Consider the following 144179-nt stretch of genomic DNA (forward strand, 5'->3'; position numbering starts at 1 on the left):
TTAAATATAAAATCAACTGTAGTTTTAGTCTATGTAACCTGCACCTAGGGCCACCTCCAATAGACAGTCCCTCTCCCAACTGTAAAATATCCCCAGGGATTCCAGGACAATTTTATTCAACATTTAATTAAAGATATGCTTTGGCTAAAGCATCTGACTTTAGCTGGTCTCTTGAGTGGTCAGCTAGGACAGATTTCACGATATACATTCTGTTATAGATTTGAGATTTCAGAAGTTTACTCATTTAGTTACAAAATCTCTCAATTCACCCTTCAACTAGTGCTTAATTTGTGCTAGGACTTGCCAGGGCTGAGCCCTGGCATCTCTAGGCTTGGCAGTTCATATACCTGGCACCTCTGGGCTTGCTGCATCAGTTATGATTGTAAAAAAATTGCTTAAGCCCCAGCACATAATGGCTTGAGCCCTGGCACCTCTTCCATTACAAATTAAGAACTGCCTTCAACTTCTAAGCAAGATACTGAATGGGCGTGTGCCTTTGAGATCACTGGGGATTTTGGAGGCTCAAGGTCAAATTTTCAAAGGTGAGCACAATGACTGTGCTTGAAAAAAGGCATGCACCGCCAAGACAGTCATTTCTGAACCCATTTGAACTCAGACACACTCACATACCCATGCAGCATTCTCTCTCTCACCATACATATTTATACATATATAAAATCACACATAATATACACCTGCTTTTATTTGAGATAAAAATGTGTTCGTATGAATTTACAGCCAAAAGCTAACGTTTTTGCTTTCATTTTTTTTAATGTTTATGGCCAGTTTCTCACAGCAAGCTCTAACTCTAGATGCTGTGAAAACTTCCTTAGTTTCTGTGCTTTTATAGGGTTCCAGCAGGGGGCTGTCTAAAAGAACACCAGATTTTTCCATTTCTGCTACAGATGAAACCACCAGGAGGATGAATGTGTCCACGGTGTTGGAAAAACAGACAGACAAGACATATAGCCAACCATCAAAGTTACTTTTTGGCAAAGAGTTTAGTGAACAATCAACCATTGTCATTGCAAAAACAATACACGTTCCCCTATGAAACGGGTTCAGAGTGTTTCCTCTTCACCATTTCCTCTTCAAAAAGGTCAAGTAGAATAGCATCTATCAAGAAGAGCATTTAGAAACCACCCACCTGCTCTTGCCAGCCACCATCAACTCATGGAAATGGTGCTGGTGTATCTTGGGGAAGGATAACAGGTCATCTGTCTGCAGAGGAGTTTGACTGAATAAAAGAAGAAAACACTGACTGAAATTCACAATCCATTACCTTAAACTAGATCTCTAAGAGCCCCCCAAAGTCAGTAAAGATAATGGCTTTCTATTTCAATGGGCTTTGGATTAGGCCCCTCAATGAAGAGTAGTGAAAAGATACACGTGAGTGAACCGATAGGAGAAATCTTTTGAAACGATACAGGATCTTCTTACTTTTGGAGCTTATTTCTGGAATCAAGAGTTATTATAATCAATAGATATTTTGTCTAAAAGAGATGCTATGGTTCAAACAGAAGTTATAGGCTTGATGCAGAAATTACTGGATTAGATTTTATGGCCTGAGTTATGCAAAGGATGGATTAAATTATCATAATGATTCCTTTTGGCTTTAAAATCCATTAATCTATGAATAAGAACACCCCCTGAAAATGAACAAAACATTGTTCTTTCATCCATTTATCAGTGCAGTACATTAAAAAATCAAAATATCTTCCATGGTACAAATTCCTCATTCAAATTTGTAATCTTCCCCCACGGCTCTATATCGAACATCTGTCTGGTTCTCTGACTTCGGAAACACACAAAAATATTTTAATGCATTCTGTGAAGGAGAAGCCTTCTAAGAATCTCCCTTCAAAAGATCTGTTTGTTCAGGGTGTTACTGTGTGAGGGTATGCAGTGAGCATCTGATAGTGAAAAGCAGCTGAATGGTGATAATGTATATGACAAAATGGAAGGGACTACCAAAATCTGGATTCTTACAGCAGAGAAGTTTAATATGCAGGTCAACAAGGAAAGGAGGAAGAATCGGACATCCTGAAGGGCAAATCATGCTACAATTCTATGCAAACCACTGAGCACAAATGACAAGTACACCCAGAGACAACACTCATGTGCACAAATACTTTTTACAATCCCAGACTCTGTAAGAAACATGTAAGCATCTGAGCTTTGCATTTGCATGCATTCTAAAAATGATAGAGGACTTTTTTTCCTACAAGCTTCTATTTAATTTATTCACCAGGTCGATTTGGAAACAGTGTTCAAATGTTTTGGAAATACGTCAAGAACGTCGTTTTATTTCATGGTATTGTAGTAGCATCTCATTATATTAGTCTAATAGGAATGCAATACAATGAAAAAGCTATTGTGATGGTATTGTACTAGGCTAAATAGATAGAATGTTATTACAGTACTGTAAAAAGAAAGATTTATAGGTTAGCATTTGCATTGATGAGTAAGAACAGCACATGCAGCCACATATTTGGCTATTTGGACTCCCAAGGAAACTAAGTCTTTTGTTATATTCAGAGTAATCAGGCATTTGATAGTGAACAAACCTGCTTTTGCTAGGGAAAGCAGCAGCAAGGGAGAACAGACGTGTTGACTCAGCTTCTGGACCACTTCTTCTGTCATACTCCCCAGAGGTTTTATCCTCTTTCAACAAGAGTGTCAGCATCTCTGACAGAATCGGATCCCATTGCACATCAAAAAGAGCCTCTTTTTTTTTTCAGTTTGCACAAGAAAGGGGCACAATTTTAATTGCCACAGAAATGCAGCCAACTAGGAAACTAACCTACCTTGTGTGAACTGAAGAATGTTTTTGCCCTTCTCCAAGATATTTCCCGCCATCACTTCAGGCATCAAGTGATAGTGGAGAGGGCTTTTGGTTTTGTTTTCCCTCAGTTCCCCAGCTATATACATTTGCCAATTCTGAGCAGCCATCAGTAGGGCGCTCCCCAAAAAATAATATTTAAAAACAACCTCAGATTTCCCTCCCTGGGTATGTATGAATCAAATCTGTCAGGATGCTATTTAAAGGAAAATAGCACTGAGTATTGCAATATAGTTAAGTAAACAAATGTTTACTAGATAAGAAAAAATTCTGAGTGTCAGATACTCCTCTAGTTGTGCAGCCTTAAATGGAGCTATGTTTGATTTACACCAGTTATCTGGCCCTTTATCATTAATGTAAATGGTAATGCCATTTGTTGTTAAATATCAGGAACTCTTTTGCTCTCCCAATCCCCATGATTATTGCTGGTGTCTCTCAGAAAGAGCCAACATTTTAGTGATACCTGTTCCCAGCAGGAATTCCAGTCTGCTAATGATGTAGTTTAAACCTCAAGAACTAGTGCTCCGCTATGGGAAAAGGCCCTGATTCAAAGCCCATGGAGATTAATGAGGGTCTTTCCATTGACTTCCAGGGGATTCAGATCATTCCTAAAAGAGAAAAATTCAAAAATGCCTGAGATTAGGTTCCCAATTCCCACCGAATGTGAATGTAAGTTAGGTACATAGCTCCCTTAGGCACCTTTAAAATCCCACACAACATGACAAATTTCAAATGTCCTGTAAGATAAATTCTAGGGTGGAATTTTCAAATGTGGGACTAACTGCAGCCACTGAAGTCACTGGGAGTTTTAACTTTGACTTCATTGGGAGCAGAGAGAAGCCAATGCTAGGGGCTTTTGAAACTCTCACCCTAATGACAGGTTTCAGAGTAGCAGCCGTGTTAGTCTGTATCCGCAAAAAGAACAGGAGGACTTGTGGCACCTTAGAGACTAACAAATTTATTAGAGCATAAGCTTTCGTGGACTACAGCCCACTTATGCATCCGAAGAAGTGGGCTGTAGTCCACGAAAGCTTATGCTCTAATAAATTTGTTAGTCTCTAATGTGCCACAAGTCCTCCTCTTCTCACCCTAATGTTTGTTTGGTAACTGAATAGGTCAGTCTGAAAGGTCGATGTTTAGATCAGTCGTTCTCAAACTAGGGCCGCCACTTGTTCAGGGAAAGCCACTGGCAGGCCGGGCCGGTTTGTTTACCGGCCACATCTGCAGGTTCGGCTGATTGTGGTTCCCACTGGCTGCAGTTTGCCGCTCCAGGCCAATGGGGGCTGCAGGAAGCGGCGTGGGCCGAGGGACATGCTGGCCACCCTTCCTGCAGCCCCCATTGGCCTAGAGGTCAGTGGGAGCCACGATCGGCCGAACCTGAGGACACAACAGGTAAACAAACCAGCCCGGCCCGCCAGGGGCTTTCCCTGAACAAGCAGTGGCCCTAGTTTGAGAACCACTGGTTTAGATAACATTATACTGAACAGACCTCCTAGCCTGACCAAGGGTCCAATCCTGTGAGGTGCTGAGCATTTCTTATGAGGTACTGACTGGTGCCTTCAAGGAAGTTGAAGGCACACAGCAGCTTGCAGAGCTGCTCCAGACTAAAAAGCAAGTCCAGTCTTCAATAGGCGTGGCTAAATATTACTGTCATTTTGTAAATAGTTTCACTGACATTGAATCTGTTATCACAGACTTACAAACAAAAAAATAGTGTGGACAGAAGCCTGTCAGAAAGGTTTTGATGAGCTAAAGAAAATTCTGGCAGGGAAGCCTGTTTTGGCCAGTTCAGATTTTGACAAAATGTTTGAACTGTGTACTGATGCATTGGACACAGGTCTAGAAGCAATACTGATTCAAACAGGGGAAAGTAACAAGAAGCATCCCATTGCCTTCTTAAGCAAAACACTGACACCCACTGAACAGAACTCTTCTGTCATAGAAAAATAATGTTACACAATTGTGTGGGCAATCAAGCTGTTACCTTATCTATTAAACAGAAAATGTAGGATCCTGACAGACCACTTGGCATGGGTATGGCTGCACAGGACAAAAGGTAACAACTTCAAACTGCTATGCTGAAACATCATTCTCCAAGAATATGACATAGAAATGTTACTTGTTAATGGTAGAGAAAATGTAGTGGCAGATGCATTGTCCAGGTAACAGTTCTGAACCAACGCCTACAGGTTAGAATAGTGGCTGACCCTACAGCATCACTGTAAGAGGGGAAGAGTGTTCTTCGATAATAAACTTGTTCTTGTTTTCAGTACACAAAGTGGCAATCCTGAGTTGAATGTTACAAGCTGGTGTGTCCTGTTCCTTTGGGAACAGCAGACCTGGTAAATCTGTGAGTGTTTAGTGGACTAGGGGCTGGACACTTCAGGAAAAGCTCTGAGGACTTGGGGTTGGTGTGTGCCTATTGCTACCTATATGGCAAGAAAGCAAGGCCTACAGAAGTCTAGAAGACGGTGCTTGTGCTGCCAGAGTCTGGTGGTTTCAGGGTGTTGATCCACAGCAGGCAGAGACAAGCTCTGCTTCATGCTAAGGGCAGGTAGTGGTGAGCTGCTGCACAACTCTGGGTACCCCTGGGGAGTGTCACAATGTTTGGATAGAGGATGGCCTGAAAGGGCGATGTTTAGACAACATTGTACTGAACAGACCTCCTAGTTGGCCAAGGGTCCAATCCTGCGAGGTGTAGAGCTCTTCCTGTGAGGTATTGACTATGCCCTTGTGGAAGTTGAAGGCACTGAGCAGCCTGCAGGAGGTATCAGCACCTCACAAGAACAGATAGTTTAAGAAGGCATTCTCCTTCCTATAGTGACTGTAGGTACAGCCCACACCACACCAGCTTTATCCATTAACATAATGCTTGCCTTCCTCACAGGAGATAGAGAAGCCCAATTCATTATTACTCATAGGAATCACAATTTCTTCCCTGCTTCTTCCTAGTTCTTGGGAGGGGAAGTAATTCATTCCAACCTTTGTACAGGGTGCAGGTTACTTCCTTCACTCATGCCCAAAGGCCGCTCTAGCTATAGGCAAACAAAGGCATGTCTACACGTACACCGCTGCAGTGGCGCATCGATATAGCTGAGCCGCTGCAGCGTGTCTGGTGAAGAAGCTCTACACCGACCACAGAGGGCTCTCCTGTCAGCATAGCACTGTCCACACCAGTGCTTATGTCGGTGTAATTTATGTCGCTCAGGAGAGGTGGTTCATTCACACATATGAGCTACATAAGTCATCCCAACATAAACTGTAGTGTAGACATAGTCCAAGGCAGCTGCCTAGGATGCAGATTTCTGGAAGAATTGATTTTACATGGTACCACAGACCAGTCTATGGGGGTGTGAACTGCAGAGCCCTTGAATGTGTAGTTCTCCAACTACCCTGTGGAGATCCTGCTGGCACAAATGACATTGATGTAATCTGCTCAGGTCAGGCAGGCTGCAGGGCAGCCTCGTTCAGAGACACCCCTGTGCACATGCACTGCAGGGGTGCCTGCTTTGATGGCAGGAAGCAGCAGTGGAGAGGAGCCTCCCATCTTGCTGGGCTTGGCAGGTAAGAAGTGGGGGGAGGGGGGCTGGGCACTTGGTACTACCTACTCCCAACAGGGGTTTGCCTGGGGGAGGAGGTGAGGGTGAACCAAGAGCATCCCTGCCTCCCCATCTCCCATAGGCAACCAACTCCCTCCCCACTGCCTCCCACACAATCACCCTGCCTCCACAGGTACCCAGGCTACTCCAGCTCACCAAGAGATCCCAAATACACCCCTGCCTCCCACACAATCCTCACTGCCTCCCACAGGCACCCAGCCCTGCTTCCCACACAACCACCCTGCTTCCTGCGGGAGCCCACTACCCATAAGCCCCCTGTATTGTCCAAATCACCACCAACCCCCTGCCTCTCACTCTCTCCAGCACTGCCAATTTAGCTGGCTGGGCTATCACTCTCCTGCGGTGGGAGTAACATGAGAACATAAGAACGGCCATATTGGGTCAGACCAAAGGTCCATCTATCCCAGTATCCTGTCTTCAGACAGTGGCCAATGCCAGGTGCCCCCGAGGGAATGACCTGAACAGGTAATCATCAAGTGATCCATTTCCTGTCACTCATTCCCAGCTTCTGGAAAACAGAGGCTAGGGACACCATCCCTGCCCATCCTGGCTAATAGCAATTGATGGACCTATCCTTCATAAATTTATCTAGCTCTTTTTTTAACTTGGTTATAGTCTTGGCCTTCACAACATCCTCTGGCAAGGAGTTACACGGGTTGACTGTGCATTGTCACACCAGTCATGATTTTATAGACCTCTATCATATCTCCCCTTAGTCGTCTCTTTTCCCAGCTGAAAAGTCCCAGTCTTATTCATCTCTCCTCATACGGAAGCCGTTCCATACCCCTAATCATTTCTGTTGCCCTTTTCTGAAACTTTTCCAATTCCAATATATCTTTTTTGAGATGGGGCGACCACATCTGCACACAATATTCAAGATGTATTCAGGAAGGCAGGGTTCAGCTCTCCTTCCCTGGTCCACCCTCCCTTTTCACAGGCTCTGGACCTCAGCAGCTCAGGGGAGCCTCCTGCCCCACAGTAGCTTAAGCCACAACTAGACAGCAGCTCCCCCCTTACACTGCAGTCTCCTCTTCCTCCTCTTCCTGCCCTTCTCCCATAGGAGGAACCTGACCCCCCCATCTGACCCCCAGCTCTCCTGCCTCCCAAACTGAAGCCCCCAACTGCAGGTCCCCAGGAAGGGGATTCTCCAGCTCTGCTGGTAAATGCCATGGCTGCTGCCTTCTCCACCCCACAATACTGGCTTTCTAGACTGGAGGCAGCATACTGAAGTTTTGCCTAGGGTGGCAGATCCTCTTAAGCATCTTCTACTTACCAGCTCAGCTCCACTCTCTTCTTCTCTCCATTCACTCCTGTCCACCTGTCCATGAACAGTACCAAGTAGGCAGCTGCTGTTCTTCCCCTAGTATCTGAGTTGTGACACAAGGGAGGGATAGCTCAGTGGTTTGAGCATTGGCCTGCTAAACCCAGGGCTGTGAGTTCAATCCTTAAGGGGGCCATTTAGGGATCTGGGGTAAAAATCTGTCTAGGGATTGGTCCTGCTTTAAGCAGGGGGATGGACTAGGTGATCTCCTGAGGTCCCTTCTTACATGGGAGACACACAGGTATCAGGCTTTATTCCCCTTCATGGCTGCCTCGTCCAGCCTTATTCATTTATTACAGGAGCAAGTGCAAAAGTGTAAACAGAAATGCTGTCATTGGTTCTCCAGCTGTTTTTATTGGTAGAACCATTGGTACGCCATGCTCTGAAGAGCCTATTGCTATTGCCAGCTGCCAAGGAACAAAATCCTGGCCCCATTGATGTTAATGGCAAAACTCCCATGGACTTCAATAGGGTAAGGATTTCACCCTAGGTACCTTAAAAATGCCAGCTAGGCTTGTTATGAAGTAAAACATGCTAAGGGAGCCATGATACTGAGATAATATAATAATAATAAAATCTAAAGAAATAAAAATTAATGCTCTTCCCCAAGAAGCATTTTTACCCCAAAAAGGAGACGAGCAGAGACTCTAGGAAGTCCACTAGGGACTTTATTATAGCTGTTGATTTTATGTGGAATGCGTGCACTCAGATATTATGGTGACAGGCAACAGAATAAACCCAGTGAGAGAGAGAGAGAGGTGTCCTGTCTAACACTAAAACTCAGAGAGCTTCATATCTCAGAACAAGGACCTTCCCCCCTCCAAGAAAATTACAGCTATCCTGTGGGATGCTGCTACATGACTTTTCCCCTCACTGTTGATGATATTATTACATCAACAAGCAAGTTAGTTGTTCCAGTTTCTCTGTAATAAGACTATATCCTTATTGGACAACCTCTGGTTCTAAGACACTACCCCAAGGAACCTCCAGAAATATCAACAATAATACTATTTTATATTTTTTAATAAACTACCTTTATTTAGTCATTAGCTTTTATCAGTCTCTTATGTGGTCACTTTAGACAGGTTTCATCACATTTTAAGTAACCCAAAGAGACAAGTTTAAAACAAGTTAAAGAGACTCACCATGCCCCCCCCTCTGATTGCACTACACAAGTTTTATTCATTTCATACCTTTACCTGGACCCCTGGATTACAGATTGCTCCAAGGTCAATGATTCACTGAAGTCTAAACTGGAGAATTATTAAGAAATAGATGGCTGCTAAAACAGATAGCAGATCAGAGTTGGGAGTTTAAACACCCAGCTCTTATGAGTGTTCATGAGAGAAGTGCAGATATTTACCTGCATTCAGCAACAAAAATATATGCCTATTTAGATGCTAATTTCCTTTTTTCAGTATAAATTAAACAAATTCATAGTAAATCCATATATTTCAATTAACTCGATATAGGAGTCTATGGTACATCCTAAAATGCCTAGATCTTGGTGTTTCCTAATACAGATAAACTTTAAGGCAGTGAGTGTTGCCTGATGTTGGGCAAATGAGACTGAGAGTTAGGATTCCTGTATCCTGTTTCCAGTTTTTCCACTAATTCATTATGTGATATTGCTCAAGTCACATAAGGACAGTTTCTGATACTATTACAATGACCCTACTCCACAAATAGTACCACTCATACTAATGGGACTGCTTGCAGAGTAAGATGCTATTCATTTTGAGTTAAGAGAATTACACTCTGGCCCTAAATGTCCGTGGGACAAATTTGCAGGTGATTTTTGTGCAAATTGGTATAAATATACATATTTTTCCAGGCTGTTCATCATGTAAGTCACACTAGCTTAGACTCTCTTAGGACTAGATTCTAGGGCTGTCGATTAATCGCAGTTAACTCATACGATTAACTCAAAAAAATTAATCAAGATTAATTGCAGTTTTAATCACACTGTTAAAAACAATAGAATACCAACTGAAATGTGTTACAAATTTGTGGATGTTTTTCTATATTTTCAAATATATTGATTTCAATTACAACACAGAATACAAAGTGTACTGTGCTCACTTTATATTATTTTTATTACAAATATTTGCACTGTAAAAATGATAAACAAAAGAAATGGTATTTTTCAGTTCACCTCATATAAGTACTGTAGTGCAATCTCTTTATCGTGAAAGTGCAACTTACAAATGTGGACTTTTTTTGGTTACATAACTGCACTCAAAAACAAAACAATGTACAACTTTAGAGCCTACAAGTCCACTCAGTCCTACTTCTTGTTCAGCCAATCACTCAGACAAACAAATTTGTTTACATTTGCAGGAGATAATGCTGCCCTCTTCTTATTTACAATGTCACCTGAAAGTGAGAACAGGCGTTCGCATGGCATTTTTGTAGCCGGCATTACAAGGTATTTACATGCCACATATGCTAAACATTCATATGCCCCTTTCATGCTTTGGCCACCATTCCAGAGGGCATGATTCCATGCTGATGATGTTCATTTAAAAAAGCACTACAGTACTTGTATTCGGTGAATTGAAAAATACTATTTATTTTGTTTTTTACAGTGTAAATATTTGTAATCAAAAATAAATGTAAAGTGAGCACTCTACACTTTGTATTGTGTGTTGTAATTGAAATCAGTATATTTGAAAATGTAGAAAACATCCAAAAATATTTAAATAAATGGTATTCTATTATCAGCCCAATTAATCACACAATTAATCATGATTAATTTTTTTAATCACTTGACAGCCCACCTAGATTCTAATATCAATACTCCCAGGTAAATATGAGGTAAATCTACTAGTTTCATATTTAAATTAGTGAAACTGAGAGCAGAAGTCTTCCCCTTATGTCTATTTCCTAACTTCTACATCTTTACACTTCCTTCTGCCTTGTCCCTGTATGTCTTGGTTCAGTTATCTGCAGAACTTATGTAAGAATCCATACTGTACTTACAGTATAATAATTAACCAGCTGTGAATATGGTTTGAGACACTCAAATAAAAATTTGTGGGCCCAATCCAGAAAAGAACTTCACCACATGCTTAACTTTAAGCATGTGCAGAAGTGCTTCATTGGACCAGAGTCTTAGATCTCAGTATCATTATTATTCTATCTTCCATACCAATTGATTTATGTATTCAGTTGTTTCTGTGTAAACAGTTAGAAATCTTTTATGATTTCACTCAGATTTCCTGGAATGAATTTATGATTTAAAGTGAAACTCACAGATTCAAGCCAAACACATTAACAGAAAAAAAAAGGGGGGGGGGAAATAAAACCATGAACAAATGTCCCTCTTTTTAAGTGTATTGACTGGGTGGCTAAAAATGCGTCAACTGAGTTCCCAACATTTGTGTTGGTTCTACTCATTCAATTCTGCCCATTTAATTAAAAAAAAAAATAGTGTGTGAGAAATTGGAGCTAAGACACAGAACTACCAATCTCGGTTTTCTTTTTGTTAGCAATAATATGAACAATGAAAGAAATCCAGTAACCTAGGGTGTTTCTAAATATGAGAGGTCTTTCATTTATTCTTACCCACATGGAAAGGCATTTTTGTTTAATTAAAAGTGCAAAAGGTTAACTGTTTACACAAAAGACAAAACACTACAGTCCTTACACAGGTAACTTCAAGGATAAAACCTGGCCACCTACTAAATATATACATAAATTCTTACGTGACCAAAAAAAAAAGGATTATTGGATTGTATGGCAATGTGCACACACAAACACGCACCCCTGCTTATCAAGGCCATAAGAAAGAAAATGAGAGCAAGTATCTAGTAGGTGAGTTTCGAAGAACAGGGTGTTCTTAGTCCAATTGGAAATAATTACAGTACTCTAAAAAGAGGGAAGATAATTTAGTGCCATTTCAACTGACTAAAGTGGTTGGATTAACTGCTGACATGAAGTAAAGTGGGAGATTTTTGCAGAGGGAAAGATAAAGTTCTAGTAGCATATAAACTTTATAATTACCAATACAAAACCTTTTTGTGCTGGTAAGTTCAAATAAAGGCAGTTACAACAGCAAGCATATGAGTCTTGAAGCAACCACCTGCTCAGAATAAACTAGTTTATTACTGACCAATTAGCATTAGTTTTCCTGTGCAGACCAGAGTGTTGTTATACTGTTCTGTAAAATGAAAAATTAAGTCAAAAGAGGTGTATTATTTTACAAGTGCTACATATGTGTACTCTCCCTTCAGTTTTCCTCAATACAAAGCTATGATCAGAAAAAGTTGATATCTGTCTATATAAAATAATCCAAGAAAGAGATACGGTCTAGTGGATTGAACACAGAAATAGGGACCAAAAATTCCTAGGCTCCACATTTCCAATTACGCAGAAGAAAAAACTATAATAAATAATAATCTTTGATTGGAGAAACAGATTTGGGAAGCAATGTGGTCTAGATAGGTTACAGGACTGGGAGTCAGAAGACCTGGGCTCTATCCAGTCTAAGCTACTGACTGACTCACTGTGAGATGTTGGGCAAATTACTTCATCTCTCTGTGCTTCTCTTTCCCCTCCCACCTTTTGCCTGCCTTATCTATTTAGCATGTAAGCTCTCTGGGACAGGGACTGTCCTTAACTATGTGTATATGTCGTGCCTAGTGCAATGGAGCCCTGTTATCTCTCGCTAATGCTATTCTCTATTTATGGTGTTCTGAAACCCATACTTTTCATACTTCAGAGACTTAGTCTGCCCTCATTCAGAACATTTGATGACACCACCTCCTTTCCACTTTCTTCATCACCTTCACAGGCTTCTTATCCATCTCCAAATTTAACTTAAAACTGTCCCCCAGCCATTCATATCTCTGGATGAATTTGCTCTATCCTGTCTCTGTTTCCATACCTATGAGTTCAATCACTCACTGAATTCCTCCCCTCTGCCCCCTGGCTGTAATGGGACACAATTGGGGCATGGTATTTCACTTGCACTACCATATGCTGGAAATTCCCTCTTCCTCTGAGTTACTGAATCACTTTCCCTCTTAATCTCACTTTAGAACCTTCCTTTGCTTTGTACTCCCAATCTTGTTGTGAAAATGAGAGGTTCATATATATGTATAAAAATGTTTAGCATTACTTTGTAAAATTGAGTTCGTATTTTTACTAGGGATTGTGATGTGCACTATACAGATGACTTTTTGTCCATGTATTGGTAGCTGTGATCAGGTTAACAAATTTTAAAGCTATCGTATTTGCAAATATATGGGTGGCGAAGGAAATGTTTCTCCATTTAGAGGCAAAGCCAACTCTCCACGTATGATTTGGACACTGCTTTACACACCATATGTCATTGCATAAGTCCCTGGAAAATCTGGGCAGTATCAAAGATATCCAAAGTTGCCATTTTACTCAAGGATATTAACTTCCAGGTTGATTTAGTAAATTTGAAATGCCTTCTGGGAGAGGAACGGAGAGAAACCAGCCAGCCATTCTAGTACAGTCTTAATGGCATACACTGAGAAGATACAGATGATCAGTTCTTGGATAGATACAATGTATCAAAACTATCCAGTTTCCCCTCAGTTTTCCAATCCAAGAAAGCTATTTGGAGCAGGGATTGAAGACAGTTTGGCACAAGCAGTCAATGATTGGCCAGACTTCAGGTCTACTCTCTCCAACCCCCCAGTATTTTTAATTGGAAAGAAACATTAGAAATCCACAGTCTGACAGTTAGATGGCTCCAGCTTTCAGTTTCTGGGTCAACAACACTTGATCAAGGTAACGTGTATCATCCTCACAAATGGGCTTTCTTGTTCAGCTGCATATACTGCCGAAGGAGATGCTGAGCTGTTTGAGGAGGTCCTTTGAACAATAAAGCCTGGAGATTTTATTGGATTATGGGTATAAAAAGTTAGAGCTTCTTTCCTCAGAGGAGCTAACAAACAACAAAGGAACCCTGAACTGGGTCATATTTTTTTCCTCTTTTTTTTTCTTCACCAATAGAAGGCTTGGTCCTTCAAGGTGCTGAGCAACCTCAACTCAAATGGAAATCAGTGCATGTTCGGGGTGATCAAAATCTCTTAAGAGGCTCTTGGCACTTCACTGGTTTGGGTCCAGTCCAGGAAGAAGATTAAGAGAAGACCATCTACCAGGATGTGAAGAAACAGCACCTCTGGTGGTGCAGTACTAATTTAAGAGAAAGATTCTGGCTAAAAGAAGAAGGTCATGAATAAAATAATAGTAGAACGAGTGCATAATATAGGTTAGAGGCCTTAAAAAGGACAGCTACTTGTGGAAAGTCTTTCAAATTTACTTCTCAGGTGCTTGTGTCCTGCCTGTTCTGCCATCTATGAACCATCTGTTCATGATCTGAGATGTCTATTCTATCCAGAAGTTCTGAATAATTTGTGCCATAGTGATTTGGAGACTAACTGCAATAATGAGCCATAATCTTTTATTTCAAACTCATTGCAGGGAAGGTTCTTATGCCTTTAATTTTATTAATTTATTTTCCTCTTTGCCTTTGGGTTGAAGCTGAAAGGAGTTGGGCACTTCAGAGAGATTTTAGTGGAGATTTACAATGCCACATCATCTTCCTATTGTTGGTGGTTGCTCAATGGATGAGAAATACAGAAGCAATCCTAGCCTCTCTGAAAGGGGCTGGGGAAGGGTCTGAAAGAAGCTGTATCAGAAATATCCACTGAGCCTCTGTGGTGCTCCCTGGGGATACCCAGGGTTGAGAGGCACCTCACTACTACCTGCCCTTAGTGAGAGGGAGTCTTGTCTATGCCTGCCAGGGATCAGCTCAATGATAACCTCAGCCAAAGGCAGCACAAGTACTCCGCTCTCGGCCTGCACAGGCTCTGCTAGCCCTCATGTAGGTTAGTGATAGATACAGTCCATCCATGAGTCCTCCAAGCATCCCCCTGCAATGTCCAGCCCCTTATCCACTGGACATTCACAGAATTACCAGACCTGCTCTTCTCAAAGGAACCAAGGAATACACCACAACTTACTGATTACACCTTAGATCCCAGCTCTGCTTAACTAACAGCACTTAGATATGTTTTTAGTGAAAACAAGAATAAGTTTATTTAACAAAGAACAGAGATTCAAATAATAGCAAGTAGGAATAATGGAAACCAAGGATTTCCATAAAATAAAATCATAACACACATTCTAGAGCTTAAATGTAACTAACAAGATGCTTCCTTGTCTAATTATGTACTGCTTACCCAAAAAAGCAACAGAGAGTCCTGTGGCACCTTTAAGACTAACAGATGTATTGGAGCATAAGCTTTCGTGGGTGAATGCATGCATGCATCCGACGAAGTGGACATTCACCCACAAAAGCTTATGCTCCAATACATCTGTTAGTCTTAAAGGTGCCACAGGACTCTCTGTTGCTTTTTACAGATCTAGACTAACATGGCTACCCCTCTGATACTGCTTACCCAAAGTCCATCTCATGGCATTTTTCAACCAGGAGGGCTGAGGTCCTCCTTTCATGAGACCAAGACCACTGCCAGTTTGTCTCCCCCAGATGAAAGATGTCAGTGTGTCTTTCTGCACCCCTAGATATATTAGACCAGTCCTTTGTTCTTTACCTGTAAACAGGGTTCCCTTCCCTGATGTTCATCTCTTCCTATTAGTTTCTTCCCCTGAAGCCCCCACAATCTCTTCATTAGGATTTGTCTTAGTTTGTAAACTGATTTCCATTGTAGGACACACAGTACATAATGATCTGCTAGGGAGATAAGTGTCTCCCATCTCCTGTCTGGTGGAACCAGTCTTAAGGTTAAGGTAATGCTACCTCTGGGTGTTCTGCATTTAATTACAAGGTCTTATGAACATAATTTCCAGTATACATACGTATCTATTTACATATTAAACACACATACATTTTGCAAAGATTATGATGATCAGTTTGACACAGGCTTGCAGTAGAAACCTCACATGATACTTTTTGGTGAACTAGAATGTAAATACCAGACCCATGGGATCCCTGTAGCCCTTATACAGCCCTGTGACTCTGCCAGTTGGCATCAAGGGGGCCTTGGGTCATACTTCCTCCCTAGCAGCAGATAACAGTAATTTGAGGTATCATAATACAAGATAACTGCGGGGGTGGGGAGGAAGGGAGAGATTGTGTTCAAAATTACTTCTGTTTTAGTTTTTACAATTCAGTCTAGCCTAAAATTATTCTTACACCCATCTTAATGAGAGAAAAAGGATGTATGTGTGGGGGAGGAGGGATGAAAAAATAGGATAACTATGGGGATCTAGAAGTTGTAGTGTGTTCAATTAATCAGAGGCTTCAGTTGTGAAAAAAAAAGAAAAAAAACAGTCTGTGAACATATTTAAAAACTGCTAATGAAATATCACTACTGTATCCTATGGAGTCTCTTTGAGATGCTCAATGAAATACTTCAATTACAAAGTAACAATTTCTATTGTTAGGAGTTGCCACTATTCTCTTTTTATTGATGTCATAAAGAAAGTATTTATGAGATGAGGTTATTAAGATCAATAGTATAAATGGAACACCTAATTCTATCTTTTTTAGGCCAGCACAAAGAATTCCTCCAGTGGAATCTGTGAGAATAAAAGGTGACTGGATACTGTCATTTAACCCTAATCCAAATGCAAAGAGCTCACCCTATTAACAATGAGTCATTTTTTACATGTTTCTCAGCTCTAAAACTATCTTGTCCCTAAGTAGCCTTTATGAAACGTACAGATTTGAATTCATTGCAGGATGGGATTTTCCACATTTATGTGTCGTACTGAAGCTCTATTTTAAAATAAGAAATAAAGAAGAAATTACAGGTCTTTTTTATTTCAAAATCCATTTAGTGAAGTGTTTTTAAACTTTACTAGTTTTGTGTTATGAAAAATTTCTACATGCAAGGAAAAGAAATTATGGACTTTACAGATGATACTTTAAGACAACCCTGTTCTTCCACTGAATAGTCTCAGTTCCTAAGAAGCTACTTTATGGACTGGATTAACCAATCTGATAATCAATACATGGATTTTTGTTTTCGTTTTCATTTCCCCTTCCCCCACCACACACACAACAATAGAGAATGCTCTTGGGCCAAGCACTCACAAATAGCTCCCGTGATTCGGTCCTTGTTTGTCTTTTGCAATTGTAATAAATAGCTCCATCAATCATTATTAATCTAGCTCATGTTTAAATAATATCACAGTCTATCTTAGTGGTCACCATTAAAAAGATAATATTTAACAACAATTTACCACACTATAGTATCTGACGTACAGCATTTAAGGTTCAGTTTTGCAAACCCTGTTTCACCTGAATAAGAAAGTAAGGGTTTGCAGGGTCAAGCCCCCATTTTTTCCTAAAATTTCCCTTAATCTAAGGGAAAATACTGCAGATCCTCAAGACCTAATGCAAGGCTATGAGCACCTCCTGAGAAATACCAAGTCCTCTTATCTCCCAATAGGGACAGGAAATTGAGAGAGCTCAGCACCTCAGATGATTGAACAGACTAGGGGTGTGCAGCTCCACACTGACTGTTGTCAAAGAATGTGTGTATGCAGATAAAATAGACTTTCAAAACAAAAGAGTAGACATTGCTGCACCTCAACACCAGCAATAGTTACTTATTAGGAATACACATACAACTAGGGTAGGCTCTGTTTGTGTCCTTTAGATGGCTTTAAGGGCTGCAAAAGTCACAGAAGGCTTCGCCAGTTATTGCATGTCAGTGCCTGGTGTAAAAATATATTTTGTAGGACATCCTTAGTCACTGGCTGGGAATGAGGTGTAGAGCTGTGTCTGCAATGGGAAACAGAGAGATCATGGAATTCAAATCACCTTCCACACTGGTCCCATTAGTCCTCTTTGGATCCTAGTTCTCTTTTCCCCTGCAGGTCTGCAGGAGTTACCATAAAACCTTCGAGACTCTAAAAGAGAGATGGCAGCTGTGTCCTGCTGAAAGGTATTTGAGGAGGGATCAACCACTTGACCACTTGTGTGTGTTCACAATGCCTCTTCAATGCTCCTCATGGGCATTCCCCAAAGCCTGCTGCAGCAAGGGTAGGATAATGAAGCAAGCACATTCCCTCCTTTGGATACACATAGGCCTCTGCAGCTCTGGAGTCCTTCATGATCCAGAAGGCGTGATACACAGGCTGTGGGCCCTAACTACTAAAGCTATGCATCATGTAATGTCATCATAGTATTTTTATTTCAGATCTTTTGTTCCAAGGAGCTGGAGAATGTGGCTGTGATCCTGTTATTCAGACACCAATGTAACATCCTGAAGTTTGTCCAGACTCTACAAAAGTGCAAGGGAAAGTTAAAAAAAAATCCTTATGATAATGACGTCTCGCATCACTGTTGGTGCAGAAGGAGTCAGCAAATAAACACATATGTGTGAGTTCAGAACAATGAAAGAACCACAAACACGGCTACATGTGAGACAGGCAAGATTGTCCATGACCATTGCAGGCTGTTGTATCCTTGCTTTGCGCTGTTCATGTTTTTCACAAAAGATGTTAATGTGCTTTGCTTCAAAGTGGTTAACAATGACACGACAAAGCAGCTGCTTGTAGCTTATAGGATGGTTTGGGTCAAGTAATAAATAAAGTTAAGTTGCGGCCTAAGTTAGCCCATGTGTACAGGAGTGTGGGAAATTGAAGTTTCTAGTGTGAGAAAAGTTAAAGATAAGTTGGAGACAGACTGTTATGGGAAAGGAAGAGTTAGCAAGGGCAAGATCCAGGGTTATGTTACCATTATGTTTTGATTATAACTGGTTTGAGCAAGGTTTTAATGAGTGTTTTTGAAAATTGTCAGTCTTTTATTAAAATGCTATATTGATAGTATGGTAAGGACATTGGTGCAGATGTTAATTTAAATAATGTGTAATGTAAAGAGCCAATAAGAAGGTGGCAGAAATATAATTATGGTAAAGGGCAGTTTAATGTTAATTAGTATTATAATGGAGTATAAAAGGAGTAGTTTTGTTAAATTGCAGGGGAGCTCCAATTAACATCCAAAGGGTACCATTATCTTCCAGGATTATAAGGCCATACTTCATTCTGTTGTCACTAGTCTGATCATCCATTTATACCATTTAATCTTTGAGTGTGAGTATAAATGTAGTATTGTATAAGTAGTCAGTGCAGACCTGTTTCCTTAACTAGTCATATTTTTCTCCTCTTGAAGTTTGGTTGTACCATTCAAAGTGTCACCTAGTGGTCCTCTACTAAAGAAATTTTCTGTAACTGATCTAGAGACTCGAACCTGAAAACTAAGTTGGGTTTTATTGCACCCTTATCTTTCACAACTTAATATTAATTGTGAATATATCAACATAAAGGTTACAGAAGGTGACACGCTCCCTTGCTCTATCATGGGCTGTTGCTTTCCAGTCACTGGAATCAACCTGACATGCTTTCAAGTTTGACTTCAGTGTGTCTTTATGTAGTTTGTACTGACCACCAGGAGAACAGGTGCCTTGCTTTAGCTGACCATAAAATATGGATTTTGGTATTCCTGAGTTGACCATATGAACAAGATCCCCAGATCAGCTCACCTGAGCTTTTATGAGCAGGTTTTGAATGCCAGACATACAACAACGATTAAGGGTTTCAATACTGGAAATCTTGTTTCAGCATTTGACTCTTCAAACAACAGACCAAAGACAGCACATATGGAACTGACCAAGCTTCCTAATGTGGCAGCGATATATTGTCCATGTCTCACAACCATATAGAAGCATTCTAGGCACGATTGCCCAATAGACATTTAGCTTAGCACTTATTTTGGCACTCCTATCATTCCATAGGTAGTGTGACAACATTCCAAATGCAGAGAGTGTCTTGGCTATAGGATAGTCTCATGTGGCATTCTGTGACAACATACTCATTAGGTAGCAAAACTTCTCCACAGACTTTAAAGGAGCATTGTTGATTTTAATAACCAGGTAGATGTGCAACTCCTAGCTCAGGTTGGTATAGTACTTCACTGTTCTTTAGGCTAATTGTGAAACCAAAACAACTGACAGCAGGAGGGAAGTGATCAGTTATAAATTGAAAGTCATCGAGTGAGCAACCAGTATCAGCAGATAAAAGCTCTTAGTGAGTAAATCTGCTGCTTTTGGGCAAGCACGGAGGCATTGCAGATTAAATAGCTTCCCAATCAACGTCATCAAAAGCTTCTATTTCAACTTTACATGCAGTGTTGATCACAGTTGTTGTAGGAGCAGCAGTGATCTGTATGCTCTGTATAACCTGTATGTTCAAAAGGTTTGTTACACCTTCCCCGCTTCCCTTCTCCCTCTGAATACCTGTGAAGTGGCTTGCCCCCCTCCCCCTCCCTCTTGGAATGCTTGTGGAATGAATGGGCTGCTTGAACAGCTGGAAGATCAGAAGAGCTCCCAGGTAGAGACTGGTAATGGGTGAGTCATTACACTACTTGAATCTATTTCCCTATCATAACTATCCTTACACCTCTTGTCAACTGTCTGTAATTGACCATCTTGATTATCACTACAAACGTTTTTTTCCTGCTGATAATAGGTCATCTTAATTAATTAGCCTCTCAGAGCTGGTATGGCATCTTCGCTGTATGTATATATATATACTCTTATTATATGTTCCATTCTATGCATCTGATGAAGTGGGCTGTAGCCCACGAAAGCTTATGCTCAAATAAATTTGTTAGTCTCTAAGGTGCTACAAGTACTCCTGTTCTTTTTACAGGTAGACAAGGTGTCTGGGACTCTAATTAGGCAGCCCTCACACACCCAATGCATGGACACTGTCCGAGGTGGAGTGTGACCAACCAGACATGGCCAAGTCATCTCTAGTTGCAGGCCATGAGGAGCAGGTCCTTAAAAGGGGAAGAGGCCATGTGCTCAGGAGTGCACTCACAAGACTGTACCTCCCATAAAGGCCCTTCGCCTGGACCGCCTGGCCAGTGGTTTGCAGCATTGCATTCCATCGTGCCTCAGGAAGACTTACCTTCAAGACTTACCTTACCAAGAAAAGAACAGGAGTACTTGTGGCACCTTAGAGACTAACAAATTTATTTCAGCATAAGCTTTCGTGGGCTACAGCTCACTTCTTCAGATGCACCATCCATTGCTGCGCTGTGGGACATTTACCTTGAAGGATCCTGACATCTCCAGTGCCATGCTTGTCCTGGGAGCGTGAGTATGTGAGTGTGACTCCCCCCCCCCCCCCCATTCTTTTGAGCTTAGCTATCAGAATAATAAACATGCTGCTTTCTGCCAAACTCTGGTGGGTCATTAGTCCTCCCTAAGCTTATTAGCTGGCCCAATTTCAGGTAACAACAGTGAGCTCAGTTTTGAAGTCAAAACAGAAGTACGTCGGGGTGTGTCATGTCTGCAACCTTCTTCAACATTGCTATCGACTGGGTAATGCAGCGTACAACAGAAGCCATGCCAAGAGACATTAAATGGACACTCTTCTCATCGCTTGAAGACCTGGACTTTGCAGATGATGTCGCTCTCCTATCACATACCCAACACCAAATACAAGAAAAAACAACTTGACTCAATGCATTGAGCCAGCAAATTGGACTGAAAATCAACACAATAAGACAGATATCATGATCTTTAATATTGCCTGACCATCACCAGTACAGATAGAGGATTATGTTCTCACCAGTGTAGAAACATTCATATACTTTGGCAGCACCATCAGCCAGGACGGTGGAAAAAGCCAGGACATCCAGAACAAAATCAGTAAAGCCAGGAACACCTTCAGGAGCTTAAATACAGTCTGGATATCATCAAAATACAACACCAAAACCAAATTCAAGATTTATCAGAGCTGCGTACTTTCAACACTACTTTATAGTGCAGAATGCTGGGGAATGAGAAAGTATGACCTGTCCAAACTCTCTTTATTCCATACAACCTGCCTTAGAAAAATCCTTCATATATTTTGGCCCAGAACTATCTCAAACCAAGATCTATTGATACAGTGCAGCCAAGAGGATATGAGCACCATCAATCCAGGAGGCGCTGGAGATGGATTGGTCATGTGCTTCGGATGGAAACTGATTCCATCTCCAGAGTAGCAATAAGATGCACACCTGAAGGCAAGCGAAAACGAGGCCACCCGAAAACAACATGGCGAAGAGCTGTGGAAGCTGAGCTGAAAAACCTGGGGCTCAGCTGTGGAACCATTGAAAGACTTGCCAGAAACAGGCAGGAGTGGACAAGCTTCATCACTGCCCTAAATGCCAGAGGCTTAATAGGAATAGGACGATGATGATGATGAACAGTGCAGAACTGGATAAATACTATTTTATTTTTAAAGTACCCTACACCACCTGTGAGTTATCTGGTCTAGACACACAGAGGTAAGAGGTGCTATGAGCCCTCTTCAAACTTCACCCCATCCTCAATGCAGGTCAACAAAAAGGGGAGTGAAGTGCACAGGGCTTTGGCTCCCACTATACAATGTGCCTGCCAGAAGAGAGGATCCAGCGTATGAGGTAATAATTTCCTGCTGGGATAGGCCACCAACAAATTATGTCCTGATACAGGGGTGAACAGGAAAGGAAATGTGGCTCAAAGAAATGTGGCCCTTTCCCTAGATGCCCCTGGAGGCATGTTGTAGTGCACCTCCCCGTAGTATGAGCTGTGTTGCTGTGGCCAATCTAGTACATGATAAACAGAGCTGGTGGGATTTTCTTTTTCCGCAACTGACAATTTGTCATTTTTAATAAAAAATCCTGAAACCTCAAAACCCATAAACTTTTAAGTTTTCAGATTTTTGGTTTTCCAACAAAAAAAAACAAAGTATCATCAAGAAAAAGATACTTTTCACACATACAAATATCAATTTAATCAAAAACTCCATTTTACATAGACAGTTTCAGAGGATTTTTTTTTTGACCAGCCCTGTTAATAAAAATTGAGACAAATTGCAGCTGAGTTTAATAGAAAATGCTATCCCTTCTAGGTATTTTAAACCATCCTAAAGAACTCTACAGCTGGGTATAATTTTCAATAAAATTCTATAGGACTTTTCCATAAGAGATACCACTACCGTGGTTTAAGAACCACTGATTTAGCTTAAAAGGATTTAGCTATAAAGTTATCAGGATCCAGGATATAGTGAGGACTTTGTCCCTTTCTTCAGGACTGATCCCAAAGGATGCTCTGGCTGGATTATCTTCTATAAAGTGCTCGGTCACAAACACCCTAGGGAGAGTTCCTCTTTAAAAGGACAGCATCGTAATTTAATAAAAATCTAATCTATGGAGATCCATTACTATACAAGTGGGAATACCAAACCTAAATGGGCTACTAATATGGAAACTTTTATGAATTTCTTGCTGCACTCCTTCTATTACCACATTTATAAATGACCACATGGATTGTGCAATATCACCTACAGCCGTGAGATTATTTTATATGCCCCTGTGGGCTGCAGTCTTTAGATACAACAGAGATGAGTGGAGGGGCTGGTTGCAGATTTTACTGGGAATTCCTACATTTTATGGGCTTGTATCTCAACCGTATCATTGTTTTAAAAATTGCTTTTCTGTTTAATAGTAGGAAAGCTCAACCTCAAAATAGTAAGAACTCATGTTTCCCTTTATTCAGCGCTGGATCAGTCTTGAACTGTAATATAAAGAGATATTAGCTATGTGAGTTAAGATGCCATTAGCTAAACTATCCAGGAAGGGTAGCTTTGTCAATTGTCATTAACACATTTTTTATCCTGGTACTTTAGAGATCAGGAGTGTTAACCTGGAAATGGTGTTCTGATTTAAATCTCTTTAATGCTTTGATGGCTTGGTCATTCCTTCATGATATCCCATTGCTCATTTCAGAGAGCAGAGTCCTGCCGTGGTTCAGCACCTGTAAATTGCCAGTATTCGTAACTCACTTAAGAAAGGGGGGAAAGATCCCTTCAATTGTTTCGTGAGTTAGTCAGATGTGTCATAAAACTGTCATCTTGGATTATTGCTTAAATGTTGGCTGCAGGCTGGAAACGGTATGTCCATGCAGCCCTCGCCCGGTTCAGGTGAGATTTATAAAAGGGAAATTGTTGCTCTGCAGGGAGATATCTGTTAACCATATTCATTTGTAAAACTGGTTACATATTTTGGCACCAGCTTGTATAGTTTGACACTGGCAAAGCTTTTGACAAGATGAAGTGGATACACTGTGTTTATGTAAGGTTCTCATAAAGTGCAGATTCAGAGCAAACTTTATTAGCTAGATCTGAGCTCCATCTGTGTCAACCAGCAACTATTTCTGTAGGAAACACCTCAGAGCTGCTGCCCTTTACCCTTTAACAAGATACAAAGCAGGGATGCTGGTGACACAGGACTCACAATTAGCAGAGCAGCATTCCAGCATCACATTCATTGTTCTGCTTTATTATTCAGATGCCCTTCACCAAGCTACAAGGTTGTATAGGCCAGGTCCTGGTTAGTGCGGAGCTCTTCCTGAGAGATGCTTAACACCCTCCACTTCCAGGAATAGCAATGGGAGCTCAGCGTGGCCAGAGCAATCTCACTGACGCAGGCTCTCTATCTGTGTGTGTGTGTGTGTGTGTGTGTGTGTGTGTGTGTGTGCACACGCACACATGTGCAGGTGTGCGCATGTACTTGTTAACATGCCAAGCTAGTTTTGAGTATCTAATCCCAAAACAAAAATGTAATAGACAAATTACATATTTCATCATATACTCAAAGAATAATCATTGCTAATCTATGGTAAAGCAGAGTTGAATATAGTTATAGTATATATTTTAAAGCACAACATTGCCTACTTTTTAAAAAACTGCCATTAAAACCTAACTAATTTATCTAGGTATTTATACAACATTCATCACTGCAGTCTTCATCACCTTAGGAAATTTGGTAAGAGGGAAAAAAAGTAGGAGAAAATAGGACAATAGAGTAATCCCTCTGCAATTCAGATTGATTGCTTCTTATGGGGTGCTGGATGTAGACTATCCCAGAATGTCACATAATTATTAGTGTATGTGGCTAGTTGCAAGGGTCCACCAACATGGAGTTCATGAAAGGTGGTCCACTTAATTTTTGTATAAGTACAAATTAAAAAAGAAATAAGAGAGAGAGAGAGAGAGAGAGAGAAAAGATAGTGAATATTCTTGACTTACTATTGTGGGCATTGCAGAACAGGCGAGTTTTCAGGAAGGATTTAAATGTTATAAGGGTTTTAAATACTATATAGATCTTAAGGCTCTTAAGATCCTTTACCTCACCTCCTGATAATCCAGATGGGTGTTTATCCTACACAACTTGAAAGCTAAGTCTGCAACAAGTTTTAACAAATGAAAAGAATCTATTTTCTGCAGTCACTGAGGGTTTGATCCAATGTCCACTGAAGTCAGCAGGACTCTTTCCATTGAGTTCAATGGGCTTTGGATCAGTCCATAGAGAGATAACTCTAAACTGCAAGTGTGATACGTAAAAATGCCTTTTAAGTGCTCCTTGCAATCAGATAAAACCCTCTCATAAATGGCATCATTCAATGTACAGATTGTAGCAGATCATTGTAATTGTAAATGACGGCAGCAGCTTAGAATCAACTATTAAAGTATTCATGTGGCAAAGCTGAAATAACTGAAGATTTTTCTGACTTTCCAGTATATATTTCATTTTTCATGGCTCCTTAACTCAGATATTAAAGTGGGCAATTTGGATTGAAACTTGGCATAGAAGTTTTCCGCCTATGAGCAAATATTTGTCATTTGGAAATTCTGCAGCTGTTGAGTAAAACTTGGCAAATCCTTTCAAAACTATATATAAGCCATGCATACTAGTAAAATATCTATGCAGAGAGTATGGGCACTAGAAAGTTTTCTAGAAGCCCACCCATCCGCCCCGTCCCTGTGCATAGGTACTTTTCAGAATGCCAGTCTGATGACTATGTATGTCTCAGATTTGAATAAGAATGTCACTTTAAAAGTTTCTTCCATAACAAGCAATGCCTGACGTTTTCTGCGCATTGACACAATGCAGTATAACGCTTCCAATGGCGTTTTTATGAATAATAAACATACCAACAAACACATTTTTAAAGAGCACATGCGCTTTTGAAATGTGGGCCACTGTGTTGATGCCAAGTGAAAAAAAATAGTGAAAAATACAGCTATAGCTTAACAGACTCCATAATACTTAACATTATGACTACCCACGTATGGTTTGATTCTGAAAGTTGCCGAGCAACTTCTGAGGGTAAAAAGCACTGTCAATCCGTATTGAATGTATTGGGAGTGAGGGTGTGCTACATGTTAGGGCTGCTCAGCACATCATGTAGGACTGGCTAACCTAGTGAGGAGGGCTTTAAACTAGGTTCGACGGGGACAGGTGAGCAAAGCCCACAGGTAAGTGGGGAACATGGAGACCGGGGAGATGGGTCGGAAACGAGAGGGAGTGTGGGCTATATTGGCAGAGAGAAAGGAGAGTCAGGACAAAACTGGGAGAAAAGATCAAACCAGTATCTTAGATGCCTATATACAAATGCGAGAAGTATGGGGAACAAGCAGGAAGAACTGGAAGTGCTAATAAATAAATACAACTATGACATTGTTGGCATCACTGAAACTTGGTGGGATAATACACATGATTGGAATGTTGGTGTGGATGGGTACAGCTTGCTCAGGAAGGATATACAGGGGAAAAAGGGAGGAGGTGTTGCCTTATATATTAAAAATGTACACACTTGGACTGAGGTAGAGATGGACATAGGAGACGGAAGTGTTGAGAGTCTCTGGGTTAGGCTAAAAGGGGCAAAAAACAAGGGAGATGTCATGCTAGGAGTCTACTACAGGCCACCTAACCAGGTGGAAGAGGTGGATGAGGCTTTTTTCAAGCAACTAACAAAATCATCCAAAGCCCAAGATTTGGTGCTGATGGGGGACTTCAACTATCCGGATATATGTTGGGAAAATAACACAGCGGGGCACAGACCATCCAACAAATTCTTGGACTGCATTGGAGACAACTTTTTATTTCAGAAGGTTGAAAAAGCTACTAGGGGGGAAGCTGTTCTAGACTTGATTTTAACAAATAGGGAGGAACTCGTTGAGAATGTGAAAGTAGAAGGCAGCCTGGGTGAAAGTGATCATGAAATCATAGAGTTTGCAATTCTAAGGAAGGGTAGAAGGGAGAACAGCAAAATAGAGACAATGGATTTCAGGAAGGCAGATTTTGGGAAGCTCAGAGAGCTGATAGGTAAGGTCCCATGGGAATCAAGACTGAGGGGAAAAACAACTGAGGAGAGTTGGCAGTTTTTCAAAGGGACACTATTAAGGGCCCAAAAGCAAGCTATTCCGCTGGTTAGGAAAGATAGAAAATGTGGCAAAAGACCACCTTGGCTTAACCACGAGATCTTGCACGATCTAAAAAATAAAAAGGAGTCATATAAAAAATGGAAACTAGGACAGATTACAAAGGATGAATATAGGCAAACAACACAGGAATGCAGGGGCAAGATTAGAAAGGCAAAGGCACAAAATGAGCTCAAACTAGCTACGGGAATAAAAGGAAACAAGAAGACTTTTTATCAATACATTAGAAGCAAGAGGAAGACCAAAGACAGGGTAGGCCCACTGCTTAGTGAAGAGGGAGAAACAGTAACAGGAAACTTGGACATGGCAGAGATGCTTAATGACTTCTTTGTTTCGGTCTTCACCGAGAAGTCTGAAGGAATGCCTAACATAGTGAATACTAATGGGAAGGGGGTAGGTTTAGCGGATAAAATAAAAAAAGAACAAGTTAAAAATCACTTAGAAAAGTTAGATGCCTGCAAGTCACCCGGGCCTGATGAAATGCATCCTAGAATACTCAAGGAGCTAATAGAGGAGGTATCTGAGCCTCTAGCTATTATCTTTGGAAAGTCATGGGAGACGGGAGAGATTCCAGAAGACTGGAAAAGGGCAAATATAGTGCCCATCTATAAAAAGGGAAATAAAAACAACCCAGGAAACTACAGACCAGTTAGTTTAACTTCTGTGCCAGGGAAGATAATGGAGCAAGTAATTAAGGAAATCATCTGCAAACACATGGAAGGTGGTAAGGTGATAGGGAACAGCCAGCATGGATTTGTGAAGAACAAATCATGTCTAATAGCTTTCTTTGATAGGATAACGAGCCTTGTGGATAAGGGTGAAGCGGTGGATGTGGTATACCTAGACTTTAGTAAGGCATTTGATACGGTCTCGCATGATATTCTTATCGATAAACTAGGCAAATACAATTTAGATGGGGCTACTATAAGGTGGGTGCATAACTGGCTGGATAACCGTACTCAGAGAGTTGTTATTAATGGTTCCCAATCCTGCTGGAAAGGCGTAACGAGTGGGGTACCGCAGGGGTCTGTTTTGGGACCGGCTCTGTTCAATATCTTCATCAACGACTTAGATATTGGCATAGAAAGTACGCTTATTAAGTTTGCGGATGATACCAAACTGGGAGGGATTGCAACTACTTTGGAGGACAGGGTCATAATTCAAAATGACCTGGACAAATTGGAGAAATGGTCTGAGTTAAACAGGATGAAGTTTAACAAAGAAAAATGCAAAGTGCTCCACTTAGGAAGGAAAAATCAATTTCACACATACAGAATGGGAAAAGACTGTCTAGGTAGGAGTACGGCAGAAAAGGATCTAGGGGTTATAGTGGACCACAAGCTAAATATGAGTCAACAGTGTGATGCTGTTGCAAAAAAAGCAAACATGATTCTGGGATGTATTAACAGGTGTGTTGTGAGCAAGACACGAGAAGTCATTCTTCCGCTCTACTCTGCTCTGGTTAGGCCTCAGCTGGAGTATTGTGTCCAGTTCTGGGCGCCGCACTTTAAAAAAGATGTGGAGAAATTGGAAAGGGTCCAAAGAAGAGCAACAAGAATGATTAAAGGTCTTGAGAACATGACCTATGAAGGAAGGCTGAAAGAATTGGGTTTGTTTAGTTTGGAAAAGAGAAGACTGAGAGGGGACATGATAGCAGTTTTCAGGTATCTAAAAGGGTGTCATAAGGAGGAGGGAGAGAACTTGTTCACCTTAGCCTCTAAGGATAGAACCAGAAACAATGGGTTTAAACTGCAGCAAGGGAGGTCTAGGTTGGACATTAGGAAAAAGTTCCTAACTGTCAGGGTGGTTAAACACTGGAACAAATTGCCTAGGGAGGTTGTGGAATCTCCGTCTCTGGAGATATTTAAGAGTAGGTTAGATAAATGTCTATCAGGGATGGTCTAGACAGTATTTGGTCCTGCCATGCGGGCAGGGTCTGGACTCGATGACCTCTCGAGGTCCCTTCCAGTCCTATAATCTATGAATCTATGAATCTATGACTGAGTCCTTTGCAGACAGAATGATGGTGCTTAAAAATCAATAAATAATACCCCACAATGGAGCAGAGAATTTTCAGCAAGAAAGCTGCTCAAAACCCAGTTAAAATTTCCAAACCATAATTTTCAGTGGAAGTCTTCATTCACCTCATACCACAATCATGAGGACTCACAGACCCAGCGTGATATCAAAAGGAGTGAAGGAGCCTTGATAGTAGGACCTCATTGCCCCATGGATGTAATGTAGTGTCAGTGCAAGGATGTTTTGTTAACCCCATTGTTCATTAGTGACTGCAAGTGTCTAAGGGCAGCATATTAGCTCACATGGCAGACACACAATAAAAATAACCAGGTAATTTGGGGGCAGAGTGGCAGCCTTAACTTAAACTGTCCATACTCATCAGTTCAGTTCCATGAGTGTTTATTGACAGGACAAACTGGACATATGTTGCCAATATTAAGACTGCCACAGACTCCTCAGATATCTGTTTGAGGCAGGCATAACCCACCCAGGACAGTTTCATCCCCTGTGTCCATATGTCACTATTGACCATTCCTGATTCAGTGGCATCTTTGCCACCTCTCTCCATATACTCAGTGCCAGGCATGTTTTTTTCTGTTTCCCCCCCGCCTTATTATGGTGGTAAGATGCGGTGAGGTGTTCATGTCGGTCTATATATATCCAGGTATTTTTATTACCTTCAGCACCATGTTTTCTGAGGGTCTAGACTGCAACAAATTCAACAGGTAAAGAGAGCTGAACAGTAAATACTGAAGGGGACTCTGCTATATCCATATGGCAAGTAGCATTGATTTTTGAAGTTCTATACATTAAAAATGAGCTTTAATTATGTGGTATACACCTAATTAAAATGTACTATAATTGTTGAAATATTTTACTGAAGTCATATTTTTTCAAGCGACAGGTTTACCAGATGATAAAACTTGTCTTGTGGTTCCCATGTGCTTGCCAAGAAGCTCTGAGCTAAGTACAGTGGGTGGGGTCAGTCGTGGACATTAAACTCCCTGTGAATGCCAGCATTCTTCACTAAGCTCTTGTTCTGAAGGCTTAAGTCAGGCTTCTTGCCAAACACTCAAGTCCAAGATAAATTGCCTATGTGGGCGTTTTGTGCACAAAGATGACTGAGGTTCAGTTTAGCTAGATGGATAAACCTTTTGAAATGTTGCTTGTTAGAACTGACTATATTATAGATCACAGTTAGTTGCTTATTGAAAAGAACTGTGAGAAGAATGTAAGTTACCCTCAAATCAGAGGCACCTAGGTAGAAGTACTCACAGCATTTTGCAAATATACTCTCACATATACTCACAAAGAATGCAACTGTTTATTAATGATGGACTTGTTTTAAAAAATGATCATACTGCAGTTATGTGGTTTTCAGACTTTACCTTGTTTCTTTTACTGACAAAATCAGTGCATAATATATGACGAATTTGTAAGGAAGAATTCCTGAACCCTATACACCATGTTTTGATTTGTATTGAACAAGACTGTGTGTGTCAGGTGGTGGAGTTGGTGCTGGTGATTGGGGGTGAAATTTCCTCTTGGATGAAAGTGCCCCAGGGCAATGAGCCCTGAAAAGGCCCTATGCAACACTTAAGCCCCACTTAGGCCTCAGTTCAAGGACTTAAGTGCTCCATGAGGCCCTGTCCTGGACCTCAGCACTGGGGTACATTTTACTCTGGGTCAAGAGCTGAATCTTAAATGTATAAAATGTCACATCATCCTGCATTACACCCTCTATGCAGAACAAAGCCAGGCTGTAGTTGAAACATGACACATTCCTGATTCCTCTTGTGCATACAAGTCTCTTAGCCCCTTCAGCACTTCCCTCAATTTGTTTTTCATCATTCTTTCATTACGGGGAAAAATTAATCTTTTCTAACCACCCAAAACTCTTTAAAGAACTTTGAAACCTGGGAAAGTACAATCCAGGATGTCACCTTGTACAGGAATTCAAGGGAAGGGGAAGTGTTTGTAAAATACAGTGTGTCTGCATCAAAGCCACTTCCCTAAGGCACTGGACTAAAATAAAAAGTTATTTTCCCCTGTAGGGACTAGATTTTTTCCTCCCTTTTTCTTACCTGTATGAATGAGTCTGTTCTTTTTTCTGAAGGGCCTATTCCGCCTCAGTTTAAAGAAATTTGTTTTTAAATTGTGTTCTTGAAAGATACTAACCTTAGAGACTGGCTTAACTACAAAACAGGTACAGCCTAGTGTGCTTCCATCATGTCCTGTGAGGGCTAATTTTGTCCATTCCACCTAGGGTGACCAGATGTCCCGATTTTATAGGGACAGTCCCGATTTTTGGGTCTTTTTCTTATATAGGCTCCTATTATCCTCCCCCCTCCTGTCCCAATTTTTCACATTTGCTGTCTGGTCACCCTAATTCCACCTTTGGCTTCTCTGCTGAGACCACCACAAGATAAGTACCAAAGTTGGTGGTACAATCTGTGATGTGAACATGTGTATCCTGGGAACTGGACTGAGACAACCAAATAATGTCACATAGGGTTCAAGATAACTATCAGATTGTATCAGCTGTTGTTTACTGGTCATCTAGACTGGATTTGACCTAATAGCAACATAAATAAGGCAGGCAGAATCAGGCCTTTGAAGATTCATGTGGAATTAACAGCACCCTACTGGGTGTTATGAAAATTATGACAATGATTATGGTGTTTGTGGCACATTCCCACACTATTCATGGTATTCCACATTTGATATACATGCTAAAAATAGGAATACTGTGAATACCCCAGTAAAATTAATTAGCATTTGCAGGTAAAATTACAGTATCAAGTATTTCAAAGGTGATCACAGTTGTAATATATTATGTTGCTCAGATGATATTAAAATTACACGCACTGAACAGTGAGCATAAAACAAAATATTGAATAGCTGTTCATTCAGTGAACACCATCCATCCTATGCACTGAATGAGGCAGGGGTCCAATAGAAAAAAAATAGTATTGGATCATGTAATTAAAGACCGTATCCTAATGCATGCATACAAGAAGGGGTGAATTAAGGCTGCAAAGGTCACCTTCATTCTGGAATATCTCAACTTTTGAATTACGCAAGATTTGCAAGCTTAATAGCATTCTTTTTAATATAGGAAATTACATATGTAAACTAGTTTTTTTTTAAAAACCTGAAACAACAAATTCCATTCCATGGCATCCATATTGGGCTGTAATGTATAATATATAAAAGTTAATACAGTGAAATGGCAATCAAACTTTTTAAAAAGAAAGTACTCAAAATACCTTAGAAGTATCATAACATTGAAAAAGGGATCCCATAGTTGTTATGGCAACTGTTAGATTTTGTACTGAATTACAAAGTAAACATATTAAAATAACAACAAAGTCGTGAAAACGTTATAGTCTGCAGATGTCAACTGCACATAGGTCTACACAACTTTTCTTTCAAAACCTTAATTTTTTTCTATAAAAACCCTCCTAGCACCTGCCCCTGCCCCTCTTGGAGCTGTGTAACCTGAGTATGTAACACTGGGGCAATTTACACAGTGAGACAGAAGCTCGGCATTCAGAGAGGCCTGATCTGGCATTTGCTGAAGTCAACTTCAGTTCAGTTCAGTGAGACTTTACTGGCATGACAAGCTATACAAGTGTTGCCAAAGTATAAAAGAAACAGACAGACCCTCAGGTACCTATCAAAAGTAAGTAAGAGCCATCCATGGTTGGATTGCACATTGTTTGGGGTCTGATCCCCTTTATCCATTTCTCATTACTGCCCATTGCTGGAGGTAGGTTGTTACAGGCCTCTCTCCTTTCTGCCAGGGCAGGGCACAATTATTCCTCATTGCTTTTTGATGAGATGTCTTTTATAATTCCGGATAGTTTGAGGAAATCTTTCTTAAAAATCATTTAATTAAATTCTATGGGCACTGGATCAGATTGCCAAGAGGCAGGTGTGCTAATTTCTGATTGCAGAAAACTGAACATGCTTTCCCCGCCCCCTGCCCCACCCCTTCCCCGAGGCCCTGTCTTCCTCCCCCCTTCCCCCTCCCCCCGCACTCACTCCACCCTCACTCATTTTCACTGGGCTGGGGCAGAGGGTTGTGGTGCAGGAAGCGGTGAGGGCTCTGGCTAGAGGTGTGGGGTCTGAGGTGGGGCCGGGGATGAGGGGTTTGTGGTGCAGGAGAAGGCTCCGGGCTTGAGGGTGGAGCTGAGGGGTTTGGAGTGTGGGAGGGGGCTCTGGGCTGGAGCAGAGGGTTGGGGAGTAGGAGGTGAGGCTTCTGGCTGAGGGAACGGGCTCCAGGGTGGGGCCAGAAATGTGGGGTTCAGGGTGCGGGAAGGGGCTCTGGGCTGGGGCAAGGGGTTGAGGCCTGGGGGGGTGAGGGCTCCGGCTGGGGGTGTGGACTCTGATGTGGGGCCAGGGATGATGGGTTTGGGGTGCAGAAGGTGACTCCGGGCTGCGGGGTTCATAATGTGGTAGAGGGTTCAGGGCTGAGGCAGGGTGTTGGGGCACATCAGCGGGTATGGGATTCGGGCTCTGGGTGGCGCTTACCTCGGGCAGCTCCAGGAAATGGCGGCATGTCCCCCCTCTGGCTCCTAGGCATAGCGGTGGTCAGGTGGCTCGGCTCCGCACGCTGCCCTCGCCTGTAGGCGCTGCCCTCAGAGCTTTCATTGGCCATGGTTCTCAGCCAATGGGAGCTGCGGAGCCAGCACTCCCAGTGGGGGCAGTGTGCAGAGCCTCCCTGGCTGCTCCTGTACCTAGGAGCCGGAAGGGGTACTTGCTGCCGCTTCACAGAGCCATGCGGAGCCAGGGTAGGCAGGGAGCCTGCCTTAGCCGTGCTACGCCGCCAACCAGACTTTTAACAGCCCGGTCAGTGGTGCTGACCGGAGCTGACAGGGTCCCTTTTCAACCGGATGTTCCAATCTAAAACCAAACGCCTGGCAACCCTAGTGCTAAAGTGAATTTAGTGACCAAAATGGGATTTACATTTTGTATTAGCTGAGATCATTTCCCCAAATAGCCCAATACAATTTAACTAGTGTTTTTAAATAATGTGATTTTTTTTGGTAGAGCTGTATACCATGTGGCCTACTGGGGAGGCCCAGCACCGAGAAGGCAGGATTCCAGTACTGGCTTTGACTCCTGATTTAGTGCCTGACTTCCTGCTTAACTTCTTTGCTTCACTTTGAACCAGGTCTTTGGGGCAGGAGCTATCTTTTTATTCGTGGCCCATAACTGGGGCTCATAGGTGCTACCATAGTAGAAATTAATAATGAAATAGTCATAATAATCAGGGACCCTTTCACTGTGAAAATAAATTCATTAAGGTTTGTAAAACATTTTGAGATCTTTGTATGAAAGAGTCTAAAGAAGTACCAAAGTGAATGGTTGATACTTGTGCACAGTTTACAGGATTTATGTGTAAATTGGATCTGTGACAGCTGATAAATTGTACACAAATAGCACCTGATCCAGCCCCCATGGAAGTCAGTGGAAAGACTCATTGGAAGATGGATCAGTCCCCTAATAATTAGAACTGGGAGAAGTAGGATATAAATATAATTTACTTTTATAAAACTTTTAATTGAGTTAATAAAATATCACTGCATGAAAATGCAAAGCTCATAAAAATCCACACCCTGCTTATATCGGGACTGCAATGGATTAAGATAATATACACAAGATTTGTATTACCATGCTAATACAATAGGGAAGTCTCCTGTCTCTCTTTCAAATAACACTTCATGCAAATTTCAAATGTTGACCATGACACCAGACCTTAAGAGGGCACTAAGTTGTGTTTCCCTATGCTTATGATATATTTGATTTCAATGCAAAACAGCAGACTCATCAAAAGCCCACATGCCAGCATTAAGTCATGTAGATACTATACATCAATTTCCCCTGAATCTTGCATAAAGTACTTCAGGCAAGCTCACAAATAATTCAATACAGAAGGGAAAAAACCCAATTAGGGAAAAGATTTTCATCAACAGGGTCCTCTTAAAATATTTCTATCCTCCCTCACCTTTCACCCCGGCTCAAAAAGAATAGCAATATTGCAACTGGCTTCCAAGTGTCTTTGACCACACATTGACAGATGGGACCAACTTCTCTCCCCAGTTATAACTGTGTTGTCTTCCTGAAGTCAATTGTGTTGCACGTTTGCAATTGGGGGCAGTATCTGGTCTTGAAATAACAGATATTAGGATAATGCACAGTTTAATTATTGTTATGTTTTATTTTCTCACTAATGCATTTCTCGCTAATTTCTCACTAATGTATGTTTATGTATTTATAAATACACAGACCCAATCTATAAAAATGTTCTAAGAATAACATCTGAGCATAACGTATGTACACATATGCATCCGAAAGACTAACAGCACCTGCCACTCAAAACTGTAGCTGCACTAGGATACTGCTTTCCTTCACTAGACATGTTAGGACAGATTTGTGCTGAAAGGGACAGAAATATGGCACTAGAGTGGGAGGCTTTAGTCCTACATGCCCATTTTTGGCTTTCACCAAGGAGCCCATTTCATCAGTTCAATGTATTCCTTACACATGCTGGAATAATCACTGTCTCTATAGGCCCCTCCCCACAGCATAGACTCTAGGGAGCAGTCTGCTTATCTATGGATTTACCCTGCCCCTCAGTTAACTCAGACTCACTGCAGAGCCAGGAACATCATGTGGCTTTGTGGCAAACTCTCCTGGGAACTTTGGATCTATAAACCAATAATAGATCCTGGATAATATTGTTCATTCCCTGCCAGGTGATAACAGACCTTTTCATGGGTTCACAGGAGGCGAGGGAGGTAGAGTGCAAAGAACCCCTTTCTCTCCCAACACAAGAGCGTCTTACAATCTTGCATGCAATGCAGACTTTCCAGGCCCCTCAAGGACTTACATCACCTCCAATGGGATGGGGAGCTATGAATGAAATGGCTGCACACTCCTTTCACTGCAGCCTACAAAACAGGCCCTGTGCACTGGCTGGAATATGCTTCACCTCCTAAAAAGGCTGTAGCACTGGGCATGCTCTCGATAGGTTTGATCCAAAGCTCACTGAAGCCATTGGAAAGTCTCCCATTGACTTCAGTGGACTTTGGATCAGATTCCAAGGTCCAGAGGAATTTTGCCTCTGATGAGCCTAAGAAGTATGTATGGCTGCATTGCTGGACTAAATGTAATTTAATTCCAATAGTCATGAATAGGACATAAGAAATGGGGAAATACCAATACACATTTCCTGCTCATACAGTAGGTGTCATTAAAAAGTATAATAGTGTTCGACACTATTGACTTTATCACAATATGTCCTACGCTTAGAGGATATTCTACTGTGAGATATTTGTACAGTGCCATGGTAAATGTTTACTTTTTAACAGCACTCACTCTACTCCCGATGGAAAAGCTATTTGGACTCTGCAATTTCCACCATATTTGTTTATTTCTCATATTTCAGTTACTCTGCTGATCTATGTTATGTCCAATTTAAACAAACAATGTAATTTACAGCCAGCAGAAGGCAGATGTAGATAATAAAAATGTTAAATAGAAATCCCCAATATACGGACAGGTATGGGTCATATTTTGACTGTATTTGTCTAGAACATGGATATGGAAACCCAGTGTATGTTGAACTGCCAAAACAAATAGAGTCTAGACAATATAAGATGTGCTGACTTTACATCACTTACTTCTACAGTGATTCCACTATTTTGCAAAGGAATCAAAATTTAGTGCAATTATTCCAAGGGGAAGGTAGGAAGGGAAGGGACGATTTTAAGGCAATAAACAAATTAAACAGACCCATCTTTCAAAAGTCAACTACCAGAATGTAAACCACTTCTTCTGTAGCCCACTCTTGTGTCACTCTTGTCAACAGAAATGTAACTATCAACTTCTTTTAGAGCAAACAATATGGGCCAGACCCTCAAATCAGCATAGCTCTACTAGCTTCAATAGAGCTATAGCAATTTACACTAGTTGAGACTTTGGCCCCCATGAGCTAATTTTCTTAATATTTATCCTTATAAAACCTCAGATTTTAACAAATAAATCTGGCTTGTTAAAAGTATCTTTCATTAGCGATAGAATAAATATATACAATGTGAAAATTTTCCTACCGGCCCAAACTCCTCCTACAATTCCCATTGACATAGTCCAATTGAGGACTAGGCTATAAAGTGAGCAATATGCCTGGAAGGGGAAAACCCAGTCTACTGAAGCACCACTCCGAGATGCTCAGAGCTGTCTCTGGGGGGCTCAGCATCCTAAACTACCACTCACTTCACATAGGTGATGAATCTTTATAAATGTTTACACACACACAAAATTGAGTTATTCCTGTTCCAGGAAGTATTTCACGGATTTCTTTTTTTGTGTTTCCCTAAGGAGGTTGCATTTAAGCTGGTCAGAAAAATGTTCTTTTTAGGCAGAAAATTTCAACAAAATCGAAAATTGTTATAAAAAACCCAGAAATGTTCAGTCAAAAAACTTTTAGCTGAAAACTGGTTTGGAAATGCTGCCATGGTGCCTCATGGGTCTTGTAACTCAGGTTCCTCTTGCTCCCATTCTTCTCTATGAGACAGGCTCCCTAGATGGATTACAACTCAATGCTGGACAATGGTCTCCTCTCTGATTGAGGCACCGCAATGCACCATGGAAGTCACAGTGCAGCAGTGCATCACAAGAGATGTAGTGTGGCTGAGGAACCTAGGCCATAGAACAAAATGGGGGCATGAGGTACGTGAACTACAACTCCCATGAGGCACCATGGTGGCACTTTTAAATGGAAATTTTTCAGTTTTCAGGTGTTTCTTTGTTCCATGAAACACTGAAATTATCCATGGAAAGCAGACCTGTTTTGCTAAAAAAAAAAAAATGTTGAAAATGCATTTTCCATCAAAAAAACAGTTTTGATGGAAAAATTTTAACCAGCCCTCTGATGCAAACATTTATTCAAATGAATATACTTGGCATGATCCTAGAATCTGATACTTTTAAAATGTACTATAAGACAATGATTTATTGGCATTTTTTGCAAAATGTTATATGACTTTAATGTGTATTGAATTCAACTATACAAACAGGCATTAGAATTCTGAACAGGGTATATAAGTAAGTTGTGATGACATTTCATTAAATATATAGATTGTTAGCTTTATCTATGCTATTTGTTAGTATTCAGATTAACCAAACTGAAATTCCTAGGAACCTATCTAGAAAACGTTTATTTTCTTTTCTGTTTAAGCTAGTGATCTGGGGAAAGAAGGTATCAGAGTAGATATGACTGGAGAATTATCATCTCTGCATCTCTTAGTGAATGCCACAAGACAAGTGATTGCTGTCATCTACATGGCATTCACAGTGCCCCTCAATTTTCTTGCAGCTGGAGAGTTATTATGTAAATAGGCCAGGACTGGGTTCCCTTGCTTCCCAGAGCAGAATAGAATTCCCCCCTCAACAAGTCCTGCCTCAGGAGTGGGGCCATGTCCAGTAGTGAGCAGAAAAAAGGGACGACCCAATATCTGCCCTCTTGCAGAACTTCCCCATCACTGGAGGTGATGAGAAGAAATGTGGTACACTGCATAGTTTGATGTCCTTGCTAAGCTTCTTAGTGGAAACAGCTGGCCCTGTTGGCAATAACTGAGAAGTCCACTTACACAGGTGGAAGGGAAAGAGCAAAGGGATGAAGAAGGATGAGTGGAGACTATGGGGAAATTCAAAGGGAAGGGTGGGAGTTGATGAATACAGACAGGAGGGGGCATGGAAGGGCTAAGAGCAAGAAAAGAAAGGAAAAGGGGGAAGACAGGATTGATTTGTGGTTACTGTAGACATTGAACTTCTTATTTTATCTTAGTGCCTTTCAGAGTCTACAGCCCTCAAGGAAGTCTGTAGTGCAGACCTGATATGGTTCATTTAAGCTAGGCTACTGTAATGAGCTCTACTTCGGACTAACCCAGAAACGCAGACTGCAGCTGCCCACTTCCAAATTGAGGTGAGCTACTGCAGAAAGCCTGTGCTTAAGTCACAGAACTTGTTCCCTGTTCACTTCTGGTTGCAGTTCCAGTTATTGGTGATAGTCTTTTAACTCTGCATGATCTGGGACTCAGTCACGTGAGAGACCACCTGCTTATGCTATATCCCAGTTAACCAGTTAACATGGACTGGGAAACTCTTGTTCTCAGTTCCTAGGATTGATCTCCACCAGACCAATGGCAAGTTATTCCACTTGAGGCCATATTTCTGCAGTTTACAGCCCTTCATGTCTCCCAGAATCTGAGTCTTTTCACGATTCAGGATATGACACTTTTTTTTTTAGTTTTTAGCTTTGCTTTATAAATTTGTCTTTTGATTCTGAACAACAGAGTTGCTAGCATTTCTGTAGACAGCTGTCAAGGTTCTTGAGTGCTACCTGCTGTCAGTAGCAGAGCAGGTAGAAAAACAGCTGAGAAAATTTGTGTGTCGGGGGGGTTAATTCCAATTGTGTCTGAAATTCAAAAATTTGAAAAATTTTATACAGGTCTTGTTGGTGATAAGCAACAGAGGGTCCTGTGGCACCTTTAAGACTAACAGAAGTATTGGGAGCATAAGCTTTCATGGGTAAATCTTGCATCTGAAGAAGTGAGGTTCTTACCCACGAAAGCTTATGCTCCCAGTACTTCTGTTAGTCTTAAAGGTGCCACAGGACCCTCTGTTGCTTTTTATAGATTCAGACTAACACGGCTACCCCTCTGATACTTGTTGGTGATAAACTCTTCAAAACTGTCATCTAAATTTCTCAATTCCATCCACATTAAAAAAATCAAAAAAAAGATATAGACCAGCTGTAGTGAGTAATATATGGAAGTTATACTTTTTAAGTTCTGTAATAATCTTATAGCTGCTACTATAAGTTACATCAATGAGACAAGCAATCTAATATTGTTTGTGACTGACTTTCAACAGAACACTGTCCTTTAGTTATTGTGAACAAATTCAACCTACCTACAAACAGGCAGCTAACATGCTAAACAAGTAGTATCCAGGACTGTAGGTATTTTTCAAAAGGGAAAGAAATTCAACCTAAATTAAAGTCTGAGATGAGTGTCATGGATAACTTACTAAAGCAAGAATAAGTATCTGAATCAGTGGATCCAAAAGGAAGCAAGAAAAAAGTAGCTAAAACACCACAGAAAGTGAAAACGCAGCCTTAAAGTATGTCTACACTAAAAGCACTACAGTGGCATGCCTGCAGCACTGCAGCTACGCCACTGTAGCTCTGTAGCATAGACACTTACTACAGCAATGGAAGGGGGTTTTCTGTGGATGTAGTTAATCCACCTCTCCAAGAGATGGCAACTAGATCAACAGAAGAATTCTTCCATTGACCTAGCTGTGTCTACAATGGCCCTGTGTGACATAGTTAGGTTGATCTACGTTTTAGGTGTAGACCAGACCTAAGTTAGATGGATCATTTAATCAGTTGTGCAATGCTATATATGTTCAACAATCACAACATCAGAACACATACTAGACTTTTAGTTTATAAAGCGGTGGTAATCCCAACTCTCCTCTACAGCTGTTAGACTTGGGTGACCTATAGATAGCACCTGAAAAACCTGGAACACCAGCATCAGCACTTTCTTCAGAAGATCCTGATTATCCAGCACCAGCTGTGGTGGAGCAGGCACTGTGTGTGCATGCCTGATATACGCTTACCAAAACAACCGCTGTACGCCCAACTCACCAAAGGAGAAAGGAAAGGGGGAGGCCAAAATAAATGCTTTAAAGACACCCTCAAAATAAATATCAAGAGATGTGGCATCGACTCCACACACTGGGAGACAGCACCCCAGGCTAGAGATAACTGGCGAAGACTTGTCAGAGAGGGAATGTCCACTTCTGAGGAAAATCGCCTTGCCCTGGATGCAGGAAAACGCCAGAAAAGAGAGTAAAGACAACTGTCATGCAACAATTGTGGCCCAAACCTGTCTTCCAACACCACCTGCAATGTCTGCCAATGAGCCTGTGGCTCAAGAATCGGAGTCCTTGGTCACCAAAGGACCCATGAAAAATAAAACCTGTGAAAGATCATCCTTGACCTTGAGGGATCACTGATGATGATGCTATATATGGAGAGGGGAAAATGCCTTCTTGATCTCAATTTACATTCTGATCTCAAAACCTGAGATTTAATCTGTATCTAATCCAAATTAACTGACATAGGGAGAGGCATGAGGTTAGAAAAATAAAGTAATAAAGCTCTGTATAGAGCAGAAGGTACCTTATTCACCAGAGATCTGAGCTATGATCTTGTTTGATAGCAGAGCAGCTATCTTCTTTTTAAAATATGCTCATTCACATTAATATCACAATTGCCTCTTAACTTCCCATTTACTTCATTAGTCTTTGAATCAGGCCCTTGCTCTATAGTAAAAGTGCCTTCCATCACAGAACTGCAATGTCTCCCTCCTTTTTACCCTTTCTAAACAATCAACTCTTGATTTGAAGTTTAAAGAAAAAAACAGCCACCAACCAACATGAACCTAACTAGAAGTGTCCTTATAGATGGGAAACAATATGCAAAAAATCACATCAGCTTCACCCAACATTAAGATAAAATGTTACGTGACCTACAATCCAATACACTCTTGTATGTGATCATCATGCAGTATAATTTTTTAACATTTTTTTCTTGGTATACTGAACTTCAGTAATTTCCAAAGTGTTAAAAATGTTCTGTTTGCTAGTATAAATGATTATAATTGACAGTGCATTGTCAATCTATTGCAAAGCTGATTTAATTAAGAATGCCAAGGGGCATCATTTGGGGCCAGGTATCTAAGCTGCAAAAATTTTTTGATCTCAACCTCTCCCTATAGGACTGTCCACACTGGCACCAAAGGCTGGAGGGCAAGAGAACAAAGGGAATTTTATGTGTCTGAATTCAAATTCTTTCCCTTTGAAATGAAGCGTCCAGAATGGGCAATAAAACTGTGAAAATGGATTTCTGGCCGCATTTGATGTTAAGCCTTTAGTGTCAAGAGCCAGGTCTTTTTTTTTTTCCCCTTTCTTTTAGGGTGTTTTCTTTTTCCTGAATGATCTTGTGGGGAATTTGTCCTATAATTTATTTCTTACAGATTGTATGCATACAGTACTGCCTCTCTCATCCCCAGAACTTGAAGGATGAAAAAAAAAGTAGATTTTTTTAATTAACTTGTATTTTCAGTAAAATTCTAATGGAAAACATTAAATAGATTCATTTCATATTGCTCATTCTCCCCCACCCCTCCCAGCCTATATGTGAAATCCTAATGTTTATTAGGCATCTCTGTAGAAAGAGAATCTTTCTCAAGTCTCCTTTCACTTTCATACCAAGTTCTCAGAATCATTTATGTCACCTCTCCCATTCCCATAGTGGGAGATTGCAATGCAATGAGAAAAGCAGAGGATTAGGCCCACTTAGAATGATCATGCAGGGGGATCTATTATTACAATGATTACAATCATTTTATCTTTAATAGCTCGCCACTGATGGGAGGGTGAGAGGGGGGAGAAGAGTGGCATATAAATGAAAGGAATCTTGACATATTGAGATGATGATGATCTTGGCTATAGAGATTGTTTCTAAGCTTTGATTGCATATGAAAATGGATCTTTAAATATTTATCTGTAACAAAAGCAGTTGGCAATACCTTATTAAGGCTGGCTAAATTAATTTAAATTGTTAAGTGCCATGCAGACAGTCTATTCCTGCTGTCTACAAAAAACTTTTTTTGTGGGTGTTTGCATATTTTACTTTAAAAAAATATATAAAAGCGGGAGCACTTCATTATTTATTTATAACCCGTGCTTTCAGCAAGCAAAATTACAATGATTAGCAGTCCTTTTCCTAGTCTATCAAGTCAAGGTGTCAAAATCCAAACACAGTTCAAAAAGGGCGGGAGAGACCCTATTACTAGGACTTAGAATCTTTGCCAACATAGCATAACAAAATGTCTTTAAAGTACATCTCTTGCCTGTCAATACTGCTAAGTAAAGAAAAACCAAACAAAAATGCATTCTCTTCCCTGCTTCTGGACTTCAGAGTCTCTACTTCTACATCCCTCTTCTACTTCTAAACCCCCTTCCTCCCCACCCCCATATGCTTTTTTTTTTTCTTTTGTATTTTCTTTCTCCAGGCCTCCTGCTATCTCTCCAGAGTTTTCTCCTTCCTATTCATTCTGATCTTTTTTTCTTTTTGTTTCACATTCCATATTTAGCTCACTTTTCCTATGTTTTCATATATTTACCCCAAATTTTACCTTCTCTTATTTTTCTCTGCACCTTTATGTCTTTCTGAGTCTCTATTTCCTATATTTTTAAGGCAGTTTTTTTATCATTTTGAGTTAAATATGCACAGCCTGCTTCCAGTCTGAGTTATATCAGTGTAAATCCACAGTAACAATTAAATCAATGGAATTATTCTGATTTGTAACTCCGGTCAGAATCTGGTACGGTGGATTTACACTGATATAGAACCAGTATTCATGAGATCAGAATCAGGGCCAGAATGCTTTAAATCACAGTAGAAAACAGATTATGTTGATAAACTAGGAATTTATGTGAACAGTCAATCATACTCATAGCACTAGTACATAGCAAACAATTCTCTAGAATGCAGTATCTTGCATGAATCCCTCTTTTTCCAGAATACTAGGAATGATTGCTTCTGAGAATAGTGACCTGCCATAAAAACCTATAGTACCAGAAGTGCAAATCCTCATTCAAATTCTGGAAGGCTTTTTTTTTAATATGGTGCATACCAGAGCGCTATGGAAAATAGAACTTGCCCCCAGCACAGTAAGAAGAGTGTCAATACAACTTAAGAACAAGCCAATATGCAGTTTGTGTACAATAAGGATAGATCACAATGAAAACTGTTTGTTTGAAAGCCAAGTAACTCATAAAGCTTCCTATAAAAATATGGGGTTTGGTTGGTTGGTTGGTTGGTTCGTTAGTTTTAAGTTATCATGTTCACAAAACAGAGAAGTATTTCATATGCTACAAGAGATGGCATTTTTCAATACTGGGTCTTCAACCTCCTGATTTTATTTATGTGAGTTCAGAGGTCAAACTCCTTCACTGATTTCAGAGGAGATTCTGAAGAGATTCAGCTGGTTGTATGAACAGAATGGGATGATACATTACCACACAGGTCTAGTAACATTCAAACTAATAAGCTACTATATATTCTCACCTACAGTATAAATAAAGCTATTGATTACATAGGAAGATATTTCACTCAAGATCTACATATTTAATTAAACAACCAACTTATAAAGTGAACTATTTTGATTACTACAGAAGTCTTATGTCATTTATCTAAGTCAGTACAGTACACAACAAACATTGAATTCTGGTGTGGTTATTACTTTGTATATACTTTCCTTTAACTCTAACACAGTTTCATCTTCACCTATGCATAATATCAAATTATAGGACTAGCCCAAGATCATAGCAATTGTCTTATAAGCACCAGGGCCTGATTCAGCAAAGCATTTAACACACTCAACTTTAAATAGGTGAGTAATTCTATCCCTATTCTGCAAAGTACCACATGCTCAAAGTTAAGCATATGCTTCAGTGCTTTGCTGGGTTGCACTCTTTACAAGATAGTAAAAACTATACTCACTTTAAGCCTTCCTTCCACTGAGGGACTGCCGGGAATTTTTTTTTAAATGTCCATGTCTGGAATATGTACTAAGAGTCTTTTTTATTGAAGGGCTTGATCCTGTTCTATCTGGACACATGTACTTGCATCTACGTTTTAAAATTGGTTTACTCACTTTTTCACAGTGACCAGTTCTCCAAGATGTGCTGTAACATACACCAAGCAACATACACCTTTACCCTGATATAACGCGACCCGATATAACATGAATTCAGATATAATGCAGTAAAGCAGTGCTCCGGGGAGGGCGGGGCTGCGCACTCCGGCGGATCAAAGCAAATTTGACATAACGCGGTTTCACCTATAATGCGGTAAGATTTTTTGGCTCCTGAGGACAGCATTATATCGGGGTAGAGGTGTATATAAATGCAGGATTAAGTCCCAAAAAGTACACATATAAACATAAATGTAAGAAATGTATTATGAATTCTATTGAGTGTCAGACATTTGTAAGTTTGGCATAGGACTCAGGAATTTCCAGCTTCCATATTGCTTCTAGGACAGACACATTATATATAATTAAATATTCTACAAACACACAAATTTCCACAAGAAATACTACATTTTCACAGAGATTGTGTGAATTAGAAAAACAGGAAGATTTTAAATATTTTACACAGCTCTACCAAAACGACAGGCAAGATTTTTGTATTACATCTGTTAGCCAGGCAGTGCTTCACCATATCCCTGCAGTGGTCAGCCTTCGCATTAAATTTTATGGAAATGAGCTCACCAAGATCCATTGCAGTCATATCACCTCAGACTGTGATAATGTGAGGTTTTATAAACAAAACAGGATTGGTTACTCAGTAAGTATCTGCCCTCTGAGATAGTTTGGATCAATGCCTTGATGTAGTAGGAATGGCACTTTACTGTTGGAGGTGTCTTTCAAAAGAGACAATTCCAAAGTTTTTGACCACTTGAAATCATTAAAGAGTCCATATCACTTAACAGATGAAGGCCAGTTAACTAACCCCAGTCTCATAGCCAAATTGGAATTTGGAAGCCTACCTAATAAATATTCCATTGTTTTTCAATTGGGTATGGCATTCTTCACTTCCTATCCTAAATTATAGTTTTGTGCAACTCAGCAGCTACTATGTTCCTAGAGTTGGCTGCATTTTAATAGTGAGTGAAATAATTCTAATGCACTTTGGAATCCTCTTGGATGAATGATGTGTAACTGAAAACATATGACTGTTATCAAAGGTTTATTTAACTTGTCCCCTTCATTTTGTTTTCCAAAATGGGTCCTAAGAAATAAGACAAATATTTTCAGCAGTGTTCCTCTCATGCTTGAGGTAAACATCACCTCAAGGGAATATTTTTAACAAACAGGCAGTACATACATAAAAATGATCTTTTCTGGAATTTAAATTTTGGAAAAGATAGTGAAAAATTAAATTTCAGTGCAGCATTAAACAATATATAAATGTATACAACCCCTTAGCTGTCTTGTCAACTTGTGACCCTAAGAATCCCTCAATATCAGCTGGAAAGGGGGTTATAATAATATTCCTATCTTTGTATGTTCATTCTGATTCACCAAAGAATATCATGTGAACTCTTAAATGAGAGCCAACATTGCACTGGTCATTAATATCATTGTGAAATATATATACAGATACTATGTATGAAGTTATGAATGTATACTGAAACATGTTCCTAAAGTCTGTATCAAGGCATAGTTGACAAAAGATGTTGATTCACCTGTCTCTCAGTCGACACAGTGGAAGCTGCATTTAAGATACGAAGGAAATGGGGCGGGGAACGGGAAGATGTAAAATCAACCGAAAGGCAGCACACTTGAAAATAAACCACAGGGATTATCCTGACTTTGGGTACCAGTAATTAATTTTGGTTGATATAAAGAGAAGACAAGAAAGACTCCCTGTTATCCTGAACCTAGGAAGTAACCGGGTAGTGCGATTACATTTGTGAAAACAGGGTGACCACCAACCTTGGTTGAAATGCTGCAAAGGACATTTGGGGTGAAATAAACTCCTTTAGACAGGAGGCTAGCCTGTAAGTTAAGTTTCTAGAAATCATGTTATGATTTTGTTTCATACGTAGCCCTTTTGTTTCCATTATCCTCACCAGGGTCGGCTCCAGGCACCAGCTAAAGAAGTGGGTGCTTGAGGCGGCCAATACCAAGGGGCGGTACTCCGCTCGCTATTGGGGCGGCACGTCCGCGTTTTCGGCGGGAATTAGGCGGCGAGTCCCTCAGTCCCTCTCTTCCTCTTTGAGCTGCCGCTGAAGAGGAAGAGAGGGTGTGAAGGACCTGCCGCCAAACTGCCGCCGAAGAGTGGAGCGGCGCGATTGCGCTGCCGCAGCTTTTTTTTTTTTGGCCGCTTGGGGCGGCAGAAAACCTGGAGCCAGCCCTGATCCTCACTCACTGACTCTTGCATCTTTAACAATAAACTTATTGTTGTTTTCACTATATACCTCAGTGCTGTGATATTAGGCAAGCTGCTGATCCTGAGCTGAACCATTCAAGGTGGTATATATCTTGTTCCCTTGGGGACAGCAAATCCGGCAATACTGTGAGTGTTCAGTGGATAAGGGCTGGACACTACAGAGGAATACTTCAAGTGTGCTCAGTGGCTGGGTGCACCTATTTGCTTGCCAGGTAAAGTAAGGACTGGCATAGCCCTGAGGAGATTGTCTGAGCAGCTAACAGGCTGGTGGTGTCCAGGATCTGACACCCAGTTAAGCACAAGTCTCCATCTGGTTGGAGGTAGGGGGTAACAAGGTGACTCACCGTCCTGAACTCTCAGAGAACCATCACACAACTTTAATCTTGCAACTTTAAACACAAATCTCTTGATATTTGATGTTTTTCTTAGCACCCAGCTCCTGGAGTTATGTGATTATATAAGAATTTCAGCTGTCTTAAATAAATATGTTATTAGCCCTTGTGATTGCAGAAAGAAGCTGGATAAGACTCAAACCCAGAAGGCAAATAATCAGAGCCCCAACATTCATTATTTTAAAAATATCTAATGATTTTTAAGCCAGACTAATGATTTTAGAACAGCTGGAGTGGGCAATACTGCAGTAACATATTAGAACAGAATATCACCTTTGCTTAGCTGCATGGCACCATTACACAACCCATATTATCAAAATATAGGTTATGACAGAACATCTTTATTCCTCTAATCACCACAGACATCACACACTGCACTTCACCCAAAGCAAACACATTGAGATCCACCTCACTGTCTAGGTTCCTCCTCTCTCTCTCTCTCTCTATCTCTCACACACACACACACAAACACCCCCGCACAGAACATGGCATCTCATGAGCATATGATCAGATAATGTTAACACAGCCAAGTGATTTTGTTTAGGGTTAGATATAGCAAAATCTCTTTATTAGTCTAGTACTCTCTACAGGCCCCTAATCAGAAATCCACATCTTAAACACCTTAGACTTTGAATGGAGAATGTTCTCAGTAAGAGACGCTGTAGCTCAGACTCATTTCTGGTACTCACAAGTCAGCCTGTGATGGACTAATAGCTTGACCCACCCAAGAAACAAAGTAGTTATATTGTACGGATGAGCCTCAATGAGAGTGAGTCATGTACACTAAGCTTGCTGCAGCTAGTTTCAGGTATAAAAGCATGTGAAGTCTACCAGGATGTGGTCAGATTGTAGTAAAGTACATATAATTTGTTTTTCCCCAGAGGCCTTTGCAACAAACCCACAACTTCTTTGGAGGTAACTTGACTTCACTGCACTACTTTCAACCTGCTGGAGAAATTATAAAGGTTACTCACTACCTCTGGGTACCACAACAATGGCTAGTGCCATCCTTAAATTAATCTCATCTCTTTTCTTTAGCTTCCATAAGTGTTTGGCAGTGGAAGATAATATCAGAAGATTAGTTAGTTATCTTTTGGATATAAGACTTCAAAAAAGAGAGAATAATGATGAAAACATAATAAATCTTAGTGGAAACTCTGACTATTAGTACTAATAAGAATATTTTTAATTTTTCAAATGCATTATAAATAAAATGCATGTCAGGCTTTCAGCTTTTTAGTATTAACTTTATTAGAAGTAGTTCCATTCAATGTCTTCAGCTGGCAGATGGAATTTTAGTGCAATCTATAAGCAATAAACCAACTCATATTCTTATTTGGATATCTTGACCCATTATTATATGTTCTGGTTTTGAGGTTCTTTAGAAAGACGACAGTAATAAGTGCTAAGTGGTTTTTAAATTAATATTTATAGTAGTGACACCAGCCAAGTTAGAAACAGAGCATTAACCTGAGGTTTTACATAGGAGACATACTGAATGGAAAATCTGGAATATTTTCTTAATTACAAAAATTGGAGCTTTCCCCTTTTTAATTGACAATCTGGCAACCTGATCTGTAAACAAAAATCTATTTTTCAGAAGTATGCAGAAGTCGGTGATCAGCGAACTTCCAAAAGTTCAGATAAAATAATTATCATTATTTATTTAGTACCCAAAAATGAGGTAGGCACTTTGCACAATAAGTCAAAGCGTCTGAACAGATTGCAATCTAATAGCCTGATCCAAAGCCCACTGAAGCCCTTTCATGGAGACCTTACTTTTATTCTTTCACACATTTAGTAGAACCATCAAGTTGTGCGTATCTAAACTGAGTGACCATGTGATCATATTGTAATCTTTGTCCTTCCTTGTTCCTTACCCCTTTTTATTCGCTTGTTATTCTCACTCATTGTATCACACCCAAAATTAGGTTCCAAATCTGCCGTTGGCCTCAGGGGTAAATCTAGACAGCAGCTGGGAGGTGTGATTCCCAGCATAGGCAGGCAGATGCACTAGCTCTGCTTGAACTAGCATGCTAAAAATAGCAGTGTGGCTGCAGTAGCACAGGTGGTGGCTCAGACTCGCTATTCAAATACAATCCTGCCCTCTTCCCTGAGTACATACTTGAGTGGCTACCCCAAGCTGCCACCCATGCCACTGTGGCCACACACACTGCTACTTTTAGGATGCCAACTCAAGCAGAGCCAGTGCATATCTGTCCACCCATGTGGAGAAACCAGCTACTATGTACACATACCCAATGTGTAGGTGAGGGCCTGTATTTCCCTTAGGGTCTGATCGAAAGGCCACTGAAGTCACTAGTAGCCTGAAGAACAGAAGCTGGTTGGAGGGTCAAAGCATAATTCTGGATGTGATACAATGAGGATAAGCAAATAAAAGGGGAAAGGAGTAAGGAAGTATAAGGATTAGAGAGAGAAAAGTCACAGGGCCATTCAGTGTAGACATGTATAATTTAGTAAACCATCAAGATATACATGGGATTGGCAGCACCAGCTATTAATGTTGACCACCACTTCCCATTACAAGACCCTGTTTTCTGTTGCTGACAGCTTTGCCAAAATTCAACCATTTGGGGTAAAACTTTTCATTCTGGGTGTGTCAGACTGAATTCTTTAAAAAATATATATATCAGTCAGGATAGTTCAACCATTTCTGAAAATAAGGCTAGGGGGAAACACCTTGTTTTGCCCATGTTAAGAAATTCTGGTGACCTTTTCTTTCAAAAGTGCTAGTGCTCCCATGCTTTGAAGCAAGGGCTTGAAATTTGGCAAAGGGTTGCTTGGGGCCTTTGCACACCCCTATGAAAGTTGGCCATAATTTGGCCAAGTTATAAGCCTTTCAAAAAATCACAGTTCACACATGCTCTGTAGAGACTTCTTAGATTTTAGCAGCTAAATTCCCCGAAGAGCCCTTCCAACCTGGGCATGCTCCACTCTAGGGCTAAGCAGGATTTGCCTCACAGTTGTAGCTCTGTGTTGTTGCAGATATTGTCGAGTCCAGTCTGGGAACCTGAACTGAGGGCAGGGAGACTGTCTCTCCTGTGCACTCAGTGACTCTCCTGGCTGGCCCAGTCAGTTCTGAGGAGGAAGCTGCCTAATTCAAATGCAGAGAGGACAAGAGTCAGAACTGTGCGGTGGAAGACAGACTGGTAGTGGATACTGGGCAAAGAGACTGGGACCTGGCAGGAAAACAGGGGGCAGAGACTGGAAATCACCAGTTGGGGGAGACAGATTGGGTGAAGGGTCCAGGGAGATTGGGATTGGCTGGGCAAGGAGTCTCGGACTGAGAACCAGTGGGGTGGGGGTAAGAAGGTGAGGAGGAAGGGAAGATAGATCTCAAAAGGAGCCAGAGTGTGGGGATAGAGGAGGAATTGGCTGGGCAAGGAGAGAGGGACAAAGAGCAAGGGTGGGCACGGGACATTGAGATGAGACAGGGAGCCGGGGAATGGAGATTGGACTGGAAGCCAGTGGAGATGGGAAATGTGGTGGAAGAACTGGACATCAGGATGGGGAGAGAGAGAGAGAGAGAGAGAGAGAGATTAGGGGTGGGGGAATCGGACTGGCTGGGAAAGGAGCTGACAGCTGTTTGGGTGGAAGTGGGAATGGCTGAGCAAAGAGACTTGGAGTGAGGTGAGGAGCCTGAGGAGTAGAGACAGGAATTGGCTGGGTGGGGAGAATGGTTCTGAGATAGGAGCTGGGGTGGGGAACAAACAGGACTGGAACAGGGACAGGTTGGATGGGTTGGGGCAGAAGGGGTCAAGTTTGGGGAAATGGGTAAATTAGCATGTGCCCACTAGAGCTCACACTCCTCCAGAGCCTGGAATGGAACCCAAGTTTTCCGAGTCTCACCATTCCTTTGCTGTCAACAGATATCTGTGAAATGCATTGGCAAAGCATTCCATCCCGCCTAGTGCTTGTCCACAAAGAGAACGATAACCTGCTATTGCTATCAGTTACCTGAAGTGGCAGAAGTCTGTGCAGTGGATGTAAAGGTTCCAGTTAGAACTGTATAAAACTTGGGATTTCATTCACAGGAAATTTAAACATTTTGAAACTTGTTTTCATTCAGATTCAGAGACAAACCAATTTTTTTTTTTTTTTACAATTCCCTCAAATTGGAAATTCTGTAAAATTTTCATATCAGAAACACCAACACATGGCATTTAAATAAAATATGCACCCCAGAACTCCAGCAGTTGTGAGGATCTGCACCATGGGATCCCCACCATCCTTACTGCCCCAAGGCCAGGGACCCCAGGGCTTCCAGACTCCTAAGCCAGCTGGAAAATATAGTATGATCATATAAAAATGGGGAATAACTGATCTGGTGGCAGTACTGATGTAAAGGATCTAGGAGTTATAGTGGATCACAAATTGAATACGAGTCTATAGTATGGTGGAGTGGTGAAAAAGGCTAATATCATTCTGGGGTGTATTAACAGGAGTGCTGTATGTAAGACATAGAAGGTAAAGGTCCCGCTCTACTCAGTACTTGGTGAGGCCTCAGCTGGAGTTCTGGGTCCAATTCTGGGCACAGAGGAGAGCAACAAAAATAACAGAAGTTTTAGAAAACCTGACCTATGAGGACAGGGTGAAAAAACTGGGCATGTTTAGTACTTGGAAAAGATAATGAGGAAAAGACTGATAACAGTCTTCAAATATGCTAATGGCTGTTATAAAGAGGAAGGTGATCAATGGTTCTCCATGTCCACTGAAGGTAGGACAAGAAATAATGGGCTTAATCTGCAGCAAGGGAGATTTAGGTTAGTTATTAGGAACATTTTCTAACTGTAAGGCTAGTTAAGCACTGGAATAGGCTTCCAAGTAAGGTTGGACAAATTCCTGGAGATTTCATCACATGACATAATCTTTAATTAAAGATTACTCTTTAATTCCTAGAGACTCCATGACAATCCTGGAGGGTTGGCAATGCTACTTCCAAGAGAGGTTGTGGAATCCCTATCACTGCAGGTTTTTAAAACAGGTTAGACAAACAGTTGACTGGAATGGTTTAGGTTTACTTAGTCTTGCCTTAGTTCAGGGGGCTGGACTTGATGACCTCTCGAGGTCCCTTCCAGCCCAACATTATTATCATCGTATCTTTAAAAACTATCATAATGCACATGCACAAGGGGGCCAAATTAAAGTTGCACAAGCAACCTTAATTCTGGCATTTCCTGACTTTTGAGTGCTTGAATTTACAACCTTAATGTTCTTTTAACCTAGTTTCTGCATGTGTGTGTGAGAGAGAGAGAGATAACAAAACCAGAAAGAACACAGTACACTGTGACTTAACCCAAAATGGCAACTGCCTTTCCAGCAGAGGGTTCCATTTAAAAGTGCAGCACACAGAAAACACACACGCACCCTATGCTAAACAGTGCAAAACCCTCGTGAAATTCAGTGCATCAAGGCTCAGTGCATTCATAGACTTCAAGCCCATACCCATACAGAAGTTTAGCAAACGTGGACAGATTATTTTAACAGCTGGGGAGCTCTCACACCTACCTCCCTCAATTCCTTACCTCTCCTTTAGCCAACGTTTTTTCCTACAATCAGCAAATCCCTTTCCCTGAAGATATCAAGATGTCTTTTTTGAGGTGCAACCAAGGGGGATAGAGAGGCAAGCTGTAGGAGTTTCCGCTTGGAGAGTTGAGTTTGACAAACAATTAATTCCTGGGTTAGTTCATGCCATTCTTTGCAAAGCACACTACAAGGTTCAGTTTGCATTCTTCTCCATGACCCAAACCTTGCAGTTTGCATGCCTCTCAGCCAGTGTTTATTGCCTCTGAAATAATAGCTGAATCGAACACAGTATGGTATATTATGTGAATGTCTTGAGCTGTTTGTTGCTTCCTTTAACCCAACAAATCCCTATTTCAGATCTCTCTAAGAATTGTATTACAACGAGACATGCAGTGTACAAGGTGTTTAATGCTTTTAATGTTCTGTTGGTCAGTAATATTATATGGCTACAAAGGCTCACAATTGCTAGTGTTAAGAAAAATTATTCTTATGCATCCGAAGAAGTGGGCTGTAGCCCACGAAAGCTTATGCTCTAATAAATTTGTTAGTCTCTAAGGTGCCACAAGTCCTCCTGTTCTTTTTGCGGATACAGACTAACACGGCTGCTACTCTGAAACCTCTCTTATGCCATTGGAAATATTTAATTATGTGCACTACTTGACAAGATATGATAGAAATATCAATAACCTGGTGATACATAGTATGATGATTCTTTTCCATTAGTGACTTTCTGTGAGATTGTGAAAGTTGAGCAACTGAGAACTGAGGTTCCCTATTTGTTCTCTAGTAAAAGTACAGTTCTGGCAGGTTAAATGTAAACTTCATCTGCCGATAGCCTCCAGGGATTTAGCCAAAAATGATTTCACATCCTCTCCAAGAATCTGACCTGTTGTGATAATTGGGGCAACAAATTTACTCTAATTGTGAGCTCAACTGTAAAAAGTATGTGAAAGCTCATAAAATGTCACAATAATATCAAGTGTTGATAGAAAAGGGTATGAAAAGGAGTCAGAAAAATGGAATTAGGCTGAACATAAATCTCTACAGATATAACTCAAGGACTGTGTTAAGATCATCCTTGGTAAACAAGAAAATGTGGGTCTGGAAATTAATGAAACAAAATTGGTGTGTTGGATATTAGACCTAATTGGTGGACAAAATAAATGAGGAGATGGGCTATTCCTCCTATCATTCCCTTTTTGGGTCCTTAAAGAACAGAGAGAAGACGAGATTAAGGCTACTGGATTGAGCTTCACCCTCCTGGCTTCCCTCTCCCACCTCCACCCGCCATCTCTTGGGACCCCAGGCCTTCGTCATTCTAATCCTGAGAAATGTCCTGACCAGACCATGCCAGAGAGCTGGATCCAGATAACTTCACCACCTCTACCAGCTCCAACTGAATCTCAAACACCACCTGGGATGAAATAGGATTGAATTTTAACATCAGCAGCAGCAGCAAAAACTCCAGCCCTTGTCAACTAACTTCTCTTTTCCCCCAAAAGGACAGTGATTACCATCTTTGATAGCATCTACGAAACTGTCAAACAAGGGGGGAGAGGAGGGTTCCTTCTAAAAATCTCACCAGATAAAAGGAAAGGGAACAAGAAATGCTGTTTAAATGACAGCCTTATTTAATACTTTACATTTCAAATGTTGTTACCATTTTTCCTTCTTTTCTGTATCTTTACTAAAAGGTTAAAAGGATTTGTAATGGTGTGTCTGCCATAGTACTAAACAGGCTGAGGTCTCTGTACACCAAACCCTGAATCCTGTTTAACACTGTTTAATGTTGGACAGTGACTGGGTTATGCTAACACTTTTGGCCCATATATTACATCCATTTTAATATAACCAATCCCGCTCCTCTCTCTTTTCAGATGACTATTTTCTGGATTTATTAGAATATCTAGATGGAAGTTGCCCTGGAAGATATCCATACCTCAGCTGGACTTCCCCTGCAGTTCTTGTTGTTGGCAATAGGATCAATAGCAATATTTTTGCTGGGGGCCCTTTCTACTGTAATTATAGCAAGAGGTTTTCTGTATCTGCTGTTTGTACTTTTTTTTTTTTTTTTTTTGCAATGTAGAGGCAGGGTGATACAGTTCTTTTAAATGCATTGTCTGTCCAAAGACAAAGCTGTAAACATTGATTCCCAACAAGATCCTGGTCTAGGTCACAATCTGGGGCACACTGAAATCAATGGCAAAACTCAGTGGAGAGCAGTTCTGAGTCTGAAGGAAACTTCAGAGATCCTCACGGGAACAGCGGGTCAAAAGAAATAGAACCTTGTAAGAAGAACAAGGTACATTAGTCACCTGCAGCCATTTATTTAACCCTCAATTGCCTTTTGGTCTGTAGCTTACCTGTAAAGCTAGATTGGATTTTTAGGGTTCCTGTAAGGTGGGTACAGTTCTTATAGCCTTTTAACCCATCAGCTATTCTGGGCAAATGCCTCTTATGACTTTATATAGTTGGGACCATATAGAGTTTAGTTCTAAACATTTGTTTCAATTCCTGAGCATCACTGAATAGTCATATATGTATGTGATGGTTGAGCAGACTCATTAAATATTTTGCTTTGATGGGCAGTGGATTCATTTTGAGAGCTCACATTGCTGTAGGTAATCCCTTTAAAAAAAACTGCATCTTTGGGAGAACACCTCTTCCAAGAAGGCTTTTGTATTATGGGGAAAGTTATTTACAACATTTGTGGGTTCTCCTTTGAAGTCATTTGTTTTGCTGAGAGGAGAGGTGAGATGGACTTTGAGGAGTCTCAGTTCGTACTGGATCTCTCTCTTTGAAATACTTTCCCCTCTGTAAGCATTCCCTCCTAGAAAATTTCTCATTCTTTAGTGGTCTCCTGAAAAATATTCCCTGGGGGCAAGAATCCCGGAAGAATTATTCACCTCAGAGAAATGTTCAGTAATGCATTTTTTCATTCTTGCCAGCAGTAGGTAGACTCTAGTTGCTCACTATCTCCATCAGTGTATATTAGCATAGCATCTGCTGGGCAGTGGTCTAATGTATATAATGATTTACACTACATTTACCTGGCATGGTCTCAATAATCCCAGTTTTCATTCTGCTGTTGTTAAAATGCAGAACAGTTTCAGACATAACTCCCTGAGTTCACACACTCAGAACTTTGAGACTGAAACTTTCTCATCCATGTTCTCTGCCTAAAGGTGAATGTTCTCTGAACACCTGAGCAAAATCCCTTCACAGCCATTCTAAGGTCTGAAAATGCTCAGTTATTACAGTGATGGGTTTGGTAAAAACCTAGACAGCTAACCGTGGGGAACATACACTTTTCTCACTTTAAAGAATTCCCACCACAGTTTTTTAGACAGGACGTCAGCAAATTACTGAAATCTGAAGTTTCATTTTTAACATAGCATTCAGTGAGGACTAGTGCCTTTGTTTGGTTTGAAATGCAGGCAGGAGGGAAGGGAGGCAGAAGGGAGGGCAGGCGGGGGCACACACAGAGAGAAAGAGACCTTAAAAGCTTTTCAGTTGTTACAGCAACATTCCTTATACTAAATACAGGAAAGTGTAGGACATTGTGCAAATGCTATCAGGACATTATCAAGTTGCAAGCAAAACCACACTTGTAAAGATTTTCAGGGTGACTGCTATGCATATGTATTACACACACATATTGCACATGCACACTGAGTGGCATTTGCTGTGTCTCAGCCAAACTCCATGAAAGAGGTTTGTCCCAGGTAGATTATCAAGCTTATTCTGAGCCTTGTTATCTTTGTCAGCACAGGGAGTATATATCCCAGAAAAAAGGAGGGATAGCTCAGTGGTTTGAGCATTAGCCTCCTAAACCCAGGGTTGTGAGTTCAATCCTTGAGGGGGCCACTTAGAGATCTCGGGCAAAATCAGTACTTGGTCCTGCTAGTGAAGGCAGGGGGTTGGACTTGATGACTTTTCAGGGTCCCTTCCAGTTCTATGAGATAGGTATATCTCCATATATTATGGGGAAAGAAATCAACCAGTCTAACTTATTCTGTTTTGCTAAAACCCAAACAAGTGCCAAAAAAAGAGAGTACACACATCTGGTGAAGCTGAGCGAAACAGGATTAAGTTCTTCAATGAGAACCACTCCAATCAGCACTCCACTAAGAGTTTTATGAGGGGATGGGCCTGAGTCAAAACCCTATATCTGAACCCCAGGCATTGCGGTTAGGATATGAACCCAGATCTGGATCTGAATTGTATGGATGGCATCAGTCTGTACAGCAGGCTGAACCAAAACTCCATATCTGAACACTTCTGAATTTGGGGTTAGGGGGTTAAAAATACAGATTTAAATAGTTCAACTTGGAACCACCACTAATTTTAGGTTAGACCCCTAAAATTATTGACTTGGGACAAAGTGAAGATTCCTAAACTCCTTTCTCTCTGGGCTCTGTCAGTAACAGATTAATGCTACATATCCAAAAGATGTAAAGCTCCTTATTTGTTGTCTGATACTATTTTAGGGTCTTTGTAGATTTTTTTCACCTTGCACATTATATAAAGGGTTGACCCAACCCCAAAAGCATCTCTTGTTAACGTTAAATTAAACAATAATTGCATTTACTGTGAGCACATTTTCCACTTATTTTGAATATTTACTTTAAAACATTTATACATTTGCTGAATCTTTCCCACTTTTTACTTTTAACTCCATTTTGGGCATTTTTTGACCTCATAATCTCTCCATGCATGACATCACAATCTGTTGCCATGGAAAGGACCACAATATCAAACAAGTATTATGGTCAAAGGTTACCTTGCAGAAGAGAGATAGAGATTTCATGGAAAAAAATCCATTAATACTTAAATATAGTGCAAAGGAAAATATCATACTATCTTTACCCAAACCAGTTACATAATTTTAAAAGGAAGCACTCAAGTAGGATGAGCCCTTATCTATTGTCAGAATCTTCCATTTTCAGTGGTAATTGAAGTTTATACATACAGTATATAAACTGTGCATACTAAAATCTCCATTGCAATACACTGTATGTTTCCCATATCATTTTGAATGAAATGTGAAAATTTAATCTAATGCCACTGCAAACACAGAGCCCTATTCCACAATCCTTATTCATATGAGCAATAACAAGGTTCTTTTCACCCATACATGTCACAGCACTGTACAAAGGAAGACATGGATTGTTAGTCCCATTTTACAGACGGGGAAAACTGAGGCCCCCGTAGGTACAGTGATTTGGCTCAGTTCATCCAGCAGGCCAGTGTCAAAGCTGAAACTAGAACCCTGGCCTTCTAAGTCCCAGTCTAGGACCTTACCTACTAGACAATACTGCCATCTGCAGAGCTGTTTACTGCAATGGGACTAGTAGTCATATGAATAAGGGTTACAGGATGATCAGAGGGGAGTAATGGTCCAAGATCATCACTATAATAGTAGTTAAATTACTGGCCCACTCCCACCTTCCTCGCACACCAATGGGGCTTTTAGGTGCACAAGGAGGCATTGTGACTGACTCTCATTTCCGCCTTGATCACGGAGCAAGCGGCTCAGAGGTAGTACTTGGCTGCTGGGCTACATCAGCAGGAAGTCACCACACATTCCCAGGGCAGCCAATCTGCACTGATTAGAGAGGAGGGGGTGGAGCCAAGGTGGTGCCCAATTTTTACCTCTCTCCAACCACTCATTGCCCATTCCTAGCTCTACACATCAGCCTACCCCTATTAACCCAGGCCCTAGTCCACATGAGGGTGTAAGGGGGAGGGAGGGGTTTCTTACTCTGCCTTGTTCCTTTGCACGGGCATATGGTCCAAATCCCAACTGAGCCCTGTTATTGTCATTCCAGTCCAATGCAGAGAGGACTTCCTTATTTTTGAAACATCGCTTCAAGCTTTATAAGGGGGTGGGAGGGTTAACCATCAATTTTAAAAAACAAGCAAAAGACTTTACACCTAGTTAAATGAATTTATGAAAAGCTGTGTGCTGAGCCAAGCGGCCTGCTAGGCTAGACTGAGAGCACACTAACAAGGCTCTAGCATGCTTTCCTTTGATCCCTAACCCCTTTAGGGTCTCTAGACAAGGGAGCAAGGCTTTCAAAAACCAGCTCCTAAGTGACCAGAGGAGATAGCAAACTGAGGAGTTTTGCAAGGGAGTCTGAGGCGCCTTTAAAAACTGAAAGTCAAATCACACTAAGGAAAACAGGCTCAAATTCGGGTGTGTCAAGTGTAAAAATATAATTAGGCAGGCCTAGCAAGAATTTGAAGAGCAACTGACTCAAGAAAGACAAGGCCATTGCAGAGAAACCAAATTAATTCTGTCAGTCTTCACTGCAGAGGATGTGAGGGAGATTCTTTTTAGGTGACAAATTGTAGAAACTGTCCCAGATTGAGGTGTCAATAGAAGAAGTTTTGGAACAAACTGATAAATTAAACAGTAATAAGTCACCAGGACCAGATGGTAGTTACCCAAGAGCTCTGAAAGATCTCTCATAAGAAATTGCAAAACTAACTGTGATATGTAACCTATTATTTAAATCAGCCTCTGTACCAGATGACTGGAGGATAGCTAATGTAACACTGATTTTTTTTTAAATGGTTCCAGAAGCAATCCTGGCAGTTACAGTCCAGTAAGCCCAACTTCAGTACTAGGCAAATTGGTTGAAACTATAGTACAGAATTATCACACACATAGATGAACACAATATGTTGGGGAAGCGTCAACATGGCTTTTGTAAAGGGAAATCATGCCTCACTGATCTACTAGAATTCTTTGAGGGTGTCAGCAAACATGTGGACAAAGCTCATCCAGTTATATAGCATACCTCACCTTTCAGGAAGTCTTTGACAAGGTCTCACACCACAGGCTCTTAAGCCAAATAAGCAGTCATAAGAGTCATTAGTCAAAAGATAGGAAACAAGGGGTAGGAATTAATGGGCAGCTTTCACCATGAAAAATGGTAAATAGCTGGATCCTCAAAGGATTTGTATCAGTACCAGTGCTGTTCAACATATTCATAAATGATCGGGAAAAGAGGTAAATAGTGAGGTTGGTGTAAGTTGCAAAATTACATAGATAGTTAAATCCAAAGCTGACTGCAAAGAGTTACAAAGGGATTTCACAAAACTGGGTGACTGAGCAACAAATTGAAAGATAACATTCAATGTTGATAAATGCAAAGTAATGCACATTGGAATGCACATAATCCCACTATACATACAAAATGATAGGGTCTAAATTATCACTCAAAAAAGATCTTGGAGTCATTGTGGATAGTTCTCTTAAAAACAGCTGCTCAACATGCAGCAGCAGTCAAAAAAAGCTATCAGAATGTTAGGAACCATTAGAAAAGGGATAGATAATAAAACAGAAAATATCATAATGCCACTATATAAATCCATGGCGTGCCCACACCTTGAATACTGTGTGCAATTCTGGTCGCAGCATCTCAAAAAAAGATATTAGAATTGGAAAAAGTACAGAAAAGGGCAACAAAAATTATTAGGGGTATGGAACAGCTTCCATATGAGGCCAAGATTAAGAAGACTGGGACTGTTCATCGTGGAAAAGAGATGACTAAGGGGGAGGAGTTCATAGAAGCCTATACAATCATGAATGTTGTGGAGAAAGTGAATAGGGAAGTATTACTTACCCCTTCACATAACACAAGAGCCAGGTGTAACCCAATGAAATTAATAGGCAGCAGGTTTAAAACAAACATATGGAAGTACTTCTTCACACAATGAACAGTCAACCTGTGGATCTGGTTGCCAGGAGATGTTGTGAAGACCAAAAGAATAACGGGGTTCAAAAAATAATTAGCCATGGATGGACCTATCCTCCATGAACTTATTTATTAGCCAAGATTGTCAGGGATGCAACCCCATGCTCTGGGTGTCCCTAAATCTCTGACTGCCAGAAGCTGGGACTGTACAACAGGGAATGGATCACTCCATAATTGCCCTGTTCTGTTCATTCCCTCTGAAGCATCTGGCATTGGCCACTGTTGGAAGACAGGATATTGGGCTAGATGGACCATTGCTCTGACCCAATATGGCCGTTCTTATGTCCTTAAATCCAAGGGGTACTACGGTTGAACATGCTCTCATAATAAAGTCCATCCTTGTTAAATACAGCCATCACTGAGCTCAAATTTAAACTGTCTATGAACATAACACTGTTTACATCTTCCATTTATGATGATATTTCAAATAAAGTTGTTATAAAAGTGCACTGCTTTTGTGCTATGTCATAAAATGGAAGCACTTATTACATTAAGCAGCAAGGAGCTGTATCTCATTTAAAACACATAACCACATAATTTCATAGATATATATCTATATATAGATATATATCTATGAACAATGAAATTGCCCCAAAATTAAAAACCTTCTGGCGGTGTATTTGTAAACATAATCAGCCCATAATCCAATAAAGAGATTCTGCTTTGAATTAATGTGAATTGCTTCTCTATTCTGCCTTAACATGTATAACTTTTCATCCGAACTTCTGCACTACTACTCTTTGTTTCACTAAAAAATAATTCTAGTGCCCCCCCCCAAACTTGTAAACAGTAAAGATAGTACTTTTAAAAAGGAAAATAAAATGGAGTTGAAAAAATATGTATATCTAAAAATAAAAGTAAAAGATATCATTCTTTTATACCTGCAAATAGAAAAAAGGGCAAATCCAATTTCTCAGAACTTCTGGCATGAAACATTTTGCACATTAAAAAGAAATCACAGTTTCAGTTTGTTTTTTATTATTCTGATAATGAAAATGAAAGCTAGATTGTTCAATGGAAAATGCAATAATTTTATATAAACATTTTAAAAAGTTTATTTAGTTTTGTTAATTTAAAACAAAACTTTCCATATGACAACCTTTTAGTTATAATTTGTTAACCTACAGTGAGACCAAGTTTGGTACAAAAGTAGCTCTTAAAATACATGAAGACAAATGAAATACTTTGAGGTTAATTCTTAAACAAGACAAGAATTCAAAGATAGTTGTTTGGTTTACAATATTTGCTGACTTTAAAAAAAATAAGACATGTTTTTAATATAAACCACATAGTAATTCAAAGGTAGAGGAAACAGAAGACTGAGACTGGTGAAATAGTCAGTTAAAAAGTTCTTTCCACATACACACACAAAATCTACTTTGTGTATGTGTGTGTGCGCGCGCGCACACATGCGCAGAACTTTTGTGATATTGGACCAATTGGGGAGTGGGGGGAGGATTTTTTTCCAAACCAGGAAATGGACATTTTGCCATAAATTTTTACCTATCAAATTTTGAGAGGGGGTTGCTTGAAATTAGCTATGTAAGTCACATGGTATCAGTTCAGATTTCCTACTGGATGAGCCAATCCCTCGTAGTGAGGAACATTAGCAGAAGCCATTCGACTCATTTTGTCAGAGGGAGTGGCTGTGTTTTGTGTCTTCTTTCTAAACCAGTCAGAAAAACGCGATTGGTGACAGCAGCTAGTTCTGGCCATACCGAAAAATGGCAAAAATGCCAAAACTCCCATTAGCTTCAATAGGTTCAAAATTTTACCACAAGTAGGAGTGTTGGGAATTGTTGGGTGGGGAAGGGAAGATTTTGTGTGGTGAATGGGCTGTGTGGTCCAGGGGTTTCCTCTGTGGATTTTCACATTCTCTCTCCATGCCACATTGTGGTGTCTTTCTCATGTTATCATTATTGCATTACTGTAGTATTTAAGAACCTCAATCAGGGAGCAGGGTTCTATTGTGCTAGGTGCTGTACAGACAAAGACACTCACTGCCACATGGAGCTTACAGTCAAAGTGTTAGGCAGGACAGGAAAGGTGGACACAACAGGATATTGGGAGAGTCACAGGATGTGGTTATAAAATTAACAGAATTTAGCAGAAAAATGAAAGCCTCGGCTCACCACTTCTATTCTTGATAATAAGAATCCTTATGTTCCCTGTCCTAACTTACTTAAATTATTGTAGCCTTTATTGACACAGATAGTCTCTCACACACTACAAACCAATGGGATCACCCCACATAAGGGTTGCAGGATCTCCTTACAAGTTTGTAAAGTGCCTTGCACACCTATGTCACTGCATACCAAATAAATGGATGCTCTTTATCATAATAGTAGCCCGCAGAGTATTTACTTCCACCTATTCCTAGAGCTTCTCTTCTAAATGTAAATGTACACTATAAAGTCCCTAATGCTGGGGATGCTTGCAAGTTAAGGACTCTGATTTTTAACAGCAATTGTCTCAGCCGGTGCTTATGAAATCACATAGGGCCAAATTCTGCAATGACCTAACTGCCGGCGACTGAAAGTGCTAGTTGGCAAGCGGTGTAATTCATTGGCTGAGGTGAGATTGTATGCAATTTACATACTGAAGGTGGGTTTGTAGCAGCAAACGCAGCCAGAAAGAGGCTAGGCGTACACTACAGACCTATAAACTTGGTATAACTATGTCTCTCTAGGGTGTGAAAAATCCACACCCCTTAGCAGTGCATTTGTACTGACCTAGCCCCCTGTGTAGATAGCGCTATGTTGACAGGAGAGCTTCTCCCATCAACATAGCTACCGCCTCTCGGGGAGGTGGATTAATTACGCTGATGGAAGAAGCTCTCTCATCGGCGCAGTAGTGTCTTCACTAAAGCACTACAGTGGTGCAATTGCACTGTTGTATGCGAAGACAAGCCCAGAGAGTATAAGTAGTTTAAGAAAATGCCGGCGCTGGCCTGCCCCATGCCAGTGTACATAAACCCTTTGAGGTGGGGAGACCATTCTCAAGGCCATGGGGGGCAGGAGGGAGGGAAAGAGGGGCAGTTATTCAGAACTAGGTGTGTCTGCTGAACAGGATTTGAAGTAAATAATCTGGAGGTGAAAAACTTTCCCATGCTTCCCTTCATCCGTGTCTTGGGAAAGCACTTCCCAGGGTTCTTTATAAGGCAAATCTTCCCTCCTTCTCTGCACACTCGCTTCCCCCTTCACTCTCACACTCTCTTCTCTCCTGCTGGCTTCAGATTGGAGACGGACCATTTCTTTAAATTCTCCAGCTAGATTGGTTGCAGGCCTCTGGGAGTCTGTGGCCAAAACTAAAGCCAGGGACAATTCCTGAAGAAGTAAGCTCACAATGCCCTGTTTATTTATACAGCACAAATGATTGAAATCATTATGCCCCAGACTAGCAAGACCTATTTATAAACAGAATTTTAAGATGAGCAATATAGCAGGACTCTCCACTACATCATAACAAGCGCCAACCCCATCCCCACTATAAGCTCTGGGCCCCATCTGACTTGCCACATGAAAGATTCATTCCTTGCCTGTTAAATTAAAATCTAATCATACTCTGCAGTAAACAAGGCACAAAGAACACTTTCTAAATTATGGGATGAAAACCAGCAACATTAAGGGCCAAACTCTCCCCTCAGATCTATCCTACAGATCTCTGACAAGTGCAATCAGTTAAATGTTTGAGCGCTTGACAACAGCCACCCCACTAGACTTTTGATCTGCTTGATATTCTGCTATCCTCCATAAATTATGGATCCTTAGATCTACATGTCCTCCATGTTTATGATGGCGGGTCTCCAGAAGGGAGAAGACTGGGGAAGAGCTGGGTATTTCTCTCAAAACACTTATTCCTATATTTCTCTCCACACAAAGCAAATCTGGAACCAATTAAATGGGCATCAGTCACAATTGACTTTGGAAGGAATAACTTTTGCTCTTGATCCTTCTCAGACATGCAGCCAATAGGGAGCAGGCTAATTTACATGACTTTTTAAAAAAATGTATGTGTTTTACCTATCTTTCAGCAAAATCCAAGATCCTAACAGCACAATCTAGCACTCTGGAATGCCATACAGAATTCTGACTCTCACTACAGGACTTTGACTCTTGGAATGATACTAACCCAGAAAAGCAGGGGGGGAGGGGTTTCCCCCCATCTATGACTGACAGAATAATCTTCACACAGCAGAAGAAAAATTGCTTAAATTGTGGGGAAGTAGGAAATTTTATGGCAGGTGATGTCACATGTTAGCTTTTCATTTGTTGCATGCCACATAAGGTCAGCTTTAGTCACAAATCCCTCCACACACTCCGTGAAATGCGACATTACATGTTAATCAAATACATTTAATCACTGGGATATACGTATTTCGTAATCTTAACAGTTTACTTAAACAGCAGCAATCAGAACCAGCCCTAGATGTGACTAGGCTTTGAGGATTAATAATGCTTAGCACTTACACAGTGCTTTACATTTTTCTCCCTAAAGTGCTGAACATAAGAACATAAGAATGGCCACACTGGTCAGACCAAAGGTCCATCTAGCCCAGTATCCTGTCTTCCGACAGTGGCCAATGCCAGGTGCCCCAGAGGGAATGAACAGAACAGGGAATCATCAAGTGATCCATCCCCTGTCACCCATTCCCAGCTTCTGGCACACGGAGGCTAGGGACACCATCCCTGTCCATCCTTGCTAATAGCGGTCAATGGACCTATCCTCCATGAACTTATCTAGTTCTTTTTCGAACCCTGTTATAGTCTTGGCCTTCACAACATCCTCTGGCAAGGAGTTCCACAGGTTGACGGTGTTGGTGAAAAATACTTCCTTTTGTTTGTTTTAAACTTGCTGCCTATTAATTTCATTTGGTTATGAGGAGTACATAACACTTCCTTATTTACTTTCTCCATGCCAGTCATGATTTTATAGACCACTATCATATCCCCCCCTTAGTCATCTCTTTTCCAAGCTGAAAAGTCCCAGTCTTATTAATCTCTCCTCATACGGCAGTCGTTCCATACCCCTAATCCTGCTCAGAGGTCACAAATGTTAACTAATTGTTCCTCACAAAAACTAGATGCTGGGAATCGTTGGGAGAAATTCCATGGCCTTTGTTATGTAAAAGTCTGGGTAGGTGATTGTAATGGTTCCTATTGGTCTTAAAATCTATTCAATCTATGAATGGTGCTTTTGCTAGCTTTATAGGAGGTGATCTGTTATAACAGCTTTAAAAAAAAAAAAGAGGTATCCTAGTGATGGATGTTAAAAATAGGATGCAAGGTTTCCGGGTGCACGTTGAATTTTCTGGTCATACTTTATTGACTAAGCTGCTTGGCTTACACAGATGATTGTTTATTTCTCAGATAAGGCTTCTCACAGATATGATCATATATTGCTTGTGCATTGATTGGCTGGTAAAACAAATGGCTAGGAAGCGCCTCCTGGTTGACCGGATGATAGATACAGAAATGCTTATGTGCAGAACTACACCTAAGGATAGGTACAGGTTAGGTAATGGTCATGTTTGGGAGAAGCATGGATCTGTTATCCCCTCCTACTGGCATACATTCCACTGTCCTGGTTGCATGCAGAGATCTGACGAAAAATTGTGTGTGCGTATGAATCTTCAGGTGAGTGGAATTTGACCTAATTAGCAATATTATGGCACCGAAAGCATCTTCCACCCAGCATACCTGAGTAGGAGAGATCCATAATGCAGTTGCTTGCATTATTGTACTTGAGACAAAGGGGAGAGGCCTGTTTGTGGTCTCCACAGAGCACCAGCTACCTCTGGGTAGGGATAGTTGTGGAGAGAACACACTACACCATTTACACAGGCACAACAAATGCATCGGCTGAGCCCGATCCTCTACCTAATGTCCATGGAGGCATTACTCTTTCTGCAGCCGTTGTGCCTCCCTCCATCACCCTGTGGCTGCTACCCAACCCTAGCACTGCAGTGTTTGTTGTTCTGACCCAGAGAGGTGAAGCCAAATTCTGCTCTCATCTACACATGCGCAAACCTGTAGGGTTGCATGCATGAAACAGAGCAAGGCGTGGACCATGGATTTGCCAGGGAAAAACAAGTGCTACATGCAGGCAATTAGAAGCACTAAAGTAAACATTTAGTCACCATTGACTCATGAGCAGAAAAACACAGTAGTCAATTACAGCTTTCGGCTGCAATAATTAATATGGTGTTGATGAAAACTGTGTTTTTCATTCAACATACAAAGCTATTCCAGGTAATTAAATGTAACCTCATATATATGTAATTTGCCTTTAGACTGCACATGTTACAGTGTCTCAGTCTTGTACAGAGCATTCTGGGAGAAAATAGTATAGAAACATTAGTTAGCATGTATTTGTTTGATTTCAAAGAATCATACTTTATTATTAGGTATTTGACAATAAAAAGGTTTAAAATGTAACCATTTCACACAATCTTTATTTTTGGCATATGAAGATGCACAGAGAGATTGACTGTACCATGCACACAGTAGGCAGGCATATATGCATCTCTCTCTGTTTTAACATCCTGGGGCTCTCTAGAGGCATTGCATAGAGGGTAAGTAAAATACTTAACGAAAAGAGCATTGTTGTCACTTTTCTTAAAGGGCTTCCCAGTATCATGATGCTAGAGGCTGTGATTTCGGTGAATACAGAAACAGGTGCAATGTACAAGCTAGTGAGTACTGTAGGGGCCTGATTTTCAGACCTTCTTATCCCCTCCAAAGCCCACTGAAATCAATGGGAGCTAGAGGTGCGCAGCACCTTTGAAAATCATTTGCCCACTGATTAATGGTTACAGAACTGGATTCTGTGGACCGCGGAAGGTCTGCAAAGTACTTCCAGATGGTCTGCATAGTTGCTTCCATCACAGTGATGTAGCATGAACAACTGAAACTGGAGGTGGCCCTGTCATCCTAAAAAGTTTCTATCTGCCCTCAGGCAAAACTCATTTGTAGACTTGAAGAATTCCTTTGCACTCTATGCCTTGTAATGGTCTTCCACAAGTGATAAAACTGGTTGCCAGTTCAAGCACCAGATAATTTTATAGCATCATTACCTAGATTGCCAAAATTATTCCAGACTAATAATGACTAGTAGACTCATGAAGTTTGAATTATCAATAGCCACCTGGCCAGCACACCTAAACAGTCAAATATTTTTATTCTGAGCTGCAAATTAGGCTTTTTAAATAACTCTTCAGAAAAGATCAAGCCACTTGGAATTTAACAGTTACAAATTTTTAAGCAAAACATATGACAACTTTTAGCCCTTTTTTCATGGAGAGTTCTTGTTTCTGAATAGCATCTCAGCTTTATATTTTCTAAATAAAATAGACTATCATTGTACAACAGCACAACTAGCTACAAGCTGCTTTATGTCATTAAACGGACATTTTTCTGATAACCTTTCACAAAAGGTGACTCTGATTCTTAACATTAAAAACTCTTCCAAATTAAATAGCACAAAGACACATAATATCTCCAAATAATCAAACCCTCTGTCCATGCCTTGCCAAAACAATCTGCATTGACTAACTTGGTCTGAACACCGAATGTAAGGTGGTATTGTTTTCCAGAAGCATTAGCGATGTCTTTGGGTAAAATTCAGGAAAGACTTATGGTCCATTGAGGTGGATTTTCGATCCATGAAATGTACTTAATGTAAAATTGTGAGGCTCTTTGATACCAAGGAAATTCTCTGGCTTGGGCATCAAATAAACACTTCCTCTGAGCAGGAACAACTAAGTCTTTAACACTTATTCAATGGGGGCACAAGCCAAAAAGAATGGCAGTATCATCCTAAGCTTATTCATGTACTTTATGTGGGGGGGAGGGGGAAAGGAGGCTTTTCTATACGTCTTTTGTGCTGTCTCCATCTGTACTGGAGAACTGCATTATTTGTAGCCTTCAAATTAAAACTTGGCTGTTGTAGTTCTCTTTAAGGACAGCAGGACACTGGAGATGGGACTGAACTGCAAAACTCGGACCCAAAGCTGGATTTTGACCTGCCATCGCCACAAAATCCAGGAATGCTCTTTACAGAGATGAAGCTACAACACTCAGATCTGGAACCCTTTTGAGGCCTTCAAGGTTTGGTGTTCAGATCTGGATCTATCTCCTGCAGAATATGCAAGCTACAAGAACAATAATAACTATCTATCAGGAAAAAAAAGAAATGGTTATGGTGAACTAGATGCACCACTGCCAACTTCCAAGTGTTCAAAAATCATAAATCAGCCCCTCAAAAATTTAGGAAATTTTTAAAAAATAATAAATGTTGGGTTCTTTTTATTTGCCTTCTGGTTTCCAAGCATTTCGGGTGCATTTGGATCATGCTTTCAATATTTTTACCACAACCAAAAGGACTAGAAACTTACTCTCTTTTTCTAAAAAGAAGAACAGGAGTACTTGTGGCACCTTAGAGACTAACAAATTTATTAGAGCATAAGCTTTCGTGGACTAAATTTGTTAGTCTCTAAGGTGCCACAAGTACTCCTGTTCTTCTTTTTGCGGATACAGACTAACACGGCTGCTACTCTGAAACCTCTCTTTTTTTAAATGAGATGAGATTCTCATGTAATCACTCAAATCTGGGAGCTGGGGTTTTATGAAATTCAACAAATATTGTGAGACTCAAAATAATCAAGGGTTGGAAGCATTGTAGATCTGTGACGAACTTATGGATCTCAGAAGAAACCTGGCAAAAGTCACCTGGTTGCAGGTTTCCTTGGAAGCTCAAAACTCAGCCCCACTTAGTCTAAAAAATCACTAAAATTCATCAGCCTTTCATGTCAACCTGATTTATGGTTTTGTTCCTACACTATATAAAGCTCAGGGCTTTGCAAGGATTTGACATGAGCCAGGTGAAGCTTAGTAGACCTGACTGTCTCACTGAGATTTTGAGTTTCTTTAACACAAAGCAGACAGTGAAATTCACCATCTCCAAAACAAAGAGAGAGTTTAGCCAGCACCAAAATCACTGGGTTCTGCACAGCTTTTGGGGTTTGAATGAGCTCATCCTTGTATGGGTGTGCAAGGTAGGGAAGAGAACATAAGGCGCCTTCCCCTTGCACAGAGGTCAAGCCCAATATAATACTGGATTCCAGCACCACTATCTGTGGGGGACAATGGGGTGGTGGGAAAGGAGAGGCAAAGAGGAGTAGGGTTATGATCTGCCTCAACAAATAGGGAACACATGCCACTTTCAGGGAGGCAGAGCACCATTACTCCTCCATGCATCAGGAAGCATTGTGCCTATCTTTGTCACAAATCTTTCAGAGGCACGTGCTGAGGTAGTGTCCCACCACACAGACTACTAGCACTGAGACTGCAAATTCTCTAGGGCAGGGACCATCTTTTTGTTCTGCATTAGTACAAAAACTCTCACAACGGGGTCTTGCACCATAACCGAAGCTCCCAGATGCTACTGCAGTACAAATAAATAAATAATAACCGTGTTACTTTAAGCTGTAGTTTGCTGACACAACTGAGACCACAAGGTTATTTTTGAAAGAGAAAAATCTGGTAAAGATTAAGTGAGGAGAAGAAGGACAGGGCTATTAGAGGGCAGCTACCATTAGAACCTCTTGAACGACATTCTCATTGGCAGGACAGCATTGAAGTATCTCCTTTTCATAAGCTATGTAGTATTTGCTGTCTTTGTCTTCAAAGTTGCTGTGCTCCACCTCCCCAAATAAAAATTATTTTTTTCTGCATGCTGAAGGTAAATCACTGAAGAATTTAAAGCACACATGGAAAATTCACCAAAATCCCAAATATTACGGTTCATGGGAAAATACTCACAAACCGTATGACTACTGGTCATTTGGCACAGCCATGTTTGCACATGGCAGATCTGCTGCAAATTGGTACAGACCTCTGCTCTTACCTTCTACAAAGCACTTTCCAGTAGAGCTGACTGAAAAAGTTTTTTAGGAGGTTCTCTTCTCCTCTACTGTGGAACATTTTGATGGAAAAAAAACCAAGAAAAGTTTTTAAATCTAAATTTTCTATGGACAAATTTTAAGTTAGACAGATGATAAATATTGAAATATTTTGGCCAGCAATATATTGATTTGGAAGTGCTGCAGCTTTGCCGTTTGGGTGCCTCTAGCTATTAAAGTTGGCTACTCAAGCCTTCTATGAAGCACTACATCAACATCCTTCTTGGTTTCTTTTATAATTTTGCACAACTCTGTTAATGAACTTCTTGAATGCAATGCATTCATCTTTGGTGTCCAGTACTTCCATTCCTTCAATTGATATGCTCATTAGTTCATTCACATGATCATGCAGAAGGTGACTTCTTTCAGAACACAAAATTCTATTCAATGATGAAAAAGAACGCTCAGCTGCAGCTGTTGTGACTGGGAGTAGCAAGAGATGAATTCCTACTTCTTTCATCCCAGGAAACATAACACAAAGATCGGTTCGAGCCACTAGTGATGATAAAAAAGAAGTTAAGTCAAATCTTCATTCATTCATCGTATGATATTCCACTCTGTGTTCAAATTCTCTATTCTGTCCTGAGTGCATGGCAGCCCCATTGCTGGTAGTGTCTCATTCCGCTCAACTGTCAGTGTTTTATAGGACAGGGATCTCTAAAAGCTACGTAGAGGTTGAGTAGAATCTAGAAGTCGCTGTTGTCGACTTTTAAGAATCAAGTCTGTGTATTTTTTCAGTTGTCTTAACAAACACTTCTTGTCCTCTTCACTTAAGGATTCAATATAAATGCCTTCATTAGTCAACTTCTGGACTGAAGTCTTTGCTTCTTCCAGTACTTTTTCAATTGATAGCTCTCTGATTGATCCAAATGTAGCTTCTCTTGCTGGACAAAGATCTACTACTGTTGTAGCAGATGCCTGGATGGCATTGTTTAATGACCCAAGTGGTTTCAACAGTAGACTTACGAGAGAGAATGGCAATAGTCTTCTCTGAATGTAGTAGCAAAAGTAATCCACCGGCTTCACTACTTAGATCCATCCATCTTGGTAGATACTTTCGAAAGCCAGTAATAATGGCTGGAGTAATTTTAAGACAACAGCCAAGGATCGCTCATGAGAAAGCCAGAGAGTTTTCCCAGGTTGGACTAATTTGAACTTCAGTCCCAGTGTATCTTCTATATTTTCCAAGATATTCAGTCTTTTTGGACTCTTGCTGAAAAAAGAATATAATGAAGACATTACATTTATAGCTTTTAAAATGTCTTTTGAAGAGCCTGCAGCTTGTACTAGCGCTAGTTGGAGTAGATGGCCTCTGCAGTGTGTATAGGAGAGATTAGAGTTACACTTTTCTCTGAGAAAAGCTTGTACTCCACCATGTCTTCCAGAGAAGTTTGCAGCTCCATCAAATGCACAAGCAGCCATCTGTTTGGGGTCCAACTGACAAGCATTTAACTCTTCTAAGATGTGGGTTGTCACAGATGCAGCCGATGTGTCTTCTATAACTTGAACATCTAGAAATGCATCTACTGACCTACCACTGACATCAAGATAACATACAAAATGACTTAATACTTGATGCCCATTTGCATCAGTGCATTCATCAGCCATGTATGCAAATTTTTTGAATGTGGTGAGGGAGTTCTTCACTTTTTCAGCTGTTGAGTCTTTCACTCTTGCACCACATGCTTCTAGCCAGTCAGTTGAGTTTCTTGCAGAAAGATAGTGAGCATTTGCTGGTCTTGTTCGGAACCAGTGTTCAACTTCAGGATGGGAACAAGTGACAATGCACTTAACATTGACCTTCAGTTTGTAGTGTGTGGTAGGTATCTTTTGCTTAAATAGAAAGTATGATGCCACAGCCATGTTTGTTTGCATGAACTGTGTTGTGTCTCCAGCATTCTTAACAGCCTCATTAACACTCACCTTGGTCAGTGGAGACTCAGAGTTCAGAGGTGCTTTCACATGAGTTCACCTCCCATGTGGGGGGAAAGAAGGCACCTTGCTCATCCCTCCAGCTGCTCACTGTTCGTTCTGGCCACTGTTGTTCGTTGTGCCACCATTCACTCCATTGCTCTGTTGCCAATGGCCCTGCGCCATCACCTTCTGCTGCCACCTGCCACTGTGACCTCTGCGAGTTGGTCTCTTGAGGTTCCACCCAGCTCTCAGTGATTTCAGCTGAGCTCTCAGTGGGGGAACCTCGCTGCTAGTGCAGACGGGGCCACCTCTTCCACAGAAACACTGTCCCACAGCAGGTCTAAGCTCTTAGACCTGATTATCAGTGATTTCAGATGTAGTGGTCACTTAACAAAACAAAAGTCTGTCTATAGCAGGGATGGGCAAATTTTTTGGCCCGAGGGCCACATATTGGTATGGAAATTTTATGGTGGGCCATGAATACTCACAAAATTGGGGGTTGGGGTGCATGAGGGAGTGAGGGCTCTGGCTGGAGATACGGGCTCTGAGGTGGGACCAGAAATTAGGAGTTCAGGGTGCCTTAGGGGGCTCTGGGTAGGGCAGGGGGTTGGGGTACGGGTGGGGGATGAGGGCTCTGGGTTGCAGGAGGGTGGGACCGAGGGCTTCAGAGGGCAGGAGGGGGATCAGGCACAGGAGGGAGTCAGGGGTGCAGGTTCTGGGCAGCACTTACCTCAGGCAACTCCCGGAAGCAGCGGCATGTCCCCCCTCCAGTTCCTACGCGGAGGTGCAGCCAGGTGGCTCAGCGCACTGCACCATCTGCAGGCACCCCCCCTGCACCTCCCATTGGCCCGTTTGCTGGCCAATGGGAGCTGTGGAAGCAAGCCGCTGCTTCCAGGAGCTGTGAGGAGCAAGCCCCCGACCCCACTCCCTGTCAGGAGCTCGAGGGCCTTATTAAAACATCTGAAGGGCCTGTTGCAGCCCCCGACCGTAGGTTGCCCACCCCTGATCTATGGAGCCTAATCAGCTCTGTCTTTAAACAGTGGAGAGGGGCAGGTCAAATAATACTTGTGACTCAGGCAGACCATCAAGCAAAACACCTTTCCCCACCCTCTCTCTTGATGACCTCAATCAGCACAGGCTAAGTACAGTTATACTGCCATTTACTCATACAATAAGAACAACATTTCATTACCCGCCCCCCCTGCATTCAAGTGATTTGTAACCCAACCCCAGCCAAAATCTATCACTTGGGCAACACAGCTCTGTTTGCTGGATACCTAGGTAGATTAGGTGTGACTGTAAATACAATCTGGTCCTGAAGCCTTTCCCCCCAGCCCCCAGCTCATCACGAGCTGTCAGGGACAGCTCATTTAGACTTTGCTTACAAATCATCATTTGAAATTATTAGGTTGGCCAACATCAACAAAATGAATGCACTGACATTGTCATAAAAAACAACAGCTGTATAAGGAAGCTAGTCTATGTTCATACTTTTCAAATCTATTATACTTTTTTCAGATACACATATTTTATCATACACTTTATATGCTTTTGAAGTGTGTAGTAATGTTTCAATTTCAATTCAAATTTCCAAACAATCACTAAATTGGCAACACTGCATGTAACTAGTTTACAAAACTGGGGGGAGGAAGGGAGTTGGGGAAATTCAGAGGGGGGTGTACACACACACCCCAAGGGGGGTGTAGGGAAATCCCTGGTCTTAGTGAGGGTATTCTAATGTAGCGTGTAAAGAATAACAGTTTTGAATGAAAGCATTACCTGGCAAGAAAAGAAAATTCATTTGGGCTGGCTTCTACTAATTCTTGATATTAAGATAACGGGAACATCCTGCTCCTACACTTCCTTTCACTTCTTCACCCCACACACACACACAAAGTGCAGAAGGGATTTTAACTGTAGTGATTATTTTTTAAATGGAATTATCTGTCCCCTACCCATTACTACGCAACATTTATTTATGTGTGTGTTGACTTCGGTTCAGATTTTCAAATTTAGGCATGTGAACTTGCATGCATATGACTACAAGCATTAACTTATGCACTCAGATCTAGATGAGTGCAAATACCAAGTTTCAACAACCATGTCAGAAATGTAGACACATACATTTAGGCACATACAAATTCATTCAACTGCGTCTGAAAACCTAATCCTCGGTAATGTGCACTGTCTCTGTTTTCTGAGCACCTTGAGTGCTTTAGATTCTGACCTCATTTACACTGGTGTAAATCCAAAGTAACTTCACTTTAGTTAGTTGGGTTCTTAGGGCCCAATTCACCATATTCCAGTACCTTGTATAATCAATGAAACAAGGGCAAACCAGGTGCACTGTTCTGATTTGGAAACATTTTACATCAATTTAACGCTCACTTGCATTAGTATAAAGTACTACAAAGGTGCCATACGAGTCCAGAGAGTAACTCAGGATTTAGCAAAAAAAAAAATCAGAGGTGTCTGGATCAAGGGTTTTTGTTCAGACCAAACTCTTATATTTGAAGTGTGTAAATATCAGAGAGGGAGATATGGTACAAGGGATTATGGGAAGAAATGGGATGAAATTAAGAAATGCCGATAGATACAATATTTAGCGAATTTTCCTGATATATATTAGATTGTGAACGTCTCCCAAGCAAATTGTTGGAAGCCCCATCAATTAGGATGTTGAAAATTAGAGTGGACAAAAAGCTGAAATAAAAAGCTGTATTGTAGGCTACAATCTTGCATTAGCAAGGAGACAAATGGATGACCTTGTTGTTTTCCATACAGGTGAAATCCTGACCCCATTGTAGTCCATGAGAGTTTGACATTGCCTTCAGTCAGGCCAGGATTTCACCTGATGAATCTGTACCAAAAATCAGATTACAATACTTTGAATCTTTATTTCTCCAGTGTTCAAATTCAAGTTATATACAATTTAACATACTTGTATTGTTCCGCTTATTGTGCCAATACAAATATTTACTGAGATTTAACAAGTAGGCACAAGATATGTACCTTTTAGTTTTATCTACATATCTCTTACAGTTATTAAACTTCCCCAAAAATAAAATTTTAATAATCTTTAATTAACACACAATAACTATCCTATTAAATTCAACTCTTTAGTTTGGAAAAATAATTATTCATTTGAGAGACTTAATTTGAAGTAACAGCCGTGTTAGTCTGTATCCGCAAAAAGAAGAACAGGAGTACTTGTGGCACCTTAGAGACTAACAAATTTATTAGAGCATAAGCTTTCGTGGACTACAGCCCACTTCTGCATCCGAAGAAGTGGGCTGTAGTCCACGAAAGCTTATGCTCTAATAAATTTGTTAGTCTCTAAGGTGCCACAAGTACTCCTGTTCTTCTTAATTTGAAGTGTTACCACAGATCTACATCTCTGTAAGTTAGACTGTAATATTTCTTGTTAGAAACATTATAGTAAATTCATTTCATGGTGAGAATCAGCCATTATCCTGGTTTCAAGAGGGTGTGGGGAGAAGATAGTATGTCTGAGAATAGATAGGTGTGCTTCATTCCTGCTGTATCTGAGTCAATAACCCCACATTGTTTAGGTTGCCATTGCACTTTGATGTATGTATTTCATTTTACATTATTTTCCCACCTTCATACATGGGTCCAAAGGGAGCAATTTCCAGCCTTCTTTGAGCAGAATGGTCACTGAGTGTTTGCACATATGCTAGGTTAGTGCATTTGTGTGCTAAATACTGCAACTGCATGCAAAGTCTGTGACTGCATGTGATTGCATGCAGAATCATAGACCCGGTCTACACTACAGGTTACTTTGCTATAATTTACATCACTCAGGGGTGTTAATAATCCATACCCCTGAGAGATGTAAGTTATATTGATTGACCTAAGTGCCAGTGTAGGCAGCGCTACATCAGTGGCAGAGTTTCTCCCGCTGACATAGCTACTGACTCTCACAGAGGCAGGAGTTAAGCCGATGGGAGAGCGCTCTCCCATCAGCTAAGAGCATCTCCACCATAAGCGCTACAGCTGTCGGTGCAGCTGTGCCACTGTAAATGCTGTAGCATAGATGTTGCCATAGTAGCTTGACACAGAAACGCACCCCCAAAGTTATGAAATTCTGCTCTTCTCCCTCCTTCAGCACAGCACTCTCTTGAACCATCATTCGTTTGCCTTTGCCAAAAAAAATTTTCACCTAGGCAGAGCCCTCCTGTGATATCAATGGAAGTCTGAGCAACCTATGACAGAGAACTTTCAAACCTCATAGGACTAGAAAAGCAATGTTCTGTTCTGGTTTGTTGTATTTGCTTTTGTCTTGTATTATGGAAGTGCTAGTGGTGACTCTATAATGAAGGATGACTTGAGATTTTTCAATTAAAGAGGAATGAAATTCCCATTCCACATTTTAGTGCTTGAAATGTCCAGGGTCTCAATCCAACACGTACTTATGCACACAAGTAACTACACACATTAACAGTCCATTGAACACCTTGGGTCTACACACATGTAAAAGTTATGCATGTTCATGTTGCTAGGATCAGGGACTACATTTGTAAAAAAGATTTGTTGCAGAGGCATCTTGTGCCAAATAGTGTCTATTTTACTAACCCCCACAGCTTTGCTTCAGTGTTCAGTGACAGACAAAAGGCACTTACTACCTTATATAGTATTTGGCCATGAGCAATATCCCTTAAATAGTTTGCTTCAAATTCTTTAAACATTGGTGATAGCATATAGTTTACTCATCAAGAGGGGAAAAGGCTTTCAGAAAATTAAAAAATGTGTTAGACCCATCTTTACTACAATGCAAATGGAGTTTTTGAAAATCAGATTTAAGAACATGGCAATTGATATTTCATTCTGCATTGCTTAGTGGTCAGAATAAATGGCTTCCTATCTTCAGGCAACATTTTTCACCTGATACGTCAGGTTTTTAAACAACAGTGTAAGCAGAAGAACAGTTTGTGTAAGTAAATGAACCGTGTCAGTGACTGTAATTCAGTCAGCATTGAAAACATGATCAAAATGTATTAAATTATTTGTGATAGTTTCTCTCGGCAAGAAGACAATTCTATTTCAACAACAACAAAATTAACTAGAATATGAAACTGAATAATAATGAAAATGTCAGGTCCCTTTAAATAGTATCTGAGTGCTAAGATTCTCTACATCTTAAGTAGAATTTCATTCTGGAAGAACTAAGAAAAGTAATTTGTGTTTAAATCTACAGTGTTTCAAAAGGGTTGCTCTACAGGTAGATTAAACAAAGAAACCCAGGACAAAGAATCCATCTATATAACCATTTTCAAACAGGCAACACATTTTACACAACATAAAAGACAAGCTCCTACATTATGTGATAGCTAAAAACTCTTGTATTGATTCCTAAAACTATTGACTTAATTTTATCAAAATGTATTTGTTCACCTCTGCTGCATCAATGATCTTCTGTATTTTATATGTAAATAATCTATTCTATTCCCTTGATCATGTTAATCTTACTAATGACAAATTACCATTCTTCACATACAGTTCCTAGATTTACAAATTATCACTCCTGCTTTCAGGGGACTGAGAATCAGCCACGCTTGCTAATGCCTCCATGGATCGCCTGACACATAGCAGATTTTTATATTCCTTTTTAAAGCATTCAGCTCATGAGAAATAATTTATAAATCTGGCTATCACTCGCACTTATCCTCTTACTGCTTGAGGGGGAAAAGAACAAGATCAAATTGGGAGGATTATTAACAATTTAAGAACTTTATTTGCTCCAGTTAACCCTTTTCAGGGAGGACTGCAAACTAAAATGCACTACTTTTTTTTTTTTTTTTAAAGGGGGAGAAGCGGCATGTTTATTCAAGTGCAGCAGGGAACTTCCACATAACAGATTCTTGTCTCCAAATACACTTCCATTAGCTGATTTTTTAAAATTTCCATTCATGTAGTTTGTGGGTGTGAAACATTCATTTAAACCTAGAAGCTTGCTCTGCATCCTAGATCAGGGGTTCTCCACCTTTTTCTTTCTGAGGCCCCCCCAACATGCTATAAAAACTCCACGGCCCAGCTGTGCCACAAAAGCTGTTTTTCTGCCTATAAAAGTCAGGGCCAGCATTAGGGGATAGCAAGCAGGCACTTGTCCGGGGCCCCAGGCACAGGAAGCACCGTGAAGCTAAGTTGCTCAGGCTTCGGCTTCAGCCCCAAGTGATGGGGCTTGGAGCCCTGGGCTGCAGTGCTGCCTGGTGGGGCTTTGGCTTTCTGCCCTTGGCCCTAGTGAGTCTAATGCTGGCCATGCTTGGCGAACCCCTGAAACCTGCCCATGGCCCTCCAAGGGCCTGTGATCCACTGTCCTAGATAACATAACATGACTTGCACTATAGAATTAGAATTGTGACCAAGCAAGCAAGTTGAAAATTCAGACTGAGTGCCTGCTTCTCCCTTGCCCTTACACCTCTGCAAACTGAATGCAATGTGGGTGTAACATGATGCCAACCTGCTCTGACTACACAAGGTGCAGGGCAATGGAGAATCAGGTTCTAAAACTGCCCTTGGTTTTTTCCTTGTTATACTGTAAGGTTACAGCATGCAAATGGTCCAATGCAGCTCCCATTGCAGTTAGTAAGTGTCTTTCTATTTAGTTTAGTAGGAGTTAGATAAAGCCCATAGTAGTCAGCAACTTGTGTTAGTACCACACGTCCTGCATTAAGCATATAGAGGTAAAAATAGCCTACTAGTGACACGAAAGATCAGTGACATCTATTTTTCTTAGATTTTGTGTGCCAAAATCTCAGTTGTTCTACCCAGCAAAGTAAATGGGTTTGATGTAGTTAGGTTCATTGTGGTCAGAGAAGAGAGAGTCTCTCCTTGGATCACTGAATCGCATTGCTCAAGCACTATTGTAGCCTCATGCAGTACCTATATCAGAGAGTTTCAGATGATGACTCCATGTCATTGAAGATCCTCCAATCCACTCTCAAAACCCCTTTCCACAGCAGACCGTAAGGAGCCATTGACCTATGACCTCTCCCCTGCTCTCCCTGTAATTGTTATTGCTATAAGTGTAATGACACTATAGGGGTATATGGTTGACAGCTATGATTTGCTTATTAGTTTGAAACATGCATGGGGGCAAGTAGATGAACATAAATATACATGAGTAATTGGGATTATTAAGGTTGCTAAGGGTAACATTCTGTTGTATTAGTACGAGGCCTTGTGGGAGTAGTTATGCCCAAGGCTTGGATTTTGCTAAATTAGTGTAAACCTGAAGGGATAACCCTAGGCCATAATTCTGCACTTTCATCTGAAGAAGCAAACAAGTGACCATAAAGGGCACTGTACAACACAAGATTCCAGCAGATGGGAGTTTTGGAGGGATTTTTGCAACAAGGTTTCTATGCAGTATCTATGCAATTAAACCACATTGACACAAATTATTAAATATTAATTATTATGGTTAATTATGGATACCCAGAATGCCACAGATGAGATGGGGGCAGGAACTGACCTTATAATAACTGTGGTACCAGAACGAATATGGATATACATCCATGACATTTACATAATATGATGTATAAGACACCATGCCTAGTTCCTTTTCTTGGCTTCTCTTGGGCACTGAACTGGTGTCAACTGGATCTGTGGCCTTCTGAGGTGCTCCAAAACTGCGTCTTCATCCCTTTATTATTCTTCTTATCTCTCTTAGAGTGTAAGCATGAAATGTGTTTATTAGCCCTGTGAGGGAACCCAGGCCTATGGGTCCCTAGGAAGTGCCGAGGCCTGGACTGTCACCCAGCAGCTCACCTGAGTAACCGGAGGAGCACACAGTGAAGGGTTAGCTGACAGAGGGCTCCACCCCCAAAGCTCCTGATTGGAGGAAACACCCAGCCCCATGATTGGCTGAGGGGCTCTATATAAACCAGGAAGTAACAATAGCAACCTGTCTAGGCAATTAGATGAATTCCTGGCTGGCTGCTACAGACCCCTCCTGCTTGTCTCTGCTGAGCCCAGCATCCCTGCCTTTTCCTGGTTCCTGTCCTCCTATCCCAGACTCCCACCTACTCCCAGTTCCTGCTGTCCTGCCCTACTCCAGGTCCCTGTTCCTCTGCCTTACCTGTGACACTGCCTCCTGCTCCGACCTTTGGCTTGGTACCCGATGCGGTCTTTGGTTTAGACTCTTGGCTCTGACCACTAACTACAAGCAACAAGAAGTATCACCACAGTGTAATTACATTTTAATTGCATTGTAACCACAGTCACTGTGTTACAAAGTGCAACCCGCTTCCACAAAACCCTTGGCATCCTCAGGATATATTCATTTTGCCACACACCTTCTCTTCCTATTCTTCTTGCATCCCATCCTGCAATACCTCACATCTGGGCAGCCAAACAAGTTGCTGACTCAACTCCCAGCAGACATCAGAACAGTCTTCAAACAATGTTATTTAACTAATTTAAATGAAGTGTGTCTGTTGTGTCTTTTGCTCTTTACACAACAAATGTAATAGGAAGGACCACACAGGCTTAGTGGGGTCAAAATAACCATGTTTACTACAATACACAATATATAAGATCTAGTAATATATACACACATACCCCACTGCTCTACATCTAAACATAGAACACAGTGAGCACTACAAGAGGATTCACAAACTATTTAAAGACGCACTAACCAATTCATCTAGACTACAGGTTCAGATGTTTTGTAGTCATACTAGCTGACTCCCTTCCAGACAGCTAGAAGGATGGCCATATTCTCTACATGTATGCGGGCAATGTAGCAGTGTGACGGAAGTATTTTACAAGGTACATACCCGGTCATTGAATGGGGAAGGAGACAATGCTGGTACGATCGGTGACATTCTATCCCAACTCTTTCCAATACCTGTCAATTAAAATAAAGAATATTAACCTGATAATACTGGTAATTAATAGGCATTTTTAGAAAAAGGCCTTGAGGGTGGAAGGAGGAGCAGCCCTGGATCAATGAGGCTATCCTCTTCCCCTGCAGAAATGCATGTCTGGGTATGTAAAACAAGAATTAAAGGGAAAGGAGAGCCGAGGCTGTCTTGGCACCAAAATGGAATTTCATTACTTCATAACAAACTTTTAGGGGCAAGACAGCTTATTTCAGTACATTTTGAGCCCTCTGCTTCCCATGAGGGAGACAGGAGACTGATGAAAGCAAACTATGCTAATCAGGGAGTGCCAGGCAAGTGTAGCAGCCTGCTTCATAGCTGAGGCAGGGTGCTGTTGTAATAGAGTCAGGGGGAACTCTCTTGGCAGCATTGCCAAACTCAAGAGTTAAAAAGCAAACAAACCAAAATAAACCCAAGAGATTTACTTCCAGCCTGAAATGCACATGGAGCCCATCCACAGGGTATGCATCTCATCCTACATGCATACAAATGCAACATTTCATGTCCTAAAGAGAATAAGAGACGTACCTCAAAGTGGACATGGGGCATTCTCTGTTTGCCATTCAGGAATCAGACTCAGCCACCTTTCCAGCATCGCCCCTTGCAGCTGAGACCCATTCTGTTTTTGTCTGGGCTTAAGAGTCTGGGCAGCTCAATCTACTTTGAGCCTTGGCATACACATTTCTTTTTCCTATGTCCTTCCTCATTTCAGAGTAGAGAACTCCCTTCTCTGAAGTTGTCAATGCCATTTGGTCACTCATCGACTGCTGCAATACTCCTATAGAAGCAGGATCTACATAAAGAAATGCTCCTTTCAGTGAGATGCAAAAGCCATTAGCTGATGTTTAAAACACTACAGCTATAATAAAGCAACTGGAAGAGGGAAAAAAAAGAATTAGCAAAGAAAAGCTAGACCTGTAGCAGCTTCACCAAAGAAGCTATCTCCTGACTAGTGGAAATAAAACACTGAGCCAGACACTATGGTTTGTTGTTGGTGGTGGTTTTTTGGTTGTTTTTTAAAGGACAATTGCAAAGGCTTCTGGGAGCTTGCCAGGCTATAAAAACCTGGTGATTGCAAACTGAGGGCAACCGAAGAAAGGTTGTAGAGGAGCTTTCTAATATGGGCTGTAGAAGTTGTATTGCTAAAGTCTGCAATAGTGCAACCAGAGCAGAGGAAAAAGCTGAAGGGAGACCAGGATAGAGTCTCATGCTAAAGGATAGTTCTACAAAGGGGACTTAGGCTCAGCATTGTAATATCCAACATTGGGCTGCCCTACTACCTCGTAGACTCCACAGCCCAAAGTTAGGTGCCCTGTATAAGGCAGGGGGGAGACCTAGGGGGCCTCAGAAAAGGATTCACAGATACCAGCAAGCTGATCAGGGAGCAATAGGAAATGCTGAGAAGAGGGGTGTGGCCTAAGTCACAGCCTTCAAAAAGACTTAGGCAACTAAATCTAGGTTGGAGCGAGGCACCTATTTGGTTTGGGAGTCAACCTTGTAAACCCTCTCTTAAGCCCATCCTTGCTGTGGCTGGTGCTGTTGCCTCCCCTTTAGCCCAGTGGTTGGTGCCCTCTCCTAGACTGTAGGAGAATAAGGTTCAATACTCCCCGTAGCTGATGTAGGGCAGTGATTGGAATACGCATTTCTTACCTCTCTGGAGTGTGCACTAGTTGTTGGCTGTGGGGTATGCCAGTGGGACACAATCTCTCCTGTTGAAGCTGCTCCTCTTTGTGTAAATAATTAGTTACTGGGTCAGCTGAAGTGTGAGAATGTCTTTGCAGCTCAGGGGTTAGGGCATTCACGTGGGATGTAGAAGACACAAGTTCAAGTCCTTTTCCTATACATCAGATTACCAGCCCGGGTTCTGCAAGACAAAGAACCAACATGAGGTAACAGAGACATAACCCTGATAAAGCAATTTTAACTCTCTTATTGTGCCTGCAAAGCTAGCTTATGAGATAACTTTGAAGAGAAAAAATCAGGGGAAGAGTCTTGCATAATTTTGGGGCTTATCAATGGGGTAAGATGGAACTTGAATGACACCGATGTTCATATTTAGTCATGTTTATATCATAACTTGGACCACCAAATTCAGAAATAAACAGAAAGGTTAACTTATGTGTGTACTGTCCACTGCCAAGGTTGCTTAATTTGTGATAGCATCCTAGCTCTGACGACATAGCTCCTTGGGGTGGAGAGTAGCTCACTTGCCAAGATACGACTGATATCACCATCATCTGAACACACTCCTTGAGCTTTACTACTGGGAAATACTTAAATCCAAGAGGAAAAAAAACACTTCAGGGAGGAAGCCACCCATCACTCTGTATGTTTTTCCCCAAATGATTGAGTAAATTAAGTTAATGTGTAAAATAATAATAACAACAGTAGTTAATAATTTATGTTAATTTAATATGTTCCTGCCAAAATGCTAGGGGTGCACTACAACAGTATAAAAAGTAATATACTATAAGAAAAACATAATGAAATACCACCTGCTTTAAATACAAACACTTAGAAATTAATGGATTGGAAAGGAAGATAATAAATATAGGTCATCAGCTGTGGTCATTCTGCAAACATACTTGAATAGAAAATTGTGTGTGTGTGTGAGTGTGTGTGTGTGTTTAAAGTGGGATGGGAAGGGTGCAATTAGAGTAGAGAGAGTCTCATACTGGACTGCTCAATCCGTCAACCCCTAAACTATGAGTGGTGTCTGAGCATAGATATTCATCAGTACATGGCTTAAATCTCAAATGTAGCCAAGACAAGCACCATTAAGGACTTTAACAGCTAATAATGAAGTTGATCGATCGCTTTGTAAGACACCAACAAGAACACAGGATGGGTGTAAAATGACCATCATAGCTCAGACCAGGGAGGAATCATTCCACTACAACCAGAGCAAGTAGCAAGCTTTTTTGTCCCTAAGGGTGTGTTGCTATGCAGGTCATTATGGGATAATTAAAGGTGCAGGTGACACAAACTGCACAACTCAAAAAATCCTGGGTACTGTGTCCAGTATATAATTTTCCATGGAAAGGGCAGAGTCAGAAAAGAATACCAAGATTCCTTTTTCATTTATTAAAAAAAAAAATTAATGGAGATATCCTATCTCCTAGAACTGGAAGGGAACTTGAAAAGTCATCAAGTCCAGCCCCCTGCCTTCACTAGCAGGACCAAGTAGTGATTTTGCCCCAGATCCCTAAGTGCCCCCCTCAAGGATTGAATTCACAATCCTGGGTATAGCAGGCCAATGCTCAAACCACTGAGCTATCCCTCCCCCCATATTCTGATCATATGTGATAGTTAATAATATGTATGTGATTCATCAGCAGATCTCTAAGCATTTCACAATCTTTACTGTATTTATCCTCACAATACCCTTGTGAGGTAGGGAAGTGTTATTATCCCCATTTCACAGATGGGAACTGAAGCAAAGACTAAGTGACTTGTCCACAGTCATCTCGTGTCAGAGCGGGGAATTCAACCCAGGTATCCCAAGTCTTAGGTTAATGTTCTATGCACTGGGCAATCTTTCCTAGCCTATATTAAAATCTGGAATGTGGTCTAGCATATCAGCAAACATTTCTAATATCCAGTGATGTAAGAAAATATGTAATGGGGTAGCCACAGAGTCAGGATTAAGCATAACATCGTGATTTAAAAAAAAGCACTGACACCAAAATTGGGAGCAGCAGTTCAGTAAGCACACAAGGCAGCATCTAGCATGTTATCAGAGCAAGGAAATCTGCAACAAAGAACAAAATGGTGTCCCAGCATAGTAACGACGACAAGGTCTGCAAGTCCCAGTGCTTACAAAGACCACAACAGTAATCTTGGCGCAACACGACCAATCAGCAGCAGCTTACTTGCAGAATTCAACAGGAAACCCTTACATTTATCAACTCACCTCCCTCATCAGTAAATGTCAGTGCACCCATAGAAGTTAGCACAGTGTTAATTTATCAGCAAATCGAAAGCAGAATAAAAATACAACTTCTATCTCCTTTTGAGTCATTTGTTTCCTTCATCTTTTTTTTTTTTTTACGCTCAGTGATAAAATGCAAAAGTTTATAGCTTGAAATACTTATAGCTTGAAATACTATAAGGAAGAAAAAAAGAGACATTCACTGGGTAAACTCCAACTACATTCATATTTGGAAAGAGCATTTAGGCCCTGATCTTGCAATCTATCCAGTCAGGCAGACTTTTGCACCTACACAGCGCCGTATTAACTTCAGTGGTGCTCTATATGGGCACAGGTATCTGCCAATGAAGATCTGATTGCAGGATTGGGGCCTTGGTATTCTTATCTGAACACAGACAATGTAATACTTCTTATCCTGGGCTAAGAGGGCTGTCTCCAAAGCATTTGGGCCTGATTCTACTTCCCTTGTTTACACTGAGAAGCACTTTCATGAGTAGATCGAAACTCAACAGGATTTAAGTGCTACTCAACATGAATATTCATCTCAGAATCAGGCCCTACATTTGGGAGGATTGACCTCCCCCCCCGCCCCCAGCCTTTATGTTTCCACTATCTAGTTTTCATTGATCAGTTTTTTTTTTTTTTTTTTTAATTAATTAATTAATGGAGATATCCCATCTCCTAGAACTGGAAGGGACCTTGAAAGGTCATCGACTCCAGCCCCCTGCCTTCACTAGCAGGACCAAGTACTGATTTTGCCCCAGATCCCCAAGTGGCCCCCTCAAGGATTGAACTCACAACCCTGGGTTTAGCAGGCCAATGTTCAAACCACTGAGCTATCCCTCCCCCCCTTAAATTTTCTTTAAAGTTTCTTAAATTGTATTTCCTTAAATGTGTGCTGATACAAATAAAACAGTGTAGTTCCATGGAAGTCAGATCATTCAGGATCTCACCCTATCTGTTAAATATGTTCATACTTTAAAAGTAAATATAATTATAAATTGATTTGGTTTTGCACTCAAAACAAAAGAGATTAACTAAGTTTAATAAAATAAAGAAAATTAATAATGCCTTGTATTTCTATAATGATTTTCATCAGAGGATCTCAAAGCAGGTTAATTAAATATTAATTAATTACTCCTCTCAACATCCTTATGAAGTGGATAATATATAGGCAACACTTAATCCACCATTGAAATTCGGCCCATATGGATTGGTATGCAGAAGGTGATTAATAAGTGCATTAAAATACTGCAAAAGAGTTTAGAGCAGAGTGAAGAACACATATCTAAATGAATCTACAGGAGGTGGCATGCAGTGTAAGTACTACATGGTAATCAAGTAGTGTAATTAGGTCTTTAATAAACACAAGCGGTCAGAATGTTGGCTTTGCATCTCATCTGAAAAGCATCTGCCCTGGAGCCAATGTCCCTAACATTAGACTGGTTTAGTGTTAATACAAAGGAAAAGGTGTCCCTGCAAAGTCACCAACACCACATCTTGCTGCAGCACATCTAGACATTCAGTAGAAGTCTCTTCTTCAAGATTGATATGATCCTGCATGTGAGACATGCTGGAATCATTGATATGCATAAGATGTTATGAGAGATTCAGAACAAAAAGTGAAAGGAAAAAGTGAAGCACAACTTCCTGGCTAAATATTCTTCATGAGCCAGAAGTCAAAATTGTTCTTGATGCTGGTTATTAATGGAATACTTTTATGTTATGAGAAATGGAGATACATTTATGTTATTCTTGTGTGTTTTAAGTGTTCTAAAAGAGGGCAGTGGTCTTTTTTGGTGTTTTACTTTATAATAATTTTAAAAAATCAAAAATATTTACATTAAAGTGCATAACTAATGCAGGACACCATCTCTGATTATTTAAATAGCATGACTGTTTTTCAGCACCCAGAAGAAAATCACCAAAACAATTCACTGCATCCTAGAAATCTAATGCAAACTCTATCTGGAGAACATGTGAAATATGACATGCGAACATTTGCTCTGCTTGAGCATTCTGTACTTCAAGTCAGACCTGTGCAGGAAACAAAGATCAGAGCACCATTCTGCATGCTTGTTACCTATGGGTCTTGCAAAAAATAAGAACCAACTGTCAAGACTGAATCATCAAAGAGCAGATATTACTCAAACTGCTGTACTCAAATCATGCCTAAATAGTTTGCCTATGAGGGTAACACCAGAAAGATAAAGAATGAACAGTTAGCTTCATTCAATCCAATTAAAAATGTTGTGTAGGACAGTAACTATACATAAAACAAAAGGTCCTGGTGATAAAGTTGTGCTCTTTAATAAAGACCATTGAGTCAATTAATGTTTACTTAAATACTTGTCAATTGAAGAAGGAGCTGAGAAAACGATCAACATAACCAAAAGCTTGTGACACCAATTTGCATCCAGTTCCCAGTGCATGTTTTATTTATTTTCAATCAGGACCAATCAGGAAAGAAAATAATCAATGAAGTCGCAGTCATGAGTGGTATTCAGCCATCTGGGGGCCCCAGTATCTCTCGGCCTGCATCGGAGGCAAGGGAAATTTTTTTTTCAAGAGCACGGAGGAGCTCCATATGGTTGAGATCAAAGGTGTTGCTGGGTGCATGGTTCTGCTTTATTGCCAGGCACTGCTGTTAATTAGAAAACAAGATCAGAGGCAGTATTAAAATCCAATTAAATTGATATGAACAGATTGCCAAGTGATGTTCACTAATGTATAATTGAGCACCATGCAAATTTCGGTGGCTGCCTTTTGTTTTTTCCCCCCTCACTCTGGAATGAATGATGAAGCTATGAAGTTTTTCCTCGTTGTAAAAGATAAACAAGTTAATGCACTGATCTAGGGGGTATTGCTTCAGTGATTGATGAAAATGAGAGTGGAATATTAAAGTGTGACTTTTGGGGGCTTCTTTTATAATTTTATTTTCTTCTTCAGTCTTTTCTTTTATTATTATTATTGTTGTCTACAAGAACATGCGCAGATTCCTCAGCATTCCATCATTTCTGATACAGAGAAAGTTCTTTTGTAGATGGAGATTTGATTTAAACAATTACAAAACCATGAATATTTCAAGTGACAGGCCTGCTACTGCTGGAAATTAACTTTTTCCAAGAACTATATGGACTGTATACAGTATATCTTTGTTTAGAAGCCTCAGCTTCTATTAAATGTAATTACTTCCCTGTGCAGCTTTATATAGAGGGTGACTTCAAAACGAGGGCAGCAGCTATTAAATTTAATTACATTCCCCTGCGGCTAGCATAGTAAAGGTGCATGGTTAAGGTGCAGCTACTAAATGAAGGTAGCTTCTAAATAAAGATATACAATATTTATACTGTATATATTTCTCCTCTCTCTCTATTTAATATATGTGTAGTGTGTGTATGTGTAATTTTCAGTACAGGTGCATAGTTAAATTAAATGCTAAATGAAGTGAGCTTCTCAACAAAGATATACTATATTTAAACTGTATATATCTAGCAATCTATTTCTACCTCTATAGATAACCCTAAATATTTTAACACCTAAAGATTTTGTGTCATAATGCACAGATTGTTCAGAAATCATAGTATCATTCTTGAAAGGGCTAATCTTTTAGATTATAAAATTCATTAAAATCTTAAAGAAATTTTAAAAGTACTTTGGAAAATGCATCTTTGGAAAATACAAGTACATGTATCACAGGTAACTGCAACCCCACAAATAAGTGGAAACTAACACCCTTGCTATGCCCAAAGAATTAATATTGCGGTGTGTTAGCTAATCAATTATTTGTTAACTGAAGGTACATTGAACTAAACGCTGGTTTTCACATGTGACTAAGGTAAAAATGCATAAAAGACAATGTCTGATGTACTGTTTATGGGATCCCTGTGGAATTTTAGGAAACAGTTTAAATTCTCTTTAAAAGGAGAAAATATGTCCAATTAAATAATGTCATTCTTACATCTGAACAGTTAAACATTGAAATGTAAACTATTGCTAAATGTGTGCTTGCTTTGGGATCTGAAATGTTTTGTTTATCTATGCTCATCAGTGCAATGAGGACAACACAAGGAATGTTACAGCTGTAGGCAGAAGAAAACGTGGGCATTTATGAAACAGTTAGATTTTTCATCCTCTAGTGAGGGTTCCATTTTAGATAAACACCACAGAATGTTAAGCAGCCTCAAGATGCTGTCAATTCAGTCCTATCCCAATAGGTCACTTACCATTTATGACTCTTTGTGATGCATCATATGTCCACATAAGTAACAAAATAGATTAGTGGTGGGTTTTGTGTAGCATCTTTCATAATAAAGGTAATTTAAAGTCCTTTACTAAGTAGCGCTAAATAATAAACACCAGAAATTCTGGTACAGAATCGGCAAATGGAATAGCCATTAACAACTGTTCCAATATAGCCTTAGATACTAAGGACCCAGTCCTGCAGCCATTCAGGTTACTGGCACCCATACCTTTGACTATAATGATAGCAGGATTATGTCCGAGTTTTTCAAAAAGCAGCCTTCTGGGATCTGGACACTACTTGGTTTTCATGCACAAATGTCTTTTTTACATGCAAATAAGGGTGATCGTCACATGATTTAAAAAAGGGTGGCTCATAATTGTGGGTCCAAACAAAGAAATGGAAGCCGATAGAAATGTATTGTTTAAAACATTTTTAATTAAAAAATTGCCTTTTTAAAATATATATATATATATATATATTGGGCAGATAATTTTCCTTTATTTCAAAATGTTCTTTTGAACAACAAAAACTAAATTGAATAAATGATATTTTGTTTTTGTTTTGCTTTCAGTTTTCAGGGGGGGGTTCTTTTCTTTTCTCTGCCCTCTTTTCCAGCCAGAAAATGAAAAAAAGGGAGGGGGGAATGGAGTGGGAGGGAGAAAATGAGGAAAAAAGCAAATAAGGGAAAGAAGTGAAAAACAATTATTTAAAAATAAATGTTTTCATCAAAAATACTAATCAGAATTTTTCATGAAACATTCTTACCATTTTTCAAAAAGCTCTGACAAAGACCACATTCACCCTTGTTGAAATTTTTGCTCTAAAATACACTTGTTTTATGGAGAAGGAGGATTTTGGTCAAAATGAGATCTTTCAGTCATACCATGTCCAATGCTTAAATTAAGCTAAAGGACTTTTGAGTTGATATCCAATCTAATCAACATTTTTTTCCTATAAATGACTGTATACGTCTAAGTCCTGATCCAGAATACATTACTATCTGTCGCACCAAGGCACAATGAAATACAAATACTGTATGACACCTGACATTTAAAGAAAGGTACAGTCCTTTCTGAGGATACCTTTCATCTGTTCGAAGTCTTTGGGGAAAAGACTGGTTATCATATGTTTGTACAGCTTCTTGCACAATGGGACCCTGATCCCCGATTGGGGGAAGAAGAATAGTCACCTAGTGGAAAATAAAGCAAAAACATGTTAGCCAGCATTGTTCTTCACATATTAACCCACAGTGATACATGAGATACCATGGTACGCACCTACACCTCCAAAAGCGGATGGCTGTTGCAGGTGTGACTGGATTCTGTAGTATCGCAGGTACCACACACTGCATTTTAAAATACATGCAAATGATGATTTTTTAATAGTGACCACTGAATTTGATTAGCACTGTAAAATTGGGAATAGAGAGACGATTTTAGGCACAAGCTGAGGGTGGGATAAAAGCAATATTCATAAGCAAAACAGCATGATAGTTTTTCTAATTCTCTTGCCTGTAGGAAGAGCAAGTAGATATCCTGTTGAATGAGGGCATGATTTACAGTCCACTGAAATTAATGGGAACCTTTCCATTGAGTTCAATGGGCTTTGGATCAGGCTCTAAATGTTCCTTTCCTAACAGCATTTTCTGCAGCCAGCAGGACTCATTTTACTTTTGCATGAAAGTACCTGTCTAGACTTGATTTCACTTTTCTGTTCACAAAGTAAGCATCAGCCACTAGTTCCTTGGCAACATTTAGCTTTACAGTAGCTTCTTCCATATCTACAGGCAAACATACAGACTACATTTAAAAGGAAATGAAGTTCATTTCTTCATAGCTAGTCAACATTATAATTGGTGTAGTTATGTATCAGCCCTTTCTCACTTCCTTAGCGCAGCCTTTCCCTTTGAATTCTAAGCTTCATTATCTCCCCAATTTTACATATTGAATGACATGGATAATTTAATATTACGCTGTCAGGGACTCAGTGTAAAGTTTGCTTTTGAGAGAAGGCTAACTGCTGATATTCAGAGCCGGAGCCCAGGTAGCTATCAGCAGAGTTCAAAATTGGTTGTGGTCTTGTGGCCTGAGGCCACGCTGGTAACTAATAGCAATTTTAAAATCATTAGTTTTTGCCTGTCGGGCCAGTAGTAAGTGCAACCATGATCATGGCCCAAAATCTAAGAGAAAGGCCTCCAGGCCCAGCTTTTTTGTTAGGATTACGGTTTTACTTACCTAAGCCAGTGTTATGTTATTACAATTTCTAAGCTGAGGTAAGCTTGATACAGCTAGGATAGTAGCAAAAGATTGACCTAAGCTTAGTGTGGCATCAATCATAAAGGTTGCCTGGAAGGACTTGAATTATAAATCATATGATAAGGGCAAACCACCCAGGCTCACTCTGGTCAGTGCTCTATAGTCCAAAGGCTTTGGTCCAATTTTGACCTGCAGCACCAGTTTGGAAACTGAAATACAGTACAAGTATGACACTAGCTTTCTCTTCTGAGGCCAAATTGCTCAGTTAAATACCTGCCAGGTTATGTATTTTCGTACAAAGATGTGTTAAAATGTTCAGCTACAAGATAAAAGTTTAAAAAAAAAAAAAAAACCTCCAAAGAGCTGGCCTTGTATACTGCAGGAATAATTTCACATCTTGAACTGAAAGTTTCAACATGTGTAGAAAGATTTTAGCAGACAGATTTGCTTTGGGGAAAATTTGATGAATATTGTGCTGCAGAAATAAACATCAAATGGAAATTTCCTTTGCCTTATATTTTAAGAATACTTTGAACAAACTTCTTCAAACACGGATTGGCCATCAGTAAATGGAGTGCCATATTTAGCTGGCAACTTCTATGACATTCAGATCCTAGCATCTGAACGATCTGGAACAGCAGATATATTTGCATTCATTTGGCTGGTAGTCAGCAAAATGCCAGGATATTAAAGGGTTTGATTTTAGTAGGCCTGGGAAAAAGTAGTGTGTTATAGGAACCAGATTGCGATACCCACACTCATGTTGAAATAAATGGGGATAATAGCAGAATAAGGTACCGCTCATCAGGAGAAATACTATAAAAATCTGGCCCAGTAAACAAACTCCACAACAGGGAAGCATGTGAGTATACGCATAGTGTGATTATATGTATATGTATAAAATATAGGTTAACAGTGTGTGTCTGTGTTCGTCCATGTGTATATGTACATCCACTTTTATGTGTACAGTAGAACCTCAACGTTACAAACATCTTAGGAATGGAGGTTGTTTGCACATCTGAAATGTTCGTAACTCTGAACAAAGAGTTGTTCTTTCAAAAGTTTACCACTGAAAATTGACTTACCACAGCTTTGAAACTTTACTATGCAGAAGAAAAATGCTGCTTTTAACCATCTTAATTTAAATGAAACAAGCACAGAAACAGTTTCCTTACCTTATCAAATCTTTTTTTTAAACTTTCCCTTTTTATTTTTGTAGTTTACATTTAACACAATACTGTGCTCTATTGTGCCTTTTTTTTTTTTTTTTTTGTCTCTGCCACTGCCTGCTTGCGTACTTCTGGTTCCAAATGAGGTGTGTGGTTAACCGGTCAATTCTTAACTCGTGTTTGTACCTTTAAGGTTCTACTGTTTATAAACCCAATGGACAGAAATGTAAAGGAAAATTAAGTAAACTGGAAAAATGAAATAATAATGAAACTGCCTCAGCTGCAATGAATATACAAAAGGTTAAAATCATTAACAAGTAAGGTGCATAGAGGAACTTTATAATGAAAAGAGAGAAACTTAACTAATTCTGTTTATGTAACCTATAACAATAAGGCACTTTTTTTTCCAGTTGTCCCCTTTGTCAGGACTGGATCCAAACCTCACTGAAAACTTTCCATCAACTTAAATTGGAATTGGACTGGGCCCATTCGGACAAAAAACAAAGGTCTAATTTTGTTCTCATCTATCATTTTCACATACCACAAGCAAAATCTCAGTTTTGCTTTAAAAAGTTGCCAGTTGGGTGACATTTGGTTCAGTCCTAAAAAGTACAGCATTTGTCTGATTCTCATAACTTTAATTACCCATTGAAATGAATAAGACTGCTTGAAAAATTAAACTGGAGAACAGCAAAGCTGTGCTCTGATCAAAGTTAAGAACACAGGACATACTGGAATGTGTAAAATGGGAAAGTGAGAGAATGTGAGAATATTCTAAGGGTTGAATGAGGGTTAATAAACATAATAGAAGAAGAAATTGCATTAAAAGTAATGGGAGTAAAAGAGATCTATTTGAAAGGGGCTGGGGTATTTTAGGTTGGAATGAGTTATTACTTATTAATAATAATAACAAATTAATAATAATTATTTAACCCTAATTATAATATAAGGTCCAGAGACCCTGATCAGAATCCAGACCCTATCACACTAGGCTCTGTTGTGTGCTCAGAGCTGGACACAGTCCCTGCTCTATATATCTTGCAATCTAAGAAGATACAAAAGATGGAGAAGAAGAATGCAATCAAATATATGCAATGTTATAAAATTATACACATGTGCTTTATATATAATATGGTTTAACATACATGTAAATAAATACTAATATATAGGACTTATACTGATAAGGTGTGATTTTCAAAAGCCTTCAGTGTCGAGCTAATTTGGCTCTTATTGACTTCAATAGGAACAGAGTAAGGGCCACTGAACACATTTGAAAATCCCACACATAGTACAGTAAAATAGAGTAGAATAAAATAATATAATACAAAAGCATAGTATTTCTAGTATAGTCCAATACTTATACAATAAATAACAATATACTTTTTATATATATAAAATAGCTTTTTTGAGAAAAGGTAGGAGTACATCTTTCAGACACTCATGGTGGTAGTCATCCTAAACTCATGGGATTCTGGCAATCAAACACCAGGTGGGAACCTAAAATGGAATGAGATTCCCATATTCAATATTAGATTCCAGTGTCACCCTTTGATCAATTATCTCCTGTGTTACTGTCCCAAATGGTGGTATACTTGCAACTTTGTGTTGTTGGTGCAATTTAACAATTTTGGCTGGTAAAAAGGAATCAAAACATGCAAATATTGCATCAAATATTAACATTTACTGTAGGGTGGAAATAGTGCAATCTTATTAAAGAGAGAGAGACGTGGCCTGTTGCCACTATCTCTCTTTCCTCCAGGGCTGCTCATTAACACCTCTCTAAGGGCGGTAGAAGCTGAGGAAGCTTTCACCAACGTTAACTGCTGCGCACACATCTACTCAGAAATCCACCATTTATCAAGGAGCATTCACTTTCAGTAGCTGCTTTCTGGTTTTGCCCCTCTGCCTATCCCAACATACCATGGAGAGTAGCTACCTCCCAGTTCTGACCTCTGCTGCTTCCAACAAGCCACACTCCCAAACCTGCTGAATTCTACCTCACCCCATTTTGGATGTACGTTGGAGAATCAGCCTGATCCAGCATGGTGGTGAACTCTACCTACTAGGTGCCGAACTCCCTTTGCCTTCCCAGAGGGCACTCAGGTTGGAATTTGCAAAGGAGCCTAAACAAGTTAGAAACTCAACCTTCACTCACTTTCAATTGAGTTTAGGTGCCCAACAGCCTCAGGCTCCTTTGAAAATACTGAACTCATCACCTAGCAGAAGCCGTCCCTAAGGGTTTGATCCAGCACTCGATGGAGTCAATGGAAAGACTCCATTCAGCTGGGTCAGGACCCAAGTGCCCAATAAAACAGCCCCCAATGATCAAATGCTGCTTCTTGAATGAAAAGATTTTAGCTGCTTAAAGGATAAATAAAAATGAAACTAAACAAATTAACAGAAAGAGTGGAGGGCATCTTCTTTATCAGAAGCTTCAAAAGTTCCCTACGTTATTCTTAGCAGTCACACTATAAATTATTGACTTTTTGCATAATGTTAAGTTCTGTTACAATGTTGTTTACCCCTCCAGTTATCTGCTTTGAAAGTGTCTGAATCTGCTTATTGAAAATTAAATATAAATATCTATGTATTTTATATATTTATTAACAAACACACACGCGAACATGTACAGTGTATTTGCATTGTTGCCTGGGAACCAAAAGCCTATTTTTAGTTAAGATCAGGTGATTTTAATTTATTTGAGTTGCCTCGCCTCTCCGTATTTTAAAGAACATACACAGAGGCACCTGCATGCTTCCAGCATTTGATGTATCATTAAATATGCCTTCTTACATTTGGCACAGAAACCCTGATAAAGTTTCACCTTTTAATGAAATAAATGACTCAATTAACAAGATGAAAAACAGCAGTGTGGTGGCAGACCCTCTTGGTGGCAAAAAAAAAGGATAAAAAAGAATTATCCCAGCAGGGTGTTAATTCAGGGAGCGCCACAACACACAGCGGGTACCTGATTTGACTGACAGCCACCCAGCAAAGCTGACAGATTTGTCAGCTCGCTGACCGCTGGCTCGAGTCCCTCGCACCACCCTAGGAATAAATTGTTGCTCAAGAATGGCTGGGCAAGCAGTCACTTGTCTCTGTTAATTTAATTGATTTTTTTTAAAGTTGTTTTCATTTTTATCTGTTGCTATGTAAAAATGCTCTTTCCGGGAGCAGCAAATTTTTTGGCATCCATAGATAGCGAACTTCCTCCCAGTGCTGCAGTGCTACACTGGGCATTTTTAAAGAATGTGTAGATGTGAAGGCTGAATCAAATTCTCTCCACTACATTCATGTAGTCCCATTGATTTTGAGGCGGCTGAATGGATGTAATGTGGGCAGAATTAGGCCCACTGAATGGAAATATGATCTTGTGGCTAAGGTGCTGGGACTGGTATTCTGGAGATCTGGATTCCCAGCTCTGCCACAAGTTCCTTGTACTGGAGCCAGTATTGTTCAACATATTCATCATTGATCTGGAAAAGCAGGTGAACAATGAAGTGGCAAAGTTTGCAGACAATACAGAATTATTCAGGGTAATTAAGTCCAAGGCAGACTGCAAGGAGTTCGAGGGAAACTGACAAAACCGGATGACTGGGCAACAAAACGGCAGATGAAATTCAATGCTGAAAAGTGCAAAGTAATGCACAAGTGGAAATATCATCCCAACTACACTATGCAATGATGAGTTCTAAATTAGCTGTTACCACCCAAGAAAGAGACCTGGGGTCGCCATGGCTCGTTCTCTGAAAACTTCCACTCAATACACAGCAGCAGTCAAAAAGGCTAACAATATGCTCGGAACCATTAGGGAAAGGATAGAAAATAAAACAGAAAATATCAAAATGCCACGACTTAAATGTATGGTTCACCCATAGCTTAAATACTGTGTTCATTTCTGCTCTCCCCATCTCAAAAAGGATACTGTGAAATTGGAAAAGGTTCAGAGAAGGGCAACAAAGATGATTAGTGGTATGGAACAGCTTCCATATAAGAAGAGATTAAAAAGATCTGGACTGTTCATATTAGAAAAGAGATGACTAAGGGGGAATGGTGGGGAAAAAGTAAAAAAAGTAAGTAAAGAAGTGTTATTTTCCATTTCAAACAATACAAAACCCAGAGGTCACCCAATGAAATTAATAGGCAGCAGGTTTACTGCAAACAAGATGAAGTACTTTTTCATACAGCACACAACTAACATGTGGAACTCATTGCCAGGGGATGTTGTGAAGGCTAAAACTATAACTGGGTTCAAAAAAGAACTGGACAAATTCATAGAGGATAGGTCCACAAATGGCTATTAGCCAAGATGGTTTAGGGTCACCGTGTTTGGAGTGACCCTAAATCTCTGACTACCAAAAGCTAGGAGTGGAAGACAGGTGTTGATCACTCCATAATCGCCCTATTCTGCACATTTCCCTGAAGCTCTGGTATGAGCCATTGTTGAAGATAGGATACTAGGCAAGATGGACCACAGTCTGACACAGTATGGCAGCTCTTATGTTCTTATGTTCCCTGTGTGACCCTGGGTGAGTCATTTATTCCCTCTGAGCCTCAATTTGTCACCCATAGAATGGAGACAACAATACTTTCCTTCTCCTACCTTTTGCTCTGTTAGATCGTAAATCTTAAGGTTTGGGACTAGAGCTATGCATTTTTAGGGGGTGAACAAATTAGTTGTTATGAATGACCATGAACAGTCATTGGGCCAGAGGGAAAGAATGAGAATGATGATAGCCTGCAGCTTACAGGCACTAATGTTGTCACAGTGAGGCCAGAGCTGGGCAGAAATGGTACCACTGTGCCCTCTACTCGTGGGAAGGCCTCCTGGTAGTCCCCCCCTGAAGCTGCTTTGGAAATGAGCCACCCTGGGGAAATAAGCTTCATGTTCCCTGTCCCCATACACTCTGACCTGGACACCGAGAGACTGCAAGCCAAAAAATCCATTGTTCACCCAGTTCCACCCAGGTATTGCCTCTCGCTATGTGATTGTACAATGGGACCCCGATCTCAGTTGGGGACTCTAGCTGCTATCATAATACATTGGGGCATTATTATTATTTGTAACACATATACTGGGCACATAGTGATCTTAACTATACAGGTGTCTATCTGGAGTAACTTAATTGACATCAGTGTCTGATCAGATCATGGAGCTAGGGAACTATGTACATCCCAAAAATGATAGGAAAACAGTGGTTTTGTTACTAATTAAGAGCCCAGTTCTGCTACCTTTAAGTACCACCCCATGACCTGCAGTCGCTATGCTGCTGTAAATAACCTAGCTGTTGATCACAAATTGTCATTGTAGGCACTATTCTGCAACCCTCACTCATATTCAGCACTTACTATTATCATGCATAACTGCTACTCAGTTTAAGCATTGCAGATTTAGACTTTTAATGTGTGACAAATTGAAATCTCCCATTTTCTCATAACTGTTGTAACTGGTCCTAGGGCCAGATTCTATTCTCTGTTACACCACTGTAAATCCCAGTCACCTACAGTACCAGTCCTGGAGATTTTCATATTAGCTGGAGTCATCAGTATGTGTTTGATCTGTATGTCCACTTCAGAGGGGACTGGATACGAGGGACTGATCAGAGAAGGGAGTGATATAGGGAGTGAATGTGTTTGCAGCTGACTGCCTGGTACTCTCTCTCCAGAAGACAACATGTGTGACATACTCTGTACAATTCCCAGCTTAGTCTAAGGAGGCAATCAGACAACAATTCAGTTTGATACTGGGGAGCTCTCTATTGTAACTCTCACAGTTATTTCTGACTGGAGCAATACAGAAGTAGAGTCAGAGAGCAAGAAATTCCAGCTGCAGCTTGGACTGGTGGCACCAGACTTCCAGAAGGCTGGCAAAGAGGCACTTGAAGCCAGGCCCTCAACACAAACTGAACAATGGATATCCCTTTCCCTTGAAGCTGGAAGTGTTTCTGAAAGAAGCTTCCAACAGCACATTAACAAAGCATTATAGGTTCATTCAGAGTCAACTGGAATTTTTAATCAATGACGGTCCAGCAACTTCATGTTTTGAAGAATCTGTCAATAAATTGAAAATCCGGCCATGGAGTTATAGCCTCAATGGTAGAGGCAATGATCAGGCATTGCATAAAATCAGTCTGTTGGCTGTCAGAATTTTTGAGGATAGGAGAGGGAAAATTGCCACAGATGTATTGGGCATGTGTTTGAGTGAGTCATGTACTCTTGATGACACTTTTTTCAGCTATAAATGGTGTCTTCAAATGATACACAGCTCTTCCATGTGAGGTTGTATCATTAAGCACTGACAATACATCTGTTAACACTGAGTGTAGGAACTATAGTTTTACAAAATTATAAAGAGATATGGTATATAAAGCCATATATGTTCTTGACTAATAATAATAATAATTATTATTAATGGAGATATCCCATCTCCTAGAACTGGAAGGGACCTTGAAAGGTCATTGAGTCCAGCCCCCTGCCTTCACTAGTAGGACCAAGTATTGATTTTGCCCCAGATCCTCAAGTGGCCCCTTCAAGGATTGAACTCACAACCCTGGGTTTAGCAGGCCAATGCTCAAACCACTGAGCTATCCCTCCCCTGCCAGTACCTTTCACATTCTCAACAAAGCTATTAAGAAAAAGCCATGTCACTTTTAGTAAGTCATTAGTATTCAATGTAGGAGACATGATGGATTTATTCTGATGTGTTAAATGCCATGAGACAAGAAAGAAGCAACTTAAATAATTTTGTGATGTATTTAGTTGTGTGAGACAATTACACCTATGTATATGCAGCAGGAAAACATTAAAACAGTACAATGCTGTAAAGTTCATTTAGTTTCAAATGAAGATGCCTCTGGTCACTGGAGAAGGCCCCAAGACAGGTTCTCAGATACTACAAATTAAGAGTGCCAGTTTATTTTCAATTACTCTTCTCACATTGCTTCAGTCCAACCAGACTTTACTTGAAATTTTCCCACAAGACCTTGACAAGTTGAACAGCAGATTCTGACAACCCTACCCATGTTAGATAGCACTATACTCCACAAGTACCCTGTTCTATCGATCAATCTTGGAGTTTTATATTGCCGCCCACCATTGTAGTATCTGAGCACTTTTCTCATAAAATCAGTAGGAATAGTGAAGTCCCTAGTGGTCTTCTTTGAGTGTTCCTATTAAAGTCATTGGGACTATTTGCTGAGTAAGTTGTTACTGAAACAGAGTAAAGATATCAAAACCTGGCATTCAGTAAGCAAACTTTTGTGATTGTTAGGCAGAGATGTAGTTATTACTAAAATAGATTAGGTTTCTCAGAGTGACTTATTAAGAAATGCCTACCATAATAAATGGAGACTATATATTTATATTTCATAATTTCATAGAGTTTTAAGGCCAAAAGGGACCATTAGATCATCTAGTCTGACCTCCTGCCTATCACAGACTATTCATTTCCACCCTAAAGCCCAAATACTTTAATTAAACCGAAATGTTTCAGTCCTCAGAAGACTAAACTGTGTGCCACAGGTAGAGAACAGGAGAGATCAAAGTGCCACCATTGCCCAAGGCAAGGAACTGATTAACGTAGTTTTTCCTTTTATTTATTTAATTTATTCATTCATTTATTTATTTGCACAACTCTAGCAAGGAGCACAACTCCCCATTTCCACAGAGGAGACAAGCGATCTTTCCCTACACTTGGCTTACTCTTCCACATGTTCTCCTGTTCTCCTTAACTGTCCCATTCCTGTCCTGAAGCAAAGTCACTTCCACACCATTTCCTCCTAACCCCTGTGTGCCTCAAACAAGCCCATATTCCCACCCTCTCAAAAGTATAGCACTCTGGTTCAAATTCCTTCTTTGGACAATACTACTCCCATTTCCTTAATTTAATTTTTTGTCTGGTATGAACAAGTTATGGGGAGTAGTATCAAAAATCTTCTGCCTCCTTCTCCATTGTCCGCAAAGTAAAAGCCTTTTCTTCAAGACAAGTAAATCATTTGTATTCTGGAGCAAATGTATTCTCATTTGCTTGAAAACCTCCTTTTAGCTACTATCAGGTTTTGAAACATGCCATCATCAATATATACTGAGAGAGAATTTGGTAACACTTTCTCAACTTCAGTACAGTACCTTCTCAAAAAGGTACACAGACATCTGCTGCTTCATATGCAGAGAGAATGATATTCTATAGGATGAGTTTAAGGACTATTTTAAATTTCACATTAGTATTGAAAATGAATCCAGAGATGAAATACAGAACAAGAAGAATGGAAAGCATTTATTTCCATGAATTATCAAGAAGATCATTCATTTCTAGCATTTTCCAGCATTTCCTAAAATGTCTGGGAAGGGAGGATATTCAGAGGAAAAGCATGGCTCTTTTGCTCCTAACCTAGATTTCTTATACTTTTTGTTATTTTCCTTGGTGGCCGTCTTCTTTGGAGCGAATCAAAAATAAGAGAGAATAAACAGATACAGACTGTAGTTAGCCTCTTCTCAAGGAGAACAAAGCAATGGGATGCAGACTCCAACTACTAAAATATCACAATCAGCATTTTACATTGACCTTTCTGTGTGGTAAGATGTTTGCTTCTGTTAATTATTAGCTTCATAGATATAGATATAGATATAGATATAGATATAGATATAGATATAGATATGATGGGAACAATGCTACATGAAACAACATCAGTTCATCCCTCCCCTCCCTCCAGTAATCTCTTTTTGAAAGAAAACATGCACCCATTCAAGTTCTTCAATTATCAGTTCTACCTGCTTTGTACACACTTTCTACCAATCAGCCTCTGAATACCTGACACAGCACTTCCCTATCAAGTAGATACTCTATCCAGATAAGTTCAGTAGTTAAAAGAGAGCCAAGCTTACATCTAGGGAACCCAGAATGGCTCTGTGGGTATTCAGGTTTATAGTCCACTTGATTTTTTTTCCTGTCCAAATATCAACACAAATATTAGGCTTGATTCACCATTGCATTATTTCAGTTTTACACAGGAAATCGAAGGAATGGATTTACACTGAGGTATAGCTAGAGTTACTCCACATTAAATAAGTCTCATTGTGTCTGCAATAAATGAATAATTTTAAAGTAAGATATTTTATCACTTTTCCTCTTTCTATAGTTCTATCTATAGTAACCAAATTCAGACCCCAGCAGGTAAAACTGGAACAAATGCAGGCTAACAGGCCTATATCATCTCACTTCATTGAAACTGTGCCTTCTTACTACAGGACTGAATATGGTCCAGTGTGTGTATCTTGTATTTTTATTTTCTTCTTCCCCTCTATGAACTTCACTGAACAATCAGCTCAATGTTGTTTCATAATGCAAAATACTTCATACTTCAAGTTCGTGCCCTGATAATCCAATCAGGGTACAGAAACAACACCAGGTGACTTACGTGATCAATCACAACTAACCAAGATGGCTCAAATTTTGAATGTAAAATATCAAATGCTTGCAGTGAACCTTGGATAATCAATCCATAGATTGGGGGGAGGGGGAGAATCACAAAAACATTGTGATTGGGTTGCAGAAACTCTACCAGCAGAAAAGAGGGTAAATTCATTGAGTAAATTATTTGCTGTTAATTATTTGCCAAGCTCTATTAGTATTAAAGTATTAAATAGCCTGGCTATTTGCTTACAATAAACCTGGAATGCTTCAGATATTTTGCCTTTCTAATTTGGATAAAACTTGGTTTAAAGGCAATGTTAGGGGGCTTATTCCTTCACCCTCTCACTTCCCTGGTCCTTCTCACATGAACAGAGAGCAACAATACCTGAAGTCCGAAGGTGCAAACAATTTGATGTTTATTGGGGTGAACTTCCAGCAAGCATGATTCCAGTTTCCTTCCTCAGTGTCTCCCTTCCCAGCTCTGACACCACAGAGCCTTGCCTGTGTCCCTGTTCCCAGTCCCTGTTCCAATTCCCACCCTTACTTCCTGATTGACTGCAGACTATATAGTAAAACTTGAGTTCTGCTTAGCTATACCTTAACCAATCATTTTACTGAAATTTAACCAATCCTAACATATTGTAACATGATTATTTAACCAATTATATCCCACCACCTTAATTGGTTTACACCCAACAAAATTAATTATACAGCAGACAGAAACAATCACAGAACCAGACAGAGATTATACAGACAAACAATAGAGAAGTGGAGACTACAGTAATGGAACATTAAAGAAATGAGGATTTCACATCCCAGCTATTGATAAGTGAGTTCTTGCCAGACAGGATGCTATCAAACTAAGTTTCTTTTTACATCTTCTAGGCGCTTCCCTTTCTCTGGAGGTGATAGGAATATCAGGACTGGATTGTATTCCTAACAGCCCAATAGCACCTTATTTCAATGTGACTAGTTTGCAATGTGAGGATGTGACCATACACTTCCCAACTTATGGCCGCCTCTGCTGCTTAGCCGAAGGCCTTAGCCGAAGAACAGGCCTCAGACTGTCACAGTGAGAGAAGGCCCTTACACAGACAGACAGTGATTTTGATTCTTTCTTTTATACCTCTATAACTAGCTTAGTGATAAGAATACACCTAAATTCTTGAAGTATAGGCCTTTGCAGACAGGCCTGAATATCTATATCCTAACAGGCAATAGAATACACACCAGTATTTAGAAGAGTCCCACAGAAGCATGCTTAAGGATCTCATGCACTCTTCCCACTTTGCCTGCAAGAGAAGAGAAAAAGGCAATGAACTTCAGCACATAGTTGCATAAAACCATGATTTATTAAATCACTTTTGCACTTTTGCTAAGGGAATAGTTTAAAGAAAAGAGGTCAGATGCACTACGCGATTGATGGAATCTTTGAACACATATTGATACATTTTTATTACATTTTCAAACCCTCATCTGTGAATAATTCCTAATAATACAATACCTGGAGTAAATATTATTTGCTGTTCTTAACCATGGTAGATATCCTTTCCCTCTAAAGATCATCACCAAAGAACTATTTACATCCAATGTACAATGCAAATGTACAGTAGATTGAATTTTATACACTGTTCTCTTTTCCGCTTTCATTTCTTAGAGCATTTCACATCTGTATTTGACACTATCTGGACTAACACATTTTAGTCACATATAGAATCCCCAACAAACTTCCCTGACAATATAAATTGTTACTGCAAAATAGTATAATGATGTGTTAGACCTCTAACCCCCAAAAAACCTTCACTGCCTTATTCATTACTTAAATAAAAAGAAAAAGCCAAGTTAACTGTCAGGAGTTTTTTCTCAGAGCTGTAGAATTTCACAAGGAATTCAATCTACAGGGAAAATAGAGGATAGTTGGTCGCCAAGACAGGCCTGCCAGGAGAAAGTCTTTCTGCTGCTTCTGTTTGACACAGCTTGAGGCAAAGCAGGTTGTATAGGCCTTGACCCAGCAAGGTCATCATTTTGTGAGGAATTCTGAGGTCTGACATCTGCTGCCTGGCTTTGAGTAAAAACCAAGCCCTGTTAGCCAAAACAGAGGCCTGTGTAAAATAACCCCTCAGCAAGGATCCTAGACTTCAGTGAAAAGGTTAAATGGCCCTCTTTTTGTCTCGGTGTCCAGGCTTTTTAGTCCTTCCTCATCAGGTAGTACAGAAGTTCAGAACAAATCCATTCCCAGGACACAGAAAAAGCCCATCTTCTTTGAACTCCATGCCAATACTCCTTCACCTCATGTGAGACCTTCATTTAAGTTCTGGGCACTTTGCTATACAAATACAAAGGGAAGCACATATACACTAGCTTAAAGATGGACAAGCTTTTATTCTAAAAATGTATTTGAAGGGGTTCCTTTTCTCTATACAGTTTTTAGGAAGAAAAAGTACTTTGCTTGAATAAAGCAGGTGATGTACAGATACAGTTTAAAAATCATCAGAACCACACACTAGAACTGTGCTTGGAGCAGGGAACTGGGGGCAGGGGGTCAGGTGAGCCAGGGAAAGATGGTTTTAAATCATCTTTGCACTCCCTCTGCCTGATTTTGAATTACACTGAAGCCATTTTACACCACTCTGGAAGCATAAAGGGACCTTTAAGAGGGCATGAATGGACCCCTGAGAATATCCCCTTTACAAGAAGTCTCCCTGGTTAGTGCAGAATTGGTATAAGGACTCTGAACTGGCATCAACATATGGGACAGAACCAGGGTGCTATGACTATTCTCAGCTGCCTAGGGCCGGGCCAGGAAATGCAGAGTGCATGTTAAAGCAGCCCTGATGCTGATGTAATTTACACTGATGCCTGGGCAAGCCCTGCACGATCCCAGAATACAGGGTGTGCAAAAGTGTCTCAATGCTACTTTGGCCCCTACCACTCCATCCTTGCCCCAAGGACAAGAACAGAGTAATTCAGTTCCATAGTAGTGGAGTAATCAAGGATCAAAATGGTCATATTTGCGGAGAAGATGGCAAAACATGTTTTTACAACTTAGTGCAAAATGCAAAGCCTACTTGTTAAAATATTCTGCCTTCTCTATATATGCTCACAATTGCCACCCTCACAACCATCACCATCTGCTGCAATAAGTCCCTTCCTGTATCCTCCATTATAGCCTACAGGTGAGTATGTCTGTACCCTCCATCCACTCCACTCGCCCCCCTGAGCCATGCCAGCAGAATACAATGAAACAGGAGAGGAGGTACAGCCAAGTTACTGTTGCACGAAGTGGGAGTCCTATCACCAGTTTAGCCCCTCTCTCTTTTCTGGTGTGTGGAACCCAGTCCCCTACCAACTATCTGTGAAGATCATACCCCACGCTAGCCTGAGGCATCCACTCCACCTTTCCACAGACCTACCCACAGAATCATTGAAGATCCATTGACCAGCTAACCAATCATTGTGCAGGCAGACCACCTCCCTGCCACCAATTATGCATCTGCTGTGAAGAATTTTTTTATTAAAAAACTAGAATAATATCAAATTAATATGGCATACATTATATGGAATACATGCTGGATAACTAATAGGTCTAATAATGTAACTGTCAATGGGGAATATCATTGAGCGGGTGTGTTACTAGTGCGGTCCCCCAAGGACCACTATTTAACATTTTAATCAATGACCTGGAAGAAAACATAAAACCATCAGTGATAAAGTTTGCAGATGACACAAAAATTGGGGGTGTGGTAAATAATGAAGAGGACACATCACTGATTTAGAGCACTCTGGATTGCTTGGTTAGCATTTTAATATGACTAAATGTGATTATATATATTTAGGAAGAAAAAACATGGGCCATACTTACAGAATGGGGGAAGCAGTGACTCTGAAAAAGATTTGAGGGTCATAGTGGATAATCAGCTGAACGTGAATTCCCAGCGCAATGCTGTGGCCAAAAAGGGCAAATGAGAAATTAGACAAATTCTGAATGGAAATAAGGTGTCGCTTTTTAACAGTGAGAGTAATTAACCATTGCAACAATTTACCAAAAGTTATGGTGACGTCTCTATCAGGGCCGGCTCTGGCTTTTTTGCCGCCCCAGGCCAAAAAGCCTCCCACCGCCCCCGGCCCCCTGGCAAGGAATGCAGCAGGGGAGGGTGCCGAGCCCGGCTGCAGCCCCGCTCTCCCCGGCTGGCCGGAACACCGCAGGGAGGGCGGCGAGCCCAGCCGGGGCCCTGCTCTCCCCGACTGGCCAGTGCGCCGGGGGGGAGGGCGGCAAGCCCGCCCATTTTCCTGGCCGGCCGGAGTGCCGGGGGAGGGCGGCGAGCCCGCCACGGCTCCGCTCTCCCCAAAGAGCAGGAGCGGAGGGAGGAGGGCGAAGAGCCCGGCCACGGCCCCGCTCTCCCCGACCGGCCGCAGCGCCGGGAGGAGGGCAGAGAGCCCGGCTGCGGCCCCGCTCTCGCCGACCGGCCGGAACACCGGGAGGAGGGTGGCCCCGCTCTTCCCGGCTGGCCCAGAGCGCCGGGAGGAGGGCGGAGAGCCAGGCCGCAGCCCCGCTCTCCCCGACTGGCCGGAGCGCCGGGAGGAGGGCAGCCCCGCTCTTCCCGGCCGGCTGGAGCGCCGGGGGGAGGGCGGTGAGCCTGCCGCGGCTTCGCTCTCCCCGACCGGCTGGAGCGCAGGGAGGAGAGCGGAGAGCCCGGCCGCGGCCCGGCTCTCCCCGGGTGAGTGCTGCCCCCCTCCAGGTGCCACCCCAAGCACATGCTTGGAGGGCTGGTGCCTGGAGCCGGCCCTGGTCTCTATTACTGGCCATTTTTAAACCAAGATGAGATCATTTTTTTCTAAAAGGTATGCTCTAAGAATTTTTCTGGGAAATTCTATGGCCTGTGTTACACCAGTAATCAAACTAGATGACCACAATGGTCCCTTCTGGCTGTGGAATCTATGGGTACGTCTATACTGACCTCCGGGTCCGGCGGTAAGCAATCAATCTTCTGGGATCGATCCCGGAAGTGCTCGCTGTCGACGCCGGTACTCCTGCTCCGCGAGAGGAGTACGCGGAGTCGATCGGGGAGCCTGCCTGCCGCGTGTGGACCCGCGGTAAGTTCGAACTAAGATACTTCGACTTCAGCTACGTTATTCACTTAGCTGAAGTTGCGTATCTTAGTTCGAAGTGGGGGGTTAGTATGGATCAGGCCTATGAGTAGCTGCCTGGTAAGATAGTGACCTAGAATACCTTCGGTGAAGTACAGGAGTTGGGATGCATAGTGGGTCAACAGGTAGTGGGCTGGAGGCTGAGGATTGGGATGGAAGGATTGATAGATTCCAGAAGCGAAAAGTGCAAGAGTGGAAGAATCTGGGGTGGAGGGAAGGGAAGTATGGAATTCAGTGGCACTGGTGGAGGCAAACCCTTTCCCCCGCAAAGTTTTTGCACTAGTTCAAAGTTCCGTATGCCACAGAGCTCGGGGAGTTGGGGAGAGCACATGGCACAATCACTTTTAAGCAGTGGTCCGTTACTAAATCAGCATGGCTGCGGCCAGAGAGGTCTCGAGTGTTGCTCTGTCTGTGCAGTTTGCAATGTCACTGGAATTTGACTTGGCCAGCCCTCTATACAGATTGAGGGGTGGGTGGGGTAAATCGAAGAGTGTCATTGCAACCTGGTGCATGGGGTCCTAATACCATTCAAATTTGGTTTAACTGCATCTCCGTCCAGATGGCAGGGAAGCCACACCAAATGGTGTTGCAACCAGGTGCACAGGGAGTCAGTTCCTATATGTGAAAGCCCAGGGGAGTCCTCCGAGAATGCGTCTCCTGGTGGCACCAACTTATGCACTGTGTGGATAAGAGAGAAGGAAGATTCTCCAGCTGAGGGAGACCCAGGATCCCTGTGGGAGGAGAGAAGGAGCAAACAGAGTCCAGAATGAGGTCCCTGTTCGGGGGAGAAGGAAGGGGGGAGGGCAGAAACTGGAATTTGCTCCTTAACCCCTCCCAAGAAATATCTGAAATGGTGCCACTGAACTGCTGGATATTTTTGTTCAGGGTGAAGAGAGGGAGGGAGAAGGAATCTCACACGGATCACTGACTGAAAAGTTCTCAGGAGCTCCATGTTAAAATGAATGAGACAAAGTGATATGGGATTGATGGGAATGATATTATTTAATTCTGGACATCTTTATGGAGAGCCACCAAGAGACCTCACTCAAATATCTGAGCAAGAAGGGAAAGCATCTCCCTGCTAAACTACAGCAGCAGTTGCAAAATACAATCCCAAGGCTTGTTATACCATATGACTTGAACTCACATCTCACCACTCTAGTAACAGACATACTACCTGCCAAGCCACACTAGGAGAGAGCAAGACATACAGAGAAAATGCAGGGCCAAGGGATGACTTTTGACAATTCTGGGCTTCAGAGGGAGCTCTGCCTGAGGAAGGACTGTGGGGCAAATTATGAAAAGTGTGCAGTGTGGGCAGTATATCGGGGGGTTTCTTCCTGTTGAGTGTCAGACCCAAGAGTCTGTCACAGACACAGCAGTGTATTGGTCTACAAAGGACTGAGCATGTGTAGGGTAAAAAAAGAGAATAAGCATAAAAAAAGGAGCAGAGAGAGGCTTCTCTTCGAGTTTCTTTGAATTTCTTTGAGTTCTGTGCTGTCCAGTATCAGGAACGTAGTGTTCACAACCTAATTCTTAAATTTTATGAATCACTATCAACTTGGATAGTTGAAGAGCTTAATATAAATAAGTTGTTCTGTAGACTGTGGGCCTGAGCTCTTTAGGGGAATGTCTAGAATCTTCTACATCCCTTACAATATTTCAAGCATTGAGTCTACCATGTGCACTTAAACCCTCACCCTCCATCAGTTGCTTCCTATTTACTCTCAGATTTTTATTAACACAGAATATGCTTTTTGAATCATTAGTTTCAAAGAAGCAAAAGCTGGGAAGGACATCAGCTTCCCTGCTTTTCAAGAACAGGACTTGGTTTATCAAGAATGGCAAAATCTTTCACAATATTATTCTTGCACTGCAATAAAAGGCTCAGATGTAGTCAGGCAAACAGGTAAAAATCTGTTCACCTGGTTCACTTTCAGGAAACCTTGCCAATCCAAATGGCAACTCATTCTGTCAACATATTAGCCATGCTGGCGACACAGGCCATGGAACAGTTCTTAAACTGCGATGACTTGATGTCACAAAACTTACGTCCAGGGGGGAAATGCAGTCATATTGCTGGATGCAGCAGAATTCCAAACCAAAGCAAATGCGTTCCAGCGGTCTTTCTTGGCCTATCAAGGAGCTGCAGACCCTTAAGGTACTGTATCTGAGCCTGTGCCCCTTCTCCCAAGGTACAATCACTAATCTCAGTCTTCTTTTTTTTCCCAAGGATGCAACCTACTTACCTAGCACATAAAATGCAGAAACTCGTATTATCACTGTTCAGCTTTAGAGATTTACATTAGAATCAGAGAACCTTATTTTAGCACAATATATATGGTGAGCAATACAGTGAGAGAAGACTGGGTTTATTCCCCAGATAAGTCATTTATTTCTTACCTCAAAGAAAAATCCAATATCCTGAGATCAGATGCATATTGAAGCTTTGGTGGAAGAAAAAAAACTGACTTAGGCTGGATTAACGTGTTCAAATTGGACATTCACCATCTGTATTCTCTGCAGAGCTGACTTTGTACATATTGCATACAGTATACAAATGCATGAGCCTGGCTTTCACATTTTTCTCCAGGAGGCTATGGAACCATGAAATTATTTACCTAGCAAATAATTTATGAAAGCCTCATGTTTCTTTTCGTGTCAATGTTTTATTGTCTTATTGTTTAATGCATTTGTCAACTATGAATTTTAGAGATTCAGGCAATAAAATGGATGTATGCAGGAAGGCTGTATGCAAACAAACTCTTCTCACTAAAGTGGGAATTCATATTTTAAAGAGTTAAAACCTGAGAACAGAGAGTTCAGGAGATTGATAGGAATTACGGAGCCTTTTGCTTTTAGGTTACTGGTGTGTTTCTGGTCCCTGATCAGTGATAACTAAAAATCACTACCATCTTTTTTTGGGCGGAAGGTTTGTTAAATAGAGTGGGTCAAAACAACTATGCAACTAAAAAACATTTTCCAAAAAGTTTCTGTTTTCCACAGAAAAATTTCAGTTTTCATCAAAAACATGAAAACCAAAAAAGTTTTGGCTGAAACAAAAACATTTCCAGCCAAAAGCCAACATTTTTCAGTTTTCATTTTTTCAATGACAAGTTGCCGTGTGGGTGATCAAAAAATGTCAGACCATTATAATGTTAAATGTTCTGTCAGGTCTCAGTCTAGTTTCTGAGAAATCATTATTGCAATTTGTATTCCTGTTGACAGCCTGAGTAGAGAGGCCATGGATTGAACTAGATTGGAAACTGAATTAATCTTTCATTTCTAGAGATGATCAGTCTCTTAAGGGCCAAACTGATGCTTGTTAGAGGGCTCTCCCTGCACCCCCTCCCCTGGTTCGTGTCATGCAGACAGAAAGCAGAAGACCAGAAGTCCGAAGTGCAGCAAAGCCATGTTTATTTGGGTTAGTTCCAAGCAAGCATATCCATACCTCTACATGCCAGCAGAGTCTGCCTCCTAGTCTTCCGCTCCCAGTTCAGGCGCCACAGAGTATTTACCACGTGTCCCCCTTCCCAACTATGACGCTGCAGAGTCTTGCCTGTTCCCACCTCCTCTTTCTTAGCAGGCCCAAATATACCTGCAGTACACACCCCTTGTCCCACCCCTTACAACTTATGGTCATGTTCCATTTTGGAGAGTTGTGAGTCTGGGGTCTTGGTCCCACCACTTTTGTATCCCATGGGAGGGGTAAGAGGTGAGGTTGTGTTCTGGCCAAGGCCTGGCTTTTCTTTGACTTTTAGTGTTTCTTATGCCTTTTGCCCCATTTCCCCTTGCTCCTCCTAACTGGTTGCTTGATCTTGGCTTAAGAGAAGAGCCAAGCAGCCTTTCAGTGTATGCTCATATATTACACTCCCACCATGCCCCGTAACACTTTAACTGTTCCTATTATAGTAACAAACCCATCCGGCCAGGCAGAAACAACATACACAGTGTCTTTGCTCTTTGTTCACACACATTAGTATAAGATATAAGAGTATCAAAAAGTCAAACCCAAAATTCTATCCCAGGCTAACAAACAGGCCTATATACTAACAATGCTCACTGGTGTAAAGAAAAGAGGGTTGGGGGGGGGGAGGGGAGGTAAAGGTGTATGTGTGTGTGTGAGAGAGAGAGAGAGAGAGAGAGAGAGAGAGAGAGAGAGAGCGCACACCTCTTTTAGTTTGCACTCAATACAGTGGAATCTCAGAGCTATGCACATCTTGGGAATAGGTTGTTTGTAACTCTGAAATGTTTGTAACACTGAACAAAACTTTCTGGTTGTTCTTTCAAAAGTTTACAACTGAACATTGACTTACTACAGCTTTGAAACTTTACTATGCAGAAGAAAATGCTGCTTTTAACCATCTTAATTTAAATGAAATAAGCACAGGAACAATTTCCTTGTCAAATCTTTTTTTTCCCAAAAACTTTCCCTTTATTGTTTTAGTAGTTTACATTTAACACAGTACTGTAGAGTATGTGCTGCTTCTTTTTTTGTCTCTGCTGCATGAAGAGAGTTCCAGATGGGGTATGTAGTTGATGGATCAGTTTGTAACTCTGGTGTTCATAACTCTGAGGTTCTATTGTACTTCTTTCTGTGCTGGGATATTGAGAGCTGAAGCAGTTGTAGTTAAAGCTCATGTTCAGGGCCAGGGCTCAGGAAATGTTGGTTCTGCCAGACTTCCTGTATGATGTCAAATAAGTCACTTTAGCCTCTCTGTGCTCCTGTTCCCCATATGTAAGCTGGGGGGTGGGGAGGAGAGGCCAGAATAGTGCCTACCTCCCTCACATGGATATTCTGAGGATAAATACATTAAAGACTGTGAGGTGCTCAGATGCTATGGTAATGCTGCAAAATGGGGATACTAATATTTCCTTTCTCCCAAGTTTGTAAGTTGTTTGTGGCAAGGCCTCTCTCACATTTTAAGTGTATTTGTGTCCAGCACAATGAGGCTCTGGTCACAGGTGAGGGCTCTAGGTGATACTGTAATGCAAATTATAACAACAGTAGGTAGGGTGACGGGCCCCCTACAGGGCTCTGCTTATCACTTGAGAGGCTGTGAGCATAGCAGCCATAGGCTAGTTGCACCCTTGTAAAGAACAAAGAATGAATGCCCATATATGTCTTCGGGGGAGTGGTATAGAGATGCTCAACACTTCTTAGATCAGCCCTGGGTAGAGGTTAATTTATGGCCTGATTTCCCCAGGTTCTAGGCACCTGCATCTCCCATATTTCAATTTGGGTCAGTTGAAACATTTCATTTCAATAATTTTAAAATGTTTCATTTAGATTGACCCTTTTTTCACTATAATTTGTTTAATTTTTAAAGAAAAAGCTGGAACTGGAAAACTGGAATTTTGCATTTTGACAATTTCAAAACTTTGTTTTTAAATGTTTTGAGCCAAAAATGTTTGTCAAAAATGACCTTTTCCTGTGAAAAGTTTTGATTTTGATGAATCTGCATGTTCTGACAAAAATGTAGGGTCAAAAAGTTCCCAACCAGCTCTAATAAGAACTATCCCAACCCACCTAACTCCAACCAGATCTGAACCAATCTTCTTTCTGCACCCCCTTTCAAGTTTTGAAAAAACTTTGGCCAACTGTATTTCCTTTCCAAACCTCTTCTATGCCTTCTGATTCTGGCCAGGTTCATGGAAAATATTGTAAACATTTTACAATGCTTCCAACCTGACCACAACCAGTAAATATCAGAAAGTTCACAAAAGACCATTCCTCTGAGATTTTTCAACCCTAGTTTGAGGGGATGCAGTAGTCTTTATTATTATTAATTATTTCTATTACAAAGGAGCCTATGGGTCCAGATGAGATTGGGGCCCCATTGTACTAGGCACTATCTGTGCCTACACACGGTGATACAGTGCCCTGCCCTGAAGAACTTAAAGTCTAAATAGACAAGACAGAAAGGAAATGCTATTATCCCCATTTTACAGATGGGGAACTGAGGCACAGAGTGTACCTTGCCCAATCATACAGGATATCTGTGGCTAAGCTAAGTACTGAGTTCCAGTCTAGTGCCTTAACCACAGGACTATCCTTCCTCTGTTAGTCTTTGACTAAGCATCCAAAACAAAACAAAGCTGCAAAACTTGATATTAACCTATTGCCCTAGCTTGGGGGAGGGTGGATTTTGTGGGGAAAAGGAGGTTGTATTGTAACAATCTTTCGCAAAATGAAGGAACCTGAGTTGGGGTAAGCAGGGGTTCAGTGCATAGAAAACACAACCATCAGGAGTACAGCTGGTCCAGAATTTTTCAATTAATAGTTTTTTTTCATTGAAAAATGCCCATTTGTCCAAACCAAAGCTGTTTGCAATGCAGGGTCAGATACAACAAATTTCCCAAATAGAAAAAGATGTTTAAAAATGCCGGGGGGGGGGGGGGGAACAAATGATTGAAATGGAAACAAAATGTTTCAAAATTAACAATACAAACATTTTGATTGACCCGAAATGGTCAAAAAATGGGTTTTGTTTTGTGAATATTTTTGGCTTTTTGGCCTGATTTGAGATAGGAAAAAAATTGAAACTTTCAAAAATATTCACAGGACAGGAAAACTGTTTCCCACCTAGCTCTAGCCAGGATAGAGTTAACCACGAGTTTGCTTACCCAGAGGTCAGGTACTGAAGTTGCACTGTAAAATAAAGTACAAACGTTAAGACTCAAATTCTTGACTTTAACCATCAAAAAAATATTTCTAACACATCAGCCAACCAAGTGCTGGCCTTGGGGAGCACTCCAGAATGAAATCGTTGCATGGGGTACCATGGGCACTGAGAGGTGTAAACTCTCCCATCTCTAACCCCACAGGGGACAGCAGGAACTGTTCTCGCTCAGGAAAGCAGCAGCAGCTCTCAGGCCACCTAGCTATAGTAGGACATGACCTTAAAGGACTTTTCTGGTCTTGAAAAAAAGCTTTGGAAGCAGGGGATGGAAAAGAGGAGATGCGTGCTGGAATCCAAGCTGCAGGTGTTTCATTGAGGTCACTGTCTTGCTGTATCAATGCTAGTTACAGTCAGACCCCTGTGCTCAGTGCTTTAATTTATAAATAATTATCCTGGATGGGGAGAGAGGGAAGAGTATTTCAGCACATATGGCATGCCAAATCCCCTACTGTTTGGAGACCCCTACAATACATAGGTACAACAGGGCAAGAGAAGGGCTCTGAATATCCTGGCTTTTGTCAGTTTAAGCTAGTCCCTTACATTTGTTTTAATTGAGTTGTTTTGTATTTAATTATGCATCTGCTCTGTAATACACTTACAATAAATACTTCTAGTTATTGTTCCTAACAATCCCTTTCTTTCCAATATTGACTGCTCTAATTTACTTTTATGCAAACAGCCTAGTCAGATTTAATAAAATGTCTTAGTAGCATGTTTAATGACATCATTCCCCTTAGGGACAGTTGGGAAAATGACCTTCCATTTTACAAAAGAAGAGGATTAATTTTTATTGTCTGCCCCAGTTAATGCGTGTTTAGACATAAAGGACCGATCAATATGACGGAGAGTATAGTGATTTTACTCACAGTAGTTTCTAAAAGGACATTTCTTACTAATCCATTTTTATAAATCACTTTAAAGGCCTTATTGATCTTTAATTGGGAGTTACACCTAATCACTCTAGTGCAGTGTCTGACTAGCATGAGACACTGTTAACCCTTTCCACACAACTTTTTAAACACAAATCCTGAATGGACATTTGGTTCTGTTCTCCCTTTCCATACACACACTGTAACAGTCTTTAGTCTTAATGCTTTAAAACTCCAACCCAGATCATCCTACACCACGTGTAAAGTATTATGCAGAGAGTTACATTCAAGAATAATAATGAGATTGGTGTGACACATGAATATCAAAAGGAGATCAGCTGCCATCACAGAGAAGGCCCTATCTCTTAGAACTTTAAAAGCAGAATGGACAAATTATTAAGACACGCAATGTGGGGAGAGCACTCCTACAGTAACAGTAAGGAAGACTAGAAGACTGAATTCTTTTCCCTCTCTAGTTTCTATGAAACTCTGATCATCAGAGTGGTGACATCTCTCTTGTTCTTATTAAGAGTCAAGAAATGTATTAAAATGGTTGGTTGGTTTGTATGAACATGTTCAGCCTTTCTAAAAAGGTGACATGAACTTTAGAAACTTGGGAGTTGATACTTGAAAATTTTGTGCCATCTGTACAGTACTTAGAACTTAAAAAGTTAGGCCAACTGATTACAGTCCTACAGCTGTCACTCCATCAATACAATTCAGTGATGTTCTTTTCTACAATGGCCTCGTCATTCCGGAATAATTGTGCTGAAATCAATGAAGTTAAAGGTCCTTGATCCTGATTGGAGCCTTTGGTTGCTACATTAATATAAACACTAAATAATAATAATTAATAATAGACAAGTGTAAATCTGATGAAAGTTAGAGGTGAAATAGACTTTTGAATATTAATTCCAATAGCCATCACTTGCAAAATACTTTAGTCTCTCATCACTTGTGTATGTACCACTGAATGTCCAAGAAGCAATGTGTGCATAGAAATAAGGGAAATTCTCTTTAGTGTATTGCTTATTGTGTCTAGTGTTTTGTGAATGTTTTTTTTAAAAGAACCGTAGAAGTTACAGATGAGATAGCAATGGATTGGAACCTATTTTTAATCTCTTCTTTCATTACACAAATGCAAAACATCATCATAAAATGCTAAACTTCCATGGTTACTGTACTCATACAGATCACCTTGTAATGGTCAGATTACTTTAGGAAATATTTAAGAAAATGTGTTCCTGGAATAGAAAACCTCAGTCAAATCAAACCCACAACTACAGTATTTTTCTATATTTACATTGTTATCAAGTCAGTGATATGAAATATGACCCTTTCTTAGGACAATCAAACATAAACTTGGGAGGAAGGATTAATAAGAAACTAATTAAGAGATAATTACTCTGATTAGATGTTTGTCTGCATGTGTATGTTCTCCCAGTATGCTTTCCCAGCTCTGCGCAGACAGTTGGCACAACAGACGTCAAGCAAACCGCCCAATGACCACAAGATCTGTTAAGGTACGAAGGCACCCAGCCAGGTTTATTGTCAACAAAGCATGGTAATAGCACCTGGCAGACTCTACGAGGATACTAAGACATGTAATCCCATGACAATGGATGCAGCTCAGTGAGTGGTGGGACTTTCCACTGCCCCCTAGGCTGGCCAAAGATACTCCCTTTGAGATACCTCTTTATACCCTGAGATAAACAAGTTACATACTGTCATCCTGACCTTATCTTTTAGGAAGGGTCAGTGTGTTTCTGTTATCCTTGGGGAATGTTTTTGTACCATCCTTGATATAGGGATGTTCTGGTACCATTTGATATCGGGGTGTGTTTGCGTGAGTACTCTGTACTTAGCACTTCTTAGGAAGGTGTATTTCTGCAATATCAGCCCTGTTCATGCCAGATTCTGTGAGCAGGTCCTGCCTCATACTAGACCTCTGATACAAGGGCTTATGTCTCAGGCTCTTTTCCTACTACAATTACCAAAGTTCTATGGGGAAAAGGAACCCATATTTCATCTACTCTGTTCCTCTAATATATAACAGAGTAGATGAAAATAACAGAACACCACTAGCTGTCACCTTCAGCCCCCAACTAAAACCTCTCCAGCGCATCATCAGAGATCTACAACCTATCCTGAAAGATGAACCTTTACTCTCACAGATCTTGGGAGACAGACCTGTCCTCGCTTACAGACAACCCCCCAACCTAAAGCAAATACTCACCAGCAACCACACATCACTGAACAAAAACACTGACCTAGGATCCTATCCTTGTAACAAAGCCCGATGCCAACTCTGTCCACATATCTATTCAAGTGGCATCATTATAGGACCTAATCACATCAGCCATACCATCAGGGGCTCGTTCACCTGCACATCTACCAATGTGATATATGCCATCATGTGCCAGCAATACCCCTCTGCCATGTACATTGGCCAAACCGGACAGTCTCTACGCAAAAGAATTAATGGACACAAATCTGACATCAGGAATCATAATACTCAAAAACCAGTGGGAGAACACTTTAACCTGTCTGGCCATTCAATGACAGACCTGCGGGTGGCTATCTTACAACAGAAAAACTTCAAAAACAGACTCCAACGAGAGACTGCTGAGCTGGAATTGATATACAAACTAGACACAATCAACTCAGGACTGAATAAGGACTGGGAATGGCTGAGCCATTACAAACATTGAATCTATCTCCCCTTGTAAGTATTCTCACACTTCATATCAAACTGTCTGTACTGGACTATCTTGATTATCACTTCAAAAAATTTTTTCCCTTACTTAATTGGCCTCTCAGAGTTGGTAAGACAACTCCCACCTGTTCATGCTCTCTGTATGTGTGTATATATATCTCCTCAATATATGTTCCACTCTATATGCATCCAAAGAAGTGGGCTGTATCCCACGAAAGCTTATGCTCTAATAAATGTATTAGTCTCTAAGGTGCCACAAGTACTCCTATTCTTCCTGTTCCTCTAAGTCACCACAAAGTACACTTGTACAGAATCTTCCTTTCATTTTAGAAGTACTACAACATGAGAAAGATTAACAGACCATACCTACCTAAGGCTTTTTTAAATAATGGAACCAACCTAATACTACAGTGTACTTTCAACAAGTTCTTTCAAACAGCTGCCAAAAGGGTAAATGGAAAAATCACGGCAAAAACCAATATTGGTAAAGATGGTTCTGATATTTCCAATGACTCACTGAGCAAACAATCCTGTAGTATGTACTCTGATCCCATTTCAGGTGAACACGGCCATATGCCAATAAAATCTACATAATGCAGTATGCAGATAAACGTGTGTAAAGGGAATAGCTTCATCTCACTTACATATCACATCAGTTATTTCTCTGGTTTCTCTACTGCATTGTAATCAGAATTAGAGGGACTGGGCAGTTTTAGCCTTTGATTGCTACTGGAGGTATGTTTCTTTATTCTGCATTCTTTGCCATTTGGACTTACGCAGTCTGGTTCCACCCTTCTGTGCCAGCACATGAAGACAAGCTGCTGCTTCCTCTTCCTCAAGATATATTTGGGGGGCTACTCAGCAGAAGTAGCTAACCAGGCATCTAAGTGCAAAATGGCTAATATGAAACAGGTTCTCACATGTGCAAAAGAAATTCCCAATGATCATTTGTTTCTCATTTTCTCTTTGGTGTTTGTTTGTTTGTTTAGAAATAGATGGGGCACAACAAGACTGAGACGGCTCAGAGAGAGGTGTGGAGAACTAACAGAAATATATTTCATTCTGCAATGCAGCCTCAAGTCCAGCTGTTCTCCAAAACTAAATGAGGACTGGACTACTTTTGCAAAAATAAAAACAAGAGTGGGAGAGACTTGCCACCAGTCCAAGAAGCTTCCCTGGAGCAACAGTATGATAAGGGGTACAGGCGATGTTTGGTGGTGACTGAAGAGAGTGGAATATTTGGTTCTGGATAGACTTCCCTTGCTAAAAAGTTGATATTCAAGGCTGAAACATTTCTGGATGTGTTCAGTGAATTAAATGGGAGTTCTAGAAAAGGTTGGCTGGTTCTGGAATAGAAAAAGACATGGCCTGTTTCCAGTTGTATTTGTAAAATCCACTCCAGTCCAGAGGATGAGCACAAGACCTATGCAACACTTCAGTCCTACTTTAGCTCTCAAAGGTTTAAGCTGGATGCAAGTGGTGAATATCCCTTCTGTTGACCCTCTGGAAACAGATGAATTTCACCCTGAGGACACAAGCAGTTTGAAGATCAGGCCAGTTCTAGCTAGTTTCATGTTGCTGAAGGGTTTGGGGGATGGACTCCAAATAACGCAGAATGCTCAAAGGCTGCCCAACAGGATGGGAAGTTAATAACTCTGTAAGATGGAAGGGTATGGAGGGTGACTGGTTCAGCAGATAACATACCACAAAACCAGGAGGTTTGCTCTTTTTATTTGATGGCACTAAAGAAAGTTCACCCATGTGGTGAGCACAACCAGTGACTGACACTTAAATAGTGTAATCAATAGCAGGATAGAAGAGGTAGACTTTGCCTTCCCTGTTTTGAATAAGTTACAATCTTTACCTACTGAGAACAGCATCTCTTTTGTCATTTTTGCCTATGGTGGAAGCATGATTCACTGGCCAAAGGTGCCCCTCGTGGTGGGCACGGTGTAGCAGGCTCTACTCCTCTGGCACTGCTCCGGCCCTGCAATGGTCTGCCTCTTCTATGACTCAGCCCTCCAGCCAGGCCAGATTAAAGCTCACCTCTTTCCGTACAATGTCCCATACAAACAGTGTCCATCAACAGAGCCCATCCTGGGTTCCTTTGCAGTCCCAGTCTTCTCACAGTGTGGCAAGCACCAAGGCTTCCCATGCCACGTCCCCCTCCCCCCCACCTCCCACCCCCAGCACCCTGCAAGAGAACACAGAAAACCCCAAACAAACCAAACCCTGCTAAAGCAACCTCTACCTATCTGGGCGTGAGTTTTTAATCCCACCAGGTTTTCCCCAATCCCTGTTCCTGTTGCAGAACTCTGACCCCCTGGAGCCTTGCCCCTTTCTCAGGGGGTCGGTGTTTCCCAGCAAAGCTAGCTCTGCTGCAATGGCTTTCCTGTTTTCCCATACCCAGAGTAAGGGAGATCTAGCCCTCTCCGTCCTGGGTCGCTCTCCTAGACCTCCCCTATAGCTTTCACTTCCTTCCTTTATAAAGACCCAGCTCCTTCCCAACTGGTTCTAATAACAAATCAAGCCTGACACACCCTCCAGGTGCTTACTGAGTAAGCTGGGCTTACTGAGCTCTCAGATGCATGTTAACTCTTTGTTCACCTGTGTGGGGTTTACATCCCATCATACCAGTCCAGCCTCACTCCATAGGATAGGAAAAGCACCAAGAAACCTTGCTGCAAAGGGAGGACAGATACTGTTGCTTCTGCTGCAGACAGAGCTTCTGAGTTGGGTGAGAAGAAATGTGTCTAAGAGGAAGGCATGGAATGGAAATGCTCATTGTTGCCATCTGCTGGTAGAAAAAAGCCTCACCTGAGTGTTCAGACTTCTCTAGAGAATAATGTTGAAATAAAATTGTTCAATAGCTTCCCAACTTTCTGTATTACTTACATTTAGTCACTTACAAGTCTTTACTATTAATTATTATTATTGCATTTGGGGTTGTAGTTTGGTCATTACCATGTTGACTAGCGAGAGGTCTACAGGTGTTTTTTTTTTCTGTCCTAGACATTGAATTGTAAATAACTAAAAAGTAACATGAGGATACAGGAAAGCATCCTGGTCATTGTGGGTCAGTGTAACTGTAATACAATGGTGAAATATCATCTATATAATAAACATTAAATAATGAAATCTAGAGGACTAAATCCATTTCACAGCACCTTGATTATGAAGCAACATATCCTAATGCCCAGGGCTATCTTTCCCTTTGCCAGGGGTATCATTTCTGTTTAAGTAACTTATGAAATAGTTCATCTTTTAAACCCCTGTAAAAGCAAGTGATATTGTCAAAATGACAAATGGATGCCATGTTCTTGTTTATTTAGCTTTCATTTTATGTTACCTCAGGTTACTGGTCTCATAGTCCCTGTGGGAATCAACCAAGTTCTTTTTCAAATGTCCTGCATGCATCTGCTTTATACCTCGATAGGAACAATCATCAGCTCTGACTATTGGAGAACCTGGTTAGTGATGGTTTATAAACCAAGGGAAAAGATAACATCCAGAGCTGAAACTGCAGTTCTGACAGTGGGGAGAAAATTAAAGCATAACAAAGGCGTTGGAGAGGAAGGACAGAGAGACAGAGAGAAAATGAGAGGGAGAGAGACGGAGAGTACCTGTGTGCATATATGTATAGAGAGGATTTCATGCTGATGAGCGAACATAATAATGAGCAGTATTTTGATCATTGATTGTCATTCTGTGGGATACAGAAAGTGTAGTTATGTCATTAGGTGGCAATCTATAATTAACTCATTCAAGTATCTGTGAAGGACACAATTGAACCAAGGACAGAAACAGCTATTCCACCCACATGTTCAAAAAAAAAAAACACACACACAAAAAGTTATTGCTGCCTTTTATGACAGTCAGAAACTTCAGTGAAGATTGCTGGTATGTAGCTAGTATTCCATTACTGGCTAGGCCCCGACTGGACATTAGCCCTCATTAAAGGATCTACTGGGTAAACCTTTATTTCATTACATGAAATATTTAGTATATTACTAAAGAGAACGACTTTGGTGACTAGGTAGTAAAAATACCTTTGCAGAGTGAAATCTTCCTTACTGTGAGAGCAGGGCTGACTCCAGCTTTTTTGCTGCCCCAAGCGGCGAAGCAAAAAAAAAAAAAAGATAAATCCAATCGGAGGCACTTCGGCAAGAGCTCAACCATGCCACTTCATTCTTCGGCAGCAATTCAGTGGTGGGTCCTTTGCTCCCTCTCTTCCTCTTCAGTGGCACTTCGGCGGCAGCTCTCAGAGGAAGAGAGGGACTAAGGGACCCGCCGCTGAGTTGCCGCCAAAGACCCGGACGTGCCGCCCCTTTCCATTGGCCGCCCCAAGCACCTGCTTCCTTCTCTGGTGCCTGGAGCCAGCCCTGTGTGAGAGTCATAAGTTGAAACCATTTTAGTGGTCTTAGCTTACCTTCTTAGGGAAGGCACTCAAAAAAAAAAAAAAAAGGAACAGAGTTAGATGGCAACATTCATAGTACTTTATACTTGCAATGTTGTGTAGATCCCCAGGATTATTTTATTCACTTTGTCAAAATGTATAATGTGGAACATGGACAGGAGATGGAAAGAAGCCTGTAGCTTGGTAACTTTGAGCATCTAGAAATATACACATCATGCAGTATTTCACTGACATGATGAAGCATTAATCTCCCTTCCCTACCCCCCTCCCTGCTTTTTTTTAAATCTTTGAGGGTTTTAGGGGTGTTTTTAACTAACTACATTCCCAATTTCTGTTGAAGGATTTGCTCTTTTAACCAGTAGGAGAAGGGAAGTGAAAGTGAAGAAATTAGGGCCATATATTTTAGAAACCTTCACTGCAGTTTTGGGTACCCAAGACACCTTGTATCTAGTTTTCAGAGGTGCTGAGAGTCTGCCTCTCCACCTGAAGTTAATAAGACAACGGGACTCATAATAGACTTGTAAGGTGCTGCCCTGTCCCTAAAGGACTCCAATAAATAATTTCAACCTGGGCCAGATTCTCCATTCAGTTAGAGCAGTTTAGGCCAACCTGTACAAACCTTCCCCAATGCTAGCAGTTCCAACCAATCTATAATTAACTCATTCAAGTATCTGTGAATTTTGCTTTTAGTGACACTGGTGGGGGAAATCCTCAAGTGACATACAGGCACTATAGCAGCTTGTAAACCAATCTCTCCTACCCTGTGTCTTGAGGGGAGTATCCAGGGGAAAGGAGGCATGACTGGAGTGTCCCTGAATCACCCACAATCCCAGCTGCCAGAATAGCCCACTGGGGCTATGAGCAGCCAGTATTCTTTAGAGCCGCTTGAAGGTTTATCTAATATGTGCCAGGAGCCTAATCCAGTGCTGAACCAGCTTTGCCCTCCTCCAGTCTTCTCCTGAATGCAGCTCAACTAGACCAAAGACTCTGTCCCACTGTTTCTCAGATCATAAAGTATCAAAATCAAAAGGCTGCTTCTGAAGCAACCCTGTAGTTATTTTGCAATTTAAATATCCTCATCAATTAAAGACAAAGTTTCAAATTCTGCTCAAATTTACACTGATGTAAATTGGAATTATCCATTGATTTCAATAAAATTACTTCAGATCTGGATTAGGCTCCTGGCACATATTAGATCTACACCAGTGTCACTAAAAGCAAAATTTGGCCCCATTTATTACTCTTACAGCATCATTAACCTATGGGATTGCCAAAATGTGAATAAGAACAGAATTTAGCCCAAGCTATGAAATTAAGGATAGTAATTCCTATTGGGCATCTCTTGATTTTAGGGCAGTTCATTCCAAGTGACTCTCACTATTCTGGTACCATGAAATATGCGGTCAAGGAGAAGAGAGAGAAAATACATGAAAGAAAGAAAGAAAGAAAGAAAGAAAGAAAGAAAGAAAGAAAGAAAGAAAGAAAGAAAAGCTCACAACAAAGATCTCTAATATTACTAGTTAAAAACCAATTTCACTATAAACTTTAATTCATCTACTAAATGTCAAGCACTGTAGGATATACCAGCAGTTTCCTTACCTCTCATGTTATTAATACATGCTTAGCTACAGTGGAAATTAGAAGGTCTGTAATAATACCCTTCCAAAAACACTTCAGATGAAAATTTCGGGTTGAAATTTACTGAGAATTCTATTACTGTAGTAACAAGTTATATAAAAGGCAAATGTTAGGATAGAAGCTTTTCATTTAGATCAGCTTATTTCTGACATTATATGCGAGCTAGATTTTTTAGGAGTGTTAGAGTCATTGAATTTGACCTGTATGCAATCCACAGCTAAAGAACACATTACCCAGGGGGTTCCTTTATTTTAAAACCATTTAATTTCCTTAATACCCAGAATCTTTGTATGGCACTTGCCATAAGCTTTGTCACATCAGTGCTTTGTCAAGCATAAGCCAAACAGTACTATGGGCATAGCTTCCTCTGAGGTACATACTTGTAACCCTGCATAGCTTAGTTTTTCTGAAAATGTAATTGAAAGTCATTTAAATTATACTACATTCATTACATTCTCCTGTCCAAAAATGGCATTGTAAGTTCTGCAGGCACAAAGCCAGGGATCGATGGTTGTGGGTGTGAGGGTATGTGTGTAGAGCATAGAAAATGGGTAGGGACAGAGGAAAAGGTATGGCTGGAATGTCATTTGTCTCTGTTTCTAACCTCTTTTCCTCACACAAAGCATTTTTGGACCAATTTGGCTGTATAATTTAAAGATAACTGTCAGCTTTTAACCTATAACTTCAGGAGTTTCAAGACGTGAGCAAAAAGCACACTAGACAAGGACTGAATGGAGTGGTCAAGGAATAGGGAATATTAATCACAACATGAAAGCTCTGAGGAACTGACAGATGGCTCTAGAATAAGAGGAAAAATTCCTCTACCCAGCTGATAGGTAAACAACACATTGTTTATAGTATCAAAGGGGTAGCCGTGTTACTCTGGATCTGTAAAAGCAGCAAAGAGTCCTGTGGCACCTTATAGACTAACAGACATATTGGAGCATGAGCTGTCATGGGTGAATACCCATTTCTTCAGATGCGTGTAGTGGAAATTTCCAGAGGCAGGATGGTGTCAAATTTGCAGATGAATTTAAAGGTAGCCATCCTGCAGCAAAAAAACTTCAGGACCAGACTTCAAAGAGAAACTGCTGAGCTTCAGTTCATCTGCAAATTTGACATCATCCGCTCAGGATTAAACAAAGACTGTGAATGGCTAGCCAACTACAAAAGCAGTTTCTCCTCCCTTGGTGTTCACACCTCAACTGCTAGAAGAGGGCCTCATCCTCCCTGATTGAACTAACCTCATTATCTCTAGCCTGACTCACTCTTGCTTGCATATTTATACCTGCCTCTGGAAATTTCCACTACATGCATCCGAAGAAGTGGGTATTCACTCACGAAAGCTCATGCTCCAATACGTCTATTAGTCTATAAGGTGCCACAGGACTCTTTGCTGCTTTTACATTGTTTATAATAATTCAGGCATGAGGAAACGAAAATAGAGAGTTTCACAATCTTACTTTCAGCAAGGTAGCCTACCAAAAATCTTGTCTTACATCCCCAGAATAGAAATTCATGTAGGACTTGTAGAACTAGTAGGAGTTATCCTGATTCATGCAAGTGGTTTCAATGGCACTTGTGTGAATAGGTTTTACAGGATTCGGCCCTTGATTTCTTTTCTTTCAGATTGTTTTAAGGGGTTAGAAGACAGGTCAGTTGAATATCTCTCAAGGTTAAATACTTCAGATATAATGCAATGAAAATATATTAAGATATTTTGTGCGTTACATGTATCTCTACACTGGTATTATTATATAGCAAAACTCACACTGATTTCAGCAAAGCTTAAAAGGTAAGGACTTCAAGGTTTCCCTTATTAAAAGCAAATAATAATAATAATTAATCCATCCTTCATCCCAAAAGATCTTGAATCTCCTTGCAAACATCACCATTTCTACATAACACCATAGTTGCATCAGCAGTTGGAGTGCTGCTACCTTTGGGCCATTACTTGACAACTGCTGCACAGAGGATTGTGTTGTCAGTTGCCCATGGTAACAAAAGTCCAATTCAGCCCACTAAATAAAATTGTTTTTAAATGTAAGATAAAAGTTGGAGATGGGAATATTGGGACAAACTGGATTTATTAAATTAAAGGAACTGTGTGAAGGGGTTTTCAAGGCTCCTGGTAAAGTCACAGGTTGGTTTGACAGCAGAAATAGGGGGAAAGGGTTACAGTTGAAATCACCAAAATATGTTTTCATTCGTTCATTTTAATGGGATGAAGTTGACACCCCTTGCTGAACAATGTTTATCTGGTGATCACTGAAGAGAAGAATGGGACAAATAGACCATCTACTTGGACCCACAGTCCGCCATGACACTGTTGGGCCTTAATCGTCATAATCCTGAAAGAGATCCTGACCAGAACAAATCAGAGAAAGGAACCAGATGACATTACCATCTCCACTAGCTTCAGCTAAATCCTGAACACCAGGTGGGATGCAAGCCTTGAGTTCCTGCTGCCTCCCGCTCGCTAATGTCTCACTTTCCTACCTCAACATATTTCCCCTCTGTCGTGTCTTTCTCTTTTTGCCTTCTTTGTGGTGAGAGCCTCTGGCTTAGCTGGCCAAGACAACACCACCTTTTGTAACACAGTTGTGGGCCTGTGAACAGAGAGTCAACTAAAAACCACACACTTTAAACAGCCCAATTCTGGTAAAAGTGTCCCAAGTCTCAGAGTGGCTGTTATGACCATGTGCTATGTCTGTAGTTTCTGCGAGTAAAAGTAAGGCTTGGTCTACACTTGAAAGTTATGTCAGTGAGGGGTACAAAAAAATCACATCCCTGATCAACGTAGCTAAGCCCACACAACCCCCAGGGTAGATGCAGCTATGGCAATGAAAGAATGCTTCCATCAATATAGCTAATGTCATTTGGGGAAGTGGAGTTCCTGCACAGACAGAAAAACCCCTTCTGTCCCTTTAGGCTGCATCTCCACTACAGTGCTAAATTGGCAGCTATGCCAGGATAGTCTCTGTAATGCAGACATACCCTAAGTATCAGAGAGAGAAGCTGCATTTTTTAATCTTTGCTATTATTTTCTCTCCATTTTTGTATGTTTGTTTTGTTTTGTCTTAAAGGAAACAGGATTGAACTCCAGCAATAGCAACAACAACAGCTCAAGGCCATTTAAAGTTACTTTTTCGGTTTTCCTCCAAAAATGACAGTTAATGCCATTAGAGCTGGCTAGAAGACAATATTTCCAATTCGTGAAGGATTTCAAAATTTGGCTTTGTTTCAAATTGGATCAAACCTCCAAAATTTCACCATTCTCCACAAAAAGTCAGAAAAATGTTGTTTTGGGTCAATCAAAATATTTTGTTTTGACACCATCAAAATGTTTTATTTCAATTTCAACTTTTTTATTTTAGAATATACAACATAAAATAAATAACATTCTAAATGAAAAGTTGTTTCAAAACAAAAAATCAAAACGTTTCATTCCAAAAATGTTGAAACATGATCTTTCAACATTGTTAAAGTGTGTGTGTGTGAGGTGGGGGGTGTTTGTTTTTCTCCAAAACAAAATTTCAGTAAAACTGGCACCATTTCGCAAAGTATTTCAATTTTGACGGAATTGCACTTTCTGTTGAAAAATGGATCCATCAACGTTTTCTGGTCAACTTTAAATGTTACCTTTAATACTATCAATAACATTGTGAAGAAGGGATTTTCCTCTGTAAAGCTATACAGCCAAAGGGATGGGAAATAGGGAAATTGTTAAAAATAAAGCCTTAATTCTTAATGTGACTCAATTCTTTAAGTCTCAAATGTTTTAGCTGATTTATTTCCTTTTCTGTGTCTTTAATAAAGGGTTTTATACATTTTTATGGTGTTTGTTACAATGGGAAATCAGCCATAACTTGACACAAAACCCCAAACTACACTTAAACTGACTGAGGTTGTAACAGTAAACAAAGGTTTTATTAACATCTTATCCCCTGTTGTGTCCAAGATACGCCCTCATTAACACAACAGAACCCAATAACATCACAAAACAATTAGGACAGAAAATGTTGAAAAATACTGTACTTTTTGAAATGGCAAGGGAAGAAGTGTAGCTTTTCTTTTATGGAGAATCCAATCCATCATTACTACTTTAAAAAAAGTCATGAATCTCTTGCCAAAATTATGGCTTTTCATTCTTTGTTTAAATCCTTTCACACCATTTGCAAGACAATCCCTCTGTTCCGCAAAGTAGTGGCATGTCATTCGAAAGTAGAATTGGAAAAATAATTGGTGTAATGACCATAACCTTGAAAACACTTATTCCTGAATATAAAAAATGAGAAATGTACTGAAAATGAGGAAACATAAGTTACTGCTGGGCTGTGGTTGCAATAACTTATCTTTGCCAACCGTTTATGTGCAAAATTACTGGAGCATTTTCAATGATAGCATAAATTGTACAGCTACACTCTGAACAGTAACATTCATCTGAAAAAAATTACATTTATTCCCACAATGTAGTCATCTCCAATATACCTACGCAGATGTATGTGTGAGTTAGGGTTAGAGTACCTTATTATGGGGGAAGCAGCAGTGATTCTCATTTAGGATGTCCAACACTTTCCATTGTAAATAACTCCTGGCCATTGCATTGAAGGGCTGTAATGCTGCCATGGTTTGTAGCAGGACTGTGAAATTTGGCATGGTTTTAGCCCTTGGGACAGGGAGATGCCTTTTGCTTGCCCCATACAGATCTGTTTAAATGTAGTTGAGCTTTAAACTGTTGCAAATCATTATTTCCCATCATCATTTTACTCAGTAGAGTCTGTTCCTAGCTTGCTTTCAAAAAATAAATAAATCAGTTCTCTATTAGTACTGTACATGTATCATACTGGCATCTCACTTCTGCTCCTACCAGGACACAGGAAAAATAGATCCTCCTCCTCCTCCTCCGGCTTTCTCCTATAACAATAGTTTTTTCGTTGAGTAGAAAGTAAACTGGGCTGGGAACCAGGATACTGTGCTCTCAAACTTCTGCTAACTCATGCTAATATTTTTTTGCCCTTCTCATCTCTTTTTATTGAGCAAAGCCGCCTGCCTCCCTGAGAGATTACACAAGCTGGAATGAAGCTCAGATCTCTATTATAGTAGACTCAAGTCTCAGGGGTCCTACAGACCACAGACTATCCCACTGCACAATCTTGATTCATTCCCGAGCAATGTCCATCCTTATGCATTAATGAGGAAAGGGCCTGTAGAAAAAATAATGTGACAGAGATAGCAATTTTCTGCAACATCGTTGAAAATGAAGTTAAGTTTAAGTATATTTGGAGTCTATTGTATTAAATTCAAAATTTATGTATTATTATGGGCCTGGATGATCAAAGATGATATTGAACAAGGTGGCAGACCCAAATGATGTTTTGGGACTATGCATGCAAAGTGGATTTCCTGGGAGACATCTAGAGGCAGGTGAACGCAACTTTCTCACCCCTCATTATGCAAAAACCCAGACCTTTGAAGCTATGCACTCAGGAGTAGGTCTTTGTTCACTGATCGCCAGTTACATGAGGCCAAAATCAAAGGCCCAAGCAGTATAAGAGAAAGACTGAACTATTCACGCACATGCTTATTCTGAGCTAAGGTTATTATGAACTTATAACCACGGAAGAAACCTCTTAGCAGTGTTTGAAAGACTGATTCCTACCAGAGCCCTTGTTGGAGTTGTGGGGGTGATCTCCAATAAGCTTATTAGCATGAGTGTAGGTTGTTTTATGGTTTTTGAATATGTTTTCCATGTAATGCTTTCACCGTTAGAATAAATGTGCTTGCTTATAAAGAGCTGCATAGTAAATTATGACTGCTGGCAAGTATAGTTGTTCATAACCTTCAAAGAGAAAGTGCAGATACTGACCTGTTTAGGCAGTCTAGCTTGCTGGGAATGTCATGGTACAGGCAGGGAGCTGTGCGGCCTGGGAAAAAAGCCCATCAGGAGGGAGAGAGACATGAATCTTCACCCAAGAGAGGTGACAGCTGATGAGCTAGGAGCCTAGAGTGGGTCCCCTTGGGGGACCATGGAGAAGGAATACAGCTATAATTGACCTGAACAGTGAGAAATAGCTCATGTAATTTATTTATTTTTAAAGATCATGTGATCATGTCATTAACGATTCTATTTTAATGCCTCTGCACAAAAGGCCAAATTTAAGTTACATGGAAAACCTAAATATAGCATTTCCTAACTTCGGGATGCTAACTGCAACCTTAATACCATTCTTTTAATGTCTTTTTTGTATTTAATCCATTATATATACTATATATTATATATATGTATGTACAATTGTACACAAGTATTTGTGTCTAACTATATATACAGATATATAGATGTATAGCTATAGACTACATTTTGAGATATATATATATATATATCTCTAACATGCATACTAACATGCATACTTCCACTTTTGCCGTAGCCTAGATCTGTGGTTTATATTTAACTCTAAATTTCTTGGAAAGAATTTTGATCAGATATAACATGGTGATCATATCCCTCTTGTGTCACCAGTGACTGAGTTGGTAATCAGATAATAACTCAAGTCCCTAATAACTCTTATAGAGACCAATCCAATGTCTGGCATTGGGATCAGACTCAGAATCAGAAAGAAGGCTTTCAAAACAGGGAATTTGGATCTGAAATGGAAAGAGAGAAAGCAGTTAATGGGCCCTGTCATGCAAACATTTATTCCTATGATTAAGTTTATTCACACAAGTAGTTCTACTGTATGTGATGGAGACAACAGAACATTTAACTTTTCCATAGCCATCGGAATTTCTGGACATTTAATATCAAAATCTACAACACAATCATCAATTACAAACACAACTACAATACAGTCATGAGGTATATATGCTTTTGTGGAACCACAATACATCATCATGATTACCTACTGCTTTTTAATATATTGAATAGGCACATTACAGCTCAGAAACCTAAAACCACACTGACTTTCATATTTATGGAGTGCATAGCCTTGGAAATTGAAGTCCAACAAAAGAAAAAAGAAAACAATACTAAGACAGTATAGACATGATTTCAAATTAATGGAGTTACTGTGGACTTAGACCTGTTTAACTGAGATCAGATTTTGGTCCTGTACATTTTACAGAGATACTAGATTAATGACTACTAATGTCCCAGTAGTCAAGGGATTAACAGAGTTTCCACTGCACGCTCCTGTTTTCAGAGGTTAATATCTCAGCCTATAACAATTTGCTATGAACTGAGACTTGGCACCCAAGATCTCAGCACAGGAGAAACTCATTTTTGCAAAGTATGGTTTAAATCACTTGGATATTTTTTGGGTTACAAGAGAGCAAAAAACCAGAGAAGGTTTGTGTTTTCACACTGGGTGTTTTATGGTCCTAAAAATTAAAAACTAGCTTTGATTTAAGGAATGCAATTTTGCATAATGTTGGCTATTTTCTCTGTGTTAAACGGCTATGCTAAATTCTGCCATTTCAAGTTCATGAACATCCCCCTCCCACCCCCAATTTTGGCTGACATTTGCTTGAGTTTATGGTTCAAATGAATGCAAGATTCATAGTGAAACTCAGCAGAAACCAACTATTTTTTCATGGTTTCACATCACACTAACAGCAAAACATCAAAATTTCACAAGTTTCTATTCAAAACCATGATATTTATCTAAGGCTCCCTCAAAACCTAACCTGAGATCCTTCAAAGTTTGAGCTGGCTTCCTCAAACTCACCTAAGCCTTCTTAGTAGTATTAACATAATCTTAACCACAGCGGTGGGAGCAGTGCCTCTGTAACAAATTGTAGGAGGTTACATTTTTAACAATCAAGGTACACTCTTAGTGAAACACTTACCAGTGAATGTACTCTGCTTAGCAGATGTTTCATTTTTTGCTTAGAAGAAATGAAGTTTATTTACCTTAGTTGTTCAGCTGTGCTCTTTAGGCCAAATTTGTGCATTCCTTACAGGGTCCTTACTGAGGCAAAACTGATACCTGTGTTAAATGGAGTATACTTGCTTGTCTGGACTGCACAACGTGTATCAACGCTGTAGCTACCCTTTTACAACATGGATTCTTTAATTCCATTACAGTCTTCCATTCACATAATTATGGCTAAGTTTATGTTGCCACTACTTAAGAGATTTATTATTCAGCCTTAAAAATATGTTCTAGCTGGAAACTTGGCACAAGTGTTTGAAAATTAATTAACAAAATTCAAAAATACAAGAAGGTTATACCTTAAGTACATATAAACCCCATGAAATTTGAACTGACTTTTTTTCATTCCAGAAATTCAAAAATAACTATTTTGTTGACTTTTAATATTCCTTATACAAAAAAAATTCCTACAGAAGCAAAAAAGTAAAGTCACTTACTTGCTTTGCTAGTGTAAGGAGAAGGGTTGGGTCTTATTAGAGAGTAATGGACTTCTTATTAACACCGTGTGAAGCTGGGATAGGAAGGGAGCCCTATAAATTAGTTTATTTTGTATCTTCACATCCACATCCTTGCTCACTTTCTTAGTGGGCATGTTTAGTATACCAGCTCAGTCTATGCACTTCTGCTGCTATGTAACACAATACATTGTTGTGGTCTGTGGAATCAAAATCTGACTTAAACTAATACATATTTTGACTTTTTTTAATCCCATAAAGAGTAAAGAAAATGTGGCTTTCCAAAATGATCATTCAGACCAAACTAAGAGGCTGGTCCTGCATGCCTTGTACACTCATAACTTCCATTGAAGTCAAAGAAGAATCAGGCTTTATATTTACCTGGGAGATCTAAAGAAACTTGTACATTTTGGATGCATTAAACATTTGCCCAAAGAGGTAAAATGTACAGCCAAGTCAGTGACCAAATCTTGGCAGGTGTCTATAAACAGAAGCAAAGCTTTCCCCCTCACTAATTTCCTGTATCCTACTGGAGGTCACCTTTAACAGACCAATCCAGAAATATTCTGTTACTTTTAAATATATGAATAATTTGCATGGAGAGACCATATGTAGAGGCCTTTGCTTGGCTGGGGCAGCTACATAGGTTTACACGCTAAGACATGCAGAATAGAGCTGCATTGGAAATCATTTGTTCAGCCGAGGTACAGTAGGGGGAAAAGATTCGGGTCAATTGAAATGTTTTGTAACATTTTTTTAAAAATATATTTTTTACTAAATTAGCCTAAATTTTAAAACAAAGTCATTTTGAAGTGAAAAAATGAATTTTTGATTTCAAAAATGTCAAAGTGGGACATTTCAACAATTTCATCATTTTTCTAAAAACGCTTTGAATTTAGAAATTTCTTGAAACCAACCCTTTCCCTCAACCAGTTTCAGTTTCAACAAATCAACATTTTGTTGAAAATTTCCCCATCAGCTCTAATATAGTACATAGCCCATCCCCTTAATTGGACTCCATTATAACTCACACGAAGGATTTGGACAGTGGCCTCTTTATTACATTTTTGAAAGAGGAATAACCTGAGCCGTGCACTTCCACCCTGCGTTCCACTGTTAGCTGTGGGTTTGGTTTTTTTGCATATGCCTATGTACATCTTTAGTTACAATTTAATTCCATGTTTAACCAAATAAATAATATACACCTGGAAATCACAGAGATGATTACAAACAGAAACTTGAGATCCAAACACCCTTGTACTTTTAGGGCCTTACCTACACTAGGAAATAGTAGACACATATTTCACCGTTAGTGCAATTCCATTACTGCTCACAATAGTGGAAGCAGTAGCGTAGACCAGGTTGCACCACTTTCCCCACCATATCGCTTGAGCCCTGTCTACCCTTTCATTTCCACCAATGCCAACACTGGCGGAGAATTATCAGCCAAATTTTGCTGATATAAATGCAACCTGTTAGTGCTAGAAATCTAAACTAGGATCTAGATATGAATTTTTCAAATGACCCATTTTTCTGTAATGGGTCAAACCAATACCCCATATCCAAACAATCCCACACTTGAGGATATTCAGCATCTAGAACTGGATCCAAGTGTTGTCTTGAGCTGACCACTGGTGAAGATGCCTCTTTCTAGCTTTAGCCTGTCCTGCATGGATTGCAAGTAATAATATTAGGCCAAATTCTAAAATCATGATTCTTATCTCCATGGATTTTTCTTCTGAATCAGAGCTCAGTAAAAATCAGATAAGAACCTCAGGGTTTAGTCTGTGCATTTTAGAACCTCAGTGAATGCCTTCTCCTTGTTGTTTATTACTTTTTTTTACCCTACTCTCAAAATATTAAAAATCAAGAATAGTCAGAAATGGGTCTAAAATAACGTAATTGTTCATGGACAATTAGGAATCAGAAATATACTTAATATTTTTAAACCTTTTTTTTAAACAGCCAGGCTTGTATGTTGTATCTCTTTGTTCCTTAAGGTCTTGTTAGAGTGCAGGCATAACATGCTAGCTAAAGCTGCAATACTGTGACTTGTACACCTGCATCTACATGGAGCCTAGCTGGCTTCAGTAGGGTTCTGCCTGGGTTCTGGGGTTTACCCTTGTGCAACATGTTGTGTTCACCTCTAATAGCTAATTAAGATAAGAGCCTATTACTGCCACTAGCTGATGACATTACTCCTTCAGACCCTGAGACAGCAGAGTACTTGAGCACACATGTAATTTAATTTGAGTAGTCCCATCAAAGAGAACAGGACTATGTGTGCGCTTAAAGTTATGCATGTGCTGGATCAAGGTCTTTGTGATGAAGGCCTCAGTGCGTAAAATGGAAGAGGCCAGAAGGGGTTGCACACTTGGGGGGGGGGGGGAATTGTTTTAATTGAGCTGGGTTACTGTGGGGCACGTTTTAAGAACTGTCTTACCAAAGTTGCTGATCCCAAATTATGATATATCAGCTAGCACATCCAGGACACTACTGTAATATAAATGGTAACCATTAATAGACAACGTTGTCATTCTGCTCCGAACTCACACCATGAAGCATTCTGTTTTGCTTTCGCCCCGGAGGCAGAAATAAATAGTGACGTATCCCACACGACTATGAATTCCTTGACTTTTCTCTCAGTCACATTAATACTATTAAAACATGTATACTTTTTTTTTTTTTTTTGCCTTCTTTGGATTGTAACTTTGTTTTGTCTCCTTATTCTACCCCAATCCATTGTCTTCAATTATTACCCACGCCACGAACAATCACCAATGAAGCAGCAAAAATCCTGTGCAATTGTCTGGAAAGCAGCTGTAATCCCATAATGCTGCCAGTCTCTCAGCACAGTGTACTGGCTGCAACATGCAAGGTTATCGACAACAGTCTGAAAGAGCTCTAACTTGCATCTTACATTTACATTTACATTTTTTTTAAAAAAGCACATGAAGGAAAAGGTCAAAAATTAAAAAAGGCACCTGAGGGCATCCCACAGAGAGGAACCTGCACTGAACGTTAGGAGGTGTACACCTTCTTATCTTGCTCTCTTTAAATCGTCATATAGCTGCATAGTGCACAAAACATTACTAGAGCAGATGACTTTTAAAGTATCTGTAGGAAAAATCTAAAAAAACCACCCCTATTATTCGATAAGTTAACATTCAAAATAACAAAAAAGAAAAACTATTATTATTAATAATCATTTAGATTTAAATAATAAAAAGATGCCTATACAAGGCACTTGGCATCGTAACACATCATCCCAAAAGAATTAAAATAATCATTCAGACAGGAAGCCAGTCAGCTAGCCACTTAAAGGTAACTTTCCCAATCCTTCATTACTCTGGAAAGCATACCCTAAGCCCTCTCAAAAAACTCTATCAAACATATGCAGCTTACTCAGACGATCACCAAATTTGTGATATTAGTAGTAGGCATAGTATTTAAAATCACTGTTTGTTTTTTAAATGACCTATTTCATGTAGAGAAAAAATATATTTACTGTGATGTTACTTGTATTTTAAACTCTTAAATGGTCTGCTTCTTTTTCAGATGGTAAACTCATCAGGGCACGAACTATCTTTATTTTCCTGTTCTGTACAACACTGAGCACATTGTTGGTGCGAAGCAAATTATTAATAAAATGAATGTACTAATAACATTATGTATTTTGTAATATATTTGTAGGTTGACAATAGGTACAAGGAGGAGTAGAATTGCTTACAAATTCTTTACTGGTCCTGGGACTTGAACAATGTAGTTTTTTCTGATGTTAATGTTCCAAAGGAAGATATGAAGCACATAGCAAGTCTCAATGTTTTTTAATTAAAGATCACAATTTTAAAAGACCTGCATAAGGAAAAATAAACAATTCTTTTGCATTTATTCTCTGAAAAACTACATATTTCAAGATGAAGATAGAAGAACCAGAATATATAGATAATTAGATTACAGTAGATTAGATAAGCATGAACAACAATAACAGTGATTAAACTTGAAACCACCATATCTAACTGCTGAGGAGAATTATTTTTATTATCAATGATTTAGTAGCTGTTCTCAGACTTTAATTTAAATAGGGAAATGTGAATTTATTGGGGAAAAGTTTTATTAATATGACAATAATATATTATTCTTGCTGTTTTTTAGCCAATGTGAAGCATATTTTGGATTTTGAAAAGGAATTAGAATCTCCAGATCAGTTTCTAAGCTAGTTAAATATGGACCATGAAGCTCTTACTAGTGTCTCTCCCACTCACTGCTGAATTGTAACAAATTAAGTTATGTTAATTGCCTTTTCCATCCTTGCCAAATTTCTCCTTGTACCTGTCTCTTCTCCAGAAATGTTCCAGGCATAAATTTTACTTGTATTTATAATTTGTTGCCACCCAACAGGCCCCAAAGAATTTAGCACCAGCCCCTCTCAAAATGTTGAGCTGACTGGCTGGATCGGAGGTAACATACCTTATATTGACCTCCTCATTTTCTAAATCTTCTGGAGATCACTCCTATTGGTTTAGCTGTAAATATTTTTTAGCTGTTCTGAAAGTACCGTAGCAAGATTTCGTTTCTTTTTTTTCCGTTGTGCATTTTAGACAGTTTATGCTTTCATTCTCAAAACAGATTTTATCCTAATAAAGGCTTTTATTACTATTATTCACCTGTCATTACACAGCATTAGACTATTATGTAGCATAGACTGACTTTCATAGTGAGAAACCTCCCTTTTGGTATAAAATGGAGGGGGGAAAGGAACCCAATATAAACAGAACAGTTCATTAAAAAATAGAGATGCAGCTTTAATTTTTTTAAGCATTGCCAAGGCTGCCACCTACGCTTTTTAAAACTTTGTTATGAAAAGTCACTGGCATGAGGAAAAAGAAAAAAAATATGGGCACGAAACAGTCTCCAGTCACATTTTGATTGCCAGACGATTGACAAAATAATTTGTACCCGTCGATTTTCATGAAGGAAATTTTTACAATGGATTTGCCAAGCAGATTTTTAATTTTAATCAGTAATGAAAAAATGACAACATGGATCACAACAAGACATCAGCCGTTAAATGGGCTTTCGCAATTGCTGTCAGGACGACTCCATTAGGGAGCCGTACCTTTGTGGGCATCAATCACATTCTTCAAACTCTTGTACATCTTCGAGATTTAATTAGACAGTTAAGTTCTTTACTAGCAATTTGCAAAACTGTCATTTACTAAAAGTGCAAGACACTAAAAAAAAAAGAGAGAGAGATTTCTTACAAGCCCTAAGAGAATGTTTATCTCATTCCTGGGAGAGGTTTTAAAGTTAACATTAACCCTCACTAAATGTCTGACCAGTGACTTTGAAGATTAATTCCTTCTGCAGACCAAAATCTAACACAGCAGTGTCTCAGATGCAACTGTGAGCCTTAAACCATGATGTGACAGCAAAAAAACTGCAGATGAAGAAGGTTGCATTTTTGTTCATGATATTGCCTTTTGCAAGTGTGTGTGTATGTGTGTGTGTGTGTGTGTAGCACTGTTCAGCTTTCTAAAATAATTGATATACTTGGTTTGGAGACAGATAATGAACTTTCAAAGGTGTTTCCATTTAGGATGTATATGAAATCACCTGTTTTGTTTTACCCAGCACACTGCTCACTAAAATCTGTAATTTGAACATGGATGTCAGACAGGAAACTCTGAGGCTGACATTACTGCACGGTAAAGAATCTGTCCTACTAGTGCTCCGAACTCCTGAACTCTGCTGATGGTTGAGTAGCAGCTATAACACAAGCAGCTAGATGCTGCACTTAGTTTTCTGTTGGCTTTGGATTTTCATCAAACATCTTTGAATTTCTGGGGGGGGGGGGTGCTGGGTTATTTATTTTTTTACACTGTCTTTGCTTGCTTGCTTGCTTGCTTGCTTGCTTGGACACTTTGGGCCTGATTGGGCATTATTGAAATCAAGTGGAGTCTTTCCATTGCCTTCAACAGGTTTTGGATCTGTTTTTATTTTTAGCTAGCAAATATTCAAAGCTTTCACAGGACTTCAGATAAAAGCACTTAGTAATTGTTTTAGATAAATTGTACCTCTTTTCCTTACAAAGACTTCCAAAAATAAATACTGTAGTCTCCTTTAAATGAACTTTGGCATACTATTTAGCATATGCATATAATGCATATAAAAGGTGGATTGTGAAAAAGCGATTACTCACCAGTGAAAAATGTGCCCTGGGCAAAGATGCACCATACAGAGTTATTTTCAGGCTGAAGTTTCCTTGAAGTGATTTTTTTCCCTTGGGGGGTGGTGGCAGTAGTGGAGTGAGGGAGTGGGAACTCTCAATATTCTTACAAGTCTTTGGCACACTGAAATAGTGCATCAAACTCCAGGCATTAGAAGAGTAGAGCTATTTATTAGTCACCACCAATCTGAACTGACATAGGAACATTTTTGTATTTTGCAATTACGCCCTCATAAAGATTACCTGTTCTCACCTGTACAAAATCCTTATTGCTTTACCAAAGGAGACAGATGACTGTGTCTCATTATTCAGGCAACATTAACTTTTTGCCTTCCAAAGCAACCACAATGATTATCATGACAATATCAGGACCCTTCTGGATGAATGTAAGACTCATTTCATGTAAGTAGAATGTGAAGCTTTATGCTTTGCACCTCTCCACCATGAAACAATGTGTTGGAGATGAGGAGAATGGATGGCACGTAACGTGATGAGGAAGTGGAGACAAAAACAAATGCAGCACAGCAATCTGTGAGTGAAAAACATTGGCCATGGGCTGCATTCATTAAAACAGCCTCTGGGAACTTTGGTATGTGGCCACTAGAACTTCCTTGGAGTACTAGAAGCGAAATTACTCCCATATTCACCACATGGCTTTTGAGTTAGGGCATATACATGCATTGTGTATCTACATTTACACCAGCATTCCTCATAACAGCGCAGAGGTAATCAAAGAGGAGTAAATAGCAACAACGTGAAACGGTCCTTTTCATCTGCAATGAGATTCCTAAACATTAGTTAGTTAATCCCTTCATCACTCATATGTGTAAGTATCAATATTAATAATATCAGTATTAATGATTTTACAAATGAGGATATTGAGGCAAATGGGAAAGTCTGCACCAGAGGTAGCATTAGTGCACAGGTCCTATTGGCTCCTAACCTGCGTTGATGTCGTTAGACCACACCCTTCTCATAATTGCTTTACCTTTAAAAGGAAAAGGCTCTTTGTTTAAGAAGAAGGGGTTTTTACTATACAAATTTATTCTAACCATTTGAAAACTATTCTGACTGTACATTAAAACTCCAATCTCTCCCAATTACAGAGTCCTATAGGGCCAAAATATGGAGTACTTTCCCACCCACAGAAGAGGTAGCTGTAATATGGCTGCAGGAAGCAGAGCCACCCAGCATTGCAGATAGCACTTGCAGTCCCTGAGAGGGCATAGCTGTGTGGGCTGGAGACATAGTCATGGCCCTGCTCCCTGCCTATCTATACTGGATGTACTTTCTTACTGATGAAGCAAGAGAAAGAATTATGATACTCAAAGACCTAATGCCTCTAGGCACCACTGCTTGAGCATTGTGCTTCCTCCCCCTTCCCAGTATACCACAGGCTCCTCTCAGGCATATTTTTGCCTATTAAAGTTAGAGATGGAAAAGACCTATTAAGTCATCCAAACTATCTCCCTGAATGTGCATTGCTCAATAGCCTTACTCAAGTGCTACTCAGACAAAATTTCCAGTGACTCATAGGGCGTTTCACCTAAGTCTTATGTAAAGACTGCTGGATTTAGCCATATGATTGTTGGTCCAACACAATGCATGAAGAAATACCTCTAGTTTCAGGAGATAAGCCAGCAAGCTAGAATGGGAAACCCCTAGGAATATTCTGTGAATCAGTTCTCTCCGCTTATACAAAGGCTGCTTATACATTCCACAGTCTACCTGGCCACGCCTCTTCCCCAGTCACTACTGCCAATTTTTCACACTCTATTGGCTCCCTGAAGAATCCCTAACAGATTGGAGGTTGCAGTCACAATCTGCCTCTGCGACCTTCCACCTTGGTGGACTTCCCATCCCCAACAGCATTTCTTCCTGTTTACCCCCAACAGAAGTCACCATAAAAGCAGAGTGGATTTAAACCATTCATGTGTACAAAGCACTTTGAGATCTCCCTCAGTGCACAATATGAAATTTACATTTAGATCTATGCAAAGCCTAGTCCTTTCAGCCTCAAGCCCCTGAATATTTCCAATATCTAAATGTTTTATAGAGAGCTCACTCAGCCAGCAACAAAGCAGATTTGAGAGAAGATTATAGTCTCTATGAAAGATGCCCTTACAGCCTGAATGTGTCATTCCCTATTGATCTAAGAACCTCCCAAATTTCATAATGCAAAAATATCTGTAGCTATCCTGACGGTATGGAATGTTGCCTAGGACAAGGCCTTGGTTAAGAATTGCATCCATGGCTAAAAGCCTTGAGCTGATTGGAAAATAGGCCTGATTTGGAAATAATCCATTTAAAGAGATACTGTGAAAGTCGGTAAGGCCAAAATTTGCTTTAATTTCTTTTATCATAGTGTCTCACCCAAAGCCCATTGAAGTCAACAGGTGTCTTTTCATTGACTTCAGTGGACTTTTGTTCAGGCCCATGTTCTTTGGAAGAATCTAAATAAATCTTTTTACATTTCATTTTTCCCAAGCCAACTATTTTTTTTTCTTAAAACATGCACAAATACACACTCCTGCTATAGTGCTGCTGTTTCTCCCAAGGGTGGCATCCCCAAAAAGATACAGGTCTAGCAGGAGAAGAGCCTAGCTATAAGGCCCTGGCAATCATGCTGACCAATACTATCTCATTATTCACCTCTCACTCCCCCATCTGTCTATAGCCATCTGTCCCTTGTTTTGTGCTTACATTGTAAGCCCTTTAGAGCAGGAATTGTCCTTTCGTTCAGTGTTTGTACTGCACCTAGCACAACAGGATCCTGGCTCCTTGTCTGGGGCTCCTAGCCACTATGGTAATATAAATAAAATAACAATAAAAATAACAAAGTGTGACAGAATTCACCATTTCTCATGTGTTCATCTGGAGTTTCAGATGAACTGTAAGTGAAACTGAGAGGTCTGAAGGACTTGTAAACAAACCCCTGGTTTGTGAGACAGACTCATCGGCTTTCCATTGAAGGACTAATACTGCAAGCAGTGCTGAAATATGGAAAAAAGGATGGGAAACAATGGATAAAAAATAGACCCCTATCCTCAGTTGGTGTACATCAGCATAGCTGCATTAAAGTCAGTAGAGCTGTGCCATTTTATATCAACTAAGGATCTAGACCCTTATGTTTTCCTTGGATGTAGCAACATTTCATATAAAGAGCCATTCTGCTTGGTTTCTTTTCTATATTCTTTTACCCTGATTATCTGACTAGCTACCAAAACAAATAAATGAAAATAACCCAACACCAATATCTATTGTATCATATCTACAAAGGATCCTGTTATTACATATGCAGAAGTGGAACATCTAGAAAATAAAACACGAAGCAGTTTGAGTCTCTAAGGTCAATTACAACTGCTCTGATTTAAAAGGATTACAGTGAAGCAGGCTCTGTGCAATAATTTCCAGTCTAATTACAATTTAGAAAGAATCTTCATTGTTGTAAAAAAATATTTAATGTGCCTTGGCATTTAGCAAATAATCTAAACCGATTTTTTTTTGTCACACAACATGATCACATACAATTCTCTGCGCTGTTTACAGTGAGCAAAATTACACTCACAGCCACCTAGTTAGATCGTTCTGAATTGGTAATCAAAAGTGATTCTGATTGTGCTGAATTTCAGTGCCTCCACGAGTGTGCCCTTACTAATCGCAGGCCACAAGAATAGCTGCAAACTCCTAAGCTTTATGAATAAAAATCCAGCAAGAGAACGAGAATGACCAGTCTTTAGTAGGATTATTTGCTGTCTAATGGAGGTCAGCACCCCAATACAGTTTAACAATATAACAGGAATACACCTAAATGAATATGTCAGTTTTTACAGTATTAAATTATTTAGAAGTAATTACACCAGCATGTAGATACTATAAATGTAGGTGTTATAAGTATGGGGAAATAATCTGCTTTGTTCATTCAAATTGATGGTTTGCCGACCACCTATAAAATTAGTGACAGTTGCCAGCATTTTACATTATGTGTGCAAGTAAGAGGTTGGTGCAGGTCCTTTTTTGGTGTAGGAAATTTTAAAATAAAGTTTAGTGCTTATGAAGAATGTAGATTTAAGAATACTGGATGGAGCGTTCTCTCTAGCAACACTAGGCTGAAGCAGTGCAATGTAGACTGAACGGACCCGCCCACACACACATCCACCACAACTCTCCAAAGGGATTCAGTCCTGACCTAGCAAGAGTGTAATTCAGTCTCCATGCCCAGGGTAATGATCCATTCTACATTGGCCCTGCTGCTGAGATTTCCAGTAAGGCTGCCAGTTATGATGATGGGTTTTGTGGTGTATAGACACCTGTCTTGTAGGAAGATAGTCTGAAACTACCAGCTGTTTTGACATAGGACACTGATCAGTCTAGGCTGGATTCAAACCAGTAATGTAGGGTAAAGTTCCATAGGCCATTGCCAACACTTGGCCATCTTGGTCAACACCCCATATACTTGGTGGCAAGCTAAACCGAAATTCTGCAGCAAGGTCCCTGAATTTAGCAGTCAGCAAATTGAAAGGTTTGCAGCAACTTAATTTAATACTTTAAAACTGAAAATTTTAACGAATTAGATATAAAGTCACCCCTATGTTATTTTGATATTAAATTCCCAATTAGGGCAGGTATGTGAGGCAATTTTGGATTGTGCAATCCAAATAGCGTGGACATTTAAACTCCTAGCTTTACATTACAGCATTGATAGCACATTGAAAAGAATTGCAAACTTCACCTATCTCAGTTAGTGTTTCAGGCTGCCTGCAGATCCAGGAAGGCAACGCTGCCTCATTTTACACTAAACTCACATTTTCCAGGTTATCTTCACAAACATGAGGGCTAGAAACATGATTTTTTTTTAAATGAACAGTTAGATTCTGCTGTGCAATTCTGAGGAGGGCTCTGTGATAAACAACGTGGCTGCAAAATTGCAGAATCCTGAGCTTTTACAAATATATAAAAATAAAACTAAAAAAAGTAGATATGTTCTTTCATCAAACAAAGGAAGACTATTTGTTGGCAGATTGAGGTGGAGGCACGCATTGCATTACAAAATGGAAAATAAGGAACACTGATCTAGTCATTTTGCCATGTTAGCATAGTCCTCCTTCTATTCAATATCATGATATCTGCCTGCTTTACAAAACTCCTGCATTGGGGCTGCAGATGCTTAAATTATCTATGAAGAGTTTATAACCCAAAGAGTTCCATTTCCTTTACTAAGGCTGGGTACAGATTTGTCCATTTTTTTAAATAAAAAGCATTACAAAATAGATACCAGGCATTTTTGTTGTTATGACAATTTGGCATCTTCTGAGCAAATGTATTTACTTACTATATATACACATCTTCAAGCTG

General features: G+C 40.3%; 1 long non-coding RNA gene across 1 annotated transcript; it reads right to left on the reverse strand.

The window, feature by feature from the left end:
• Positions 1-684: 684 nt before the first annotated feature.
• Positions 685-104281, reverse strand: LOC101930957 (uncharacterized). The gene is made up of 5 exons (XR_256679.5): positions 103969-104281; positions 83376-83589; positions 82254-82518; positions 81621-81691; positions 685-1237 (listed from the first exon to the last, which is right to left on the reverse strand). It is a non-coding gene; the product is annotated as an uncharacterized LOC101930957 (long non-coding RNA).
• Between the last annotated feature and the right edge of the window lie 39898 nt (positions 104282-144179).

Source organism: Chrysemys picta, chromosome 4 (assembly GCF_011386835.1).
Source record: "Chrysemys picta bellii isolate R12L10 chromosome 4, ASM1138683v2, whole genome shotgun sequence".
Taxonomy (NCBI): Eukaryota; Metazoa; Chordata; order Testudines; family Emydidae; genus Chrysemys; species Chrysemys picta.